Source organism: Anoplopoma fimbria, chromosome 1 (genome assembly GCF_027596085.1).
Source record: "Anoplopoma fimbria isolate UVic2021 breed Golden Eagle Sablefish chromosome 1, Afim_UVic_2022, whole genome shotgun sequence".
NCBI lineage: Eukaryota > Metazoa > Chordata > Actinopteri > Perciformes > Anoplopomatidae > Anoplopoma > Anoplopoma fimbria.
This window is the reverse complement of record NC_072449.1, coordinates 9,396,861-9,541,039: the sequence shown is the minus strand read 5'-3', so window position 1 is coordinate 9,541,039 and position 144,179 is coordinate 9,396,861. Positions and strand designations below refer to the sequence as shown.

The window sequence follows — 144,179 nt, the reverse complement described above, 5'->3', positions numbered from 1 at the left end:
GAACCGTTCACGTGTAACTTTTACATATGTAGTAACAATAAATACAGTGTTAACGTGTGGGTTTGTACACACATATCTTAACCAGGCACAGATAAACACACTCCTTTTACTTATGTTGTTTGCTACTGCATGACTCAAACATTTTCTTTCAATTTCTAAAAAGAAAACATACGGGGGAAATGGACCGGACCGCTCAAACGCATCGTTAGTTTTAGTGTCCATGAGGCTAGACAGGCTCATATGAGGAGAAGCATAAGTTTACCCCGCTAGCCTTCAGGCTCAATGTAGCTCCTCAATTACCAAGTTAGAAGAAACTCCTAAAAATATTGGATGCAAAGTCCTAACTTTAAGAGTCTTTAGTCAAACAGTAATTCAGGCAGCATTGGAGTACCAAACAAAAAGTTGAGAACTTTAGAGGGCTCCCAAATGACTTAAAACTAATCGTTATCAGTTTGCACAGCTCTCCACTTCTGGGCCAATGGAAAAACAAGAGTTGCTTTACTTTTGTTTTTATATGGAAATACAGTGACACAGATTATTATCTGTATCCATATAGATTATTTATATGTATATGGCAACTTCATTTCAAGTCATGACTCCAGCTCTTGAAAATTCATGTTTATTTCAAGTCATGTCCACTGACACACAAGTTAAGACACAGCTCTGTTTTCAACAATGTAATGCATGCATGTTTGTATTTGTGTGTATATTGGTGTGTATGTGTGTGTCTGCATTGGATTCATGAAATTCTAGACAAATTTCAGGAGAGTCACCTTTCTTCATATGGATGTACACACACACACACGCACACGCACACACACACACACACACACACACACACACACACACACACACACACACACACACACACACACCGACAGAGGGTCGGTGGTTCGATTCGGCAGTCGATGTGTCCTTGGGCAAGACACTTAACCCCAAGTTGCTCCCGAAGGCTTGCCATCGGTGTGGACTGGATGATGAATGTTAGTTAGAGTCTGATGGTGGCACCTTGCATGGTAGCCTGTCATCAGTGTGTGAATATGTAATATACTACTGATTGTGAGTCGCTTTGGATAAAAGCGTCTGCTAAATGACTGTAATGTAATGTAATCAGCCACACCCAAATATGCACAAACTCACACTCACACACCAACATTTCCAATAAATCCACTTTCAAGGCACAAATGGAAATTTTCGAAGCAATCAGCATTTTGCTGCCTGGCTGAAATAAATGAGGAAGACCATAAATAGTCATGCAGTTCCATCTGAAAGGGTAATTGTTAAGTAATGGTATGCGTTGTGAGCACCACTTCTCCCTAGAAGAAGAGGGCTGGAGATGGGGGGTGTAATGTGTTACTGAGTACAGAAGGAGTAGCATTTTTTTATGGTAACTATTGGAAAAGAGGGACAGGCAAACAGATACAGTAGATCCATCATTATAATCAGAATAAAAACTTGTGAAAGAGACAAAAGACAAAGACAGCAGGAATGGATCCAACTATTGACTATTTCGGTCTCAACAATGTAATAAAGGGAGAGAGATTTACAGAGTTACTTTGCAATGTAGGTGTTCACTGCATTAATGCACACTCTTATTCAGCATCCTTAAGCTCTTTCCTGATTGACTGCTGATTGCATTGAAGGCCCGGTCACACCAGGATAATTTGGCACGGCATTGATCCCTGTGTCTTTAAGAAAACAGTTCTCACTCCCAACGTGTCAAATAATGCAGATGGGTTAGTGCTCCCCGGCGTTTGCACCCACCCTTGGAAATTTATTCCTAAACCAAACTGATAAGGTTCGTTGCCTTAATAAAACTAAGTATTTTAAAATATTTTCAAAAACCTAACCAACTACTTTTGGTGCCTAAACCACACTGAGTTTTTAATTTATTAATTTATTATGTGATAATATTTCATAACCTCTCATATTAAATCAGTACCAGAGCTCTCCCAAATGTTTTGGACATATCATGTGTAGATACTGCATTTTATTTTAGGTATTCAATGTCTTGCGGGCTAAGTCTGAAATCAGAAAGAACGATTTCACTTGAAGTCTCTCTACAATCTTTGGATTTTAATCTTTGGGATTTGTATATGTCTGTTTTCACCTGATTAAACTGATTAAAACCCATTCACCACTCTACATCTGTCTTTTTCCTCCATCTCCCTTTTTTAAACCAAATCTGCCTCTCCCACTCTCCTTTCCGTTCTGTTCTCTTCTTTCTCTGACAAATATAATATCCTTGCGTGTGACTCATTCAGGGCCACACAGTTCCTACTGTCAGCAGTTCTCTGTGTAAATAAAGAAACACACGTAGATACCGAAACGTATATTCCTGAGTAAGCACTGACACCCATGTGAGAAGCTTTGACTCTAGCATATCCCATGAGCCTCCATGCATTATGCTTAAAGGCACACTGTACTTTGCATCCATCCACAAATGATTAGGGGGATCCTAGCTCAAAACCAGCTTTTAGACCAATTTTAAACCCTGTGTACTGTACAGTCAATACACTATGGCAAACATGCAGATATTGAAAGGCTTGAGATAAATATTTTGTACTAAAATCCTATTGTTATCCTTATTAGTCCAACTGCAATTACATTTTCATTCATCTGAGAACCGGTGTATTTACTTTTTATTGTTAGTACTGTTCAATTATTATGTCTACGCTGCTTTGGCATCTCGTAACTTTCATAACTTTGTGCAAATTAATCTTCTTTCAATTAGAATCCGACTGAACACCCACTGTGCTGCAGGGCAATTTTTACTGAGTCTACACCTGAAAATTGACATAACCATGTTTACAAAGAAGTAGTTGCAATTTTGAAAGCTAAAAAATATTTAAATTTGAACTTGAACCCAGCTTCCATTCACAACCTGGGCTAAACATTCGTTAAGATGTTGAACATAGCAAACGCTTTGCCCTACTCCCCGTCAGTGTCAGTCTTTCACTGCTAATTGTAGAAGTCCTGGCTGATATACTCAAATAAACTATTAGAATGGAAGTTATTATAAGCAGCGCATGTTGTGTGACAGAATCCTCACGCTGACAAATATGGAAACAACCTTGATAATAAACATCTGCACACGCCATGTTTACTGATCAACATGACAAACATACAATGTACGAATGCGGAGCGCAGAGTGGAAGTTAAACTCAGGAAATCGGTCAAAGAGAAGCAATCTTTGGCAGCATCATGTGCTTGCGCAGGTGGAACAGTCAACATGTTGATCACTCAAGTATTTGACATGGTAAGTCATGGCGTGTTAGCTGAACATGAAACACAAACATGCTTTGTTTGCTCCAGTGCTTCATGGTGAACTTGGAATTGATTTGTTTGTCCGTATGCTGCTTGTACAGACTTATGTGTGCACATCCGTTTGACGCCAACAATGACCAATCCTGAAGACAACAGCAAAGCTATGTTTCCGTGTGCGACTAATGAGGTGCCCTTTCGTCTTGCGCTGTTCAAACTGTTTTGCCCCATACTCCAGTGAAAATATTTGCTTTCACATCTTGAATTCTTGAAATTGGAATTCCTTGTTAATCAGCATGTTGCATATAGTGCAACAAGAAATTACGACACTGTATCAACTTGCTAAAAATAATAAAGTCAAAAGGACCTCTCTTACGAGTTTTTAGCTTGATGGCGGTTAGAATTTACACCACCTTGATCAATGAGAAAACTATAAACTAAGTTTAGGGTTCAAATCCCACCATTGCCATTTGGGTTCTTTATGTAAATAATTAAAGAACCCCCGCTTTTTTCTCATGGAACAAAGCTGCTACTGACAAATTTACTGTAGAAACACTGAGAAGTAACACACACAGTAGATATCATCCCATATTACAATACCCTGTCCTGTGGATCTCAAAAGCTTGTACTCAACACAGCTCTTTCTTGGGTCCTCAGCATTCCACCCACCGAAGTGTGAATTTGATTTGAGGAATGATTGTCTTGAAAATCCGACAGATATATAAACAGAAAACTTCCATTTTAGTTTGATACGTATTGTATCACAAACGTAGCACAGATGTCATTTTCTATGTAATCATTGAAAAGGGTTTATGCATCCCAGTGCTATACCTCTGTTGTGGCCTTCGTTGCATTTGTCTCATTTTCCGGTAGATGTAAACCTTGGCTTTTGATAGATCTTTCTATTTGCATGCCTCATACATATTGTCATATACACACAGACACATACATTTATTCACTCAGATGTCCATGCACACACTCACCTGCATGTAAACATTTTGGAGTAGCATTTATCAGTTTTGTTTGTGGAATAAGGCTGATCCGGCTTGCAACTAAATCACATAAACAGAATCTTATAAAATCCTGAAATGTCCTTCAAAGCAGCCAGAGATTAATCGCCCTTAAAGGGATTACAGTCCATCAGCAACATAAGCTTAGTGCCCTTAGCAACGAGTCTCACATTTGAGTGGCCTACAGATTCTTAATGTATCATAAATTGTTTTTGGATTTTTTAAACATGTTTTTAAGACTATTTTTAGAGAAAGAAAAAAAAAAACAGTACCTTACAGCACCAAAATGCAACTGGAGAAAGAATAACACACTGGTAAAAGTGTGCTTTTTACCACATCACTTGCAAGTTTATCTTGCAAACTTGACCGGACATGCTCCTACACTATCAAATGCACACATCTTCAGCTTTGAATTGAATTGCTGTAGTAGTAAAGACACGTCCTGCATTCACTGTGAAGTAAAAAAAATAAAAAGAAGATGACATATTTACTGTAGCTGAAGCCTTTCACAAAATCTTTTCTCCTGTCTTTTGTTTGTGAGTATGTCACTTTGCACAAAGGAGTCATGCAAAGCGTAAACCTCATTGATGTAATGATGAATCTTGGCATTCTTTGTTTGGGTACAATGAACATTCACAATACAACCCTTGAGCTAACAGGTTTTGACTGAGCATATCCATATGTGTCTGCCCACACAATGATGCATATGTCCTTGGATTGAACCAGAAAAAAACAAAAAACACGTTACCATGCTGCAGGAAAGTATATTGTGACCTCTTTTCCTGTGTAGAAATATTTCACAGATATAAAAACCAACAAGCTTTGGAAAAAAACAAAAAACCTCTTTCCTTTTTGTAACCATATGAAAATACCATTAGATCAGCGATGTGTTACCCTGACTATATGACCTTATCTTTGTTTACTTCACCCTGTGAAATTGACCCATATCAATCCACCAAACACCCAACAGTCCCAGCATCCTACGCTGGATATCGACCAATTGGATTGTGAGTGGTTGTCTTATTGTAGTTAAATGTTGTTTAGGATCTGCAGTTCCAAACACACAACTAATTCTGAGGTTCCCCAAGCTGGATTTGGCCCTAAAAATCAGATTTTAACTCTGTTTGACCTCAATTTTGATGGTGTTTTGCTATGTTGAGCTGATGATGTGGAAACCATGCTGTATCACGATGGGTGTTAAAACCAGATTTGTCTGGTTGCTCATGTCAAAATGCAGCCCCGAGCTAAATGCAGCCCCGAGGGCTTCCTACTCTGGCCACCCCAGTGTCCAATTATACTCCTACCAGTTCTAATACTGTTACAGAGAGCAGGGAAACTGTGGGTTAGTGGGATCGGAGCCCAGTAGGGTCTTTTACAATGTTTTGGATGTGTAGGTGACTGAAAGTGATGTAGTTTGGTATTTGTTTGTGTGCAGTATATGAAAAGGAGGTCTGGGTTTTTTGCGCATGTAGAATGCATAGCCTGCATTAGGTAGCTTAAACTAATGCAGTCTAATAAATGATGTCCTGCAATGAAACCTACTTTCATGAAGATTATAATGTCCACTTAATAATGTTATAATTCTCAGTTATAGAGATGGGATGATGGAACTTCATGCTAATTTATGTGGTGATGTTGACTTTGTCCTGAGAGATTTCATCGACCCTCTGTGATATAAATGACGTGGACATATATAAAAGATCTGTGGTGATGACCCTCCCACACAGAGCAGAACATCTTATCAATGGAGGGGAGTATAGAGAGAAAAGAGGTGAGAACATTTTATTTCTCTGCAGTGACCTTTCCATAATGTTGACAATTAGAACAATAATCTGAGTCAGTGGCAAAAATGATTAGATGTTGATGAGCTGCCCCTAGTGATTATATTGCAGCCTGTTTAGTGTCCGCTTTCTGGTGCGTTGTCCCTCAATTCTGGACCATTTTCAAAAATGAACGTACCTATTTGTGACTTTGCCACAAAAACATTGAGAGATAAGGTGCAGGTTGAAAAACACTGAAGATACCCTTTATGAAGTCAAAACTTAGACACTTATAGTATAAAGAGAAATGTAAAAGTCATCAACCAGGTGTCAGTGGACAAACGGAGAAAGATTAAACCTGAAAACGGTAAGATGCGTTTGAATAAAAGTCTAGTAGGTGGACCTTTCAGTCGAGATTGTGTCATATTCTGTGGACTGCATTAGGTTTAGTTAGATGTACCCAATAAACTGGCAACTGAGTGCATGCATGAGCCTGTTTTTGTTGTGTGTGTGCCATCTGCTATCTCACACAGACCTAAACAGAGAATCAATGGGCCTAAAAGCTAAGGATGCCCTCATTGATTGCCTGAGGGAGGCCAGTCTGTGCTGCAAAAGGATGGACACTGGATCTGTTGTGATCAGTCGCTGTGGAGCTGTGACGCTTTTATTAATGCAACATCGCCAGTAGAACAGGGCAGCTTTCCATTTATGGAACTATAGTTTAACAGTACGTGATATAGCTGATGGATATGTCCACTGTTATCATACTGCTATTGTAATTAGTTTAGATGGGTACTGTGTGACATGGAACATTTTAGAAGCACAATTAATAACATTGAAAAAGGTAAGTAGTGTGAACAAGTAAGTCACAGAATGAATTTCCTTCAGTATCCTCACAAACACACACACACACACACACACACACACACACACACACACACACACACACACAAAAGCTCCGAGCAACTCAGATTAATTCTGTCACACCTTTGTTGTGAAGACACACACTCAAGCTCCACACTCGCAGGTTTAATCTCCTGCAGAATGATTTCACACCCTGATTGTTTTCTTTCACTCCCTCTTTCTTTTGCTTGCATCACTTCCTCACTCAATTCCTATCACTCTGTCACTCGCTCACTGAAACTTCAACGGTGTTCCTCAATTTCCAACCTGACAAAAAAACTAATTCTTCTACCAGAACCTTCTCCATCTCTCTTTCGTACACACGTTCGTACACACGTACACACACACACACACACACACACACACACACACACACACACACACACACACACACACACACACACACACACACACACACACACACACACACACACACACACACACACACACACACACACAGCTTCCCTGGTTGTTGTCACTGAGTGCTCATGCATATTCATGTGAAGCCCTGCGGCTAATTATGCCTGTTTATTGCATTGCCAAAACTTTCTTCCTCTCTCTGTCTCGCTCAGAAAGTAATGCAAACAAAGCTGAAACAAACTCTCTCTTTCTATCTCTCTCACTATCTATCTCTCTCTCACACACACATAAAAGCATGACTTGAAAAATAGCCAGTACATCTCTTTGGACCATGGTCATATGGGAGATGAGTTGTAGAGAAGCAATATGTCAAGATGTCCAAAATAGAGATCCCCACAAAATAACAGGTGCAATCCAATCCATTCTTAACTTATGGAGTTCATTTTTGTACAATTCCCTATAAAATGATGTTACTGTTTTGATTCAATCATTTTATAATAATAATAGCGATAATACTAATCATCTTCATTATAATCATACTAATCCTAATGTATTATTATAACAATATTACATGCTGATATTTAAAGATTGAGAACGGTTTCCCAGCAACAAAACAAAAAAGAATCACCTGCTGTAGTAGGCAGAGAAGCATGAGTCAGGCTGTAGATTCTTCGTGCAACAACCTTTTTTTTTTCATGTCTCTAACAATAGCACCGGTTCTCTGTGACCTCAGTTGTTCACTGATCTTATGCCTCCCTCCTCGTCTCCCCCATCTCGTTTTTTGACTGCTCACCTGAGGATAATAATGTAAATGACTCTTACCTTTCATTCTGGGTCACTTCTCCTGGGAGGGGAAATCACAGGAACCACCTCTATGATATGACTCACCTCCACACCAACACCGGTCGGTGAGTGTACCTCTCTGTTGTTACAGCTTGGTGTGAGTGTGTGGCTTGTGCATTTGTTCACGACTCTAGCTAGCACACAGCGCGAGCCCTTGGCTGCTACATACATTACGTGCATTCATGCAGGGAAAGTGTGTAACGCAAGATCTCACAGTCTTGAGCGATTTTCTGTCTCCGTTGTTTTGTATATGGAAAAAAAATGCTTCGTCACTTGTTTCATGACCTACGCTGAATGCAATTTGATTGCAGGCGCAACAGACCATTGTGTCGTTAAATGGGCTGTGACCTGTCTCACAGTCGCTTTCTTTATCTCTCACGCCTTTTCTCACAGGCACGTTCGATCCTGGACTGCTTGCTGTGAGTCCTTATGCTCAGGTTGGCTGGTGTGCCGAAAAGACTTCATTTTCCAAATGGTTTGCCAGTGAAAAAAATCAGTGATCGCATGCTCATCCGCATGCACGCACACACACTAACAGTCAAACCGTCTGTCCTGACAGAGATAATGAGATTGAATTGAATTGTAAACGGGCACACACTGAGGGATGTAGTAGAAAGAACTGAAAAAATTTAGCTTGATAGATAGATATTCAGCCTGCAAAAGTGGATTTACTCTTCTTTGGCCTCCAATTCTCATCCAATCTCCCAACACTACACATCCCTCATCTCCTCATTCACTCTGTCGCTCTCCATTTGTCTCCCCATCTTCTTTGTACTCCTTCTCCAGCACTTTTACACACAACAGGGAACAAAAGTTGAATTCCCATCTGCAGGTACCTGAATTACAACTAATTAACAATTGTCTGCTAAATAAGAGATTGACCCCCAGTAAAGTGGTATTGTTTGGGATACTTAAACTAAACGTTACTATTATTTAAAAAGCTGATCGTGAAATAATTAGCAGTAAGCCTGCTTCTAGAGACCGCAGTCGAGCGAGCTCCTGTAATCACAGCTAAGGAGAGGTGGGCAGTAAGAAAAAAGCTTCCCCTTGCAATTTTATTTTTGACTGCAGAACAGGGTGGCTAGATCTGGGAGAGAAACGAATAATGCAGCCTTTCAAAAAGAAGCCAAAGACAAGTAACTTGGAACGTGACAAAACATCAATTAAATATAGTCTTTCAAATGTGAGGCTGTTTTATTGAATTTAACCCCTTAAAGACACAATAATATAAAGAACGTGACACTAGTAATGACATGGACTGCCGATTACGTGAACCAGTCCTGGCTAATGATCTATTCAGAGCTATAAAGACTTTGAGGAGGTGAACGGCAATTTCTCAGCCACTGTGAATAGCACCAGAGAACCTGCAGTGGGACGTGTCGGCTTGCATCAGTATGCATTGTGTAGGCGGCTGTCAAGACTGAACACTCAGACCAGCCCAGCGTTGGAAGTGGGCGTGTATACACTATTAGCCAAAGCTCCTTATGTCTGCCTAGTATACTCTGCTATAATTTAGCAGAAACAATAGGCAGGGCATGTACAGTCAGAAACTACTGAAGGTGATCAAAGATGTATTCATTCTAAAAATCAAAAGTTATTCTGCATCACTAAAGATAATGGCTGTGCCATATTTAACTGCTGTTTTTTTTTTTTTTTTATTCAGCATGAGTGTCAGCAGCAGTTATTTGTGAAAATTGTAGGTTTGAATGTTTTGTGAACCAGAGGTTGCATGTATCTGAGCGTAATTTCCACACTTTCTGTGCCCCTGTGTCCATGATACCTTGATGATTGAAAATGGATGAATAAATGAACATCACCACAGTAATGCTTCAAAAATCAACCAAATAAAAGTTTCAATAAAGCTGATTAAATACTTAGAATGTATCAATCTCGCGATCTGTATTGCACTGAAATGGATTCAACATCCAAGAGTAAGCTATGTCAAACCTTTAACAAGATTCTGTTCAATCATGAATAGAAAAAAACACTTACCGCCAGCTTCCCATGTTGCACTAAAGATGTTCATGAGGGCATTTTCATGAAGATTTCTGTTTCCTGACATGCTGCGTTTAATAAAAATAAACATTGAAAACAAGACAAAGGCTTGCAGAAGAGCAGTTATGAGGTATTAAAATATTACTCATATAATCGCTGTGCAATACATATTGTTTACCGGTGTCAACACTTAAGCTGGATAGTTATGTTCATTAGTGTGTTCTGTGCAACTGTGTCCAGGGAGATTATGCTAGCTCTTTTTGCTAATATAGGATGACACCCACACTCCAAGTCTCTCATATTACTGTATGAGTCATATTGTCCTTGCTATTTCGGTCTCAGCGGTGTGGCTTTGAGTGTGTGCGTGTGCGAGTGTGGCAAAGGTTCAACTTTAGAATATTTTGCTCCGTTTCTATGTCTTCTTAGAAAGCATCTCATTAATCTCCATATTCTAACATGTAGGAAAGAGCAGAATACATTCCATCAACGTGATCAGCACATTAATTAATGAATGCACAGCAATCAACATGTGTCAGACAGATAGGTCGTACAGCTCATGTCTTAAATGGGACATTGCATTTAAAATCATTGTTTTAGATGAAAAAAAAAAAAAAAAAAAAAAAAAAAAAAAAAAAATATAATATATAATATATATATATATATATAAATAAAAGAAAAACAGGGAATTTACCTTATTAACGTGCAGAGCAGAGGAAGGCAGACGCCTGATACAATATTACATACAATTCACCTCTGCTTCTGCTCTAATGAAGAATTCTCCAACTACAAACATTGTCCCTTATTTGCACTCACCCAATATCTTGACCGCTCACCCCAGTTTCGCAAATGAACTACTCTTTGTCACTTTATCCACACACTTGTCTTTAACAGCTTTTCCTATAAGCTTTTATCTATAAGTACATCTTCAAATGCATATGAAAACCACTTTGGGCGAGCTAAAATTCCTGAGATCTGGTGTATCCCTCTGTTTGCATTACAGGTGTAAAGGGGCAGTTCATGCCAAAATCAGAAATGCATATTTAGTTTTATTAGATCCTACATGAGCCTGTTCACAACAAGGTCTGTTTATTATCATGATTATGATTTATGTAAAGAGACAACTTTTTTTTTTTTTTTTTTTTTTAGTTCTTCAAACGTAATTTTCAACGACTTGAGCAACACAAGCCGAGTACTACATAGTCCCATTTTATTGAAGAGAAGGCAGACAGATCTCTATGGCCAATAACACCATAACTAAGCTACTCACAACACAACATTCTGCATTGTTAAATAGCACTACAAGTAAGAATCATACTTATTTTTGATTTTGGGCCAAAATATCCCTGAAGAAAGGGGAAAAACATGTGGAGTTGATTGACAGATGTAGAGAGAGAAATAAAAAGGAACAGTGATAATAGCTAGAAACTGTGGGAGTGTGAGAGAAAAAGAAAGTGAGATAATCACAAAAGTTTGATGTAAGAACAGCGAGACACAGCATGTAGAGGGGTTGAGTTCCAAAGTCAACAAGAGAAAGCTTAGGATAAGAAATGTGAAAGAGAAAAAGAGAAGTACAGAAGATGATATTGAAAATGAACAGGCCGGTAAAGACAAGAGCACAGTATAAAACAATGAGACAGACAGAAAGGCACTGGAACCATTAATCTGACAGTATGATGTGGTACACTGGAACAAAGAGTAACAAGAGAGAGAAGTGGAGTCCCATCACTCATGGACATGAACATGCTGAAAGACATAGAAGATCAATTGTGCATTATCTCAATGTGCTTGACCAAGTAGAACAAATGAAAGACTGAGCCCATGAAGGTGTGTGTGTAAATGCAAAGAAGAAGAGAGGTAGAGGGTTAAAGAGGACCAAAAAGTGGTTCGGGCAAGGGATGGTTTAGTTGGGAGTTGTTTATGGGAAGAAATAAAAGATTGACTCAATGGGGGCAATTATAATGAGGCAAAAGTGCTGAGGTTCTCTGCTTTGCTTCCTAAAATATGTGCCCCTAATTTCCATTGTCATCTGTTGTAAAATGTGTGTGTATGTGTGAGACAGAGAAAGGACTGCACATATTTTGTAGAGGTATAGGTGACGTCCCGAAGAGAGGGGCCTGAAGCTGCTCAGCCAATCAGAACTTGTGTTCACATTTATTATCTCTCTCTCTCTCTCTCTCTCTCGTCAGTTACTAACATCAGTCAGGTTACGGGCAAAATAAAATCAGCCAGGCAAACAATCTTTCCCTAATTAACTAGCTAGAGTTACATCCACATCATAACCAGCCTGCCAGTACGTAGGACAGTCTGCCCTTTAGTCTGTCAGTCAATCTTTCTGTCTGTTTGGCTCATACAGAACTGCAACAAAGCAGAAAGAGCACTATAATCCACAAGATCTACTGGTAAATTGCTGAGGCTCAAATTGCCATTTACTTTTGTATTCCCGGAGATTGGGTTTTTAGCCTCGTGTTCAAGAGTGCAAGAGCTGGAAGAGTGCTTGGAATGGAAAAGCAATTACTGGATATCATGAATGTGGTAAGTATAATACTGACAGGCCCAATGCTTGAATGGAATCCCCAGGCCGGATTCAGATTCTCCACATATTAATTTAAAGCACTGATCGGTGTCACTTCACCATCCATGGTGCAGAGATTTGGGATGTAACTCTGTACAACACATTTTGGGTGAGCAGTCACTGTCAGAAACAATATGTGACGTATGCCAATAAAACAGTGCTATTCAGTGACCAAAATGACTTACCACCATGAACTTATGATCCATGTTTCATGTTTTCATATCCTGATTCAAACATCCAGCTACTGCAACAAATAGTAGGTTTGAAACATATCGGATCAAATAAAATAAAATAAAATGTGTTTATTATGTGAAATGCTGTGTATGCGCCTTTTTGACATTTAAGTACATTAAAGATGGCCTCGTTGAAGTCAAGTGACGGACAGACTTATTTAAACCTGTGCTTCTGCTACTCTGACATGTCAATATGTCATCCATGAACAGGGCATGTTGTTTTTATTAGGTTTATTTGGTTGTCTAGGAATGAACTCTGCACTGATTGTTGCCTGGTCAAGTCTCTGATCAGCGCATATCAGCAAGTGTGGAGAACTGTATATGCATTGGGGAACATAGGCAACAGGCTTGTCATGCCAGGAAAGCATTCAGCCCAGTAGTGTTGTGATCAGATTGGATTCCACTGTACAGCATGGCATAGAAGTAAAAGTGAAAATGATACAATATTGTAAGATCGGGCAAAGTTTTAATATAAATATATATAAATGTAGTATACATGTCCTGATATAGAATTAAAACCTTATAAGATCTACATTATGTGTGAGTGACAACTGGATGCATTCAAACAAGACTAGCACACCACCGCTTTAGTATTACACTAAGGTGGTGGTGAGCAGAGACTATGAGCCAAATGGCATCCAACTTGCCATTTTCGATAGAAATAAAGAGAGATAGAGACAGACTGATGTAAAAGCTTGGGTCAGTGGCCCTAAGCTTCAAACTACTCGAGCATCTGTTTTGGACGTGTCAGGGACGCCTGTGGTCAGTTTCCGCTCATTACATGCATAGTGTCTTTTCAAGAAAAGCATCCGTCTTCACAGGAAAAGTACAGTACAGCTTTAACTGTGCTGTGGCTGGAACAATCTAACAAACAGTAGGAAAAAAAATGTTCTAACTGTGAAGGTTTAAAGGTGAAAAAATAGAAAGAAATTGGGTTTAAAAATACTATGATTGAGCCTAATTTCATGACAGTGTTTTGGTTTTTTTGACACAGGTTTTGACCACACAGGCTTAGTGGATAGGGAAGGCATTAAAGGTGTACATCTACTTCTATGTATGTTTGCTTTTAGATTCTACCACACTGACCTTTGGTTGCAAAATGTTTGAAACTGCTGCAAAACATCTATTATATACACAGTTGGGTCTTTCAGCCAAGCAATATAATGCAAAACACCTTCCAGACAGGTCAATAGTTTCCATAATGCACGGCTTTCCAACTACTATTTATTGTATCGCCAACTCTTAACTGAGGACCAACTCTTAACTAGGGACCTATTTTCATTATTTCATATTTATAGAGCTCAATTTTAATGTAGAAACTGTCATTTGTCGAAAATGAGTACAGAAGCAGTAGTACCAGCTATTTTAATTCAATAATATTCTCGAGGAAGCCCTAGCAAGTAAACATAGACTGATGCATCTTCTGAGACACTGGTTTGATGTGTCTGAACTAAAACAAGATTTCTGGTGGTTGGCCTTTACATATACACTATGTATGGTATATTTGTAAAATAAAATATCCAATATAAAGGTTTCTGTTTGTTAGAATAAGAATTGCACTTAAATTGTATACACAACCTTTCCTTATCCTAGTAATGTCAGATGTGCACATGCATGACAAAACAAACACTTTTATACACTTCTCAATAACTCACATAACTCACGCCTAGCCGCCTGTAGAATCACAAATATGCAATTTAAGAGCATACAAAAATAACACACAAACACAGGCATTTCAACACAGACACATCACATTACCATAAAAACGCTGACAAACATCTACCCTTGTATGTCAATTGAAGCACCTAATCTCTTCAGTGCGTTAAAGCAGAAAGTCTTAGTAATTTGATATGCTACAACAGAGTGACACTGCCGACATCACAACCAGGATCCCAACAACAGCTGATGTCTTTGAATCTTCACAGTTGACCTTTTCGGATTCTTTTACAGGAATATATTTGCGATTGAGTCCTTCTGTAACCTTCATGGTACAGTCCGCGATATAAATATAAACCCATGTATGAAAATTGAAAATGTGACCTACTATCACACCCAGAATTATAGAGTTGGATTTCAACCATTCAGCTCAAACTAGTCAAGCAATTTACCTTTGTCGGTATACACACATGTAATTACAACCGTCAAAAAATACTATTCGGCCTTTTAGATGTCAACAGCTTTGACTTAGTTCTATTTTCCACAGGCTTCCTTCCCTGATGCGACACCATAGTCTAATTTCTACATTTCTACATAATGATGTCTTTTCAGACCAGCTTTTCAATTACTGCTGCCAGAAGAAATGTTGTCCCTGGATTGCCAGGTCAGGAGAGAGCAAATCCCACCATTCTGACACAGTTTACTAGACTAGTCTCATTGCTAGCCTTACCAACCCCATCGTAGTAAGATGGGGCAGAAGCCACAGCGGTTTGCTGCTTCTTCCACTGGCTAAAAAAAAGGACGTTCCAACAAAGTGGAAGCAAGTCCACCAATGCCACAGTGGCACCAAGAATGATGTAGTTTGTGGTGCTGTTGAACTGTATTACATTATAAGAGGGACTTCCGTTATTTAATCTACACTTATTGATAAAAACGGAGTGGAGCAAATAATAGATGCTGCCAATGCTGCTAGTAGACACTGCATCAGTGTTTATGACTCCCTCTTTCAGCATAACTTCTTTATCTCGGTCGAAAATCCCAAAAACTAGCCAAAGCCCAGAGCTACTCTTGCCACATAGAGGTCAGAGAGCTGACCCAGTTTTTCCTTTAACTAGGTTTATTCCCTCTGTCAAAAACTGGAATGAAAGGGCAGACATGTCAGGGAGGAACTGAAAAGAGAGAAAAACAATGCCATTGCCTAACATGTCCCCCCAAAAAAAACTAAGACAGATTTTGTTGCTACATGACACGCTGTGGTCAATATAAGCCAACAACTTTGCCCGGTGGACACAAAGCTTATATCTAACAATTTATAACTTGTAAACTCATATGTAAAATATAATGTTTTTTGTTTAAATAATAGTTTATATTTTCCATTAAGTAATGACAAATATATGACTTATGATTCAGCACTGAAGTGACTTCAGGTCACAATGCACATTCTGCTAAATATGAGTATTTCTGAGGGGAGTAGATGTAATGGCAATAATGCTAATACACTAACATCATTCAACTGCAGTCAGTGGACCCTTATTTAGTATGTCATGCAGTGCTTTTTATCCAACACTCCTCCACTGTTGCACCAAGTACTTACACCTGTACTTGGAGAATAAAATGGCTGCCTTCCAAGCTGCATGGTCACCATATCCACCGTAGACACTGGCACCTTTATTGCTAAGTCACTTACTTACTTTTTGTACCACATGTTCAATGAGCCAACCAAAGTACAGTACCAGTCAACAGTTTGGACACACCTTCTCATTCAACTACTTTGAAGAATCTAAAATATAAAACATATTCTGGTTTGTTGAGCATTTGTTTGTTTACCACATAATTCCATATGTGTTCCTTCATAGTTTGGATGTCTTCAATATGAATCTACAATGTAGAAAAAAAAATAAAGAAAAACCATTAAGTGAGAAGGTGTGTCCAAACTTTTGACTGGTACTGTATCTTGGTTTTATGTAGTTAAAACATTGGTCTAGATCAAAAGTATGATTCACTTCATCACCTTTCAAATTTATTAATGGCGGTTTGGGTTTTAAGCCTTCAGCACAGTGAGCAAGCAAAGTACTCAGGCAATGCTCTGCTTATGCTCTTAATATTGCAGAAATACAGTGAACTACAGATGTGGGATTATAGATTATATAGATACTTTTTCACAACAAAAACTATCATTCTTATGATAAATCTGATGGTTATTTTTGAACTATTATGACACAACGACTAGGTGGTTTTAAATGAGATGGATCTTCAGAAGCTATCAGAGTGCATGTATCAGACACATTTGAAAGGAGTTCCAACTGTTATGTATCCACCAGTATTTTCAAATGGTACCTGAGACATGTATTTGGTTTATGACTATCTAGCTGTCACAGCTTCAATCTCTGTCACTGTAGCCTCTGCATGTCGGTCAAACTGACAAAAACTGGCCAAAACCCAGAGCTAATCTTGTCACAGATATGTCAGGGAGATGACCCAGTTCTTTCTGTTTCCGAGTTCATTTCCTCTGTCAAAAACTGGGATGCGAGGGAAAACATGTCAGGGAGGCACTCTTGGAGGGAAAAACAAAGAGCAGTGTCACTGCCTTACATTGTCTTCTGACAACAACAATCTGATCACTGTGTGTAAATGTGTCACAGATAAAAGTACAAAAGACAATTACTATCTCACTCTACTGTTACATGGCACCCTAAAATGGCTGCTGAAGCTCTGATTCATCTGGATTTAGGCCAGTTTAATCCAAATGTACCAGAGACCACCAGAGTGCTTGCAAACTACAGTTTATGGGCTGTCTCGCTACCAGCGTTACATGATATTTCACATTTCATTACATCACATTGTTTCACATTGCATTTCACTGACTCAGTGGAAAGAGGCAAAAATCACATCTGCCTTAAGATTGAGATATATGTTTTAGGCATAAAGCTGACACATATTGTCTTTTCACAGCTGTTGAAGAACTTATAGCTGGTTTATCAAATATGTCACCTTTTGGTTTGGGGATTTATGTTGCAGGCAGCTTGGCCATTCAAACCAGAGGACTGGAACTGAATCAGTTTAACTTTAAAGTACGTTTTGAGTCTCCTGGTCTCTAGCCTGTTAGTGTTTCCAGCCTTGTCTTGCCTCCCCTTCTGGCAAAGATGGGGAACTCTAGGGGAAGTCATTCAAGGCTAATGAAAATGAATGAAAGAAGAAAGACGACAGATAGATAAAGTTGAAAAATTTCAATGCCAGCTCCCATGAGGCGCCAACAAGTTTCCGCCCTCTCCCCACATGTTTTTCCTTGATTGTCTTATTTCCCTCTGCTTTGTAGACAAAAGCTAAGTTGGAATACAACCTGAATGAGGTGGTTGGCGTTTACGCTTACGAGACTAAATTTGAAACCATTAGTCTCTATCTCCCTTGCAGTGTGTGTGCATGTGTTTGGGTTTTCTGATTTCACCCCATCCTCACTAGACCTCCCTCCATCATTCTCTTTCTCCTTTTGCCATTGTAATTTACCCCCAAAAACACATTGAGGCAGCAACTAATGTTCTCTCTTTCCCCCTCTCACTCTTTCTCTCTGTCTCTCCCTGTCTGTAGCTCTCCAGGGAGAGCAGTGTGTGAGAATTAGGTCTCTCAGCAGACGTGTTGTGGATATTTTTGCTCCGACAATTCAGGGCCATACAGCAAGCAGAGAGAGAGATAGTGGATGGGATGGTGGGCTTGGAGACTATACGTGTGTTTCTGTGTTTGTGTGAGTAAGAGACAGAGAGAGAGACAAAGATAGACAGACAGGGAGAGAGACAGACAGAGAAAACGTGCCAAGGCACACAGGCTTTTGGCGAGGACACCATCTGGCCATGGGCTCAAAAATTCATCAAGCGTGACTGCTAGAAGATCAACAAAATATGCATGCAACAAAAGGTGCACACACGCACACAAACATACACCAATGCAATAATCATTGGAAGTGGTCTCATGGGGTCAATTATCTGATTGGGGCCGTCAAAGCTTTGTGCAAATTGTTCTGGTGTAAAAGATGGGAGCTCTTGTGAAACTTTAAAAACTGTTTTATGTAGTAGGTTTTGTATTGTTGGGCTGAAAAATGTTATTTAATTGAAGTGTCTTGGAAATAATATTCACACTACTTTGGGGTAGACTGTGTAATATGCCCCTTTGATGTTGTAATTTGAGGCATAGTGGAAAGCAATGTATGGCACATCGGTAAAAGTTGATGGTTAGCAGCTTGGTATCCCAAAGGATTATTGGAGTATTCTGTGCACCAGTATTTATGTCAGGATTCCATGTGATATTGTTTATTGTATGTGCAGGAAGTAGTGTGCCCTTTATGTAGCGGGGAGGAAATCAGGGTGTGAAGGTCAATTGCAGAATTGGCATGTAATGAGTCCAACAAAAGTTTTTTTTTTCCCTAACCTTAACCAAGTGTTACATTTGCCTCACCCACCACCACAATCTCTTTCTAAATATCGTTGGCATTGGTTGTAAAGAAATGTTGATCATGAGCCAAGGTTTTGTAAAACTTTCCATTTTTGATGTTTTTGTCTGGCAATAAGGTGAACTGGAGGCATTTCATCTCATTCGTTTGACTAAATGATCAAGTAATCAGACCAATTAATTCAATTTAACCTTTCAGAAAATGTATTATATTTCTGTAGCCCTGCCTAAATAATTCATTTCGATATCAGGATGTTAATAGTTTTTACACAAGTTAAGAATGTATAAGTATTGGTAAAAATAGATCCATATGAATAAAACAGTTAAAATAAGGGAATCATAATCTTTACAGTTCAAAGGTTAGAGTTCATGCAAATGAGCATAGTTTGGTTAATATGTACATGATCCAGCATGTGTTCAGCCCAACACCCTAACTTGTTAAAAACATAATATGTCAATCTTTGTATTTCATTGTTTAATTGGATGTTCTAAATCTAACAGCAAATCGAATCCCATTCTCAAGTAGAGGGGCGGGGCTTAGGCGTACGCGGCCAGGGACCAAGAGAGAGACCAGTTTGCAGAGAATTATCACCGTCCAGTGAATAGTGTAAGAGAGCAAATTGTTCATAACTTAGTGGTTGACGACCAGTTATCCTATGGTTTGGACTTTTGTGATCTACAAGAGACGGACATTTGTGACTGTAAGAGAGAAGAGGGGGAAGTCTCCTTTGGACCACTATGGAGAAGTGTTTCCCGCTTGTGCGTGTGCTGCTGTAGACTGTTGCTGCTGTTTCTTCTGCACTCTGCCTGCCGTCCATCACCCAGCTTCTCCTCACCTGCCCTTCTGAATAGTCCATGGATTTGTGAGTACTGACAAACTTGCACGTGCCCTTTTGTTTAATGCTTGTGTGAACAAGTGAAGCGGCCACAGCAGTTTTAGGCCTCAACGCTCTCAAGCCACGACTCAGGCCTGCAACGGGGTTTTGGTTATATTTTGGTTAAAGCTGTAGAGTGAGTGTATGTGTGAGAGAGTGTGGGTTCACAATGTATTGATTGTCACATGTTAAAGATGTTCTGTCTGCCTGGATGGTAACCAATGAAGATTCCAAAAGAAGGATTTACTCATAGCCATTTTGTGTTTATTAATATGTCTATTTACATTCATTTTATGAGTCATCTGCAATAATATTGTTTGTTGTACCTGCTTTAATAAATACCAAACATTGTGTGTTAAGGCATTTAAAGTATATTTGGTTTATCAAAGTTCATCACAAATAAGCTAATTCATGTTTTGGTAATAACTGTTTAAAACAAGATAAAAGGACTTAATAGAAGGCAAAGACCTTTTATTTGACTTCCTTAATTCTATTGGAGGCACCGCCAGTCATTTCAGTTTTCAGAATAAGACGTACTTAAATAATTCATAAGAACAGGTAATAGCGCCGTTAGGTTTAAAACTGTACCCAGGACCCCGCCCATAGTACTACTACACCTGGCAGATTAACGTAATACTATATAGCTACATGGGATGGGTGTTACATTTCAATATATGCACATTGACACCCAAGCCCGCAAAAAAACAGGTTCTTATGGATTAACAATAGTCATAAAGCTGGTAGCTGTGGTTTGGGTTTAAAGCGAATCAACTCAACACAATGTACTTCTGCTGAATCTTTTATTTTTCCAGGAAGTACAAATTGTATACAATTCTCAAAGCAGGCTTTCTGTTAGTTATTTTGGAGTACAACGAGTAAGACTAGCAATACAATTCAACTCTTTCCATATCTGATCAACATAATAAATCTATATAGCCGTTTGTGTGGGGACCCCAGGCCCCAGTTGCCTCACTTACAAAGCCGTTAAGTCTGTTTGGTTTTTTTATTTTTATTTTTATATAAAAATCAACCAGACTGCAGGCCTATTTCACCTTTATTTCTGCTCCAGCCTGGTTGTGTGACGCAACTAGTCTATGCCATGGCATGATGTCAGGTGTATTGCTCAGGACCCAAGGGAGCGCAGTGTTGTGTGTGAAGTTGTTTGTATGAGCCCTTTTCGAGTAAGCTGCAAGCAGCAGCACCACAGGCAAACATTCTGCCCATTCTGAACAGACACATTATGTTTTGAACAGCCACTGAACTCGTTGTTTTTTAACTTAAGCCTATTTGGTACATATGATTTCGTCCATGTAGGTCTCTGCAATGCTTTTAAACACTTTCGCACTTGATGACGTATTTTCTAGAGCTGTGCTGTGATGCAAAGCTTAAACCGTACATGAGAAAAAGGGTGTCAACACTAACATACCAAGGTGATCTGCTTTTATATTTCCTGATGTAACTGGTCCAGGTTGTAACTTTTCAGTGTGATCTGAGTAAACTCTAAATAGGCTGTAGGTGTGTGTGTGTGTGTGTCTATGTAAATTCAAGTATCAAGGGACAGAGAAGATGCATAGGCAGATACATATGCAATGCAGTGACAGGGGCAGATAGGACAGAGTGTGCTCCATTTACTATACTATATAACTTCACTTTATTTAATTATCTAATTATGGAAGTAGCTAACATGAATCCCTGCATTAACATAGGTACCAATCCACTTGGTGTCTTTTTGTACACTGTACGGGTGTCTCAAGTTTAAGTAACAGAGCAACTTTTTTTCCCCCTTAGTTTTAAGCTCTATGATGGTATCTGGGGTGAGAACAGAGACACTATGAGGCTGTCCTTAAAAGTGCAATGTTCTCATGAGACAATGACACTGACTTTCTTCGTCTCAATGTCAGATTTTGGGTGTGCGTGCCTGTCTGTCCGTGTGTGTGTGTGTGTGTGTGTGTGTGTGTGTGTGTGTGTGTGTGTGTGTGTGTGTGTGTGTGTGTGTGTGTGTGTGTGTGTGTGTGTGTGTGTGTGTGTGTGAGTGAAAGAGAGAGAGTGAGAGCACTTGTCTGAGTTTTTATATTTGGATGCTCTTTTGTCCTAAACCTCATTCACACTGTTGGGCCAATCACTCAGACGTGACCACATCAAAGTGCTGCTCAGCGGCCAAAACACACACACACACACACACACACACACACACACACACACACACACACACACACACACACACACGCACACACACACACACACGCACACACACACGCACACGGAAAATTCACCAGATCAAACAGTTTGACATTTAACTTATTTCTGTGGCCCACTATATTTGCAGTGACTAATCCTATGAGAGTCTGCTTCTACATTAGAAATGTACACTGTGGGTTGATATTACAAAGAGCACATGGGGGTTTAGCTTAATTTCCACTCAGAATTTTCTCCATGCTTCAATCGGCCAAAAAAAAAAAAAAAAAAAAAAAAAAAAAAAATCTTTAGTGCTGCTAAAAATGAGAGCATTGTTCAAATTGAATACAAACATGAATTGATCTTTTTCAAAGAATCTTTTAAGTTCTGTTTTCCAAGTCAAAGTTTTCCCCAGCCGCTGCTTCTTAAAGCCTAGTCCAGACTACATTCTCACTCTGGAAAAACATTACAATTTCAAGGCCTGGCCCTGAACTACAAAGAAAACTTTTTAAGGGAACACAAATGCAGATTCCTCCTTTTCACACAATGCCCTTTAAAGCCTTATCGTAAGCTTCTTGTGGCTGTCTGTCAGCACCCCTTACACATTCCTCTTAATTAAACTGGAATGCACAACCCATTGAATATATTATATCTAAAAAAAAACTCAACATTATAAAGTTTGTCAGTCATCTCTGCAATGTTGATTCAAACTGCATCATCCATTTTTTTTTTCTATTTTACTTCTCAAGCATTATCAAACATTTCATTTTTGTTTGAATCTGTTGGGTTTTCTTGGTTGTCGTTTTTTTTTTTTTCCAGCAGGTGATGAAAATGATCTGGGCTTTCCATAAAATCTCTTTGTCTCAAACATCAACAAAGTATGCAACACTTCTCAAAGTACAGACAGAGCTACAGAGTTCTGAATTAAAACAACATGTCATATTGTGTTCCTTGCTCAGGGGTGAGTAGACAGATCCACTACAAGAGATGAGATACATAGCTATGTCAAACTAATAAACACAATTCTGTTTTGTGCTTTTCCTCCAGTGGGATATATTAGAATACAAAATATATTAGAATACAAAATCCATTCATCAAAGCAAGGTACACACACGATACTCACAAAACCTGTTTTCTTTCAAATATATTGAATGAATCCATTCTTGTTTGCCTGTGTCGAATGTAAGTCAACTAAGACCAAGTCACATCCTTTTGGCCGCGGAAAGGAAATCTGTCAGACAGGCAGTCACGTGGACTGGCACACAGGCAGCGCAGGGGTACACACTGATATAAAAAGCAGTCAGCCAAACAGGCCATCAGGTGGAGAGACTGGCAGGCAGGTGGTCGGGTTGGCAGGAAGCCAGGCGGGGATGTAAGTGGACAGCGAGAAAGGGCCAACCAGCGTTCAGACGTATTGACTCCCAAGCAGTGAGGCAGACTGTCAGGTGGAGAGACAGACACACTGATAGAGAGGGAATTATTTGACTGTGCTCCCCGCCCATCCCTTGTGGTCCACAAAGGACTTAGGCAGGTGGCATGAGGTATGTCACCGAAACCCCTGATGACAAGCAGAGAAAGGATAGTTGAGGGTTTTCAAATGGTGACAACTAAAAAAAGGGAGGCAGAAGTTTTTAATGGACTCCAAACTTTTTTACCCTCTTTAACTTTTTCTATGGCTTTAAGGTCACAGTGTACAGTCAAACTCTAAAGTATATTTTTTTTAAGAGCCAATTAATCACATATTTGTATTGGGTTAAATTGTTTATGTTGGAATGGCATACTAGGTGACTTCTGATATTATTTAAGTTTTTTATTTCGGTTTACTAAAGTATGTTGTTATTTATTTATATTTTGTTATTTACAACATAATAGTGCCGTAATACAGTTTTTTGTGCACATTGCAAGAAAGTTTTGAATCGCTACCAGTTTTGGGCCGAGTTTAGTGTGTTGTAATGTATAGTATGTAATAAACATTAAATATATATTTGAACATCAAGTTGGTAGTGGACTCGGTGAGAGAACATTGGGTGGTCACAAAAAAAAATGGCATTAACTAGAACACAAGTCAGAACTCAAATACTTTGTAGACTAAGTGGCCTTGGAACTTGAAGCATGGTAAACTGCAAATGAAATTGTCAATATACCAACGATGTACAAGGTTATAGCAGTTATAATTGGGCATTTATAATGAAAGTGATATTCCTCTCTTAGCCAGAGGTTTAAGTGATGTAGCGACCAGCTAATACGTAACCAAATTAATTAAATGTAAAACATGTAAATATTTACTTGATCCAAAACAGTTTGTCCCAATCTTTTAAAAGATAGTATTTGAATGATCACCACACTAGGACCTGTGCCACATACTGTAAGCTGGATTGAGTGAATGAATGACATCCCTCTGCTGGATGTGCTCTATGGGTGCATCTCCTGACTCTTCTCCGTTCAGGGTGTGGACGTGGCTGAGCAGTGCTGACAGCCATTTCCTTCCTCCCCATTGGCCGCAGAGCTGCTTGCTGTCCGTTGTCACTAATGTCGCTTCATCATGGAGTGATGGCCTCAAAAAGGTCAGCGATGACGAAGTTGACTTTAATGGCCATTACGATGTCCAGACAAATCAGTCAAACATTTTGACTTGACAACGTTGTGCTTTAACTGTCCTTTTTCGTTGTCAGGATTACAAATGTCTTCCACAATGACAGACATGCCATGTTACAAGAATGAGACATAGAAGCTTTTCATGAACCGCAATCAACATAGTTAGGGTTTAGAAAACCCAACATACTTAGCAAAGGCTATGGAAAGATTCAGGTCGTGATTAAAAGAAACAACTGTTTATTGTTGGTAGGAGATCGACTCCTCCCTCAAGGGGTTTTATGGCAGTATGACCATAGGAAGAACAGCAATTATTGCCCGCTGCAACAAGTGGTAACTTGTCAGAAAAAAAACATAAAGGACATATAAAATGTATGTCCACCAGTGCTGTTGGTTTTCTGGTTAAGAAAAGTTTCTTTCAATCATTAATTTCAATATATCAATTGTTAAATCATGTTGTGCTGAATGCCTTTTAACTCAAGAGGTGTTTATTTGCATAGTTGATCAAATTTAAATCTTTATATTTAATACCAAGATTTTATTTTACTTTGTTGCTGCCCCCCCAAAAAAAGAAAATTGAAGCTGGGGCATTTGTTTTGCTGTGACTTTTGTCAATATCCAAATGTTTTGCAGTGTCCCGCAAAGTGGAAATTCCAACCGGTTATCTCATTAGCCCTGATCTGTAATCGTAATGTTTCTTCTGCTTCATAGTGACAAACTCTGACCAATCCATGTCCTCTGAGCTGAATGGAGGGGTTGTAGTGGCCTCGTGTCAGGCTGTCTGACACTATCTGACAGGCTGAAGGAGTGAATGACGGCTTTTCATAAAGAAGAATGGCAGTTTTATAGACTACCAGCTGCTCCCACACCCCTATTCCCTAACCTCCCATACACTGCTTGTGTATATGGGTGTGTGTGCGCTATGCTTCAGTGTATTGTTGTATGGGTTTAGGTTGTCTGTATTTGCTTTATTTGCATTGGGACAGTTTCAAATAAACCGATAAAAGTAAATGATTTGCATTGTTACACATGTTTGCAATGGTGATGCCCAAAAGCTTATAAATGTATTCATGCATTCATGTTAATGTTTGGTTTGTATTAGTGTGCGTAGTTATTTTAATGTAGGACACGATCTGGATTCCATGTAATATCACCGACTCTGAATTACCCAGCACTTGGGAAATCAATTTAGAATATTAATAGAATGGTCTCCATTTAGGTTGACAACAACGGTGCAGATTCATTCATTTAATTTCCTATATACCCAGATGTTGAGAAACTCCTCAGAACGCCTCAAGCCTTAAAACAAAATAGAATAAAGTGCCTGATCTCAACAGGGGTTATAAATGGAATACATGTTTATTTATATAATCTCAGAACAGAATCATTTTTAGAAATAATCCTAAAAGGCCAGTGGAGACTGTCGGCGGGGTTATAGGGGACAAGCAAGGGCTTTAAGCTGCATCCATGGTACCCCTTTAGATAGATTTCAAATATCTGGCCACAGAGAGAACACATTGCAAAGGCCACCACTTCCTCTACCTGTCATAAAATAGCATTAATAATAAAAACAAGTCAAGCTTAATGTCATCAACTCTGGTTGCTCTGTCCTGCCCATATGTCGAAGAATATCCTGCTGAATGTGAAACAAGCCTTATTAGACTACCGATTATTTACACAAACTCTTTCTACTTCACCGTGCTGGAGAGCAAATATAAACAGCGTTCATAAAAGGCAGTTCTTACTGCATCATAATATCACAGCTTTACTGTAAATTGCCATAATTATAGTAATATTCTAGGGTTTCCGTGTTCCAAGCAGAGACACTGCTGGGAGATGTCAACTTCCCACTGCAATCAGCCCCCCTCCCCCTCCACGCAGAGAGCCCGCAACAACTGGTGGGAACGTGCCGGTGGGTGTCTCGGTCGTCGTGCTTGTGCGCTGGCTTGTTGCTCCCAACGCGGGCTTGTGTTGCCCGCTGGAGGCGAGGCAGGGGAAGGCACGCAACAAAACAGTGGGGGGGGGGGATGAGGAGCTCCGTATTCGCCTGTCTCCCCCCCCCCCCCCCCACCCCGTCTGCTGTAGCCGCGGCCACCCTCTTAGTCCCCGCACAGCAGAGGGAAGAAGTGTGGGCACGGCCAGCTCCACACTTTGCCCCCCAAAAAACTGATCATTGTAAGATTCATCTTAATAATAATAATAATAATAATAATAATAATAATAATAATAATAATAATAAATATAAGTGCATGTAGAGACAGTGTTGTCGCGTCCTTGGTGTCATCCACAGGTCTGGCAGTCTCACCCCCCCCACCCCCGCGCGCACCCCTATACATAAATATATCGATTCATATTTTTTGGTTTTCTTGATGCACGTCCACGCTGAGAATGCCCGAGCGCTCCTCACCCCCCCTTCCTCTGCTTCCTCTCCTCCTCTCGACAGCATCCAGAACTATAGCGCAACCGTACCCATCACTCTTTTTCCTCCTCATCCTCTCCTCCTGTCTCTCTCTCTCTCTCTCTCTCTCTCTGCTCTCCACTGCGTCTCTCACCCCTTTTGCACCCCCCCCCACACACACACACACACACACACACACACACCCCTCTCCACCTACCCAGCTCGGTCCCTCTCGCTCCTCTGACGCACGACAGGGAAACGGACCCGAGGAAAGCAAGAAATACATTTATAAAAAATAAAAAATTTTGAAAAAAAGCAGCAGCAGCAGCAGCAGCAGCTGACCCAACCGTCGATATGATCCACAGACTCTTGCTACTGCTGCACCGGACAGAGACACGGTACTGACAACAACAACAACAAAAAAACCCGAGAGGAGAACACTCTCACCCGGCTACACTGTTGTTGAGTGCTCGCCCGGAGGGGGCGGCGGCGACGGTACGGCGGAGGAGGAGGAGGAGGAGGAGGAGGAGGAGGAGGAGGAGGGGAGGGGAGGAAGAGGAAGTGGACGGGCACAAGTCGAGGGCTTGCATTTTAAGCAAACTGTTTAGAAAAAAAAAGAAAAAAAGAAAAAAAGAAGGAGGTAGAGAGTCAGAGTCACCCGAGAGCGAGAGATCGCATTCCTATCACGTCTCCAATCCTCTCTTTTTTTTTTTGCCTCAGCCGCTGAGAGAGGGTGAGAGAAGGGGAGAGGGGGAGGGGAGAGAGAGAGAGAGAGGGAGGGAAAGAAAGAGAACGAGCAGAGAGAGAGAGAGAGAGAGAGAGAGATCTAACAAGATTCACACTAGTGGTCTTTTTTTCCCTGATGCTGTCCAATTGCAGTGCGAAACTAAGGTGAGTGCTTAAGCTGTGTGTGCTGTCCATGAGTGTACCGAGAGGGGAATTCGTATGCAGATGTGTGTGTGTGTGTGTGTGTGTGTGTGTGTGTGTGTGTGTGTGTGTGTGTGTGTGTGTGTGTGTGTGTGTGTGTGTGTGTGTGTGTGTGTGTGTGTATCGGTGTCTCTGCATTGCCATGGACTCCAAAAAGCGGCAACGAGCGCTCTCCGTACATGAAGGATAACGGATCGTGAGGGTCCGTCTGACTGATCAATAGCCCGTTTGTTCTTTATTCACCTTATTTATTTATTTCATTTTTTTTTCTTTCCTCCCCCTGCCAATGTCACGACGAAAGGCTTTTTTTTTTCCTGCATTATACTCGGCGTGCTGCTCTCTCCGCTGTATTGACACGGATGTTGTTTCTGGGGTGAATCTCGGTGACCGGTCCAGGATAAACACACGGGCTGGTCAGATGTCGTCGTTTATTTAACGCAATAACTTAAAGTTCGATATGAATTCCAGATTGATTAGGTTGCATTGACAGCAGCACTTTCTTTTTTTTTTTTTCTTTTTTCTTCTTAAATGTATGTAAGTAGCCAGCAGCCAACACGGTGGGTTTTTTTTTTGCATCCTCGGCTCATTCACATGCATCTCTCTCTCCCTCTCTCTCCCTCCTCAATGCCCTGTACTCTCTCTTTCCATCTCCCCTCTCTCTCTCTGATTCCTCCTGTTCATCTAACGGCTCGGTCAACCCCCGCTTCTCTCTTTTTTTCTTTCTCTCTCTCTCTCTCTCTCTCTCTCTCTCTCTCTCCCTCTCTCTTCTCCCTCGCAGCCCGGCATCGGACGGTGATCGGGACGCACCGGGCAATGACAGAACACATCGCTGGAGGACATGTGAAGTTGGAATCCCGCTAAACTAAGTAGGTATAGCACCTGGTTCCGATACACCCAGGGGAATATAATACGGCAGCGTTGTTTTTTTTAAATTGCTTTAAAGTCGTTATTACTTTTTTTTTTTTTTTTTTTTTTGACATTGCATCTGCGCTTTTTTTTTTCTCCATCTCTACCGTGGAAGCGGAATCAATAAATCCTGGAGGATTGCGCACGGAGAGGGCAGTGAGAACAGTGCACGGTGCGGAGATCGTGCTCGAGGATCTTTCTTCTTTTTTATTCCCCCTCCTTGGTGCGTTTTACTGTCACGTCCTTTTTTTTTTTTTTGGGATTACAATATATATTTTCTATCTTCTTCCTCTTTTTTTTTTTTTTTTTTTTTTTTTTTTTTTTTTTTTGGGGGGGGGGGGGGTCTTTCCCCCCCCCATGTCGCTTGGCTTTCGGTTTCAGCACCACGGACAGCGGCTCTGCTCCGGCTCACGGTCTCACTGGGCGAATCTCCTCTGGATTGTCAGCACCCCTCGTATGAACGGACAGCACTGTGTGTGTGTGTGTGTGTGTGTGTGTGTGTGTGTGTGTGTGTGTGTGTGTGTGTGTGTGTGTGTGTGTGTGTGTGTGTGTGTGTGCGTGTTAAAAAAAAAAAGAAAGAAAAAAAAAAAATCACAGCCTACAGAAAAAAAAAAAAAAAGATATTCAGGGATTAGAGGATACTTTGTACGTGTGTGACTTTATCCCACTTAACACCGATGGAGAGACTAAACGGACTCCTCTAATAGTATTATTATGATAAAAATAGATAGTTATTATAATTCTAATATTTATGATTATATTCATTATATTTTGTATTATTATTATTATTTTTTTTTTTATTTTCTTCCATTGGTCCTCTCTTCCTGGATGTTATTATCTATTTCTAGGCCGGCCGGATACTAAATCACAGCCTCGTGAGCTTCTCCAAACAGCAGCTTCGCCCACTGCGCTCTTCACTTAACCCGTTGCTTCACTCATCCTCCAATGGCATCTCCAATTGGAAAAACTCAAGAAGAAGTTGACTTGTTTTTTTTTTTTTTTTTTTTTTTTTTTTGGGGGGGGGGGGGGGATCATGGCAGGATCAGTTGTAACGTTTGTAACAGTTGTAACAGTTTCCCACAACTCTTTGGACTTAATCAAAGAATATGCAGTGGGAGAGTAGTCTCGGCTTTGCCCGTTTTCTGCACGTCGGAACAGTGGCGGTTCTATCTATTTATAAGTAGGGTGGCCCAGGGGTGGCAACAGAATGTCTAGAGGTGGCCACCAAAAATGTCAGTGTGTGCACAGCTCGTAGACTTTTTTTTAAATGTGTAAATATTCCACTATTAATTGACAAAAACATAATATGCTACATGCTCACAACCGTTGGTGGCCAAGTCAAGTAGGCTAACATTAAAATGATGAATAGATAGGACATTTTTTACTACAGCCCCCCTAAAAAAAGTTAACCCTAAACCCTGCGTTCCATCTTCTTCTAAAGCATCTCAATTATATCTAGTACAGCATACATTATATCATCATTTTTAAGGAGGCAACAATATGTATTACAATCTCCAGGTTCCTAAGCCTTTTTATATCCATTTTATGTATTGCATATATTACAATAATATTATAGAAAATACTCTGACCTGTAGGGAAAATATTTTTGGTCATGGATCCATAACAAGACTATCAAAGAGCTGACAAGTCCTTCATAAGTATAATAGTAATGATAACAATAATTATGATATAATTAATAATAAGCTGGCTTGATGAATGCTATGAGCTTGATAACAAGCATTGAACTGAGTGAATGGATGTTTGAGCAGTTGCTATGAGCATCTGTATTGCTGATGATGGATTAACATTGGAGTTTTATTTGAAATCCCCGTACGTCTCAGATACCCTTAAGGGTGACTTGTGCGTCATAATTAGATCCCAAGGGCTGCGACAAAATGAGAGCTATTGAAGACCTGGGAATGAGTCCCGGCTGTGTTCGGCTGAAAAGTTGTGTCCTGGTCCGGTGCTTGCACGTGTTTATGTTGCTGCAGAAAGTGGAGTTGTTGTTCCCTTAAATGCAAACCAGCACGGCATCAACCATACAGGCACAAGTAATGGGTCGGCCAAACACGCGCCCCATAGCGTCGTGAAAGCCAATGATGTGGAACAAATTTTGGGTTGGCGTCTTGGAAAGCCAATCAGATTGCAGGGTCGGCACCGGCCACTCCTCTAAAAATTGTGGATGCGTCAGAATCATTGGATCTATTTTGACAATTTTTTTGACAATTTTTTAACCCTTTTATTTTTTTACATCTTTAAACTGGTCAAGTTGAGACCCTGTATTTACAATAATGTTTTTAATATCTGATTTTTATGAGCTATAGAGTAGAACATATAAAGATGTTGACATTCATTTTAACAAGATTGATGTTCAGCAATTCCCTTGACAGTCCTCTTCTTGTCCCACTAATGGTCACCGAGCTGATACCTATTCCGTTCCTCTCCACCTCCTGCGATATATACTCTCATTTACCGAAAGAGGGATTGAGGTCCCTTGTTATGTAATAAATACATCAGGGGGACAGTGTCTCCTTCTTCGCTACCAACCCTACCCACCTACTGTTGCCTTCGTTTATTCACGGTGATAAGCATCTCCGAGGTGATTTATTGCGACCTTACCAGCGTGTCTGCTCTATAACAAATGACAATTCCCCGCATATGCTGTCGTTAACTGTCTGGATGCAGAGATTTGTTTGTGTTGCTAGGTATCATATGACCCATTCAATAGTGCTGGGTTTATATATTTTTTTTTAAAACAAATACCCAGCTATTGACACAGCGAAAGTATTGTCTCCAATGTCATGCTGTTATCCACTGCTTTTCATTCCAAAGCTGTTTTCCATTCTATTAAAACTAATCCACCCTTCCTCTCTTTCTCTCCTACATCTGCTACTTCTGTGTGTATTCCCTACCCCCATTCCCTCCCTCACATCCATTTTCTCTTCCTCTGTTCTTTGTTGCAGTGCTGTGAAGTGGCTCTGTCCCTGGAGCCAAGACTTCATCCCCTTGGTGTCAGCGAGGATGCTGTGGGTTACCTTGCTGAGCACCATAGCCTTAGGATGGACCACCCCGATCCCACTACTAGAGGACTCCGAGGAGATCGACGAGCCCTGTTTCGAGCCCTGCTTCTGCGAGGTCAAAGAGGGCATCTTCCATGTCCACTGTGACAGTAAAGGATTTACAAATGTCAGCCAGATCTCACAGATATGGAGCAGGCCGTTCAAGCTCAACCTGCAGAGAAACTCCATGAGGAAGCTGTACTTTAACAGCTTCCTCCATCTCAACAATGCCATATCCCTTAACCTGGGTAATAACGCCTTGCAAGATATCCATGCGGGAGCGTTCAATGGCTTAGGAATACTCAAGCGGCTGTTCCTACATGAAAACAAACTAGAAGTTTTCCGCAATGACACTTTTCTGGGGTTGGAGAGTTTAGAGTATCTCCAGGCGGACTACAATGTTATCAAACGGATTGAAAGTGGTGCATTCAGGCACCTTCACAAATTGAGAGTGCTCATACTAAATGACAATCTGATCCCCGTGCTCCCAAATTATCTTTTCCGGTCTGTGTCACTCACACATCTGGACCTGAGAGGAAACAGACTAAAGACAATGCCGTATAAGGGCACGCTGGAGTACGTTGGAAGGAGCTTAATGGAAATCCAGCTAGAGGAGAACCCCTGGAACTGTGTGTGTGAGATTGTCCAGTTAAAAACTTGGCTGGAGAGGATTCCTTATACAGCTTTGGTAGGTGAGATCACATGCGAGTACCCATTCCACTTACATGGGAAAGACTTACGGGAAATCAAGCGCAGTGAACTCTGTCCGCTGCTTTCAGACGCAGAGATTGAGGCCAAGCTGGGAATTCCCCGGATCCCGTTCAGCAATGAGAACACATGGCCTACTAAACCTTCCTCCATGCTCTCGTCTTTTCACAACACAGCCTCTTCTGTGGAATACAAGGAAAGAGTTATCAAGCCCACCAAACGACCTCGGCCCACAAAGAACCCTCCAACCCCTCGTAGCATGCATCCAGGCATCGACCGGGCCCCTGTTGCTGGCTACCAAACAAGGCCTCCCATCCCAATAATTTGTCCAGCTGGATGTACTTGCAACCTTCACATCAATGACCTGGGACTAACAGTGAACTGTAAAGAGAAAGGCTTTCACAACATCTCTGAGCTCCTCCCGCGGCCCCTCAATGCCAAGAAATTATATCTCAGTGGGAACTTAATTCAGAAAATATACCGATCTGATTTCTGGAACTTCTCAAGTTTGGATTTACTGCATTTAGGGAATAATCGGATATCCTACGTCCAAGAGGGCGCCTTTATCAACCTGCCAAACTTGAAAAGTTTATATCTGAATGGGAATGACATTGAGAGACTCACCCCTGGGATGTTTCGGGGGCTTCAGATGTTGAGTTATCTTTACTTTGAATATAATGTCATACGTGAGATACAACCCAACTCCTTCTCCCTAATGCCAAACCTCCAGCTGGTTTTCCTCAACGACAACCTGTTACGCTCCCTCCCCAATGACGTCTTTGCTGGCACCAACCTTGCACGCCTCAACCTCCGAAACAACTACTTCCTTTCCATGCCTGTGCGTGGTGTTCTGGATCATCTGACCTCCATTGTCCAGATTGACCTCCATCAGAACCCCTGGGACTGCTCCTGTGATCTCATCCCCTTCAAGCACTGGCTGGAAAAGCTCTCCTCTGTCATTGTGGTTGGAGACGTCATCTGCAAGACACCTGAATTTGCGTTTGGAAAGGACCTGCGTTTGCTGGAGGTTGAGGTCATCTGCCCCGAGCTCAAGTATTCTTCAGGCCCATCCCCTGCCCTGCCTGGTGGGGATGACCTCACCACAGGGCGCTCTGACATTGGGGAAGCAGTCGGGAGAGGGGCTGTCCCGCTGTCGGTCCTCATTCTCAGCCTACTCATCCTCTTCATCTCCGCTGTGTTTGTTGCTGCGGGGCTTTTCGCCTTTGTTCTTCGTCGCAGGAAGAACCTTCCCTTCCGGAAACGTTCCGAGGTAGATCTGACGGGGATCCAAATGCAATGCAGGATTTTTGAGGACCCGCCAAGGCAGAGCTGCGCTGGCAACACTGGCACACCAGAGAAACCGACATCCAGTATGCACACACACACTCACACTAGTCACACGCACGCCCATGGTCACGTTTATGATTACATCCCCCACCCTGTGACTCAGATGTGTAACAACCCCATCTATAAGCCTAGAGAGGGGGAAATAGCAGAGGAAGACAGAGCGCAGTTTTCAGAGAAGAAAGACAATGGCAGCGGTAGCAACAGTAACTACAGAACCTTATTAGAGAAAGAGAGAGAGTGGACCATGGCCATCTCCAACTCTCAACTCAACACTATCGTCACAGTTAACCACTCCACAGCTGACATGGGAGGATTTCATGAGAACGGAGGGCTCTGCCCTACAGTAATTGACAGTCAGAGGCCCACACCAACAGTGGGCTTTGTAGACTGTTTGTATGGGACGGTACCCAAACTAAAGGACATGCATGTGGCGCATGCGCACCCACCAGGCATGCAGTACCCGGATTTGCAGCAGGATGCACGGCTGAAGGAGACATTGCTTTTCACGGCGGGGAAAGGCTGCTACATCGACCCGTCCCAAAGCGATTACCTCGAGTCAAGGGCCAAACTTCAAACCAAGCCGGATTACCTCGAAGTCTTGGAAAAATCGTACCGGTTTTAACATCTCTGTCCCATGGAGAAAAAACAAAAACACAAAATCAACACATTCACTTTGCCACCCTGAAAACAAAAATCACCCCAAAACCAATACAACAAAAAACAAACTTGAGAGAGCAGCATGATATAAAATACAATATTATATTACAGTTACCACAAAGTTTCCCCCCCAAAATCTCTTTGGAGGAGAGGCCATTCTCAGATATTTCAATGAAGTGCCTTTTTTTCAGAGTAGCCAGCAATGTCAACAGCCGTTATTTTTATAATATATAAATATCTCTATATGCCCAAGAAAGAGAGCAAAAGTGGAATGAGAGGGGCACCGGGGAATAAAACATAAAAAAACATCCGTCACTAGAACCCCTTTTCATGGAGTTACCAAGATGCGCAAGAAGCAACGGAGCTGGACGTCTCCCTGACTTTGGGGTTTCTTTCTGTACTCTGTAACACCTGACTAGGATGTACAAACACCCGGAGGCCGTGCACATGAAGTTTTTAGGAAATGATCGAAAGAGAGAAAAAAATACATATATTAAAATGAACTGCAGTTTGCTGCATGCACTCGCTTTGGTGCAGGAAGCGAGGGGATTTACTCAGACTATCACATCACATAATGAACAGAGATACTGCAACACATTTACAGTTCAGTGTTCTATTTAATTTTTATATCTTATTAATATGGTTATTACTATAAATGAGGACGTCTGTCTATATCAGGGTGCTTCTCGTAAAAAGGACGCGCCGACGCACGGATGGTAAAACATTTGTGAATATTATTATAAGACAACGCTCGAGGTTTTCTGGATATTTCCACGCACTTTGTTGACACCCCTTCCATTGCTTCTGGATTCCCCATCGTCATCCACTAACGGCTTTGTAGGAGGCACTTTTAATGTTTTCTCTCTCACAAAGATTTGAAGAAAAATGTGCATATATTTATTCTGTAATTTCAGTGAAGAATTTAATTGTAAAGGTAATGTTAAATCAATGTATAGTGATTATGCGTCTGGTATAGCCTTCTTAATAAAAACAAACTCTTCAATCAAATGATGAAAGGGTTGATGCCACGGGAAGCTGTGTGTTGAGCACTATTGGCAGGCTGTGTATTTGGTGTCTTGTTAATGGCATGTAGGTGCTGTGGCCAACCATCATGAGGTAACGCTTCTGGAGATGGGAGAATAGCTACTGAACCAATAGAGTGCTAGACAGAAATGTTGTAGAGGGCAATTACATTTAAAATGAGTTCAACTGCTTTATATTTTCGGATTAGTAGCAGATTAATTTAAGTCATAGGGAAAGGGTCAACTAAAAGGGCAAAAAAATCTTTTTTTTGTTTTATTTTCTGGGAAATATAATCACCTTCCTCTGTTTTTGGTAGTTCGGCTTATGATCTTCACCTGCTGGATACAATAGTGTACTATCTTTATTTGCCACTATATTACTTTTCCTAGTAGGATGTAAAAGAACAAGTCAAGTGAATTCTGCAGATTTTGAAGTCGATAATTTGACTTGATATACCAAATCAGTGAGGCACGCTGCAATTTTAGTTATCTTAACGGGTATCGCTGATGTAGGCCAATACGCAGTAGTTTAGAGGGCGAATGATTGGGTGTCGCTCTTTGAATTTGCACATGTAATATCTGACTCCTTCCATAGTAGCAATGTGGATTTATTCCACTGGAGGGCGATAAAAAGACTTTCAGATTCATTGGGTGTTTAGTATTTTGGACGCCGTTATAATGTAATGCACAAAATGTTTATTTTAAGAGATCATCATGTCACATATTCTGTACGAATTATTTTGAAAAATATCTATACATAAAAATACCTACAAGTGTCATAAGATTTTTTTATCCATTCCAGCACAGTTTCATGCTTTCTTTTCACGTGCTATATTTCAACCAATTGACTTGAAAACAGGTCATTCTGGCTGCATCAACAAAATGAAAAAAAAAAAATTCCCTTAAGATAAATGAACCTTCAATAGTCTCTACCACAGCAAATAATAATTGTTTAACTTTTTTGCTGTGATTTTTTGATATCTGATATTTCCATATCCAAGCCGGAATCATTCTTGGGACCAAATAGTACATGTAGACAAAAAAGGTTGAAGCAGCTGCGGAGAAAATATGGTATTACAGGTCGCATCATTAAAGTGCTTTTTCATTTTTCCTCTTTCTGAAGTGAAATTTTAATTTGGGAAAAATAAAATGCAATCTTGATGTCTATACATTTGTGAATATCTATGGAAAGGAGGGTGCAGTTCTGTTTTGTTTTGAAATGGGCACGACGTGCCCTTTTGCTTTGATTTCAAAAGCTTTAAGAGTGATGATCCCTCAGTTGTAATCGGGTCTTATAGTTTCTCATGTGTGTAAACTTACACTAAATGGAAGACATGTAGCAAAACCACATACTTCCCTTTTAAATGGGAAGGCCCTTTGCTAGTTTAGAGCAGTCATCATTAGTATTGATCATAAAGGATTCCAGTCTAAAAGCTTGCATTCTATGAAACATTTTACCTTGTGCTGTATTCATGGTTTCATTTCTTTGACAATTATTGTTGCTGAAATGAGTGGAGGTCATCTTCATATAAAGCCTTTGTAAGCATGGTAGCATTACGTCGAGAAGCTGTTTCCTACTCGCAGAAAGTTTCACACTGCTGTACCCCCCATGTTCTGCTGCCCCACCTCATTGCTCTGCTCCTTTTTTTTATTTTATCACTTGTGCACTCTGAAACACACAAACACAAACACACACACACACACACACACACACACACACACACGTTCTGCCTTCCTTTCCCTGACCAAGAGGTTTTTCAGTGTGCACTCAGTTTGATTAAAAACATAATGCATCACTCTGTTAAGCCCCAACCCTCACCATCACCCCTAACCCCCCAAATGAATTAATAAATAAAGTTTCGGGATCATTGATGATATTTGCTATAGTCCCATATCTTGGTAAGAGCGTTTAACCTCCACTCCTGTCACCAACCCACCATTATATTTCACAAATGAGTGCTAGGCTTTGTCCCATCACACCATGCTGAGTGGTTTTATCCCAATAAATCCTCTTGTTATCCTGCACTAATATCTCCAAGTGATTTCATACTTTGGTAGAATATTAGACAATGGCAACCAATAGGATTGAAGGTTGGCTAAATGTTTCTTTTTTGTGTGTGAAATGTAAACATTCACTGCTTGTTTGAATCCCTCTCTATTCAGTCAGTGATATTTGAATTTTCGCAGTGGAGTTAACCTTTCCTTCAACATCTCTCTTGAGGTTTGTACATTGGCAAGACTTCAGCACGGTAAATGAAGTGTGTGCCTCCCTGTCTTTGGCTTTGTCCGTTTCCCTATGACTTTTTTTTTTTTTTTTTTTTCCCCTGTCTGTCTTTCTCTTTCTCTCTTTTGTCCACTTGTGTGTTCCTGTCTATCCTTATGCTGAGTTTGTATTGTGATCTTTTTGGGGGGTTTCACCACTCTGGAACAGGTCTGTGGCTGGCTTTGCAGCTTCCCTTATTTAACTGGGGTCAGTTTTTTCTCCCCCGCTAGTATAGGTTTTTACAAATTAACCAGCTTCAAACACAGGTTTGTTGAAAATAAACTATTTGTAGATGTTGCCTGTCTTTGGACTGGTAAAGGTTTATATGCATCTCCATTTCAAATCCTTCAGACTGTCTTCTAACTTCTATGGAAACAAAATGTCTGCCATGGCTCTCTTGCACACTCTTGATCCTTTCATTTTTTTATAGAACGCGGATACTTGAATGACCTTTTCATGCATCAACCTACTTTATTAAGATACATTCTGTGGTGGGTTTGATGGTGTTGGGTTGACAATAAGTCACTATGCTGTAAATGTCCTGCAAACCCTTTGTCTTGAGTTAGATTTGCTCTCAGTTGAAAAATAAGAAAGCTTGACCCACTTTCCTTCATTCCTTTATCTAAAGTGTCATTAGAACATAATGCAGAAAATAATCCAGCATCGCATGCCTGTTAAAACAAATGTAATGACACATAATTCTATATCAATTGGTTGATTTAAACCTTAACCATGACATAGCTGTTTCAAATTAGCTCGTTTTAGAGATATGAGATACTATAAGCCTATTAGAAAAGCTTCTGAAGGCTCTCACTGCAGCTAAGAATTCACTCTAGCCATTTGCCATAAGTAAATATAAGTGCATATATTTCATGTTGAGTGGAATCGGCCGCCTGAAGGTGACTGTTTGTATTACCGTTTAACTATTGAGATGGTCCCCAGAAATGTTGTTCTATAGATCTTTTCTTCTGTCCTCTTTTTGCTCAGAATATTGTTGGGCCTCTGGTTGCTGTTTTGCTAGAAATGTGCCTGCACTGCATAGCGAAAGAGGTGTGCTGTCAGTTGTCAGTGCACCGAGGTGTGTCTGTGTGTGCGCATGCTTGTGTATGTTTGTGCAATGAGAGACACAAAGAATGCCAGACGGAAAGATATGCAGCCAAACAGACATATACGTCATTGAGGTGGCTACATTTCTGCCATGTGTTTCTGTTTTCTTGTTTTTCACTGCACCGTTAGTGTGTGTGTGTGTGTTTGTTGATGGGTATTTGAGAGTCTTAATTAGCACCAGACATGATTTGGAATGGCAGCGCGGCATGAATAGCAAGAGGAATAAAACAAATGGGAGGAAGAGATCAGTTTGAGAGCAATATTGATGGGAGGGAGAGCACAGACAAGCGGCTTAGGGAAGGGTGAGAAAACATGGAGTTTTCGGTTGAGGATTGTGAAGGATGTGCCACTTAGAGAAAGTAGGGATTCTTTGTGCTCTTTTGTTGCTGAAATAATCCATAATTGTCCAATTAACCAAACTGAGAGTCCAAAGCAGAGAGAGAGAGCACATTATGAAAACACTGAGAGACGGTTGTGAGCACTTATATTTAGCATTATATGTACGTGTGCAAGTGTGTAGCTGGTGTGTGATATGCTTTCCCTGTTTGGGAAACAGGGAATTATCTCCAGTGTGCTGAAAAAGCCAATCTGTCTCTGACTAAGGTGCTGAAGTTGCAGTATACTGCAGGTGCTGCATACAGAAAAGCACGTTCCACTTTTTGTGCATGCGTGTATGTTTGTGTTGGGAAATGTGGGGAAGGCCTGTGTGTGTGTGTGTGTGTGTGTGTGTGTGTGTGTGTGTGTGTGTGTGTGTGTGTGTGTGTGTGTGTGTGTGTGTGTGTGTGTGTGTGTGTGTGTTGGTGTGTGTGTTTGTAAGAGCTTATTTCAGTTGTGTGTGATTATGCTGATGGCTCAACTAACTTTTGGTTTTCTTTGCAGTGTCTAAAAGTGCTGTGTATATCTTGTGCAAAGACAGGAGAGTGCAGTTTTTGCCGTTAAATGCAGGCACTACATTTGCTACTGGTGCTGTGACGAATACTGCATCCATCTGACGACTTGGACTGCGTCAATTGGGTTAATCCTCAGAGGGCCGACTGTCATTTGACGGATTTGCCACACTTAAGCCTAGGTGTTGCTAAAATTATGCTGCAATCAATTAAAAAGCAGGCACAGATGGTACATTATAGCCTACAAATACAGAGAAATCCAAGAAGGGAAGAGAACCGCGCCAACTGGTGCACTTTTGTTCGTCCTGAGATCATGAAAAAGCCTTCAACACATCACTCAACAGTGCTGCAGTGCAGGAGCTCGACTGACCCAGTATGTTGGAAGAGAAAGGTGGAGGCAGGGTAGAAATAGAGAGAAAAGGGGGGTGCAGAGGGAGAGCTAGAGGGAGAGCTAGAGTTAGTGCGAAAGTGAGAAAGGGTGGTTCTCAACCCTCTGCTACTTCTGCTGCCGTCTGCGCTGCAAAGCTCTGCAATAGTATTGTTTGCCTTGTGAATTCCGGGTCCCTGGAGATTGTGGCCCTCTCTCTCCTGTCTAAAAAGATACTGCAAGTTTGGGGGAAAAGTTGCAGTTACTGTATTTGTGCTGCTCAGCAGTGCCCTACAGTCATTGCTCTTGTATATAACAAAGATTAGCAATTTGTGTCATTATCATTCATTTCAGGGGAAGGGGAGCAGGAGAGGCATAATTTCATAAAATAAAATGTGGAGCATTGTGTCCCCGGCTGACGTTCTGAATAGACCGTCTTTGTTCCGCAGTGTGGGCCCTAGTTTGTGCTTTAGGATGGCCAGTAGTGAATTTGATCTTTATCTTATTTGTCCCCCTACTTATCATTATGTTCCGTCTTCTGTTTCTTTAGGACTGCATTCAAACAGCAATGAGCTTTGCCACTGATTATATTTTGTTCATGTAACCATTATTTCATTAAATGAGGTGACATTTGCACAAAGTCAATCATCTGTATCCTCCCCTGAATCCTAGTCTCATGGTTTTTTTTTTTTAACCTTCACATTTGTTTGTCTTTTTCCATCCATTGTTCTGCCCTGATCTCCATCGGTGCATCTTCCCATCCCTGTATCTCTTATTAGGTACACAGACAAACAGCCAACTGTTTACCTGCCCGCTTTGCAGCTAGTCAGTGCATTGTGCTCTGCTGGGTAATATTCCACTGACACCCGTTTAGTTCAGTCATGTACTCTGTGCTTTTACTTTAGCTGACATGGTACAATTGCTTTTGCAGCTAGTCTCAAGGAAGGCGACTGTATGTATGTATATATGTATGTATGTATGCATGTATGTGTTTGTGTGTCAAGCCGTGTGGTTGCGTTACCCAGGTGCATTGCTTTTTAGAGTGCGCTCCATCACATCTTTAAGTGACCAGAGAGAATGAGCGAAAATGGTTGTAATAACAGTCTAATAACTGAGTAAGAGAATAAACCAGCTTTCTGTTTGTTTTTCGTTTACAAGGTAATGAGTCTCTGCTGTTAAAAAGGCACCAATTTATTGTATTAGTGGCAACAACGTTGAGAGACAAAGAAGTACCGTTTTAAAGATAGGCATATTGACTGCTTAGACTGATTGCTTCACAGTTTGAAGACGGGCTTAAACATCTAAACTTCTTTTGAGCATTTCTTTTTCAAAACATTTCTTTTTTTTTGTTTAACAAAACACTCTCTTTAGGCATTTGAAATTCAACTATCCACCAGAGTGGTATAAGAGATTTAGAGAAAATTAAGCTCAAGATAAAAGAGAGCAATGTCTTTTTTTGTGCCTGTGTGTAGCGGTTTGACTTTCAGCTGCTCTACTTGGATTGTAAATGGTTTACTTGGCGAAGGCCAGCTGCTGGTGGCTGCTGGAGCTAATGTGCCTGCTTGTTTAAAGTATATAATGCTTCTTACGTAAAAACAGCTTTCAGCGGGTTCAGCGTTGATGCAGATTTAGCAACGTTTGGTATTCAGAGATTTAGTGAAAGCAAGATCCAGCTTTCCATTTAGATAGTAAAGCATGTTCAATTTATGCCAGCCCATAATGGCCTAGAAGGACTGCTGTGCCAGCATACTCTCAACAAATTTGAGTGATGTTGGAATTGTGAATGTAGAGGTAAGAAAAAAATAAGGTGGAAGGCAGAGGTGATAATTGAAGAAAAGACAATAAAGAAAGTGAGGAGAGGAAAAGTTAGTATGAAGGGAGAGGGCTGGGTTTCTCTCATTCTTTAGTTTGTGTTTTCAGGTGAAACAACTCAAACCAATGCTTCAAAAATGCAGCACAGACTACAGCAAAGTGTATTTGCATGTGAAATAAATGATTCATGTTTTAGCAGGGTCAACATGATACAAAGCTGAATTCATTAGGTCAAGTGAGGTGTCACGTCAAATTGAACCTTGAGCTATAGAAAGCTTTTTACACATGGTTAAGCATATGAATAAAATATATGGCATTTGCTTACACTCACACCCAAACACGTCTCATTCACAGAAAAAAAAACAGCAGGGTTTTAGACCGAGTAGGGCTGACATACATTTTTTTTTTGCAATTGTATTTGTATTACTAACAGTGGGTATCAGCACTCTTTATGTGTGTGTGTGTGATTGTGTTTGTTGCTGGCTCTAGCTGTTCGATCAGCTTGATGACTTCCATTAGCCCAAGGCTAAGGTGGTGGTGGCACAAAGCGAGGTCAGGTTAAGCAGGAGGAAGCAACTGAGGAGACAGGGAGGAGTGATTAAAGGACATACGGTAAAAGACAGAGAGGACGGAGGTGCAATTAATAGGGCCGCATTGGCAAGATAACATTACTGACTATACTGACAAAACAATTGCTTTGATTTCAATTGACAGACATTCTTCAAGTTTTATTTTCCTCATTTATGTATTTTTCAGTAAAGCTTTATTTTGTTTTCGACCCAGTTTTAGTTCAGAGGTAATTTTGTCCTTGGTCCCTTCATGCTTAAAGGCCTAGACCTTATTCTGTTGTTGTTTAAAACTCTGTCGCGACTGGTATTGATGTCACATTGAGTGAGTCTGAGTGTGTGTGTGTGTGTGTGTGTGTGTGTGTGTGTGTGTGTGTGTGTGTGTGTGTGTGTGTGTGTGTGTGTGTGTGTCATCATAGCAAAATGTGATACTGGAGATTAGTATAGCAGGAACGACAACCGAGGCAGCCTCGAGTACTTTGCCAGGTATCAGGCCCTGGACAGATTTTGAAAATGCAATCGTGTAAGATGCAGTCACAAACATTTACTGGATAGTAGTTGAAATCTAAATGTAGGCCAGGTTCGAAGGTGTGCATGTTCTGTGCAAGGTTGCAGGAAGTAGAGGGGTAGGAAGTGTGTCCAATGTGGCATCGCAGCTTGTGTGATCCCATCAAAAGATGGTCTCCTGTTTCTTTGAAACTTCTGAAAATGTAGATATACTTCTACAGCAAGCCTGGTTTTAGATGGTGTTTAAAAAGATAGCCGAGAACATGGTTGTGTTTTCATTTGTGGTAGTTGGACCTTGAAACTGTGCAAGATTCGGGATTGGGAGCATTTCCATTGCCTCTCACCAGCTCTCAGCATAGCAACAACAAGCTAACGGCTCATAGCTAACGCTGCTAATGTCGCAAGAGTGACTTCATTCTCTGCTCAGGTAGACATTACTCAACTGTGTCTTTACATGGCCAATAGTTGGTTGATGCTTAATAAAGCTCATCATGTTGAATACAGCTACTTTAATAAACACATTGTGTGTGTGTGTGTGTGTGTGTGTGTGTGTGTGTGTGTGTGTGTGTGTGTGTGTGTGTGTGTGTGTGTGTGTGTGTGTGTGTGTGTAAGCAGTCATTGCCTTTCAGCCTAACGAGACAAACCAGCGGCGGTATGTCCTCGCCCACTGACACTGACCGGATGTTATTTCTGCTTGGTTAGCAAGTGTAATGACGCATTATTGCAGCTCTACATTGCATGTGTGTATGGCCGTGACTGTGTTTATGCGTGCGTGTGTGCGTGTGTGTGTGTTTGTTAAGCGTGAGTAATGATGTGGATCCGTCGCGTGCCGGTGAGAGCGCTCTGTAACTACTACTACTACAGCAGAGAGGGGCAAAGATTTACGGAGAGATTTGCCTAATGAGCAGGGATCACTTGCATTGTTAGCGTTAGTACCGAACGATACACGGGCCTGCTTAATTAAGGCCTGACTTGCTTTTAGAGGATCAGCACTCAACCACACAGACACACACACACACACACACACACACACACACGCACTTCTATAGTGTAGGTAATGAGTATCTTAACAGTCCAACAAATCCACAGCTACCCGATCCTTTTCAGAGCCAAACATTTACGAAAAAAGGAATTACTTTAAAATGTACTTTGAACGGGTAGATCATAGAGGAAACTAGTACTACTTTAACTGGTCATGTGGATGTTATGATGATCAAGTGGTGTTAAGACTATGATGTGTATACACAAAGGACTGCATACAGATTATATAATTGATAATAGATAAGACCATGACTGTCGCAATGTAATCTGCAAATCCCTGGCCCTTAGAACACACGCATCCTGTTTGGCTCTGCCTGCAAGTGTGAACGTAGGAAGAGCATGTGTTTCTTCTAGCCACAGCTAATCGATTGTATAATTTCTGTGGTTGTGTTAAATAACGGTCTCACCAACAGGGGGAAATTGACGTTAAGCGCCTGTTTTTTTGTGTTATTTAAAAGAAATGTTTTAGTGGCGTCTGTTGGTCCACTAGCTACGGCTGTGTGTGTGTGTGTGTGTGTGTGTGTGTTTGTTTCTCGGAACAATGTCTAGAGAGTATGTGGGTTGTGGAGTGAATCCATAATGCAGCCCTATAATTCAGGCAGAATGCTGATTCACGGCCAAAAGGCATGGACAAAAGCAGCAGGTTTTGCTTAAGCACGCTGCATGGGTGTATTCTCGTTTTGCAAAATATGTGTCTCACACGTCTGTTTTGCTTGAAAGTGTATATTGCATTTTTTTGAAGATACTTCTGGCAGTGTTTATTCCCGCGTTTTCCCTGAGGGTGTATGTGAGTATTTGTATATAGACAGGAATGCATGCATGCAAGAGTGTGTGTGCGCACACCTCAGGCGAGCGAGGGCAACACCAGGAAGATCTCAGCTGTGTTTGAGCGAAGCTGATAACCCTTAAAGAAACTCAACTAGACAAGGAAGAACAGAGACCCCTGCAGTGTGTGTGTGTGTGTGTGTGTGTGTGTGTGTGTGTGTGTGTGTGTGTGTGTGTGTGTGTGTGTGTGTGTGTGTGTGTGTGTGTGTGTGTGTGTGTGTGTGTGTGTGTGTGATGAGTAAAAAAGAGAAAGTGCAAGGAAGGGAGAGCGAGTTGGATAGTGACATAGAAAACCAGGGAGGGAGGGGGGGGGGGGAAGCCCCCACCCACTTCACCCGTAAGCTGCTGTCACTCTTCTCTCCCCTATCTCCTCTTCCACCCTGGTCTTTGCTTTTCTCTCCTCTCTCTCTCTCTCTCTCTCTCTCCATCTTGCCCGGAGAGGAGAGGGCAGAGTTTGATAAGAAACCAAAAGGGGGGGGGGGGGGGGAACGACTGATGAGATGGAGAGGTGAAGAGAAGAGAGGATGGGAGATAAACAGTGAGGACACTGCAGACAAGTGAAATTACAGACACCTAGAGAGAAGACTAGAACATGAATGAGGAGAGGAGACGGTGAGGGAAAAAGGGTAGGACCTATTTTTAAATAAATTTATGAGCATGCTTAAGTGCCTCGACTGAGTAATTTTCCGGGTCCCATGAATAATGCGGTTTTCCGAGAATGACTGAGCGGTGAAGGGGAGAGCGGAGCAGGTGATGGACAGGCGGGCGAGGAGGATGGACTGTAAAATGTAAAGCTGTAACACTGTACCTTCCATCAACAGCGAGTGCAGGCAGCAATTTGGACTGGCACTCAAGGCAAAAGCCGGGGGTGATTTATCATAATTCTTTACTGGTCATTACACCAAATTATTTTGTATGAAAAAAAAAAAAATATATATGTCAAAGAGGATTTCCGCTGAGAGATGGCTGCTTCATTTACTTGCTGCACTTGCATCGGTTCTCCAAGTGCCAGAAGAGATGGTGGAAGATGAGTAGTCCGGGAGAAGGGAGGAGAAGGACGATTAATTGTGAGAGAAAAGTGAGAGCGATGCATGTGTAGCACGAGGAACTCTTTCAGTCCCTCAATGGTTTCAGAGGCAAAAACCATTCCCAACCTACAGCCAAAACTATATTTTGTTGCATCGGAGGTGGTGTCCATCTTTCTGACCAGAGTCTCTTATTCACCCACTTCTTTCTCTCCTTCTCCTCACATCCTTATCCCCCCACCTCCACGTCTTGGAGCAGCAGCAGCATCATCAGCAGCAGCAGCAGCAGCAGCTGATGGATCGTTCAAGTCGGAAAGGGTTGACAGGCAGCTTGATGTAAGAGACAGCGAGACTTAAAGACGCAGAGTTCACACGTGTGTGTGTGTGTGTGAAAGAAAAAATAATTGAAAGAAAGAGAGGAAGAGAGTAAGGTGGCTACCCTCGTCCTCACTTCCGTCCCCTCTAGTTGCCCCCATCCTTTGAACCTCTTCATTCATCTGCTGATACTTTGACCGCGTCCATTTTTCCTCCATCCTTTTTCCCCTCGTTCTGTATCATGTCAGGGTTTCCACAGAGGTGTTTAGGAGCAGCAGTAGCCTACAGGCTGGAGGAGCAGGCCTGTGACCAGGAGATTGCTGATACAAATCTCTGGCCAGGGCAGGAAAAACATGGGTAGGGAATGTGAATGAGAAACATACTACACACGGGTTACACATTTAAAGGAAAAAGGTTGATGTTTCGGGAAATACACCTATCCGCTCTCTCGCTCAGAGATGAGATTAATACCACTCTCATTTTTGCATACTTTAAATCAGTTAGCAAAGCACAAAGACTCAGTTAGCAAAGCACAAAGACTAGCAAAGCACAAAGGGAAATGTAAAAGGAAAAAATATACCTATCATCCTTTCTGAAGCTCACAAATCAATATGTGAAGTGATTTTTTTTGTACAGGGGGTTACATGCTGGAATATTTCTGGCCAGGTGCAATGACAAGGGGAGCGTAACAATGTTCCCCATGTTCATATGTAATTACCTCTTGATATGACACATTGACAAGACCTCATGTTTTATGTTCTCAGCTATGCGTGTTTCTCTCGGTCAAATGTTGAAATCACCCTCCTACAGCGAGTAGCCTACAAATGTTATACTCTTTGAAACCTGCACTCTCAAAATTTGCAGACATTGATATCTCATCTAAGGGTGTCACGATTTCAAAAACAGCTCGAACAGTACTTTCAAAATTTCATCCATCGAGGCCAAAAGCAAGATCTTTTGATTTTTTTCCTCTCCAACTCGACCCTCCACAGCTTCAAAGTCGTCACGGCGTAGATTACCAGTAGCCTGCAGCGGCACATCCAGACAACTTGGCCACAGCCGGAGTCGAGATGACGCAGAAACAATCTTCCAGCTTCGCTGACGTCACCAGTGTGGCATCATTCTGACTTCCCCGTTGAGTTTGAAGTCTGTGTACGTTTTTTTTTTAAGTGCAGCAACAACTGAATCTAAGAGGGAGGATAATTGATTTCCTGTATCTTTAACTTAAAGTGGCCCATTATGCTTTTCCACTTTTCCCCTCTTCTTTAGTGTGTTATGTATATTTTTATGGAGGGAGGAGCAGGCGATACAACAGGGAATTTCAGAGAGAGGGTGAGAAGAGGTGCTGCAGGACAGCCAGGATGAGAAAAACAAGGCGGATTATGAGCATTTACGCATGTAAACATGTTGTAACTGTAACTTGAGATAAAAAATATGCACCCAGAAAATAGCATAATAGGGCGTGTTACATTGAATATATCTAGCATTTCAAGTTTTTATCTTGAGTTTGCCCTACCGTATCTCAGCCCTTCACACAAGAGGGCAATCGTCCCGAGTGTTTACATCTTGATGGAGCGGAGAGGGCAGAAGTCCCAGGACAAACAAATAAATATAGTTTTATTTTCAGCATTTGGGACCCTTAACTGGGTGAATAAACTCTCAAGCATGCATGAGTAAACAGAAGCCAGGGTCTTTAAGAGGTTGGAGAGGACTGACATTGAGGTTGTTGCCAAAAGCTGTAGGCTATCTATGGCAGAAAGAGGGAAAGTACAAACCATGCAACAGTGGGTCACAGAGAAAAAAAACACATTTGCTTTGTATCTGTTATTTCTAGATTTAAAAAAAAAAAGAAAATGTAAAAGCATAGAGTCACATTCACATTCAGAGCTCAAACAGCCTTGAATCAGAATCAAAATCAGTTCAGTGTGCTTTAACCTCATCATTGCACAACATTTAAAAGCCAAGACATGAAACATATGAAAGATCTAAATGGTTTTATCTTGGTTGTGTGGATCAGTGGATCTGATCTAGGAACTTGCAGGGTTTATGTGTGGAGGTATTAAGTCCAAACTGTAAAGGGACCACCTGAGAGTCACTCAGTCATGAAACTCGCAGACCTTGGTGATTGGAAATGGCGGTTTCTCAGGTTTCTGCAAAGTAGTGATTTGGGACCACAGTTTGTGATTTTCTGTTTATTACTTGTCAGTATGACAGCACCTCAGCTGGCTAAATTCCTGCCAGTGTTCAGAGGCTTTTTATTCCCTCCAAACGTTTCACCTTTCCTTATTATCTTGCAAGTTTCCAATTAATATTAAGTTCTTACACTGCTAAAGTGGTTTTAAGTCATTGCATTTTTTTAAACATAATTTCCTCTCGTTGTCAAGTTTCATCTCTGGCCTCCTCCATTCATGTTTTGCCAATTTAATTAAAATAAAAATTTCCCTTCTTCTCCTTCTAAAAAAGGATAATTTGATGACATCATTTTATGACAGTTGGTTTGCTAACAAAAAAGTCACTGTTTATAAGAGAAAGATGAAACATGTTCTCAATGCTTTTTCATTGCTGTGTGTGTGTGTGTGTGTGTGTGTGTGTGTGTGTGTGTGTGTGTGTGTGTGTGTGTGTGTGTGTGTGTGTGTGTGTGTGTGTGTGTTCTTGCATGTTGTGGGTCACAGATTAGATTGGTCTGGTGGGACGTGATTGAACCACTCCTCTGGATTGAAGCAGACATCAGTAAAGCCTGACATAGCAAAGGACTACTGCTGAGCTCGCACTGCTTTATTTATCACCCCGAAGTGAGTAAGCTTGTGTGTATTCGTGTGTTCACATATTTGGGGCTCTCACAAGCGTGTCTGCATTTCACCCTGTGTGTGTGTGTGTGTGTGTGTGTGTGTGTGTGTGTGTGTGTGTGTGTGTGTGTGTGTGTGTGTGTGTGTGTGTGTGTGTGTGTGTGTGTGTGTGTGTGTGCGCATGTGTGTGTGTACCTGCTTGTGAATCAAAGAAAGTAAGAGAGGGGGAGAAAGTTTGCGTGTCCACACACATGCACATGTCGGTTTCAGAATCTGGAATCGGTCCAAGTTCTGCGTTTTCCACCTTCTCTATTTATATACATGATATTTATACCGCAAGGACAGCGATGGAGTAAGGAATGGAATTTCGATGAAGCATGTGTGTTTATTTGCCTTTTTGTGTGTGTGTGTGTGTGTGTGTGTGTGTGTGTGTGTGTGTGTGTGTGTGTGTGTGTGTGTCTATGTATTTACAACACAAGGACAGTGATGCAGAGAAGAGCTGCATACTGATTAAGTGAAGTTGAAGAGAGAGCCTCTGTGTTGGCAAGCAGAGCCACACAGCAACAACAAGTCATTCACCTAATTTAGGACACACACACACACACACACACACACACACACACACACACACACACACACACTGACACACAGACATGTTCTGATAACTCTGCATGCAGAAGCTGCGCCACAAGATGTTTTGATAGGAACATTTTTGTCCTCAGCTGCCGTGCTCTATGCTGTTTAACTTTCACCGGCGACTAATAGGTTTTTCTAATTATCGTGATATAGAAATAAAGATATGCCATAACTCTTCATGGCCTCTGATTCAGCAGAGAGGTCATTAGGGATGGAGGGAGGAGGGAAAAAGAAAAGAGCAGAATGCAGGGAGGATAATGGATAGAGGGAGCGGAGGGAGACAGAGTGAGAGTGAGGACAGTAAAGATCAATACAGTCTGTACTTTGAGAGCTAAGAATCTGCATATCATGGAACAGGGCGAGGGAGGAGAGTAGGTGTAGACAAACAGAGTACACACAGCAACTTTTCATGATGTGTGTCTTTGTGTTCGGGAGGGGAAGAGACATGGGAGCAGGTGAGAGCAGAAGGGGGATGACAAAAGTTGTGGGGAACCCGTTAAGTCATTCTAAGTGATAGGGAGAAGTATGCAATAATAACGTTTCTGAAGGAAAGATAATGGAACAATGAAGCCGAGAGAGAGAGAGAAAGAGAGTCACGCTGCTGGAGGAGTGAGAGTGACAGACCGAGAGGGGATTTGCAGTCTTTCTCCAAGATAAGCACACTGTTGTCTTTCTATCCTGCTAACCCTCACAGTCAAAGTGGCACCATGAGCAAGTGCAAACACACACACACACACACACATGCACACACACACACATAAACACATGCACGCACGCACACATAAACACACGCACGCACAAAGGCACACACAAACACACACATAACCAACACTATTCCATTGCAGCAAGCTCTTGGCACCTGACAAAAGATCACCCGCGCAGAGTTGCCATGGCAACGGGGAAATTCGTTGTTGCTAACCCATACAGCCTGACTCCCAGAATGATGAGGAAGGGGGGGGGGGGGGAGAGAAAGAGATAAAACAGCTAATTGAACTTTAAAATGAGGATGTTAATTAATCTCATGGTACAAAAATTTCATATTTATTTCTCGAGTGGTTTTTAATTCATGTTTGACCCACATGTTGATATTTTGCAACATCAATATACGCTGCAGAATGTTTGCTGTTAAGTCAGAACCATTTCGGATTGATTGGACTCGATTGCCGTGCAGTGGAATCGGAGATAATACCATACCATCGCAATCCATCCACCAGAATTTAAATAATCAGTTACATGTTTGAGCGCGTTTAATAGTATCATTGCAATACTAATACTGTAATACCGTAAATAGATATATGCAAGATGATTCTTTTGAAGTCAGGTTATCTTATTAGTAGTTATAAAATAGGACCATGACTTCTAGACATCCCTGTTTCATTAAGTTAGAGTTGATGAATAATCTAAAACATCAATGTCATCTTCACGATTTCAAAGAAGGTTTAGATCGTCTGGGAAAACCTTCAACAGATACAACTCCTATAAAAACACACATAAAACAAGAAAGATTCTGTCTCAGAAACTTTGTCTCAGAAGTTTTTCTTTTTTTCTTTTATCTTTTTTGTCTTTGAGTTTGCTTGATAGGCAGAGTCCTGATGAGTGACTACAGTTGCTGTGAACAATCTACCGGGATGCCCCTGCAATGAAATGAAGCAATGCAACAAAAATGTCAACTACTGCAATATCACACACACACACACACACACACACACACACACACACACACACACACACACACACACACACACACACACACACACACACACACACGGTATTGCATGCATAAATCTCCATGTGCAAGAAACCTACATGCGAGAAGACTAAATGTGATGTTACAGATAAAGGGCTGCAGAACCATCACCAAAGGAAGGTTCTCTTTCCAGGACGTCTGGAGGAGAGGATGAGCTGCACAACAGCACCTCTTGAGGTAACACTTCAGCAGGGCAGATGTTTGCCAGTGCAGGAGCTGCACCCAGGTTCAAACCGCTGACTGTCAGCCGGTCACACAGCTAAAAGCATGTTCATCAATCATTACGCATAAAAAGAAGCCTTGTCCATTAGTGCCCATTATATGGCTAATGTTGTCTTCCATACCTCCGCCAACAAAAGTCAGTTTCCTTTTACAAAAAAAAAAGCTCAGTATCTCTCATTACTCCACATGAAGAAGATTGTTGTAGAGTTGATCAGGTTTCTTGTAGTCATCGTTCTGGGTGATTGCAATGTGGGACATGTTGCCATGGGGATATAGATGAAGAAGAAAAAGTGCATTTGCTAAGGATGAAACAATCGTCTATGAATGACTTTGACTTTTGTTTGTGCCGTGTTTATCCTTCAATGGCATGGCTATTATGCCATCGTCGGCACATTCATTTTAAGATAATTAACTGTCAGATTATATTAACTTTTGAATCGGCGATATGCAATCTGAAAGAAATGGCTAAAGTTGGAAGTAGTCCAAAAACAAAAAATATTTTATGTGCACATGCACAGAGAGAGAGAGAGAAAAGCACGCTCTCTTCCTCTGCTCGGCACACAGATATGAAATAATGAAATATTGATACTCCACAGACCGTGATCAGCTCAGCAGCAGCAGTACATTTGAGCCCTGAACACATGAGAGGAGAGCGAGAAGTTTTCTGTCATTTTTTTTTTCTTGTTTGCTCCTCAGCAGATTCCTGTGCGATACTCTCATTACAACTCCCCCGGTTCACCAGGTCACTGCCAAGTTTCGCAACACAGCTGATGTAAGACCGTGAGAAGGCTACATTAGAAATGTTCACACCTTGACCTTCTTTCCAAAGATAGTAGCGACTGGTGAGCTTTGCACAGAACGTGAATAACAACACGCACAAATAAATAGTGGTTAATCATTACATCGGCTGCAGCACACAGCGCACTTAAAAGCAACTAGGAAAACTTAAAACTGACAGTTAACTTACTCATTAGTCAGAGTGGGTCAGTGTGTGCACGTGCTCATGGGACTGTGTGTGTGTGTGTGAGTCTATATAGTCAAAACATGCAGAGAGTAGCAGCAGGGATAGATGACATTTCCCTTAGAAAGGATGCAGAATAAGTTGTGTGTGTGTGTGTGTGTGTGTGTATGTGTACAAAGTTGTGCATATGCACTCCCCTCTTCATTCAATATGCTATTTCTCCCCCATAGGGGTCCAACATCTGTGCCATGCTTATGGGGAATACTGCATAATGGGAACACTTAGATGGGCCACCTGCATATTATGGCTTGTGCAGTCATTGGTGATGTAACAGTTACAAACACACACACACACAGCGAACAACTGCAACAACCCGGCCCAATTGCTCGATGAATTTGTCTCCTAGGAGGTTGAATGGCCATATCAACACGGACAGTTCATTGTTATGTAGCCATTTCCTAGGCTTGATTTTTGTGAGGCCCGAGGCAAAAATAATCATTTTTCCACCACTAAACTTTATTCTGTGGCGGCAGTTTAATATGCCAGGAAGGGGTTATCCCTGTGCCCATCACAAGCAATGTTACAACATGTGGGTGATGCGGTCGGAGACCAAACACACGTTAATGTGAATCAAATGCCAGTAAAAGCACAAATTAGCACTGCTAATTACATCATGTATTATTATCCCAAAACTGGGGATGTATAGATTTCATCCACAATCTCTTCTACCAGCCTTACGCACCGGCAACGTTCTTTTATTTGACAAGCGAAAGCCCAGGACACCAGGTTAATTAGAGATGGTGTCGAGTAGCATTTTTGTATGGACTGTAATTATACTCTACATAGATGCCTGTTAAGGAGGCAGCACTACATTTAAGGAAACAACTTGCTAATTGCAGATATCACTGGGGTTACATTAGATGTGAATGTACTGCAACACTAGGGTGCTTATTGAAAACAGAAAGATGTGCTGATTGTTTCACTGACAATTTGTTTTGCTAAGCAACTGCATTAATGAGAAGTAGCAGATTCACCCGAAGCGGTTCCTCAGACCATCACGGACAGATTGCTGATAGCTGGAATCAACAAAGCCCAACACTGTTATAAGGTCTCAGATCAATGGAACCTGCCCATGCACTGTATATAACAGGTTAATACAATTATATATATATATATGGAAAACAAAATGGGCTAGTGTGCATTGGACTCTATAAATGGACTGTAGAGGTCCAGGGTTGTTTGAGGTGAAACTCCATTGTGAATATGTGGAAAAAACAAAAGGAGAAGCTGGAGAACAAGCATATAAATGGGAGCACTGAATCAGTGGCTGAAACTACAGGCCCCAAGCAGATAAGGAAGTAAAAATTTGAGTGCACATATATTACTATTGTCATCAAAAGAATGGTAAGTGCTGTATATGAATTGTGCCATGAATCAGGCAATTATGTGCAGAAACTGACAGAACCTATTGTGTGAAAGACAAAGGGTCAACAGCCCAAACTCACAGTACTGTATTTCTGTACATCTCGGCCTTAATTTAAGCTCCATGTGGCTCATCATATATATATCTTCCTCGACTTGACAACTTTCAACGTTTATTCTGCACTGTATTACACAGCAGTTTGTGGGCACTTTAACAGACAAAGCTAGCCAGCACGGAGCAAACAGTGAGTGTTGAAAGGATGTCAATTTAAAAATGTATGAGAAAGAGAGAGCAGGGGAGACATGGACAAATAGATTGAATGCAATAACTAGAATTATTAGTTTGTGGAAATTAAATCAGGAATTTTAAAGGGACCTCCACACTTAAACATAGCTGCGGGCCAGCCACCTAAACTAAGAGTTTTTGAAACGGCCCAAAAAAACGTTTCACTTTCACGGTTTTAATTTAAGGGGGGGTGGGGGTTAGTGATTTAGCAGTTCAAGGTTAGGAATTACTGAATCGTGCCAATAAATCATTACAAAATGTGCCCTTATACATGACAGAAAAGCAGAGAGTTTTCAATTCTGGGAACAACATGGCAATTATTGTGTCATAACTTGTAGAGTGGCTTATTTGGATAAATGTTAATGTAGAAGATGGTGTGATGAAAAAAATACCATCATGAAAATGTCTCCTATCTCAAGTATCAGATGGAGAGTGCGCATTAGTCTTCCTGAGTGAACATTTGCTATACCTCCATATGGTCAATTATTAATAGGCCTGGTATTTATCACCGGAGAGAATGATTGAGTGTACAGACACATAGTCTGAGAGCCAAGGCCAGATAGAAATCAGTATTAATATATTTATTATATTGAGACCTTTAGAGTGGGAATATAGATGATAATACATTTTAGCAAAAAAAACGTGCAAATGTGATCCAACTCCAAATGATACCAGTAAATAGACATTTTAGCAGTTATTGGTGACCGCTGTCTAAAAAGTAGCTTTAATAATTCTGGTCTATGCAGATCTGCTATCTGGTAGACAATCCAGGTACTGATTCTCTAGAATACTGGTGAGGGTTCCCAATCATACCCACACACAGAAACACACACACACACACACACACACACACACACACACACACACACACACACACACACACACACATATATATATATATATATATATATATATATAAATAAAATCATGGTTGGTTGGCAGCTCTCAATGTTGAGTGCCTGGCCTTAAAGTGACTGGATCGATACGGGGGGAGTGAATTGCCAATTTCAGTTTGTTCTATTGAAATCGGCTGGCGCTGCATTCTAGAGGGAGAGCACCTGAAATTGGCAGTGGCAGAGTGGAATTGGATGTTCAAGGAGAGAAAAGGAGTTAGCAGAATGATCAGAGACTGACCTGGACTTCAACATCCTGCACGTATAAAACGCACAAGACGGCCTTAAGTCATCGTTGCACACATGGCATCCGAGCGAAGTTATGGTTACTGTTATGAAAGCTTTCTGCCCACTGTCTTATTGTCTCACCTACATGGACCCACTAAAACACATATACACATACACACACACTCAAACAAAGCTCATATTGGCTTTCTAAATCGTATAGTCCATGGCAATCAAGCTCTGTGCTGAAGGAGCCGATGATTGTGTCTCTAGATAGTGAATCGCTCACTTGGTTGAATCTCTCCATTCTGTTTATTTTGGATTGCATGGACTAACGCCATCACCATACTATAGAGTGTGTGGGCATGAATGGGTCTCTGGCCATAGAAAAATGTACACAGTTTAACCATAGCTTTGCAGTCCTTTCAAGCAAGACAAATTAAATCAACATCGGGCACTTTAACTACCAGACCCAGTAAACGTCATGCTTGTGACATCATGTTCAGAGGAATAACCCCTGTTTAAACAAAGGGGAGACTGCATCCTGTCATATTTAATCTCGGTTTGTGAAGGCAAACATTGGAACCATTTGCTCCGAGGCAGAAAGCTAACTGCGCGCTTTGGTTTTCTGTGGCTCCCTACGAATCCCCCATGTTTGATGGCCAGAGACGAGGTGAGTGTTGTTCATCTTTGCTGCTGACCTTCTACATGATGACGATGATTGCGGCATTGTCTTAGTGTCACAGCAGAGGGTGCGGTCATCTGTCTGCAGCCCACAAAGCCTGGGGTGCATAATACTGAATTACTGTGATATATCATTAAAATTCATTGGTTCCAGCTTCTCAGTTGTTAGGATTGTTTAAACTGTAAACTAAATACCGGTGGATTTTGGACTGTTGGTCGGACAAAACAAGACATTTGAACTTTGGGCTTCAGGACATTTTGATGGACATTTTAAAGGCCACACTCAAAGGCTGGTCGACAACCAGGTCGTTATAGGCCCCATTTACACTCGTCAAGTATCCTTTATCAAGGTTAAAATCCAAATGAGATTTCAGACACTTTCATTTAGCCATTTATATGCATCCCTTTCCGCTAGATTGCAGATCTAATTGCAACCAGTGTTTGTTTTCCTCGTCTACATGCAAAGCAGGGTATGCCCTTTGTAACACATCTGAAGCTGTTTAGTAACTGCCAAAATGCCAGAAGTAGAATAACCTCTGCACTTAACAGTTTAGCTAGCGTCAGATAAGAACCATCCATTACACAAACTCATGAACGATTATGAACAAAAAGGTCATAAGACTGTTTTATCATCTTCATAGACGACAATTCACACTGCTCTCTCATCCACACGGATCATTCAGTGGCGGAACTGATCAGGGATCAAATAAATGCTACAGCAGCTTGGCACACTTTGTGTTCAATCCGATGAATATAGGTTGCTGGAGCAGTTTTTTTTTTTTTTCTTGTGGTTTTAAAAGAGACAGAAAAATGGCTCATTTCTGTGTAACTTTAGTGTAGTTTTGGCTGCTGTCATCACAAGGACAGAGGTCCCAGACCATGAACGCATTAAGAGAATTAAAAACTATTTCCGAAGGCTGCTTACAGGCATAGTTAGTTATACATTATGGGAGGACTTAAGATTTTGTATGCATCTTGCAGAAACAATGTATTTAAAATGTTTCAACATACGGCTAGTATGGGACCAGTGAGGTGGTCTGAGACACATGAGTAGCATGGGAGTTCCAGTAGGGGATCTGCATGTGATCACATATGTATCCAGTATCATCTGTATAATGATGATCCTGTTGTATAAAAAAGACAAAAATAACAGTTAAGCTTCAATCACAGTGGATTCATTAGAAATTATATAAATCATAGTATTCATACATATATAATATGAATATTCTGTGAGTTGCTTTATTCTAGTGCAACCTGTCAACTGAATACTGCTAAGTGTGTGTGTGTGTGTGTGTGTGTGTGTGTGTGTGTGTGTGTGTGTGTGTGTGTGTGTGTGTGTGTGTGTGTGTGTGTGTGTGTGTGTGTGTGTGCACAGATGTGTAGAAGTGGGAGGTGTGCTAGCAGTGGGGTAAAGATTACCCGTGTTGAGCCACAGCTTATAAAACAAAAATACACATTAATCTTTGGGTGAATTACAACCACACACACACGCGCGCACACCCACAGATACACACACACACACACACACACACACAAGCTCTGTGGAATCAAACATGACAGCGGGATTGATTGTAACTAGCTGATAGAGGGATTTTAGGCTGCAGTTGTTTTCTCACACAAGATGGTTATCTGACATTTTATGGCTTTCGGGGTCTGCATGCTCAGACTGTAAAACACACACAAATACAATTACACACACACGCACACACACAACGCAGTAAAGGAGTGGTGAGCCCCTATGACCACAATACATCCTGTGGATTATAAGGTGCTATCTCACTTGAACTCAATAGCACTTTGCCCTGAACATTGGAGAGCGCCAAGGTAAGACTGCAGCTGCAGGCTGTCTACCTGCTCAACTCAAAAACTAATCTTTATTTTAGATTACACTTCTCGCATTTGTCGACGATAAACCACAATTTAAAATATGATACTGGGATCATTAATGTGATGCTAGTGGGATTCAATTTTAATAACTACAACAGCAACGTATTAATATGATGAATAAATAAAACCCTAATGCATTCCAAATCCTTCTTGTTACGGATACAGACTTGCTTTCAACATTATGTAGCTTGCAGATGTTTGTATTATGCAGTAGTTTTGAAATGATAATGTCGGTTGTGTGTAGCTCTTTGCTTAATACAGATTTCTAATCCAACTTTAATAATCCAATGAATATTACAATGCAGCCCTGTGAAAATGACGTCTATGGAAGGCTTAGAATAGTGATGATGAGTCGACAGAATATTTTTTTCAGTTGTACACTGCACTGATCCACAGTTTTTTGACGCCAGTCGTGAACATGATTACAGATTACAGGTGACAAACCTCCTCTTTGGGCTGACATTAACTTTTAAGGATGTGTCTCAAAGTAATCAGTGCACTACAAGCAAAAGTTCAACCAAAATATCAGAAAATGCTCTTAACTGCCTGCACTCATGGGAACCCAAACACTGGAGCCATAAAGTGCCACTGCTTTTTTTTTTTTTAAAGTGTGTGTGCATCTACAGCTATCAGAATGCCTGTGTGTGTTGGGAGAAGTAAAATGATATGCTGTTAAGGGTGAAAGCTATTTTTAGTCACCAAGTGTAAGCTAAAGGGGAAGAACGGAGAGGCTAAAAGGTTTGTACTGTATGAATATGTTTGCTTGTGTGCCACGGTGTTACACTGTATGTTTGCAGGCGATTGTCTGTGCTTCTGTATGGTGTGTGCGGGGGGGGCGGTCTTGCACACGTTTGACTCTCTGTCTCTCTCTCTTTGCCCTCGCCTGCTCTTCACAGCACATTAAACAGGAGGGCTATGAGCCTCTCATTCACCCAAATAGACACATACCCACACACATTCACCTTGTTTTTGTCTCCAAGAGTACATTGGAGTGAAGCCTAATGGCTTGAGTGATATGATGGGTGCCTTTGCAAGATTAGGCCCAGCCTGTCGGGCAGCTTTGTCGACTCCGTGTTTCTCTTTTTTCTTTAAAGTCTTGATTTCTTTCTTTTTACTTCATTGTGTTTTTTTCAACTTCACAAAGCTATGGCAGAGTCCAAGGTTAAAACACTGAAAATATATGTGTGTGTTTACTATAGCTTGCTTGTGTTTGTGTGTGTGTGTGTGTGTGTGTGTGTGTGTGTGTGTGTGTGTGTGTGTGTGTGTGTGTGTGTGTGTGTGTGTCCTGCCAATGGGGCCTCATTAAGCAGGGAAGTTTGAGACCTTGGAGACCTTGCCTTTAGTAAACTTGGTGTCATTATTGGGTGTTAATGATGTTGGCCTTTGTAATCACTCTCTCTGTATGTGTGCATTTGTGTTAGATGGGGAAAAGGCGGTTCTCACATTTGGAGGTGATCCTAATTGTCTTGTTCTCATTGATGGCTGTGATAGCCCTCACTCTCATAATTCTGTTTTTCACCGGAGAACCTGGGGTCATTAAAGATGGTAGGTGAACATGCTTACACATACCTTAAGATGCATATGTCACATTTAACACAACTGAAACAAATCTGCCCAAAGCATTCACCACGTGCCCCCCTATATTTATAAAAATGGTTATGCTAGCTAGACTCTGCAAGCATCTGCAATCATGCCTTTGGGTGATTCCAAAGTTGACTTATGCAGGCTAACTACCACCAATATATCCTGGAAACCCTTGGGTTGTGTTCAGAGTAGGGACTGTACGGAAAGGAATGCTGCCATGTGGTCACCTGAGTTAGCTGGTAATGGTCAGTAAATAGCTCCAGTACAAAAGCTGGCTGCAAGCTTAAATTCTTTCTCTAAATTTTACATGAGTCAAACTTTGAAATATTTGGATTGATTCTCCTTTCAAGTATAGTTACAAAGATATTAGTTTTCTGTGGTACTGAAAGAGGCCGGAGTTTAAAAAAAAATCTACCTGGTTATGGTCAAATAACCAGCGTTGAAATTGGAAAGGAACAGTAGTCCCCCGTTTCAATGTGAGGACAATGATAGGGGCCTTAAACTTGCATTCTCTCTACTGGCCAATAGGAGGCTACTCCTCTGGTTGCAAGAAAAAGTCTGATTGTATGGAAGTCTATGAGAGAATTACCCTTGATGTATTACCTCAGTAAACATTGTGAGTTTATGGTCTCAATCACAAGTTTTAAGTCTTAACCACTTACTATACAAATACTATACTCACTTCTTATATACAGTCTATGTGCGAAGCAGATAGTTTGGTTTGTCATAGTAAGAAAAGAACAGGTGTATTTAATAACATGAATTATGGCATGCTGACTGATAGGAATAGCTTACTGCGACAATGAATGCAACCGACCCATCGTTAATTTCAGCTGTGCTTTTCCTACAATGACATGTCAAAACATCCGATTTGAAAAGTGTCTATTAGTGAGTGCCACCATCAGCTCATTGCTCAAATGACTATAATTCTAAAACAAGCAAGCTGCTTAGTTGTCACTTTGAATTGTTGTGTCAAGTAAACATTCCATCTATTGGCAGAAACTACTGAAGCATTCGTTCCTCAGTGTCCCAACATTCCACTCGGTGAAAGAGTAGACTGTTTCCCTGATGCTGGAGCCTCAAAGGTATGAGTCAATACCATTTCCAAGAATGCAAAGTAATGTTTATGGAGAAGGTTTTTTTTTTAAAAAACACCTTAATGACTGGCTTCCTTACAACTCAATTCTAACTCCGACCATTTTCACAACTGAAATGGAGTCGTTCACGATGATTTCTGTTACCCTACTTACAATGATTACTAGAACAACGGCAATGACGATGATGATGCAACAGACATTGTTTAAAGTAGCAGCAATGACAATAATGACAATGTGGATGATAATGATAATAGCATCAAACTCCCTACTCAAACAGGTGGGATGTGAGCAGCGTGGATGTTGCTGGAGCCCCCTGGACGAGAGAAATGTTCCCTGGTGTTTCTTCCCAACCAACCATGGATACACAGTGGAGTCAGTGGAGCAGCCGAGTCTTTATGGTAAATCCCCATTTCCCCCTCTCTCTATCCTGCTCTTCCAACTCATGCGGTCTCCAAGTGATGAAAATATTCGGCTTTCTATTTAGCTTATTTTCTAATTCTAAATGCTCCACATTCCTTCAATCTGTCCGTCTGTCTTCCTCACATGGTTTTTTCCCCCTTTCCACTGACTTTGCCTTAGGCAAGCTTTTCTGTGAAATATGACATGGATGGCATATCAGAAAACATGATTGACTTTGCAGCATGCAGGTTTTCCCATTTTCTGCTTGATTTCACTGCCTTATGTGAACTCAGTTGTTGTGTGAAAGCAGGAAGAAACATTGGACATTTTCGATCAATATTTTTGGTGACATCATTTGAGTAGCTTTAGAACATTTTATGAAAAGAGAAAAAAATATATATATGTATATTTGGAAAATGGCAAACACTTTTGTAGACAAAGAGGATTATGATCTAAGAAAATAATTTATCCCGCTCTGCCTTGGTTTGTTTAAATGTAACTCAAATTTTACCATTACAGAAAAAAAGAAGCAACTTATATAAGTTTAGCGGTCTTCACATATTGTTATATTCCGCCATGGTATTCCTCAAGGCTACTATGCAAACTACCCACGCTTACCTCCAGGACAAATGTGGACTCTGAAAGCATATTGCACCCTTTGATCATACTGGTAAATGTATAACCTGGGAATACATCCATGTTTGACTGGATTCTTCTTTCCGCGCTTACATGATGTGTTTTATGGGTGCTAAAACTGAGGATCATTGCAGTTTAGGGAATGCTATGTAAGTTTATGATTAAATGTTGTATATTTTCTTTTTATCCTTTTAATGCAGTTATGTTGACTCAATAACTAATGTGGTTGGTGCACACCTCATCCAACAATGGTCTGTTCATGGGAGTAGTATCAGTCTTCTCACCCTTCTCAGGAAGATTAAATATTATATATTCCCAAAGTGTCAAACAACATTTATATAGTTCCCTAACATGTTTGTGCTTTTATTGAAATAATGAATATTAATGCAAATATAACCACTATAGTGCCACAATAAGACTACTATTTTTGTATTATGTCAACTTTATTTTGGGGGCCAAGTAGTTAAATGTGATGGATTTTCTAAAATGATTATTTTTAACTGTACTATAACCTTTAACCTTCTTTTCCCTGTGTGTTTAATTTTGCAGTGATGAACGCCAAACTGAAGAGAATGGCTTCTCCTTCCTTATTTGGGGCTGATATTCAAGAGCTGTCATTTCACGCAGAATTGCAGTCACACAATCGACTCCGATTTAAGGTAAACACTGACAGACACGACCTCTGTTATACACCTTTTTACTTGCACACAAATTCTCACTCACACATGAATACACACACACACACACACACAGACTTAGACAGCAACAGAGGCAATTGTGAGATAAATCTACTCTAGTCGAATTAACTTCAAATTGAGTTTTCTTCCAAGCATGTTAAACACGAATGCTAAGAGGACAGAAATAGTGATGTACACAACAAAGTATGAACTTGACCGTGAAATATGCAGCCACCCTCACACTGCCTGTATTGTTGTTTCTCTCCCCTCCCCTCTCTCTCCCGCCTCAGATCTCTGATGCCCAGAGTAAGAGGTTTGAAGTCCCCCATGAGCACGTCAGCAGCCTCAACAGTGAAGCCTCCGGCCCCATCAGCAACACACTGGAGATGACACACAAACCCTTTGGTCTTACTGTACGCAGGAATGGGAACAAAAAAGTCCTGTGAGTGCTCAGTAAACATCTGTGTGTGTGTGTGTGTGTGTGTGTGTGTGTGTGTGTGTGTGTGTGTGTGTGTGTGTGTGTGTGTGTGTGTGTGTGTGTGTGTGTGTGTGTTCATTGTGTATTTGTTTTGGACAAGGATATGGTTGTTCATAAGAATTACAATATCACATTGTTTTCCATCTGGACATTGAAGATAATACCACAAACAGCAGACTATACACACTGTGTCTATTCAACAAGATAATATAAGTTTCCAGACACGTACTTTATTACTCTGCTATATGTTATAATATACTACATATACTGTAGGATATGTGCAGTACTACTGTATGAATGCAGCTGTAGAAAGGCTTTATGGTACGACCATTTATGGTAGCAGGAGATTGTTATGGGGGGTTTTATTAAGAGGATACCGCAGGCCCTTTTCACAGTTGACAGGATGGAATGGATATATTTTCTGGGGACAAAACATATATGTCCAAAAATATTATAAGACGAGCTGAGCTGTTGAATATTTGATTCGTTTTCTCGCCAATTTCGCCTCTCTCTCACCGTTGTCAGTCTTTTCACACTCACCACTTAGATTTAAGAATTGTCAATAGATTAACATTGATTCTTTGTATCTAATGCAGTTATGTCAGAACTCCTCTATAGTGGTGCGCCACATAATCTCATTGTACTGCATTCTTTTCCACATAATGATGCTCACCTTGCCATTTGACATGTTAGTTTCCAACAGCAATAAATAATTACGCTCATGTAGAACGAGGCCACTTCGTTAGCCCTGGGTGAAATTACATACACACTTCCTTTAAAAAGGCATTAAACCATTATTATCGTTGATGCAATATAGATTAACGCACTTTATGAATAATAGGGCTTTTAAGGGAACAACAGCCCTGTTTGCAGTACTACTAAGTAATGCTCAGGGTTGAACACCACCACCATGACCTTATACACTAATGGTGTTTGGCACATTACGGTGTTCTGTTGTGAGTCCAAGCTGATTGCCATTTATGGCGCATGACAAATCTCCTGCAAGGCAAAAGTTTATCTTTAATCTAGATGAGTCAGAAGGTTTTTGTTTTTTTATGGGAAGGTGAAAGCTTCTCATTTAAATGTAACTAACTGAGACCTAGTTGCTGTCTGGACAGGTCCTTACATATTGCAGCAACAATGCATGCTTCCTTTCTTTGCATATTAATTATATGGTGTAGAGCTAAATATCTGAGTTTTTACACTGATTTTGAGATTGCATTTTCTTTGTGAAATATAATATCACATGACAAACTTTGGCATGGTGTATTAACCAGCACCGTCTTTCCCAACACCGCAAATGACCTTCAGCCAGAGGCAGGGAGATTGCTTTTAAGATTAGCAGCTATTTAGTAATCAAATTGCTCTAACTTTGTTTTTCTTTCCCTGCCGATACAGGGCCACATGTTAATCACCACTATGACTCTGTGAGTTTTGTAGTGTATTCAGCTGATAGGTCAGACTTTGGGTTTTGAAGAGCTTCTCTTTTTGTTAAGTATATCATTCATTCATTCCAAAAGGTGAAATTCTCTTACAATCATAGTCGTCTCCATTGGGGCACCACCTAGGAACTCACCTTACTTTTGAGGTCAGGCAATGCTCTCTGCCAGTCGCAAGAATACAAAAACCCATATCAAAACCCACACCAGCAGATTAAATCATCTCACAGGACCTTTGTAAAGTGTTCACTAGCATTTAAGTAGAATACCAGCATTTCCTGAAGGAGGGCTGAGCTCTGTGACCCAGAGTCAGTTTCAAATGGGTTCGTAATTTAACCTATTACAACAGGTTTAACTGCATGCTCTAAATTTAATTGTATTTCTGAACTTATAGATTTTTTAATTTTTGACCTTTTTGGAGTTGTAGTAAAATAATTTGGTACAGCAACCTTCCACACTGCAGTTTTGGCATCACTTTGATCTAATGGTGCTTTGGCGACTGTAAGCGTTATTAAAAGCAGTGCATTGCATGCAATATGTTTTTGATAACAATTTAATCATCAATTAATTATCACATGAGCACCATATGACCGCAAAAGAAACAATAAAGTTGAGTGATGACAAGGTTCATAAAACACTTTTTTACAACATAAAAATGTACCTAGTCATCATTAAATGTTTATTAAAGTCTCATTTGTCTAGATATCCATCGTTCCAATAAAAGACGGAGATAGTGAGTGTGTGCACACAGGTTAATGATACTTCCAATAATTCTATTCTTTGACCTTTCTGGCTAATGTGTGGGCATTCACTTCTCGTAATAAAAGCTACTCATGAGTTATTAGATTCCACCACTGGACACAAATGTTAACACTCCTGGTCATCCTATTGACTGTGTAAAGTTACAACTAGCATCATCTTATGATTACAAATGTAAATGGACAAACAAAATATCTAAAATAAAAAGTATTTTTTGGGTCCGTTTGGGTTTTTGTTTTGTCATGACTATTCTATAACAATGTATATTTACTGTATTTACAACCCTTTACTTTTATGTCTTGTATCTATATCTTTATTTTTGCAGCTAGAGCAAGCTCAGTATTTCAACTACCAGGGTATGTCTTCTTTGGAAGGCTAGAGAAATGCTACCCAGAGGGCTTATTAGAGCTTGATGGGATGGTCTTTCTGTCCCCTTTCTTTGTTTTTTTTCTTTCTACAACTCCTCAACATGTCTTTGTCTTGTTCCCACTCCCACATCGCTGCATCTCACTCTCACATTCTTTCTTTCTTACATCTTTGTCTTTCACAATTACTCTCACCTGCTCCTTTTTTTGCCATATCCTTTGCTCTCTCTGTCTGTCTGTCTGTCTTTCACTTCCCAGCAGTGACCAGTTAGTCTTTTTCCTCTTTTTTTAAACACATTCAGGTTTGACACCACAATGGCTCCACTGGTGTTTGCGAACCAGTACCTACAGCTGTCTGCGAAGCTTCCATCCCATAACATTTATGGCCTGGGAGAGCATGTGCATCAACGATATCGCCATGACACAAACTGGAGAACCTGGCCCATCTTCACCAGAGATGCGTTCCCTAACGGGGTGAGTATAAGATACAATATTAAATCAGCAAATCATTTTTAATGCCACTGAACTTGACGTTATGATTGGTTTGAAAACACATATATTTGAGATGATAAATACAGTGTATTTGCATGTATACAGTATTGTTTTGGTTGCTGCACCAGACAGATAGTGTGCTAAAAGGCTTACAAAGGTCTACCTAGGATGAGTGAGCGCACATGTGTTTAAGTGTCATGTTGACGTGTGCTCCCGACATGTGTATGTTTTTTGAATGCCTCGTAAGCTGATTAGGCAGCCCCCCCCCCAGTTTCAATAAGTCTCCTACGTCTCTCCTGCACCTCACACCTCTCCCCCTTTCTCTCTGCCTTCCCCACAGGGAACACATAACCTCTACGGACACTATCCCTTCTTCCTCTGTCTGGAAGATGAGAGTGGAAGGTCATTCGGGGTCTTTCTCATGAACAGCAATGCTATGGGTGAAGATAAACGACATAGAAACACATGAATACATGCAGGTGCAACCATGCAATGACGCTGCCCTAAGGGAAGATAACAGACAAAGAAACATATTAAAAAAAAAAAAAAAAAAAAAAAAAAAAGTGTCATATACATGCACAGTCAGATAAATCATTGGGAAACGTGAGCCATTTGAAAATGGTTCAAGGGCATGAACCATCAGTTATGCCTCACCCTACGAACACAAATGGATTTACTGTTGCCTCAATCAAAACACTGTGCTGACAAATCAAAGAGAATATTACATGACTCTTTATTCTATAGGGAGATGCCTGTAAAGCGATGGGAATGCCCTCTGACATGTTTATCTTGCTCATGTCTATAGCTTCTTCATATACAAACTCTTTGCCTCTTATGGATTCACATGACTGATACACAGATGATGTGTGTCTGTTTATGTGTGCACCTTAAGTCTGCACAACGATACAACAGAATCTCAAAACAGAGGTTCATAATAGCTTGAGAAGCCATTTTTGGGGTTATGATTTATAGTTAAGAAGGTATTAGGATTCAGTTTGCAATTTTTCCATCTTTAGTGTCTTTTTTATCCAGAGGTGACTTTGCAGCCCGCTCCTGCTGTGACTTACAGGACGATTGGAGGAGTCCTTGACTTCTACATTCTCTTTGGAGATACGCCAGAACAAGTGGTCCAGGAGTTTCTTGTTGTGAGGAAAAAAAATCATTATTTATATTGTCTTTAAGCAACATAATAATGTATATAGGAATATACAGGCACGTTTTTCTGAGTTAGTCTGTTGTGCAAAAGTTGTCTGTGAGTTGCCTTGGAACATTAATTGCAATAACAATATGTCCAAATGATGTTGTCCAGCTCACTGGCAGGCCCGTCATTCCTCCCTACTGGTCCCTGGGTTTCCAGCTTTCTCGGTGGGACTACGGCAGCCTGAGTGAGGTCAAGAAAACAGTGGAGAGGAATCGTGCCATTTCCCTCCCATATGTAAGATCTTTTTTTTCTTTCAATCTTTTTTTTTTTTTTTTAGGGCTGTCTATACTCCGTCTGCCAATCTGAGTGTCAATCTGGAATGGCTATCAAGATATTGCCTCCACTGCAGTCTGTGGTTTTGTGTTCATATTCCTGTGATAAAAAAGTGAAATAACTGTTCTTTATAAATTTAAAAGAGATATCATATAACTATCAATGATGTATCATGGACTTTCACCCTCAATATCTCAGCTCTATGCTGTAAATATCCAGCGTTAACATTCTCGTCACATTTTGTTTGCACAGTGTTAATCATCACAACACGTTCCTATCAGACTGGGTGTAAGGTGGGGCTGCAAGTTCTCCGTTCAATTCGTATGGTTTTGATGTTTTGACAAAGCAGGATCAGCAATCTGTTACCGAGAAAACTGCTTCACAAAATCCAACCAAGTATGAGAAGCGTGCAATCATCAGTGTGGGAAATGAAAAAAAATGTCAAGGCAAAGAATTCAAATTGTGGATAAAATGGAAGCAGCTATTTGACCTCAGATGTCAGTTGTTGAAATATGTTAAATGAAGCTGCAGGGTTTTCCTTTTTTTAAACTGTCAACTGACAGCTGTCTGAAGTCATGTTGTGACAATGCATAGGACTTGCAGTTGGGATTTTTTAGCTGCTACCACAGCTGTTTAGATTTTGGGACGGTGGGGGGGGGAATCGATACTCCACCTTAAGCACCCCTTGTTAAATTTGAACCGCTCATGCACTACTGTGTGGTTCCAGAGGCAAGAGGCTGAACCACTACACTATCTGTGAAGACGTGATATGAAGGTTGAAGCAGGAGTTCGACAGACAGTCAGAGTGATAGGGATGGCCTTTAGCTTAGACGGGGTAATCCAGCTTTCTGTCAAATAATGGAGAGTCTTCTGGGCTCTATAGGTTCAATCCCAGGACGACAATTTTTCGAGCGTCACTGAATGTTAGCGCTGATCAAAGATCAATCGACCGAGTTCCTTTCATTATCTCATTCATCCTGATCTGAATGTTAAAACTACTCCAACACCTCTTCCCTTCTGAGACATTTGATAAATACCAGCTCCGGTTGACATTTTCTTGGGAATGAGTCTTACTGCTTATCTTCGTCTGGGCTTGTGAATAGTAACTCTGAGAAGTCCCTTCCACACATAGCACTGATGTACTTTCGTTTCCTTAATTAATGAGGTTAACTCCTAATCCAAATCTTTATATGTCCCCATAAAACGCTTCAACCGTGTCACAACTTGGCAAACACTGCACCAATCAAGGACACAGTTTGGACTCTGATTTAAGTTTGAAATGCAAACAAATGTCTAACCAATGTCAATATTTCACTCTGATAATCGACAATCTCCCTTTGGTATTCGAAGACATTAGCATGCAGCTGCTTCCTCTCCTGCTGTACTCAGGGACATATTTGATAACCATTAGATAGACCACAGAGGGCATTATCACATTCTGCCTAATATGTCTGGAGCTGATTACCGTTAGAGGAAGGATCTGGCAGAACCTTCCAAACCATCTGCTCTATTGCTATGAAGTAGATTTTGGCAGACAACAGACAGACAGAGCAAGCGTAAAGTAACACCCTGAGAAAAAAAAAAGAAGTAAAAAAAACAGAAATGATGTGCTTCCCATTGTCCTCCCAAGGTTTAGCAGCACATTAGCCAAGTTGTTAGCACTCACGTCAGGTCTACAACAATCCAGCAAAGGCAGGTCAGACAAGATAACAGTTAAAATGTGTTATTTTTCACACTACAAATGGTTTTGTATTTACCATCCATGCTGAGATGGGAATATAGTGTTAAGAGGACCTGTCCAAGTGAAGATGCTGGATGTTGAGTGTATGTGTTTAAGCTATGCACAGAAGTGGAGGCATTAGTGGATAAACTTAAGAAGCATTAAGAGTCATTTTTAATTTATTACATTAATGCAGGATGAAAATATTATTTTAATACATGAAAGCCATGCCAGCATTTTAGCATTTCCAATTAAGCTTTGAATATCTAATGACGTCTAACCCATTTCACGTAAACTTGTCAAGGCATTCATAGAACATGCAGTATTCCAAAAGAATATTTCAAAGCAATACTAGAAAACGGTTGTTTTTTTAAAATCATAAATAATTTGGATTTTCTTTTTAATAAACATACATGTATTGCATGTACATAAAGTGCTCAAACATTGAGACTGTTTTCTTCCACCCATGCAGGACATCCAGTACACTGACATTGACTACATGGAGGATAAGAAAGATTTCACGTATGACAAAGTCAAGTTCAGCGAGCTGCCTCAGTTCGCTGACTACCTTCATGCGAGTGGACAGAAATACATCCTCATCCTGGTAAGAAGCACTTTATTGTGAGTGAAGCAAACTATGTATACACACATTAACAGTACATTAAAAGTAGATGTATCCTGTGCACAAAGGTTGTGGTGTTCTGTTGCATTTACTAGTAATTTTCTCTGGCCCCAGGATCCTGCAATAGCTACCAGTAAGAGGGTAGGGAATACTCCATACGCCTCCTATGACAGGGGGACTGAGAAGAAAGCCTGGGTCACTGAATCAGATGGGAAAACTCCACTGTTAGGAGAGGTGAGCTGAACTTGGATGCAAGTGATGAATGGAGCATGCATGGAGAGGAGGCAATAATCAAAGATTTCAAATAATGTATAAATGTAATGCCCCTTTAACACAACCATTATAGGTATATCCACTAGGCTTCAAACTATGACGCTCATCGTGCCCGTCTTGAGTCAGTTCTGGTCTTGTCAGTGATTATGGGGCACTGGTTACATGCAAAGCATCTTTTCAAAACTTCTGTCATCACACAAAAACACTTGCTTGGGTGTAGGAAATTAGGGTGGTTGACTTGACTACATACGTGACTACTGCATGTGATGGTAGGGGCCCTCTGTCAGTCATTCTGTAGAAGACAGCTACAGGGATTTCCTCATATGTGCAAACCTCATATGTGCAAATCAAGAAAGAAACAATTTGTTATCCGCAGCTGAATCAAGAGTCCATACTGAAGCAGTTGTTGACCGCTTGAGGCCCACACCAGCCGGTTAAGAGTAGTTAGGAGTCAGTTAAGGTATAAACCAGTCAATAAAATATGTTGTCAATAAAATATGCTTTGAACTATTGTGAAATCCCTGCAACCACCAGAGGCACTCAAGCATACAGACAGAAATGAGCACAAAAATAGAAGGCTGATGGGTCCAGCAGAAGGCCTGATTAGCGGCGGACGAACAGACTGAATGCATAATCTCCTGGTAGAAATAATAGTATTTTAAGGAAAAAAAAAAAATGTGACTCTGATGGTTGTTTCTTATCGTCGTTTATTCTTGAGGATTCCCAGGGACCCCATTCGGTAGTCCCTGTATGATAAATATGTTGGGAGGATGATCAATTCTAATCATATATGCGATACAAGAATATTAGCCTGGGGGTATCCATTAAAGAAGCAGCATGAATTGAGTAAATTTATAATGTTGAGTGAGATTTCTCCTGAAATTATTTAGGACCTTGCTAAATCCTTGACTAACCCAAATTAAAACTGCCTTGAAGGTCCGTTTTGCCATCGAGTATTTAAGCCTTCGCATTATACAATATTTCATACAACATATGCATTTGCTGTCTGTATGCAACCATATGTGTGACTGGCTCTCCACAATTCCCTAATGGCAGTTCAAGCCTCCCGTATGTTTTTTTTTTTGTTTTGTTTTGTTTTTAATCCTTCTCCCCACAGAGCACATGTTTAAAAGGCTCTCCCCTGTAGAGACAGGTGGAGGTGGGGGGTTAAAGTCTGCGGCTCCCATGCTTTTATAGTGTTGCTTTTGATTATGCACACGATTAGGCCCAGTCCCTCGGCTAACCGCTTTTTCATGCTGTTTATAACAGGTCAAACATATGCATTGATTCCGCATTAGTGTTTAATCTTAAAATGTTCTGCATCGACGCACCAGAGATTAGGTTTGCAAGTGTGTGTGTGCGAGAGGTAAGGAAAAAGTCTGTCTGTGTGACACCTATGTGTATCCATTACTCCTAAACTAGACGCTATTCTTGCTTGTTTGTGCGTCATGTCTGCGCTCACATGTGAGGGATTATAATTGATTCTAATTTATTTCCATATGAAGTATGTGTCCCGGTTATGGAAACAGGGAGGTTTTTTGAAAAACGACCTCTGCGGTAGGTGTGTCAGTGACAAAGGAGATGCAGAGACAGGCTGGTATTTATTCTGCTCTTAAGACAGCTAATTGCTCGCAAAGGATAAAAGCTTTTCCTGGTGGCCCATATGTTTTAGTGTGCGAGTAAAATCATAGCGGGACCTCAGTCACACAATAAACAAAGCATTAAGGAGAGAAAAGAGTCAATGTGGGTTTAAAAAAAAAAAAGATAGGAATGACAGACAGTAACATGGGTTTAGAAAAAGGCAGGTGTCGGAAAACAGAAAGACACAGTCACAAATAATAGATTAGAGAGTAATGTACAGAGAGTCAGACTGGCTGTCTTTCTGAGTGGTGGAGTGACAGGGAGGTACACAGGAAGTCAGTCACAGTGAGAGACAAGAGACTAAAAGACGGATTACGGGGTAAACACAAAAAGGGGACAGACAAGAGCGAAGTCTTTCCACCTTCCGTCTTGTCTGTCCCATTTTGGAGCAGAGTCACACAGAGGGACAGGTAGAAAAACAAGACAGACAGGTAATTATGACCTAGATGGGCAGACTGGAGAGCAATAAAACAGGCAAACAGATGTAAGTGAGATATGCCACTACAAAAAAGCCAGCAGGTTTGTTAACAGTGGTAACCGGCCTGACAGTATTAGAAAGCAGAAATCTATCTAGAGATAAAAGAAGTAGGAACTGATTGAAAAAGGTTAGATTGCAACTGTGAGGCACTATCAATAAGCTCTGACCTTGGAGTTCTGACCACCTGCCAAAAACATCTGCCTATAAATCTGTGTGTGTGTGTGTGTGTGTGTGTGTGTGTGTGTGTGTGTGTGTGTGTGTGTGTGTGTGTGTGTGTGTGTGTGTGTGTGTGTGTGTGTGTGTGTGTGTGTGTGTGTGTGTGCATACATAAGCATGATTCATGGCTTTGCTACAAACTGGGTTGTAAAGTCATTGGCAGTGGAAGTAAAAGGTAGAAAGATAGCTAGCATGAGGCAACCTTGAGCTTTAATATCTACTGTTCGCTACAGGAGGGGTTAACACACAGAAATACACGCTCACACACACACACACACACACACACATATATTCGGGAAATCTCCGCCTTTCTCCGTGGCTTAATCATTTTTCTCAATACATGTCATTAAGGACGACTTCCAACATACAGTCACGTCTCGAGATTTCTATTGCATTATCGATTCCTCCTCTCCTCTGTTCTCCTCTTCAGCTCTCCCGTCTCTCTATCCCTTTTCTCCTTTGCCATCTCTCTCCCTCTCTGAACATTGGAGGCTCATCAAATCCTTTCCCTCCCATCCTTCATCTCTATTCTGATCTTTTTTTTCTTTGTCACTTCTAGAATCTTTAAACTGTCTCTCTGACATTTCTATGGGCCTAGTTTTTGCTTCAGGGGAGCTTTTTACACCTACGCCATCGTGCTCATGCTCCTTCCTATTGTTTACCTGTACGATATTGTGTAGACTTGCTTCTCGCTTAATTAAAAGATGTGTTGCAGATGATTTTTTTTTTCAAATTAAATAACAAAAAGGAGAAGCAGACATAAATTACTAAATCCTGTCAGAAAAAGTACTGCATCGTGCTTTGGCAAAACAAAATCTGCAGTGGATACCGTCAGTAGGGGAGCTCACTTGCCAGACTTATGTTCTCAGAGTTTTGCTCCAAAACTATTAAAATGTGCTTGTAAACAAATATCTCACGTTCTCTCCCTCTGAGGTGTGGCCAGGAGAGACTGTATTTCCAGACTACACCAGCCAAAGCTGCATCGACTGGTGGGTTGATGAGTATGAGCGATTCTCCAGGGAGATCAAACATGACGCCCTCTGGATTGTAAGTCAATTTTAAATACATAAAACAAAAAGGTGTGTTTCCACTGATGAGCTGTTCGCAAAACCCCCAAATCCTGACACTGACATTATTCTGCAGCCAATTACGCGCACACAGGGCCAGTGAGCTTACATTTTGGTAATTTTCAGTGGCAATTACTTCACTTTGGGTTGAACATTGGAGGCCAATAAAGAGCACCAAACACAGGCTAAAATTCGTATTATGTTGTTAAAGGGTCCTCAGCTGAAAATTTGGATTTGGCTCTTTCCATTGCTGCAACACGCACAATTAAAAATCTTACTTCAAATACCACAGCTCATCCCAGGTCATTTTGTTCATTAGAGAGGTGAAAAATAAACATTACATGTATAAGAGCTTCTTTTTTTCAGTATATTATGATCACCTAAGTGGAAGAATCCTGGATTCATAACACTGTTGGAGCATGTTGGAGGTTATTAGAATTCTAAGTTAAAATGGTTATAATTGTGATTTATGAAACAATGTCTTCTGATGCACACAGGACATGAATGAGGTGGCTAGTTTCAAGAAAGGCTCAAATAAGGGCTGTGCTGATAACAACCTCAACTACCCTCCCTTCACTCCAAGTAAGACACCTTTTTGTACATGTTCTGTACCATATTCATACTATGTTCTTGCTTTTCTTGCAAAGTTTTGTTATATAAAAATATCTATGTTCCGTGAGACACACAGTTGAGTTTCATAACGTTGTCATGGCAGCATTGTTTGCAAGCTTGCCCTTGCATACAAACCAGTCACAAATCTACACACCTGCATAGATACAGAGGATGTCATTGGCTTGCAGATTTAGGCCCAACTGTTGTGCATAAGTGGATAAATGTGTCACAATAGCTTATGAAGTAAGTTCAGGTCCAGAGGAAAACTCATCTAAAATAGTGCGTCCCTGGTGAGGGATTTTGAAAATGACTCTTCTGCCATGTCTTTTATTCCGACTGTGTCCCAGACAGGATGATCATAACTGGAAAAGGCACGCTCCCCTGATGCCACCTTTTTATTGCACTCCTCCTTAGTCATCCTCTTCCTCCATTGCTCTGGCTGTCTCTCATTTCCTCATTGTTCCCACTTCCTATTGCTGTATATATATCATTGTCTGTCTCTCTCTTCTGTCCTCGTTTTCCTCCTTTTCTCTCCTTCCATCACTGCATACTATATTTTGTATTCATTCCATGCCTCTGCCCACCTTACTCCAATCTTTTCACCTCTTCCATCTTTTCTCTCCCCACAGAGATTGTGGATGAGGTGATGTACAGTAAGACTCTATGTATGGATGCCAAGCAGGCCTGGGGGAACCACTACGATGTCCACAGTCTGTATGGCTACTCTATGGTGCTGGCTACTGAAAAGTGAGTGCATTCACAAGGAGTTTGGCCAGCTCGTGCTGCGGAGACCAACTTGCTGCCACCAATCACGAGCAATGAGGCATTGGCAAACTCAAAATGTGTTGTGTAATGTCAAAACAGTGGGACACACGTGATTCTTTAACGTTAAGTGCAGTAGAATCAGTGGCTGTTGAGAAATGGCGACATAAAAGCGAAGCTTAAATGAAAAAAAAAAAAAAAAAAAGAAAAAGAGTACAACCTAGAAATCCCAGTGAATTCTGCCCTTGGCTTAATCAAAGCCTGTGACTCTTGCAAACCATTTCAAGTTGTATCCCATGTGAAAAGTGCAGAAATATGTTTTAATGAGCCGGGATCCCAGGGTGAGTGAATGAATTTCTCATCTGGGTCTGGCGCTGAAACAGTTTAAAAGGTCCTATTACTTACACTCATCTACCGAGAGGCATCAATGTGATTATAGGATATAAAAATAATAATCATTGAGATATGGAAATTGATGGAACTTTAAGCAGGTTAAAGTTGATTTATTTATAGATGTAGATAGGAAACTCATTAGTCAGTTTTGTTATAATCAATTTAGGGGACTATGTGGACATCTGATAGTTGTGTGCACACGCTAGTTTGAGTACAAACATTTGGCCCATATACCTATAGGTCCAGTTCAATCCATGCATAATGTCAAGTGCATGAAAGTGGTACACCAGTTTATGTATATCCTACAATCAAGTTATGCAAGTGGGTGTAAAACCCATTTAGTTACTAAATAAAGTTTGCTATGCCTCTGAAACAGTGCTTGGGTGCCACACAAATTATATTGTGATGATTCAGCTGGGCCCTAAACGCAGCTAATCTCTTTTTGTTTCCATCATAAAAACAAGCACAGAGTAATATAAAAAAAAAAAAAGGGAGAGCAGTAGAGGAGGTTCACAAGAGCACAACACATTGATAATCCAAAGACTACGACAATCATACGGTCAAGAAAGTCAGCCTGGCACATGAGCAAGTGCTGCACAAACCACAAACCACAAACCACTTAAATGTCACAGAGGTATAAAGGCTGCAGTCCCATTTATCTTGGAACAGGAATGTCTATAGTCTCCAAGCCCCCAGCTAGTCATTACACACAAGGCTAAAGTTGGCTTCAGTTGCCAGAATCTTATTATGCACTAATGGTGATGGTATGGGAAATTGCATCAATTAGAAAGCAGCACACACCTGCACTAATGGGTTTTTGAAAATAACACCTCATCATGCTAAACAAATGCTATGCACAGCCTTAGATGCAGATATATATCATAAACTGTATGTTGAGGTTAAAAAGTAAATAAATAGGAAGGAACTGTTTATATCTTTGAATATCTCACATACAGTAAGTGCTACAAGGGTTCCTTCACATTTCCCCCCACTTATTGGGATTTCCTGCAGGGAATTTCTGCTGATTCTTCACTGCCAAACACTTTCAGATGTATCTCAGAAGCCAGTAAAAATAAAAATAAAATTAAAATGAATCACTGCATTTGATTAAATGCTACTGTAAGCTTTCAGGTGTTACTGTTTTCTTGACGGTGTCTGCAGAGGAAGAGATTATTCCACAGTGAAATTATTACGGCACAGCGTGCGGCATATTATTTAAAGTTCTTTGTGACATCTTAAAAAGGGAGACGGTATATGATTAGATACGACTAGATGATGGCATCTAGCAGTGTGGTTGAAGATTGCAACTGTCTGAATGCCCCTTACTTACTCTTTTTTCCCCCCAAGTCAGGAGTGACGTGAGCCACAGAGTGCAAACACAGGGCACTGCAGTTAACCTTACTCAGAGGCCACCCTTACCATAATAACACTACTTTAAAAGCAACAGTCGTCAGCTGGTGGTACCACCGTTTTGAACTCGGCGGCTCACATTACCGCAATTTCACAATTTGGAACGAAGAACTACAGTGGCCTTTAGGTAACGTTCAAATTACAAAAAAAGATCTCGATAGATTGTGTTTGGTTTGTCCGTTCTGGGCCCCTGTAGAAACAAAGTGAAGCAACAGGGCGGACATTTAAAAGAGGAACCGCTTCCTATGTAGATATGAAGAGCTCATTCTAAGCTAAAACACAGATTCTTAGTTTCAGGGGATTATACACTAATGAAAATGTAGGTACATACTGGCCCTTTAAAAAGGTTGTTATGGTATTTGACTGCAAGATGTGCCAGTCATCACCTTGGATTTATACTCATATATGCCTTTTTACATTCCTATTTGGCTGTCACATAAAGACATCCATTGCACATTAAAATTAAGGAAACAGGTGTTAAGTGTGCAGACCTTACATTGTTGGGGCTCCCTGGTGCTGCAATTTTAGCATTATAACAACCTTTTTAAGAGTTCCCCGGGAATGGTAAATAGAAGTACTTGCAGCCCAGCTGTTGAAGAAAGCATAAACTGAACTGAACACACTTTCGTTTCACTTCCTGGTAGAGTATAACCTGTCAAAATCACACTGATGGCTTTCTCATTTCCAGGTTTGTACATCCTTGATTCCGTTCCTCGCCTCCGCTTTTTATGTCTTGGTCTCGCCCAAAGAGTGCAAACGGAGATGGCGAGGAAAATATGCGAGGAGAGAGGAGTCGGGGAGACATGCATTTAACAAATGAGAACTCCTTGCCTTGTAGCCATCATTTTAAAGCCGCAGATGAGCATAACTGTTCATGACATCTTATATATTTACTGTTAATACAATTCACAACGGGGCATTATGTGACAAGGCTGTAAAACGCAAACTTCTCAAAGTGGAGGGCAGACAATTTGATTGCGTTTTTGATCATTTTTACAATTAAAACTAGAGTCCCGCCATGGTTTGCGATTATTCCATCTGTGTCAGGCCCCTTTCATATGTCACTGGTGCCAAAAGAATACACCAGTGTTTTTCGCGCTTTATAGCATTCACCTGTGGAAAGCCTGCGTGCCACCTCAGACTCTAACTAACATTCATCTTCAAGGGTGCATTTTAGGAAACGGGCCTTCCTCCAAGATGAAACGCTAAGATTGATGTCTGGGTCACAAGCCAGAGCCTTCCTCCAAGATGAAACGCTAAGATTGATGTCTGGGTCACAAGCCAGAGGAGCGAGCCGACAATGAGGCAGAAATATCCAGAAAATGTGAAAGGCCCAGTAAACACAGATGCACAAAGACACACACATTTTTTTTGCATGAAGGGAAACACAACACTAACCTACACATGGAACACACATACAAAAACACACAAGGGCACATACACATTTATTGGAGACCATGAAATGCAAGCCCTCTGAAGTCCAATTGCTGACTCACTCCTTTGGTATTGCAGCTAGCTCATCTATACTTTGTCTCCTTCCTCACTTCCTCCTCCTTGTTTTCTCCCTCTGTCCACAAATTAAAATGTATTATTGGCAGGAGACACGTTTCATAAACTGTATCAGTGTTCCGTATTGTCATGGAAATCAATGTGGCTTCGATTTCCCCTTCGCAAATCGAAAAAAAATGATGTACAATGGGGAAGAAAAAGTACAACTAGCCCCTAGCTTTGCCCCCTACCATTCGCTCTCACTCTACTCCGCGAGCCTATTTATGTGCTTGATATTGGTTTCCCCCGTGTGCTGTTGGAGTCACCCTCTCGCACTATACCAATGTCTTATTTTATCTCAACAACGTCTTTCTTTCTCTGCCTGTCTTGTTCCGACTCATCCCCCCCCCCACAGAGCTCTGCAGCGTGTGTTTGGAGGAAACCGTTCTCTGATGTTGACCCGCTCCTCCTTCCCAGGTGTGGGAAAATATTCTGGTCACTGGCTGGGGGACAATGCTGCCAACTGGAACGACATAAAATGGGCCATCCCTGGCATGCTAGAGTTTGGGCTCTTCGGGATTCCCTATGTGAGTAGTAAACCTCCACAGAAGGGCAAATACTGTTCATATTATGCTCAAGGTAAGTGAGTTTGACAGGAAAAACAGTTTCTAACCTGGATGCCATGATAGGGCTTAACAGGACTGCAAGGAGTAATCTCTCTTCAGCTTTTTACTTGAGCTACAGATTCAAACATTGCATCATAAAAATCACTCATTTTTATGATCAAGCATTAAATGTGGTCCTCATTTGATACTTATAATGTTATATGCAAGTCATGTTTTGATTGATTTGATGTGGGAGAAAAGAAAGACTCGAGGGAACCAAGAGCTCCTTGCAGTCGGTTCATTTTAAGCAATTATCCATTAACGAAGGCACATTTCACTTGAGGCTCAGATTCCCTTCCGGTAGTATTAACGAAAGACAGAAACACTATTCGGTATGTAGGGCGCTTGTAGCGTACAAAAAGACCGTGTTACAAATCAATTTAGCTGGAGCCAATCGTTGGTCTTTTTACGTGTTACAGTTTAGTTTACGTGTAGCTCTGGCATTAGGAACTTTCCCTCGTTTGTCTGTTTGAAAAGAGGATTCAGCTGCTAATTGAGATCTATGTTCAGGCGTAAGCATAAAGACAGGTGGGCAGGCAAGAAAAAGTGTGTCTGGAATGAGATCTATTAAAATGTCTGGAAGAACAACGGTCCCCTTTGCCGGAACACCACCACGTTCAAAACCATAAGATACACTGCTAGTCAGTACCCAAGGGCGCTCAATGTACTTGAACGCAGTCCAAAACACAGGCAAGAAAAACAGCAAAGAGTCGAACGCACACGCAAACGCATACATGCACACACATACCTCCAGCTGTGCACGTCAGGTGGTTTTATAGATGCCAACTACATCCTGGTGGGAGTGTGTCAAACAGATTTTAGGTTCTTTCTCACACACACACACACACACACACACACACACACACACACACACACACACACACACACACACACACACACACTCACACACACACACACACACACACACAAACATAGAGAGACAGAAAGAGGGAGCCGGAGAAATGGGGTTTGGATCGATTGCCTCCCGTTGAGTCCGTTGTAAAATGTGGCCAGTAGTAAACAAAAGAAAGCAAGCAGTCTCTGTGGACTGGCCTTTGACTGAAGTCTCTGTCTTGGACTCCATTGTGCAATTAATGTAAATAAAGATCACTGCCCACATCTACTGTCTGCCAGTAAATCTTGACTGAATTGAGCAGACATCAAGAAGGCAATTTAAAAAGACAAATATGTGTTCAGCTATCACACAAAGTGCTCCTTTTTCACAGCTGCAGGAGATTTGTTCACCTCAGATGCAGTTGGTTGTGTTCTTTCTGAAGGCTCCTGGATCGACATTATAGTAAACATAGAGCTACTGTATTTTATTTCAGTTCCAACATACATTCTTCAACTGGAATCCACAGCTTCCTCTTTTTTTTTTTTTTTTTTTTTGTTTGACAACTGTAAGAATCAAATACACTGAATGTAACATTTAAGGCATTAATAGAACTATACTGTAGGTTCTGTCTAAATGTCAAGCTGTCGTGCCATCCCGTGTTACAGATCGGAGCTGACATCTGTGGATTCTTTGACGACTGCAGCGAAGAGTTATGCCGTCGCTGGATGCAGGTGGGCGCTTTCTATCCCTTCAGTCGGAACCACAACGCTCAGGGCTACAAGGTACTGTAAAGGCATTTTTGTTTTACAATTCTTCTATTACCCTGTCAGTTTTCAGGTTGTGTGTATCACACAGCCATTGTTTGGTCTAAAGTGCTGCAGGGTATACCCTTCATTTCATAGCATTGCATACAGGTGCTATAAAATGCCAAGCGGTTAAAAATAGTGACTTCTTTCAGTATCCAAGGTTATCGTCATCATACCAGCACTGGTAAAGCAGTGTTGTAAAACTGATTTCGGGTTTAACGCTGGGAATATTATTTATTGAAAATTCATCATGGCTGCAGTAGGTTTATCAAACATCTGAGCCTGAAGTAAAACAAAGCCCAGTAGCTCCAAATAGGTTGAGATATTACACTTTGTTTAAAAGTAACATTAATGATAAATTATGTTAAATAACTATCACATGATGTTCAATGTGGCCAACGTTTTGCAAAATGGCAATCTCCGCTTAGATGGCCCAAGTAGGCAAAAGTGTAATGTATTCACTCTCATATACAGCACCACCTCCTTTAACTCGGGCTTGGGTCTTGCGTAGTAGGGCAGGGCAATAATATCACAGTATTTTTGACCAAATATCTTCATCAATATTCAATCAATATTGTAGGGTTGACTGCTGGTGCTTTCACAAAATATTCACACAATTCGATTTTTGATTTAAAAAAAATCATCAGTCATGTGGTTAAAATGACTAAGTGGGAAAAGGAAAATAATAGAACAGCTTGAACAGTCTGGTAAGTTTAGAAAATGACTACTACTAATAATAATAATAAATCTGCACAAAACTATCACTTGTAAAAACTGCAAAACCCTTTTATTTTAATTCAAACATCTTGTATATATTCTATAGTTTTTATTATTTGTTTCTGAATCGTCTTACTTTTTTTTTTCTAATGTCTCTTAAACCTTTATCTGAAAACTACTTGTCAATAAGAATAATCATAAGAATAATCATAACGAGGATATAGTGACATTTATGTGTATCTTTAGAAGGCACACTCTAAATGTAAATGTCAGATTTAAAATGTCACAGAGACACAGGAAAAGCACCCACTGAGCCCACAGTGTTTATATTGATCATACATACTGAGCTAGATGAACAAATAACTCGGTCGTCAAAGTCTGTCTGCAGCATTGAATGGCGTGAAAATGTATGCTCTCACGACATTCTTCATGTGACATTTCCATGCTCATCACTGCTGCAAAAAAAAAATACCACAGCATTCGGGGGTGGGGGGTAGATGAGGAAGGAAGGGAGGGAGGGAGGGGGGTTTATATGCTGGAGGACAGGGACATGATGGTGATGAATCTGAAGTACGATTTCCACTAAACGAGACAGCTAATGTGTGACCTTTGCTTTGCCCTAATCATGGCTCTCAACACATGGCCATGCAGGCCAGTCCCCCCACACACACACACACACACACACACACACACACACACACACACACACACACACACACACACACACACCACACACTTCTCATCACACTCTCAGAGGTGCCGAGGGCATAAATGATTAGCCAGATGAGGAGCATGGCCTGTTAGCAGCTAATCACCCTCTCACTCTCCGCTATCATTGGAATTAAATCATACTTCTTCTGGTTCTTTCTCACGCACACTTTTCTACTCCTTTTATATCTTTCTCTCAAGTTCTCTCTTGCTCATTCGTTTCTGCAAACGCTGCTTTTAGATTAGTCCTACGCGAAGTTAATTTCCTTTTAAATCTTTATAATTACAGTTAATGTCCACTTACTCATGAATGAATTGGTGATGTAAAACGTAAAATCGTTCATCGTTTTCCTTCTTTACCTTTCTCCCATCACACCTTTCTTTCCTCTCACTCCAAGTCCGATTCCTTTCCTCATTCACACAAGCTCTCTTTCCCCATCTCCATCCCTGTAATCCATCTGTCTGTCTGTCTCCAGCCCCAGGATCCAGCTGTGTTTGGTGCCAACTCAACACTGGTGAGCAGCTCTAAACATTACTTGAGGATACGCTACACACTCCTGCCTTACCTCTACACACTCTTCTACAAAGCCCACACTACAGGGGAGACTGTTGTACGACCTGTCATGCACGAGTAAGTCATTCGATATATATTGTAAGAACACGGTCCTCATAATGTCAGAGGGACACTCAAGTAATTGAATATTTATAGCAAATGCTTATACAGTTTAGTGGAAAAAAGCTCTGTTGTTTGAGAGGGAGTTGTCCCAGATTTAGTGTATGGACACGGAGTCGATATCAACAATATCACATAGGAGGAGATTTGGATGGTGGAGTTAGTCGTGGCAGTAAACAAAAGTTGGCAAGCCAGGCCTCCGCTCGACACAAACCAAATTAGCAATCAGCAGGAGTTTAGCTTTATATGCCGTTTGATAAAGTATTCTCTAGTGATCATCCTTTTAGCATGCATGAGGAAAAACACCTTCAAACTGCCGGTGGGAAAATGCGGCAACAAACAATTCAGCCCATACTGAAGTACAATTGAAATAATCATTTTAAACATCAGCACCAAACAAGCACTTGCAAGGCACCACAAGACATTTATTCAACTGCTATATGAACTGCATTGTTTGCTTAGTGTTTAGACGTGCATAACAAGGGAATACACAAAGATGTCACAGGAAAATCGTACATATTAAGCAACATAGCAGATTGAGAACAGCATGCCGCAAACCATCACAGAGGCCGTAAATGCCAATCATTCATTCACATCGCGAATTGAATCATGAAGTGCAGCAAATCTGAACACAAGAAAAATAACCCACAGCAATGCAGCCGTGGCGAGCTACTGGTATTGCCGAGCAAACGCAACCATGAAGCACACAGCAGGACAGCAGCACACACTTACCTTTGACCCCGGTGTAATGTCGAGACGAAATCCGGTGACTAGTCTTCCATAAAAAGGACAAGAACAGCCCAAAGTCAGCTGTGGCAGCAAACGCGTTGACATGAGCATAATAAACAGTCTTAAAAAGGTCCATCCATCATACCTGCATGCATACGAGTGGATGTCACTGGTCACACGGTTGGGAATGAGCCGGTCTTTGTAGTGCATCACAAACAACTGAAGCCAATCAGTCAATACAACTGGAACCTCAGTGCTCTGCCTGAACCTTCTTTATGCTCAATTTAGGACGGAGGATTAAATTAGACTTATAATAAACATTGTTTCTTTTATTATCATTATTATTATTATTAAAGGTGTTTGCAAGAAGTCATCCGCAAGAGGATCGTTAGGTCCATGGCAGGCATTAGAGAATAGAACGCTTTTGTGCATATTTAAATTCACGAGTCAGCTGAGGGAGCTAATCCCCTGAATAAACACATATATTAACATTAATCTTAGTGAAATCAGAAGATATGATGGAGGAGATAGCTGTTTGGAGCAAACAGCGTTGCCAAGCCAGGCCTCATCTCCTCTCCACACAAACCACATAAGCAATCAGCAGGAGTTTAGCTTGACCAACCAAAACATTCTGTTATGATCATCTTTTTTCCCCATAGATTAGGTAAAAACACCATCTAACCGCAAGAGCAAAACATCACCAAAACTATAAACTAATTCAGCCTCAACTGAAGCAGCCTATTCTTATTATCATGTTGGGCATTAACACCATAGTAGGACATTAACTCATCTGCTCCATCAACTTCATGTTAAACATCCATTGCAAATGCACATTTGTATAGTATGTATTTATTGTCTGTGTCTGTGTAGTTGTATAGTATGTGTATTTATTGTCTGTGTAGTTGTATAGTATGTGTATTTATTGTCTGTGTAGTTGTATAGTATGTGTATTTATTGTCTGTGTAGTTGTATAGTATGTGTATTTATTGTCTGTGTCTGTGTAGTTGTATAGTATGTGTATTTATTGTCTGTGTAGTTGTATAGTTGTATAGTCTGTGTATTTATTGTCTGTGTAGTTGTATAGTATGTGTATTTATTGTCTGTGTCTGTGTAGTTGTATAGTATGTGTATTTATTGTCTGTGTCTGTGTAGTTGTATAGTATGTGTATTTATTGTCTGTGTAGTTGAGCTGCTGCAACACTTGAATTTCCCCCATGGGGATCAATAAAGGAATATAATAATAATAACATACAGATTTGAATAAAAACCACACATATTCAGCAGCATTGCAAACAGACAGAAGCACAACATCACGTGCAAGCATGCACAGGCCAATAATGAACAACAAGAGCAGAGCAGCAAAGCTAAATATCAGACATAGCTGACAACAACACAGCAAAATCTATCTGACTGGTATTGTCATGCAAGCACAACCTGAAGTAACCATAAAGCAAAAACGCATCAGAGCGAGAGAGAATAACGATCAGAACCAGTGACAGGTTGTAAGGCCCGCGCTGTACACCTGCACGCATATTGATTGGACGTCTGAGCTAGAATTGAGCCAATCACTGTAGAGGATTCTACAAACAGCTGATGTCAATCAGCCAGTAGATGCGCGTTTTCAGTGCTCTGCCTGAACAAACTTCACTACCAAAACTATCTGAATTTAGCACTTTTTACACTGCAGTAGCTTTTTAAATGCAGGATTTTATGAGACAAATTAAAACAATATTTTCCTCACCCCAAATAGAAAGCAGGACAACTATACATGCATGCAAAAAAATCTTTATTGTTCTATTTGTTTTACTGAAGGTGAAGCAGGAAGTCCCTCATAGTGTGCATGTTAGGGCCATGGCAAGAAAGAGACTGAAATGCATGTTTGAATTTTTCAAATATGGAAACCATGTGGCTTTTAGTGTGTGGTGGACTCATGAGCTTATCATTATAGGCTGCAAGCTTCAGTAGACATTTTAACAGGAGCACAATGTGTTTTTTTTTTTATTTCTTTGTGAAATTTAAAAACTATCACATTGTTTAAGAATTATGGTGGAAGGGTGGAAACAGTAATAATGGATTGCCTCCAAGGTTGTCAGTGACAATACACAGGCACTTACTGAATAAGAGACATTGTGCCTTTACACAAGGATTGTTTTTATTAGCAGGAACATGGTTAAAAAAAGATAACTTATTGATTCTAAACTCTTCTTTGTCTCTCCCAAGATTCTACTCCGACAGTGCCACGTGGACAGTGGACCACCAGTTCCTCTGGGGAAAACACCTGCTCATCACACCTGTACTAGAGCAGGTCAGCCAACACACGAAATCCCCCAAAAATATATGAACATGCTTTGGTCCTTCAAATGCATGTGCTCACTCAAAATGCACTTTCATGACTGTACCATATTACATCTAGACACAGAAACTACCATCATATACAGCTACAGTACATATGGAAATGTACATGTCGTACATACAGAAATGGGTCTTGCAGATGATGTAGATGAGATGATCAGTTACTCTCACACACACACACACACACACACACACACACTCATGCAGTCATACACACACACGCACATACCGTGACCTCCGCTGGGAAAACATGACATGGGATTTTCCTTTGTTGCCCTCCCCTCCTCTCATCCCTCTTTCTTCTCTCTTTCATATCCTCCCTCTTTTCTCTCAACTCTAATGAGAGCACTGACCTCATTACCAGCAGATTAGAAGTGTAGATAGAAGTGTGTATGTGTGTGTTTGTGCCTGTTTGTCTCAGTGTGTGTGTGTGTATGCGTGCACCTGTGCGTACTAGTAAATGTGCGTGCCTGTACGTGCATGTGTATGCATACATACACAGCAATTGCGGTCATGTCAAAGTGGCCTGATTAATAAGCAATTTAGCATGGCCTCTTGTGAATTACAGAATAGTGGAAAGCGAATTGGATTCATAGTGGGGCCAGGGATAAAGTAACTTCAATCAGTGGGATTGTTGAAAAGTTTCTAATACAAGAAGTGGAGGGATTATGCTTGCAGTACCTCACGGCTCGGGCTAGTCTGAGGGTAGAGACAAGAAAGGGCCATAAGGTGACTATGCAGGTTGTAATTTGCATCAAAAAGACAAACAAGACAAATTAATAGCTGTCAAAAGTGCATTTACTTTGGGTCCTTTCAAGGCAAGAGGTACAACTCAACTGTAGTTAAATTGTTAACAGAATGGGATTAAAATAAATCCATTAGAAGTGGGTGTGTTAGGGCCTGGCATCCATTATGACCAACCACCCGTTTCTTTTCTCTGTAAAAGCAAAGTTGCTCTCCATCACCAACGTGCCCTGATCGTCATGGTCTGTAGGAGCGGCCAATGGGGGATGAACCCAAATGCAGACAGACACAGAGAACAGAGGGATTTTAAACTGTGATTTAATCAAGAAACGTCCAAAACCAAACTTACAAGGAAGGTGGGTCCAAAAGTGAGAAACAAAAAATCCAAGAATAACCAGAACGGGGCAAAAAACAATTCGAAACACGATCAGGTAAATCAGACAACTGCACAAGAGATACAAATAGTAGACATAGCAGACTAACGATAACCAACAATCAAAATATAGGACCATAAGTACACAAAGTAATCAGACAACAAGACACAGGTGGGAATACACGAGGGCAGACTGAAAGGTGATATGTGGAAGAAACACAAGCGAACAGTGCAAGGCTGAAGAAAAAGGAGGGGAAAACAAAAAGACAGGAAGTCAAATAAACACAGCAAACAAGAGGCAGAGAACTTCAAAATAAAACAGGAAACAAACCAAGATTGTGACACTGATAATTGAATAGAGAGAAATTGCATCTCAATCGCAAACTAAGACCTTGCTTATGATATTGCAGAAATGTCACGGATGACTTCACAATGTACTGGATAAAGTTATTCAGAAATGCTTGCTTAACATGTTGTTCTCATGTGGAACTTTTTGGGTGACATTGTAAGCAAAGGCATGGTTTGCAGTCCCTGACATGTACAGATGATGCATTCAAGCCTACAATTCTCACTTAATGCATCATGACACATTTGGACAGCTGTAAGTTAGAGACCAGTCATTCACACCACAGCTACGTGTGCAGTATACAGAATTTTTTTTTTTCTGCTTGAGGGTGTTCACATTTCAAATCAATTTGTCCAACATATCATCGACAGATGTTGCACCAGGGTTTGCAAGCTTTGAGTAACATTTGTTCATGTGCCCAGAATTTGGGTTAAACCACACCTGAGCGAAACAGCAAAGATGCACCATGCTGCTCGATCGACTCTTACGATCAATACTTACAAGACTTCACATGAATCTCCCCTTCCAATGCATACTGAAGTTCATGGCAGGCAGAAAAATACCAAATAGATCCAAGGTAGCAAGCAGAAAAACAGGATCTGAGTGAAATGCAACATGAATGGCATAATATAGGTGGCTTTGAGCATTGTTGACATTAAAGTGGCCCTATTATGCTTTTCCACTTTTTCCCTCTTCTTTAGTGTGTTAAATATATTTTTGTACATGTAAAAGGTCCGTAGAGTGTAAAACCTGAAGTCCACGCCTAATAGGAGTTACCCTCCCCCTCAGAAGCTCCTGAGCTGCCTGAAAAAACGTCTCGATTGAATTCTCTCCTTCACTTCCGTAACTTTATGAGGTCACAATGTTACGGAAGTCACTCAAAATTCTCCGGCTAGTTTGGCCCTCAAACAACACAAGAGAGAAACGGTGCTGAAGCTCACATCTATCGTGGTATAGTGGTTATGAAAAAAGTCTCTCACCCAGGTGGCCCGTTGAATTCTGTTGTGAACGGTCATTTATTTGTCATGCTCTGGAGAGAGAGTTTTTTGAAATGTGAAACATTGACCAATCATAACAGAGCGGGCTATCTGACCAATCATGGCAGACTTTGCTTTCTGGAGGGAGGAGCAAACGCTACAACGGAGCATTTCAGAGAGAGGGGGAGAAGAGGTGCTGCAGGACAGCCAGGATGAGAAAAACAAGGCGGATTATGAGCATTAACGCATGTAAACATGTTGTAACTGTAACTTCAGCTAAAAATATGCACCCGTAAAATAGCACAATAGGGCCTGTTTAAGTATCTCACACTTTAGGGTTTGTTGAAACATTTTGGACCACTGGCGTTGCCTCTTGAAAAGGACTCTTTCCAAATGACCGATCCGATGTGGCTGATTATTCATCTTTTCTGGAGACGGTGTGCTGCTGTGGTCTAAGCCAGGGTCAGAGCAGGCATTAAGAACAGATCGCCCACTATCTGTTCCAGATGCATCAGGCTGTGAAAGGGCCACATGAATAGATAGTGTCAGCCACTTGAGTGAGGTCACACGCTGATCTCTAACCACACTTCACACCACTTCTTTTCTTCTTTCAGTATTCTTATACCTCTCTGTCTCTTTCTATTTATCACTGAGTCCGCCCGCCTCTCCCTTTCTCTAATGATGCTCTTGCTCCATCATTCAGATCAGTCGATGCTTTAACCTTGATCTCTGTGATAAACTGGGGAGATCTCTTTCTCTCTCTCTCTCTCTCTGTCATCCCCTCTAGTCTTCATCCATGCTTCCACTCCCCCCCCCCCCCCCCCCCCACCCTCTACTTGCCCATTGCTCCCTTTACTTTTTTAGCTCATCCTTTCATCAAGCAGTGGCTCCCTTATCTCATCTGCATTCTCTTAATCAGCTGCCGTCAACCGATCCTTATGATCCCCATTTCATTTCATCCCGTCTCTCTTTCCTCCTCGCTCGCTCACTCACTCTGACTTCGTCTCTCATCTACCTCAGCTACCATCTGATCATTCTGCCAGTATGAATCTTTAGCCCACCTGATCAAATCCTAGCCCCATGGCTAACTATTGAGCTTCAGTACTCCAAATGAGGGTACGGGCCTCATGCCTTGTCCCTCTCAATCGCGGTTAGCAGCCATGCTAGGTCCTGCAGTCCCTTCCCATTAGTCAGTGCGGTGATTGATAGGCGCCGCGAGCAAATCAGACACCAGAAAACGAGGTATAGGGGGGAACATCCATTTCCCCAGGCCGTCAACCCACAGGCTGTGCAGCGGTTGTGACAGGTGATCTGCTTCTGACTGCAGTTGTAGACCCCAAAGAGGATGTTAGGTCATTTAATTTGGTTTGTAGGCCATTATAGCATTATCCTTTAATCTTAGTTTGCTCTTATAGAGTTTCACGTGTAATTTGAATTCATAAATGATTTGCTTCTGTTTATTTACCCTTTGTTCCTTGTCATCTTACCTGTTTGTTCTTTCTTTGGCTTCCTGTCAACCCTCTTTCTTGTTCCTATTAACAGGCCTCAGAGGGCCACTCTCACTCTCACTCTCTTTCTTTCACTCAAAAGAAAGAGAGTGAGAGAAAGGTGCCATCTGTGCCTTTGACAGATGGTCTAGGTCTACACAGCTGACATAGTGTATTTAATAATTTGGTCTGTTTTCTAAGAAGGACCTCTGGTTCCCTCTTTATTTCGCTTCGCTCCCTGTGTTTATCTCTCTTCCTTTCTGTTCTGCCCTGTCAGAAAGAGCAGAGAAGTGACAAAGCTATCAAAGGCTTGGCGCTCTTCTATTGATTGCTCCTGTCTGTCCACCACCTTAAGCTATCAAAGACTGTTACCTATCAGTTGTCCCTTGATGCTGTCTTTTCTATTATCTGTTGCATCATAGCGCTGTAGACTGAAATGTCACAAGGGTTTTGTGGAAACTTTATATCAGATGGTAGGCAGTTTTGAAATAACTCTCCTTGATGGAAACATTTTATCTTCTTCTTATTTATTATTAAGTTGCAGTGATTTATAGCAACAAGGAATATTCATGCTTTCTTTGTTCGGTATTGGGGCTCATATCTTCCTGTTAAGCCCTGTATACGATTAAAGCGTTGAATGTGTACGGGGAGGTGAAGAAGGTGTTACTGGCTGCAAACACAAGTCAAACACAGGCATTATATCACACAAAACACAAAGCTGACACCTTTTTATGTCTGCACAACAAATCACAGGTTTATAATGTTGTATTAAATAGCAAAAACAAACATTTAGATTTGTTCAAAAATGCACACATATGAAGACATATTTTGTTCTTGTTTCCTGCAGGGTTCGGTCATGGTGCGGGCATACATCCCTGATGCTGTGTGGTATGACTATGAAACGGTAAGACTATATTCTGCTCACATTAAAATAGTTTCCTCTAAAGCACATCCTTTTCAACTCCAGATGAAAAATAGTCAAAAGTTATACATGTAAATTAGTTTAAATACTTGCAGGAGATATTGCTTAACACCCCTTCTTTCAGCTGAAATTGTTGCAGATATAATTTTCATTTTGAGGCTATAAAAGGAACAAAGCAACAAAGTCTTAGCTAAGTGCAAATGGCATCAATTATCTCATTATTTTCTATTATGGTGGCCATAAAATTATAGACGTATAAAATATCTGAGAAAGACTTGCTCCATACTTTAATTTGATATTACAGCGTGGTTGTTCGTTGTGGTTTTCCTTCCTAATTTGCATACATGAAGAAGGGTCAACATTAAAAACGCCTTTCACAACAATGCAATCAGATACTAAACCAAGAGGTATAAAAAAACATCTCTCGAACACAGTCTTAAGAAGCTGAACATCATAAGCCTTATGAATATGTTAAACAGGAAATGGGATGACAAAGAGGCTAAACAGGATTAATTGAAGGGTTATTTACTGTAGAATGCATTATTTTGTACAGGTGTTCCAGAGTAATTGGTAACATAAGAGCTGAATGATTGCAAAATGGATTATTATTATTATGTTACACTAGTGGAATTAACACGTACACAAAGAAAATGTATCACATGAAAGTATTTGCCTCAAGATCTTTGTTTTATATCTAGAGACGAGAGAGATAACACAGAGCGAGAGTGAGGACAAAGATAGAGTGAAAGAGGGGACAGGGAAGAGAGGAGGGAGACTATCTCCCTGACAAAGAGATAAAAGAGGTGTTGAGCTCCTTTGGGACCTTATTTTGGCGTCACAGTGGCGATGTAAAGTGCCCACTGATCAGATGAACGATTAGATTGGCTGTCTTGCCGCCGGCCCCTTGTCCTTGTTGGTCCCCTGTGATTATCGGGGCAGGAGGATGGAAGGGTTCGTGGGGAAGTATTGATGTAGTGAAAATGACCATGAAAAACAACTTAGGGCGGTAAGAAATAATGGAGAAAAAAAAACCAGAGGGACGAAGGAGCAAAAACACACAGGGTGGGATTTGAAATAAAGGAAGGTAGGTAAAAAAAAAAAAAAAAAGGGGACAGTACGTGAAATGAAAAGAGGGGAAAAGCGGGGACAAGAGGAAAGATGAGAAGAAGAGAGGGATGGATTTAACAGTTTGTAGAGGAGTGGAAAGATGTGGGGATTGGCCTGCAGGAATAAGGAGAAGAACAGAAGACAAGGCTAGAGAAGACCTCCTTAAGGCAGACAATAAGAGGGTGATAAGATCTGAAATTGGTTGTAGACGCTCCGCTAGCTCCAGCCCACACACTCGCCCATACTCTACTGTACTGCATAAAATTGTACACACACATACACACAGACACATACACCTCCATGGGAATGAAAAAAATGGGATTAAAAAAAAAGAAAAAAAGAATTAGAGCACCACAAGAGAGAATAGCATGATGTGGAGAAGGAAGTAGGTAGATGGAGAACGAGAGGAGATGGAGAGAAGAGAGCTTTAAATTGTTTTAGGCTGGGCTGAGGATTCAGTCCTCAGGAGATCAGAAATTAACAGTGCTCTATCTGGGCCCTCAGAGAAATGATTGGAGGGGCAGAGAGAGAGAGAGAGAGAGACGCAGAGAGAGAGAGACGCAGAGAGAGGGAGAGAGAGAGATGCAGAGAGAGAGAGAGAGATAGAAATGCGTTTCCTCATCTGAAATAAATCCTTCTAAGCTGAACAGAACAATCATTATAATGCAAAAAAAGCCACATTTGACATTGCCCTCAACTGACTCAGTCACTGCATTTTCGAAACTTTAAATTAATTTTACTGTGCTCAAGTCCATTGTCCAAAATTAGTCTTAAGTTTGATAACTATGAGCTACAATTCCATACAGTATTTTCCTGTTTAATCAATGACTAATATTAGAAGGGTAAGTTCATCCAAATAACAATATGTATATATATGTTTTATATGAGTTTTTTTATTTATTAATTTATTTTTATTTCCTCTTTAATCAGTCCTTCAAAGCATTTATTTCATTTTGAACTATTCTGTACTTGTAAAATCAAGTTCAAGTATCTCAAGTATTTCAAAGATTGGAATATGTAAAGTCATCATAGTTCACTGTGTTTGATTACAAATCAGCTTTGGACCTAATGCATTTCCTAGCAGGGTTACAGAGCTAAAACTAATAACTGAACCGTTTACACTAACAACGAGCACAGGCTTTCCATGTGTTTCTTCATCAGTGTTAAAGGGGCCTCGGAAAAAGTAAATTGTAGAGACAGCAATTTCACACAAGCCCAAAGCCAGTATGTTACAGCCAAGGCTTTGTGCAAAATTATGGTCGCTGTTGTAACCTTTAAAGGGGCCAGATTTAGTTTATTTTGCCCACAGAGCATCACATGGAGAAATGAAGGTACTTTAATATATTATTTTGCCTTACCAATCAGATGGAGCAACTGGCACACCGCAGGAATTATATTGATATGCATCTTCCAGCTGACAAGCTTGGTTTACACATCAGAGGTGGCGCGATCCTCCCAACTCAGGAACCTGAAGTCACCACCACATACAGGTACACACACACACACACACACACACACACACACACACACACACACACACACACACACACACACACACACACACACACACACACACACACATTTATCACCTCAAATAATGTTGAAGTATTTCAACAAGCTATCACGTACATCAATTAGAAGTGATGTACTTGCATAGTATCATGCACACACTGACAGACGCAATGGAAACAGATCAATCAACTCCTTTTCACATCATAATCATAAATGCATCAAATCGTGCTGAATTGGATTAAAGTGCACTTGCTTGATTCATTGCATTGTAACAACATATGCATATGGTGTAAGTGGGCGTTCATGTGCACGTCTTTAGTCGGCGTAACCCCATGGGTTTGATCATCACCCTCGACGACAACAACCAGGCAGCTGGGGAGCTATTCTGGGACGACGGAGATTCCAGAGGTATTGTGTGCAAATGTGTTGGCGTGTAAGTGAGACAGGATCATCTGCATCTTGTTATCACTCATTACAGGCTTTTTTATGTGTTTGTTTATGAGCATCCAATTGAAGGTCTTATCTTGTTAAGCACAAAGCATCACATGAGTCAGTGTGACTGTTCAAACACTGTCAGTCAGCTGACACATTAACTAGTGAAGTTCAGTTATCGTACTATGTTGCAGTAAATCAGTTGTAAACCCGATGTGCGAAACATTAACATCTTCTCTTTTTTATTTTTTTACAGACACAGTTAAAGCAGGCAACTACATCCATTACACGTTCTCCGTTGCCAATGTAAGTTTCTCTTGCTCGCATTCATGCCATCTTTTAAATCTGGCCTACATATTCCTTCTGATCTGAACACAAGTTCAAAGTTCAAAACCACCAGAGACTTTCGACTCCCACAGTCCACAACACCAAGCATAATCGATCCAGGTTACGCTGCTGAAGCTTTGTTGGATCAAGTACCCCGTGTTCCTGCTTCACAAGGCACTGAGAATTGCCTTGCATGTTTAATGTATGACGCTGATGTTCTTCCTTGGCATTACACTGGGGTAGAGGGGGTTTACAGGCAGGAAATCAATCAGATCAGCTGTTTGACTGATGCACAAGAGTGTTGGGAGTTTTAAAGCTGGTGGCTTAAGCAGTAAACGTGATATGAAGGAAGTACTGCACGCTGGGACTGTTGTACACTGGAAAAGACCCTATCAAGTTCATTCAAAACAGCAAAAAGAGCTTATTAGTTATAAGTTTTGTAAATTTTCAGCATTTTAAGTTTGAGAGCATGCAGTTAAGGTGTATAATTGTGTGTCCTCTGCCTTACAGGGAGTGCTAACTATGCAGGTGACACATGCCGGCTACAAGGACCCAAACAACCTTACGTTTGAGAACATTACCGTCCTCGGTGTAGCCGATCCTCCCAAGTCCGTCTCTGTGACTCACATTGGAACAAATGGAAACTCTACATTGACAAATTCAAGGATAGGGATGGACTACGATGGAGTCAAGAAGGTAAACACACACACACACATAGACATTGTCATGTGCAAATGCATAACATGCTAGGGGAAATTGCCATTACAGAAGACGCATTTAAATGTTGTACATAAACGATGTAACAATACAAACAATGTAAAAAAAAAAAAGTGAGCACGGCCAAGTGGAGAAGTTATTTCCTTCAGGAGTTGATAAAGACTAGATCAAAGACAGTGAGTCAGTGTTGGACTTACATTCATCAGGTGGCCTGAAACACGTCTCTAAATAAATGCTAATGTTGCTTTGTGTCTGCTTAATGTGTATATACGCCTCCATTTGCTAACAAGTTTGCCATATGACCTTCATACTATGATAATATATTCCAATTCAATTATAAAATGAATTACTACAATAAAATAACAATGTCTATATAATAATTATAATAAAATACATACATACATATATATGCCAAATTGCTTCTGACTACAAAAGCAATGAATGTTGTCCGTCTCTCTGTGGGTGCGTCCTTCGACTATCTCGATCATCCTTCATCAGCTCTGCCTTACACTGGGCGGGCGTATTGCCGCGGACCGAAGAGAGTGCCACGTCAAATTTGGTGCAACTTACACACCTGACACGTTCAATAATAGCCTAATAAACACTGAATAACAAGCGAATGGCTCCCTGTGCAGCAGTGTGGACGGAGCGTCAGGGCCGACCATGTCTTCTGCAGCGGGCCTTTACAGACAGCAGCCCATTGACTGCAGTTTACTTCAGCTGCTTGGTATAGCAACGTTACAACTGAACTCTTCCCCTCACTTGAGTCGATGGGCGATTAGTGGTTCTCGACAATGCTGCGAGCGACACCTCTTTGGGGCGAGTGTTGCCATGGTTACTCTTCCAGGTGGCCACTATTTGTTTCAATAAGACCAGGGATGAAACCATTACTGTACATTTCAAGGTTAGCCTCTAAGTGTAAGAAATTATAACAATTTACATTAGGTGAGGATCATTGAAGCTTTTTGCCTGAGCGTGTGTGTGTGTGTGTGTGTGTGTGTGTGTGTGTGTGTGTGTGTGTGTGTGTGTGTGTGTGTGTGTGTGTGTGTGTGTGTGTGTGTGTGTGTGTCAGAAAGAGTGAGAAGTAATGACTGAGCAATGGTCCTACAGTAAGTGCTCAGGGTTATGAGCAACTGGCGAGAGTCTGTAAAGTGTCAAATGTTCATGTGTGTTAGGCCAGGGCCTATGCTTGTGCAAATCCTCAAGGTCTCTCTGGTCACACACACACAAGCATGCATTTATCAAATGACTCTCGGCGGTAATCACTTCCTGGGGGTGAAGGGTAAATGCGCTGTTAAACCTAAACTCTGGCTTGTCATGTCCATCGGTCTTTGTATGCCTAATCGGACTGGGCCTTGAACGTAGCTCACGACCGCCCATCATCATTAGTTCCCCACATACTTAAATTGAACAGAACTTCAAGTCACGTTGGCTATTAGTATTTTATTTTGTTTTTCAAATTGATTGTCCGATGTTTTTTTAGAAAACCTTTTCTATCCTGCCATATAGCCTGACTGCCTTCTGTTTTGTGCTCATCCCATTGCCAAGACTTTCTTTTCTCCTTTCTAAAGATGCATTCTTGTGCACTTGTGTGTCCTGTGAGATGCATTTTACACAATAGAATTGCTGAAGCATGATTCCAAAATAAAATGACACAAGGAAGAGTGACTGATGAAGATCCCGTATGTCTCCTAACCAGCAGAGGATGTATCAGATGGTGACTAGTGACTAGCGTGAAAGGGACTCCCTGAGCTTTGTTGTGAGAATGACTCATAATTCCCGGCAGAAGCTGTTGAAACAGCGAGGGAAATTAACAGCTGTGTCCTAATTGATAGCACACGCAACGTCAAGCGCACACATTCTGTCTCAAGCAAGCCTGTCCCGGCATGTTCTCGCTCCGGCATCCTTGGATTTGTTAATCACTAATTTTTCCCTATCTTCATCCCTCCCTTTCACTTCATCATCACACACGCACACACATATAGGTTATGTTCCTGCAAAGTCTCTCCCTCACACTCGGGGAGAGCTATCTGGTGCAATGGGTGGTGGATGTGAATCAGCGCTTTGACTGCTATCCAGAGGAGAATGCAGATGAGGCTAAATGCAAGGCCAGAGGCTGCATCTGGGAGGTGAGGGGTGACACAGATGAGGTTCAAAGCATTTCTGTATTATATCACTAAACAACTGGAAAGTTTTGTTCTCAAAACAGCTGCAAAATTCTGATATTCTTTCTGTCCCACATTCAGCCAATCGCCAATAAACGTGCTCCATGGTGCTTTTATCCAGAAGACTATGGCTACACTGTTACAGCAGTAAACAACAGCAGCTCGGGCTTGACATTTGATATCAACCGGAACAATAAGTACAGGAGCAGCGGTCGCCCAGCGTCACCAGACATTGACAAACTCCGTGTTCAGATCTGGTACCACAGCACACACATGCTGCAGTTCAAGGTGATTTTTTCCTTTTTGGTGGTGCTTTCATTTGCATATCATGATTCACGTTTCTTTCCACGAATCTGCTTCTTTCACTATTTTCATTTATTTCAACGCATACATCTGACTTACTTGCTCCACATAAACACACTCACACACACACACACACACACACACACACACACACACACACACACACACACACACACACACACACACACAATGACGCACTGATATTCCTTCCCTCCCTATTAAGATCTGGGACCCGGCCACAAATCGCTATGAGGTTCCAGTGCCGCTGTCGGTTCCCGCTACTCCTGAGACGGACGAGAGCAAGAGGCTTTACAAGGTCCAATTTACCGACAACCCATTCGGCATCCAGGTCATAAGGAAAAGCACAGGAACCAAGATGTGAGTACTTCAGTTGTTCAGGTGGTTCAGCTGGAATGACGTTGCTGTAATGTGTTCTAGATGTTTTATTCCGTTTCATGAGTTTGGGGTTCTTTCTATTGGTTTTGGGTACTTTTCAACAGACTTTCTGAAAAAATAAAGTGTTCCTGAAGATTGCATCCCATTTCCTCAAATTGGCATCCACTGCAGCATTTGCTATTATAATTTCAAATGATATAGAATCATTTTTATCTAAACCTATGGAGTGAAATGTCAACTTTCCAAGGAAACAATTTGAGTGTCATTCCAAATGTCAATGCTAATGTTTTTAAATCAGAGCAATAATTTAGGTTGCAGCAGAGCCTTGAAGGAAACTAATATTTTTCAAATATTCTGATGTCTTGACATGTGTCTATTTAATATTGTTAGCCGTTAACTCCTCGTTATTGCTGTCTACTTAGGCCAGGAAGCTAAAAAAAGAGGATTTTAATTAATAAATCAATTATATACAAGCAAGATGCCATCCCTTCCTGTTGTCTCTAAAATTGGCCCCTTTAGGGAGGACATTCACCAGGCAATTTTGGGCAACATAGATGCTCCCATTAACAAGTAATAGGGCGAGACACGGGGTAAGAATTCCAACCAACCAACTAATTCCAGGCAAGAATTTTAATTTTGTTTCCCTGCGAGATTAAAGTAACAATGCTGCGTCAACTCTTCTGGCACTGTTACCCAATCAGATATGCTCAGGAAAGTTGGCCAGTTTATCAGCGCCTTAAGTATTTCCTCTTGTTCAGCAGTCGAGATGATTTTACATGTAGCAGTCGAGAGTCGGAGAGTCCTTTCAAAGCATATCTCCGAGCAAGGGTGACATTATTTTACAGCTAAGCCTCCGTGTCAGTTGAAATTTTTACTAATTAAAATTTATGAACTATGTTGAAGGGATGCCTGCAGTTCCTGCGGGTTATTATGCTTATTTGTGTCAAACATATTGTGAATAACTCCCTCTGACAATAATTCTCTCTCCCTCTCTCTCTCTCTCTCTCTCTCCATCTCTCATCGATTTAATCCCCTGTCACCTTCTCAGCTGGGACTCCTCTGTGCCAGGCTTAACGTTCTCAGACATGTTCATACAAGTGGCTACTCGACTGTCATCAGAGTTTGTGTACGGCTTTGGAGAGACGGAGCATCAAACCTATAAACACAACCTCAACTATCACACCTGGGGTATGTTCTCCAAGGACCAGCCTCCTGGTGTAAGTATCACACTGAAGCACATACATGCACACGTGTTAAAAAAAATAAATGAATATAGGACTCGTTCATTTGCATGGCATCTGCTTGGAAGTAATGTTTAACTGGTAAGGATTTAGATGAACAAAATAAAAAAGTGGACTAGCAATATTTTTCACCTCTTTTTTTAAAGCATTCATGTTCCATCGAAACCAAATTTGCCGATCGTGGCATATATAACACAGCATCCTGCACTGAGTGTCTTTAACATCCCACCCTCTGATTGCAGAGGTGGCATAAAAACAACCTTCCTGCACAGCGTGTGAACTTGTCTTTCTCACATTCGTGTCACTTTGATGCGGTGCTGTTGATATGTGCCGCGGATATGGAGTGTCACCATCTTTTCCCGACTGGTGTCAAAGCCAGACAGGATGAGGTTTCCACCTGCATAAGCATTATCAACCCTAATTGCTGAGCTGTCAAGACAGATCCACAGGGTTCAGACAAATGTTATGGGGCCCCTCAGCATGCAAAGGATTTAGATTTAGGTGGGAAGAACAGAAGGAAAAGCAGATGAAATGAGAATAAAATACAGAGCAGACAGGGTGACATGGACTCTGACAGTCTTTATTATACTAATATTAAACCGGATAAGTCAACACAAATATAATTCAATCTAGTATCATGAACACATTTTTGATTATCGTAACCTCAATTAATAGATGCAGTTCATCATAGCTACGTTAATACATAGAGCAATCACTTTTAGTCACATTACTTAAAGAATAACAAAATCTACTTTTTTAAATAAATAAAACAAAATAAATCTTTTTTTTTTCTGCAACAACAAAGCCCAGAACCACAAGTCAAGAGCATGGAGTTGCACAAAGAAAAGACATGGAGAGAGTGTGCAACTGAGACTAGTAGTTATGTAGATACTGCTCTTACTACTACTGAGCTAATTTAGTAGCATTTGTGGGGAGCCCCCTTTGCCTGTGTCGTATCTTTCATGCGACAGTGCTGTTGAAGTGATGAGAAAGGATGCTCCGCGGACACTGTTCTTGCTGGTATAGTAAAGTTTATTACAAACAAGCAACACATGTCATGACGGACGTCTAGAGCGCCCGGAGGTCTCGAGTCGAATCTGTGAGTTCCCTGACTTTCGAGCTCTTACACCTCCTTATATAGTGTACATGTTATTCACATTTGGGCTGAAGTCAAGACCTTGTATGGGGCTCCGATATTCTTGTACATGTTATTCACATTTGGGCTGAAGTCAAGACCTTGTATGGGGCTCCGATATTCTTATACATTTGCCCTTTGGCCCCTTCGGCCTTTGGCCCCTTCGGCCCCTGGTATCCCGCACAACTGTTTCCTATATACCATATAAGGCAAGAGCACTGGGGGCCTTAGTTGTATTGTACAAGGCCTGTAAATATACCACATATTCCCCCCTTCGAGACTTACACAAAGTCTCGAAAAAAAAGAAAAGAAGAGACATACAGGTGTATAATCATGACAAACTTAACAACCCGTCCTTTTTAACATTAGAGCAACTGTACGGAGTATAAAAGTGAGAGTGAAAAACCTGTCAGGCAGCTAATCTTTCTTGAAATATCCATTAAACAATGTAGACAGGAAAATTCTCTCACGGTCCCTCTGCCAAGGCGACCATACGCAGTACTCCATAACACTGAAATGTGGAATTTTAGCAATTTGTAATGACTTAAGCAAATACATATGGAACTCTCAGTCACACCTGCAGCTGCTCACTCCAGGGCGAGGCACGGGGTGGTGTTTGGGGGCCTCTATCCACTTGGTCCCTGCCAAGGCACTCAAGGCAGGCGTCATGGTCAAACAGAGGAAAGAGCCTTTGAGAGTCAGAACTAACAGTTAAACAGATCATTTCAAAGCAGCAGACCAAAAAAAAAAATAACAAAAATGATAAGCAAACTGAATGTAACACTGCAATGCAGAGAATATCGTCTGATTCTACTCTCATGGGTCTTTTTTGCACAGACATAGCCACAAGGATACAAGACTGCAGCAGCATGAAAGAGAGATATGTTTTGAGGTTGAATACGTGATAGTTGAGGGAAACTCAAACTTTGTTGTGTACTCTGGAGGGGATGTCCCCAGTCATTAGCTCGGTTGTGTGCCATATAAAATAAAGGAGAATATAAGGATGAAGTCTTTTAAGGCACTAAGGCAATCCGTCTCCTGGTCGTCCTGCTTTGGGTCCACACCACACACACCGTGACAGACAGAAGTCTTTTAAGGCACTAAGGCAATTGCTTATTTAATTTCCAATCTTTCTGAAGAATATCCATAGTTTGAGCATTACAGTCCTGTTAAAAGTACACAGTGTGTGTCCATAGAGAAGTCAGGAAAAACGAGAGCAGAAAAAAGACCAAAAGAACAATGTTACTGGCTGTCACTCTTTGTTATCTGACGAGTTAATGACCTTTCTCCTTTCTGAGTCAGGCCATGATCACACCATGTAGTAGGGCCACAATGAAACAAGGACACACACGTATCAAGAAAAGCACACAGAGACAGAAACAGTCCTAAGAGCCATTATATTACAGTTTAACAACGTCTTATGAACCAGAAGTGCAGGAGGCTGATAGAGTGTGATGTTCCCATGAGTCTTAGTCGCGGGATGGTGGCATCTGAAAGTGGCAGATGTCCTATCCCCCCGCCACCTTTCTATCTGTACCTCTTAGCCCGGTCCGTCTACTTCCATTCTTGTCTAAATACTGAAGACAACAGTGGGACCCCCACAGTAGTTACAGAAGAAACACACTCTGAAACTCAATTGTTCCCAATAGAGCAATATATTGCTTTGCACTGTTACTGCACACCGTAGCGTATGCATGTAGAAAACAAATGCAAGCAAATGCAAAAAATGAAATATATAAATTGTCACAGAAAGATTGAGAGTAGTTTAAGTCTGGCAACCACCAGGCTACAGTTTTGTCATTAATTGTATTGATCCAATGCTACATTTAGGACTTCCTGATTTTGTTATGAATACCTATGTTGAATACACTTCCTGTAAGTCGCTTTGGATAAAAGCGTCTGCTAAATGACTGTAATGTAATGTAATGTAATGTAATGTAATGTAATGTTATCGCACCCCACAGCAAATCAAATCACCAAATAAACATCCCAGTTGTCCACTGATGTCTTTAAACTCAGGCAAGATGAATTTGGGTGCAATAACAGAGAATGTGTATATTAAAATTACTCTTCAGTGAACTTTAATTTGCTCAGAGGATAACTGTGGACGCACAAGCACACATTAGCACATGCAACAAAACAGACCAATTCTTTCCCAAATATTCCCCCATTTCACACTTTCTCTTTCCTTCTTTCTCTCTGTTGCTCTACTTCAGTACAAGATGAATTGCTATGGAGTACATCCCTTCTATATGGGCCTTGAGACCACTGCTGATGCTCACGGTGTGCTGCTACTAAACAGCAACGCCATGGGTGAGAGAAGCACGCACACCAACACGCATGCAAAAAGGCACACATATACTGTACAAACGAATTGGCAGTACATGCACATACACCATATGCAAATGCGACCAACAGACCTCACATGCACACTTAATCACACTCAATCAAATATGCAGTGTGAATGTATGTATTAATGAGTGAGGCTTTTCCTCATGTCCTGACCACATGACGGGTATTCTTATATAAGGCCAACACTGCGCAATGAGCACTTCTTTTCATGTCGACTTTTGTATTTTTGCATACTGAACAGTGATGCACACATACACAAATGCACTTTTATATCCATTTCTCACTTTGCAAGAGCGCATTCATTCATGTCCAGGACACCGGCACAGAATGTACCAACTGACCTGGTCTAATTCAACTGTCTTCATGAAAAAGTGGAATAAATACCTACTTTTTAATGCATTCCAACATTTCCATAAAGAGTCTGATACTGCATACCTATGTAGAATAAACAGTTTCAGTTGTTTGTTGCTCTCCCATTGTCTTCTTCTGTTCCATTACCTTTACTAAAGTACTAAAACATGCATAAGCCACAAACAGTAAGTGAGCAGGGACTTATACTGAACACACACATACATACAACTTCCTACATATTTTTAAGGGACATAGGGGCGGCTGTGGCGTAGTGGAGAGCAAGGTAGTTCTCCAATCAGAGGGTCAGTGGTTCGATACCCGGCTTTGGCAGTCGATGTGTCCTTGGGCAAGACACTTAACCCCAAGTTGCTCCCGAAGGCTTGCCATCGGTGTGGACTGGATGTTGCATGAATGTTAGTTAGAGTCTGATGGTGGCACCTTGCATGGTAGCCTGTCATCAGTGTGTGAATGGGTGAATGATATGTAATATACTACTGATTGTAAGTCGCTTTGGATAAAAGCGTCTGCTAAATGACTGTAATGTAATAAATGTCTTTATGTCCAGATGTGACTTTCCAGCCTACTCCAGCTCTAACCTACCGGACTATTGGAGGCATCCTGGATTTCTATATGGTCCTGGGACCTACCCCGGAAATGGTGGTGCAGCAGTACACTGCAGTAAGTCTTCTCGGACTTCTTGTCTGCTTGTGTGTGCATTTGTGTTGGCTTTTACACCTATGTGTGTGTGTATTTTGTGTCTGGCCCTGGGCCGCTGTTGATGGACTGCAGCAGCTGGGAGTTCCTCGCTTCATTGCGCTCTCTCATTTAGCCTATCTAAACACACAGACACACACACACACACACACACACACACACACACACACACACACACACACACACAGACAATCAAACAAACACTTCATGGACGCCGTCCCGTTTTCCTGCAAAACAACTTTTTCTGTGCTGAACTGTTTTGACTTCCTTGTTTGTTTTTCTTCTTAACAGCTGATTGGACGACCTGTTCTACCTGCCTATTGGTCCCTTGGGTTCCAGCTCTGTCGCTATGGTTACGCCAATGACCAGGAGATATCAGATCTATACAGAGACATGCGGGCAGCGGGCATACCCTATGTAAGTTCCCAAACAAAGACTGTTTTTTTGTAAATTGTCTGAATTCCAGATTATGAAAGGAAAGAATATTCTCAACATTAAAAAATGAAAACGAGAAAATATAAACCTGTACAGTTTCTATATGATAAAAACAATATCAAAGCTCACGTATCAGGACTTCACAAATGTGATTTAAAAACAGAAGTTCACAGGACACAATGCTGATGTTGCACACATATGTCTTATCCAATTACATTTCCACTATGTTTGCCTGCCTCTGACCAAACATTGATTTCATTCAATCAGTGTCTTCGCTCAAGGATTCATTGTGATGACCTCATACAAACAAATGCAATCTAAAAGCTTCTTCTTGTCTGCTTTAGGTTGTACAGTATAGAGAGCAATCACTCAGTGGAATGGACTGAGCTCAATTCAACACAGTGTCTACCCATGTTTTACAATAGGATTCAATGTATGCATACAATAACTTCATAAAACTAAAGAAATGATTGGGATGAAGCAAAATGGAGACTTCAAAGATTACATTACGTACATCCAGTTTAGCCTAATGAAATGTGACCTCTGATTGAATTTCAAATCCATTCCATTGTAGGATTCACCGCCTCTACACGTTTCCAGTTTGTACCAGTACCAGTTATTCTCTCTGATAACGAAATCTGGGGTTCACGTTGGAATAACATATTAAGAAAAAGCTTTGAAAGCACTGTCTTTGACTGTGGCCAGATGTCCCACGTGAAAACAGGCCAGGATCTTATCCTCTTCATCATGCAGAACAGAACAGAAGAGTTTCCATCGATAATCAAGTGATCCCCTGAATATGATTTCACAAAGCCCTAACCTGCAAGGTGCTGATGCTAGCCAAAAAGAATCCAGCATCATTAATTGAAATCAAAGAAGAAGAAAGCACAGCTTCTTACTAAGGCTTAACATCAGCTAGCTTTACAGACGAACCAACCTTAAACTGCCACTGACACACCAGGCAACCGAAGCAGATGACGTTTTTTCTCACTGTAAGAGTCAGAAGCAAATGGAACCCTCCATTCCCTCATATCTCAGGTGCTGCGTACCATATGTTAAGGCAGATTTTCATATCTATTTAGTATGAATCCCAACATTCCCACCCACTGTTGCAAAATGTGCAATTCATTTTTCCTCACCTTATGACAAGAGCATTGATTTTTATAAAATGTACGTTACATCTATTCATTCTTTCATTCAAACAGGAATTCTCTTGTATGCAGCAATCTGTTGAACAGCAGTGGTATGCATGCTCTAAACAATTAGCTCTGTCTTTTGCTGTGATTGTGTCATGCTCATAGCAAAAATGAAAAGACCTGAATGTAATACAGGGAAATGTTGTTCTTTAAATGACTGTGTCGTTTGTTGTTTTCATTTCTGACTGGTTCTTATATCTTTATTGAAACAATGTCAGTTTAACTTGTAAGGCTCTCCAAACAATATTCAGAGCACCAAATCACTATTTTCTATGAGAACAGGTGCTGCAGGACAGCCAGGATGAGAAAAACAAGGCGGATTATGAGCATGAATGCATGTCGACTTGCACCCGGAAAATAGCATAATAGGGCCTGTTTAAGACATAGTAGAATGATGCCCATCGGAGCCGAGAATGAACTCATACTCACTTTGTGTGTGTTGTAATCAGCACATCTCAGTGCTTTGTTTACATTACCGGCCATGTGCACGTGCCTTTTGGTGCATATGAGCACATGTGAGCATGTCCCCGTGTACTGGGCTCATGCACTAGGCTATTGAATTAACGTTCAGCCATCACCATGTTGAACCTTTAATTGTTGTGTGCTGCAGGATGTGCAGTATGCAGACATTGACTACATGGAACGTCAGCTGGACTTTGTTCTGGACTCAGACTTTAAACAACTGCCTGCCCTGGTTGACAGCATGAGGGCAGAGGGCATGAGGTTCATCTTCATTTTGGTAATGCCATTTTATTATTAAATATTTATAATGTACAAATTTGGGCACCGAAGGATCAGTAATCCATAGGGCAGGTGCACATATTATTTACAGAGTGTTAAATTACTACCTACTAAATACACAATAAAGGTATGTATTTAATTCCAGGATCCAGCCATCTCTGGAAATGAGACATCTTACCCTGCCTTTGAGAGAGGTAAAGCACAAGATGTTTTCATCAAATGGCCCGCAAGCATCGGTGATGGAATTGTGTGGGGGAAGGTAAGAGGGAACCGAAGGCCAAACAAACAAGTGTTACACAAATTACACTAGCATGTATTAATAAAGAGTTTTTTTTTTTTTTTTAAAAGGTCTGGCCAGATTACCCCAATGTCACAGTCAATGAATCTCTGGACTGGGATACACAAGTAGAGGTACAATATTTTTCGTATTGATCCCTCTGAAACGTTCCACTTCCTTGCCTCCAACATTTTATATTTGTATGAGATCTTGAGATTTGTTTGGATTGTTAACTTTTCGGGCATTTCATTTCCTGTCCCGTGTCCCATTACCAGTTATACAGGTCATACGCTGCATTCCCGGACTTCTTCCGGAATCAAACAGCAATATGGTGGAAACAAGAAATAAAGGATTTCTATAATAAAATTAAGTTCGATGGCCTCTGGATTGTGAGTGACCCGAAATAAGACATTTGAATAAAATTACCTTATTACCTCATTATGCATGATTTTTTTCTTCACCTTCATTTCCTGCAAACTGTCTTTATCTGCAGGACATGAATGAGCCTGCCAGTTTTGTCCATGGCACGGTTGGTGGGAATTGTAATGGTAATCCACTTCTAGAGTTCCCTCCATATATGCCACGTAAGCCACACATGATTCTATCTATTATTATTATTTTTTGTATCCCTGTGTTGTAATTAGATTATTAAGCTATGAAGTCAACATGAGGAGTATGCTTTTAACACATTCTATGTGCTTTTTACTCCAAAAGCCCTGGAGTCTAAACATCTAGGCTTAAAACACAAGACTCTGTGCATGAACAGCGAGCAGATACTCAGTGACGGAACAAAGGTCAGACACTACGACGTCCACAACCTCTATGGATGGTCCCACACAAAGCCCACCTATGAGTAAGTGATGTATTTATTATTTTTTGTTTTTGTGCATGTGGGCCAACTTCTATATTTGTGGGGGGTCCATACAGTAGGTGGTTTTATTTTACACTTTGCAAGTATATATATATATATATATAGCTGAAAGAGGGCAGATTGAATATATTATTGAGAAAAAGAGTGAAACAAAATGCGCATATGAACCAACAAAGATGAAAGATGTGATATTTTAAACAATGCAAATAGGATACATTATCTGGAAATTGAGCATGATTCAAAAGACATTCGTTTGTAATTCCTTAAAAACCAGACTAAACTTTGAAGTATACAAATTAACATAATTATCCCAATTTTACATAATCTGAACACAGTTAATTCAGATGTAAGTGAAAAGAAAAGAGGACAAGAATGCAGAAACTATAACTGCAATCACATTTAGGAAGAAAATGCAGCCACAGGAGATGCATAACTGCATACCTTCCGGCTATCTACAGAAATACAGTCTCATCAAATCTTCATGATAATAATCACAAATGTGGAACGGCATAGGTCCTTGTGGTGAAATGTTCCTCTCACCACAGGGAGTCCAGATGGCAGAGTTGGCCACAGAAGGGCCTTGGGATGCTCGGCACAACTGGGCCTTGAGCCCAGGTGCTTTAGCTTAGGAATTGTCTTGTGTTCAGCCCTGTGCTAGAATTTAACAATCACAATTAATTGGCTAATTTGCTTCCAGGATTAATACTCTTTACTTAAGGGGAAGAAATAAAATAAGTTTGTGTGGGATTTCCACGTGTAATACAAATCCCTGAGCCTGTCTTCTCTGTGCAGTGCCGTGCTGGAGGTTACGGGTAAACGAGGCATAGTGGTGACCAGGTCCACATACCCTTCCAGTGGAAAATGGTCTGGACATTGGCTGGGGGACAACAATTCAAGCTGGGACCAGCTATTCAAATCCATTATAGGTGCATATAGACATATACTGTAAATTCTGTTTTGGATAAATCTTGGTTCTCACCATTGGTTGCGAACAGTGCAACATAGAAAAAGGAACTTTCATTTGATATAACTCCCCATTTCCCATTGTTCTACAGGAATGATGGAGTTCAGTCTGTTTGGCATCCCTTATGTAAGTATCATCATCTGATCTTGGTTCTGACAAGACATAATCTTATTGATGTGACCTTGTCCTCTCTAAATAGATTACATCGGCCTGAGTGATGTTATTTTGTTTGCCAGACCCTTTCATCAAAGGATATCCTGAGATAAAATGTGAAGCATGCCACTACAAGCCCCACCCCAGCCAAGAAGCCTAGCGCTGGTCCGTCATGGCCTATAAAAACTTAAATAAAACTTTAAAACATTTTTACATGCTTGTCCTGCTATGACTTTGCTTGTTTGCCCCGCTGTCTTTTTGTGTTTACTTCAGTCTCTTCCCTCTCCATCACATGCTGTCCTTCTATTGTCTCTCATCTCCTCAGTGCATCTAATAATACTGGTTATCTGACACCTAATCGATCCCAATATGGTAAATAATTTGCGTGCCCCAGCCAGCCAGAGGGTCAGATACACAACATCGCTTACTCTTACGGTGTCGCACTCAAGGACACATAAGAAATGTGATGCTTGCAACCAAAGTAGAGTGACCGGGGACATAAATATAGATAGTGCAGGATGTGCTGTTGCACTGGGGCCCTTGGGGTTGGGGCCCCCACATATAGAGCAGGCCCTCAAACAATGTGTGAGGTGGAAAGCGGGCCTTTGGACCCTGGAAATAGCCTGTGTTCAAAGGAAAGATCCTCTTAAGTGCCCTTTGTTGTCATGTTTTTTGTGTGTGTTTTTTTGGTATAATAGTCAGTAGCAATCTATAACATAGTATAATGCTTATTCTTCATATACTCTAAATTAATGATCAATTAAATACTCTTTATAGTCACTTTTGCACCCTGGTGCCCATATTTCTGTCTATCTGTCTCCTCACACTTTTTTGTCTGTCCCTCTTTTTCAGACTGGTGCAGACATATGTGGGTTCTTCAATGACGCCGAGTATGAGATGTGTCTTCGCTGGATGCAGTTGGGTGCCTTCTATCCATACTCACGCAACCACAATGGCAAGGGTAGCAAGGTGGGCACTAAAAAACACTCATAATTCAGATGTACAGGACTGTAAACCCACATTAATTAGGCTTCCTACCCAAATTATACTTTGATTTGCTCTTATTTGTGGTTGCTTGTTTCGTGCTGATGGCCAACTATGGAGCCAAATCTTAATAATTGTTGCTTAGGTTCATTAAAGCTAACTTGCCTTATTTTTGCAACTACAAATGTTTTTCTAAGGTTGACTATAATGCTGGGAATTGGTATCTTGATAATGCCAAGGTCCTCCAACTACAGAAACAATATACCACAATGACTGCAGTCTTCAGTTTTCTTCTGCCACTTCACACAGTACAATGCTAATGACAACACACAAATGACATTGGTAAAACCAAGGATAGGATGATGTCACTATTTGATTGCCATTGTTTTTCTCTAGCTCAGAAATAGAGCACTTTTAGTAGGAATTATTCTGCTGCAAATTGTTGGATTTAAAATATGCATGCTCTGCTTTACAAATGCTTTCAAAAGGTTTGAGAGCTGATTTCACTCGCCTTAAATTCTACCAAGCCTGTGCTCACTGTAGCGTAAGAGATGACCATAACTCTGCTCTTGCTAGCAAAATAAGGGCTCAAGCTTTATGAATATAGTAAAAAAAAAAAAAAAAAAAACACATTCATAACCTTAAGTCTTATTGTCTGTAAAAAAAGAAAAAAATAGGTGGCTTTCTCTACCTAACTCTCTCTTAATCTGCGTCTGACGTACACAAACACACTAAAGATAGACCTGTTTGGTGGTGTAGTGTCGGTGGCATTCATTCTAGTGGTAACCTTTAAAGCGTTGGAACACATCTGAAAAATCCAATAACGCCCGTCCGGAGATCGATCCCACCGGGCGAACTTTCTCTGCACTGGAGTCTGCAATACCAGACAGGACGCAGTTGTATGCGTGTGTGTGTGTGTGTGTGTGTGTGTGTGTGTGTGTGTGTGTGTGTGTGTTTGTGCGCGCATGCATGTGTGTATGTGCCAGTGCCTGTGCTTTTTAACGGCATGGAGTGGGGATATAATTGAATTCTCAAGGTGATCTGGGCACCACTGCACACCACCTAACCTCCACTCCATACACACACACACACACACACACACACACCCTGTGATTCCAATCATTTAATAATGGATTGCAAATGGGTGTTTAAACATGGAGAAAATTGACGGAGTAAACGTGCACACACACACGGCAGCCGAGGGCTACACATGACAATTTGAGAGTCAGGAAGATGAAAAAACAGATAGAGAGAGAACTGGTGGGAGAACAGTGTAGGTAAAAAAAAAAAAAAAAAAACAGTAGGATCAAGAGGTGAAATACTGATAACCAAATACAGATAAAAGAATAGGGACGGGTTGAAAAGTTCTGAGGCTATGAGACGGAGAAAGAAAAAAAATTATGAGGGATAAAATTGGCGGAGAGTGAAACAAGATGGCAATTTAGCAAGTTAAATGGTGGTGACAAAGGGTGGTGACAAGGAAATGAAAGCCGGGACAAGGCTGAATAAACAATTTGCCGATTTTGAAACACCTGCGATCGAGTGAGAAAAGGAATGTGAGAGAGGAGGGTGCTTTGCAATAGGAGAAAAGAAAAATACACAAACCAAGACAGCGAGATGGGAGACAATGGAATAAAAGTCAGATATTTATGTAGTCTACTGTAAAAACTGTATTATTCTCCAGTCAGCCACATAAAATCCCCAATCATCAGATGGTAAGTTACGTCGCGTCTGCTTAACAAGGCATTTGACCACAAAGTTTTAACACCACAACCAGACCGGAGGGTACAGAAGGTCAGAAACAGAGGAGAGAGAAAGAGGGGGGGAGAGTTTTTGCAGAGTCATTCCCAGAGCTCTGTCACGCCTAGTGTCTCTTTGCCCTCAGACAACTTTCAATGTTGACCTTGAGATAATTTCACTGCACCAGCAATATGCTGCAGTGTCCACTGTCAGATCAGAACAATGCTAAATTAATTAAACAAGATATATATTCTCAGACAAAAGTACAGCAGGAGTCATATTTGAGTCGTGCATATTGTTAATCGCCTAAAGGGACATATTTTTTTTTGTCTAAATATTCATTTTTTAAGATGTGTGCTCTGCAATGCAGAAGGTTTATGAGGTCGGGCGAGGGACTAGATTCCAGACAGATAAATGTGGAGAAAGACCAAGCAGAGGAGAGAAAAGATGAGAACGGCTGACACGGCCAGATAACCTCATTTTTCCTTGATACCGTGCATGCAAGTACGTGCACACACACACACACACACATGCATATCTGTCTACGATCTGTGTGTGTCACAGGCCCTTTTGCCACTATCAGTGTGACCATAAATTAGGTGAATTCATAAGATGTATTCTCTGTCGGCTTCTCACTCTTCAGCACTCCCCACTCTCATCTTTTCATCAATCCCTTCTACCGGTTTTCCGCTGATGAAAAGTCTACCTTTAGGGCCCAACAGACATTGGTTTAACTGCCAAGTCATGTAGGATTTGTGCGACTGAATGTTAAAAAGTATCAAAGTCTTCGGGAGAGTACTCTGTTGGTGGTCTTAAATCTTACATGATGACAGCATCTACACCAAAGTCATTTAGCTGTGCATGCTGGACTAGCATTAATTAAGACTGTTGCAAAGTAAGAACACTATTTGTCTGTTTATGCACACTTAACAAGAATAAAATATCAATATTGCTTTGAACATTTAGTTTTTGGAGATGAGTATGCCCTTATGTTCACATCCCATAAATACAACTACCAACAAATACTTAATTGTAGGCCCAATACTAAATCTTATTTGTATTGATTAATCAGTTTGTTTATAAATCATGTCAGATATCTATCTTAGTAAAATGATGATTACATGATATCAATGATGAGGGCAGAACTAGAGTACAGGGCAATTGGCACTATGGTCGTACAGCTGCTGTGTATTGCAAGTGTTGATGTAAGAGAGGCCCGTGCACAGCACAAGGGTGCTAGAAGAATTAGCTGACTGCGCATGAACGTGGGTAAAAACCGAATGGAGACTTTGAGTTAGGCCTACACTCATAGTAGGCGTATTGCTTTTACAATAACTAATCTCAAATGCCATATGCACTACAGTGATAAATAGGAAAAGACAAAGTTCATGTAACTCAGTGGGGTAGAATCACGTGACAAAACGTGTTTTTTTACGCACCGGCCCTGAGTAAATGTCCTGTGTTTGTGTGACACATCCAACACATCTTCTACCCCCCATTGGAGTACTTTTCATTCTTACTACTATACCCGTTGCTTTGAGAATCTAATAATGGCGTGAATGCAGACGCTAAAGGGTGCCCTGTGTGTCGGTATCAAGACGTTTCAGGCCACTGCCCAACAATCGGTATTCGTTGCCCTGGGAGTGGGACCAGGCTGATTTTCCAGTATATCATTGCTGAGATTATGTGTTTCTCTTGCTATGTCAGAACATCACAGCGATCTCTACACTGCAAATAGCCAGTGGCATATTTAACAATGGTCACAAAAAGGTCAGCATGTTTCCATAATGCATTGTCCTTCACTGAAAGATTTAGTGTTTTAAGATTTTTTTTTCCTACAGTACTGATTAGCTCACCAGGATAATTCAATGCTACACTCAGTCTCTTCCCACTGGGCTTTGCACATCTACTTGCAACACATGACACACACAGGCATAATTGAGATGATGATTGGAGTTGAGATGAGAGAAAAAAAGACAGTAATCTCTTAATGAATTACATTTGAAAATAACCCAACCTGACTTGAGCCTGAAGCTTTACACAGCAAAACCGCCCAAAGCCGGCCCGGGTTCTTTGTTTGGACTCATCCGGCTCGGCTGGGTTGGTTAAATTAAATATGCATTGCATCAACTGTATCTGTCCTCTCTCTACTTGTGAAACCAAAATAAGCTCATTCTCATTTTGATTCATTAATACTTACGGTGATAATTACTTCCCGGTGAACACTTCTTATTGTAAGACATGGAGGTGCAAATGAGGGATGGTAAAAAAGGGAGACAGGTAGAATAACTCCTGAGTTTCCCGGTAATTACAATCTTGTAAATCTTCTTCAGAAAATGAAACGATAATCTGGTAAACTCCTTAGGTCATAAAATAATAGATATGCTCTGTATTCAGCCGTGTGCTGTTAGGCCTGTACTTAGTAACCACTGGGCTACAGTTAATAACTATTATCAAATCTGACCCAGTCAAATTGCAGCTGGGAGGAGATGTCTGTTACTTTCATTGCTCTCTGTGATTTTAATGATTATATTTTCAGATTTTTTTCTTCTGACATTGAAAGACAGGAAACACATACACACATATTCACACATAACTGCATAACACACTGTGATTAGCCCCACAAACACATGCATACACACACAGTGATATGCATAGAAAGTAGACACCAAGACACAAACACACGTCTTCATGGGGAGAGCATATGCGCTTCAGTTTCCTCCTCAGTGTGTGTGTGTGTGTGTGTGTGTGTGTGTGTGTGTGTGTGTGTGTGTGTGTGTGTGTGTGTGTGTGTGTGTGTGTGTGTGTACTTGACCAGATTGATGATTGTCCCCACTACAATTCCAGAAAATGAGCCAATACATCTAGATTGACCCATATCTATAAAATGACAGTACACTGTGTCCTCTTTTTCTGTCCTTGTCTCCTAAGGGGACGGTACACTTGTTGGCAATTAATAAATGAGGTAAATGCCAGTACAGTGTGGGGCATAATAGTTTCAACATCATTTATCAGTATAAATGCATGCAGGCCATTTGAGTATTTCTGGCATGCTACAAACTATCTAGTGTTCTTGTCAGTCCCTCTTCACCTTGTAATATTTTAAATCCGCATGTTGTGAAATGCAAACAGAAAAGTGTCAACCCTTGGAACACAGTGACAAGATTAGAAAAACTCAGCTGTGTGCAATGGACATTTATTAAATTGATAAATGTAAAAGTAATACATTCATACTCGGCTGGCTTTTTCTTGTATCTGTGCTTGTAACTGAGAGAAATGAACCATGGGCAGAGCTTTTGAAATGTACACCTATTGAAGCAGTGAATCTGTTTCCTCAAACACAGAGCCCTTGTCTCTTGCTGGTTGTAAACGAACTCAGTCAGTGGATGCTGTGCAGGTATTTTGACTGTTTGCATTTGGAATTCCCTAAAACAGATTGTCTCAACTAGGGCAGTGTTTCTCAAATGGAGTACTGCAGAGAGTACTTCACATTTTTGTTTTAATTTGAAAAAAATATCAGTTCAGAATAATTATTAATATAAATACAGGCTGAATAAATTCAATAATAAAATGGATATGTAAATTTGATAATCCACAATTATATTTTCCAATTTTCAATGCAATTGTTAACTGGCGTAGGCAGTCATCTGTCAAAACAAATACAATCACTTTCAAGATGATGTTTGTTCAGTGAGACCGGGAAGACAGTTTGGATATTGAATGATAGACAAAAATCAAGATAAAAGATTTTTGGTTGATTCATGATTGAAATGTAACAGCAATACAGCTGGAAACACGGAAAAACAAGTGACCAAGCAGCTCATGTTTCTCACTAAAGTGTAAGTGCAACTTTTATAAAAAAGAAACAGGAACTACAATGTCCTTTTATTCGTATTGCAGGATGACATAAAATGGGTTTTCCATGAATTTAGTGATGAAATGTAAACGTTTGAAAGGTCGTATTTAAAAGTTTTTCCCAGACATGGTTGTTGTTTAGTAAATCAGACACTGATGGTGCAGCACTATGTACCTCTTTATACAGGCTTTTATTCCTACCAAAGATGTTTTGCACACAGCAGGGGGCACACGGCTGTAAAAAAAAAAATTCAAAGGGTATACACTATAGAAAAAAAGTTTGAGGAACACTGAACTAAGTGATAACTTTATTTGGTTTGTGGTTTCCAGTCTAGAAACTCCAGCCAGAGATTTGTTACTGTTCATTTTGGTTAACCTTTCTTTAATCACCATTTTTACATTCTTTTTCTCTCAGAGACAAGATCCTGTTTCTTGGGATTCCAAATTCTCCAATGTGTCCCGGGACGTCTTGAACATCCGTTACAGCCTGCTGCCCTACCTGTACACACTGATGTATGAGGCGCATACCACAGGAAGCACAGTAGTCAGACCACTCCTGCACGAGTAAGCACGGGCTCAACACACACACGGGTCTTATCTTTTCTTCTTACATCAGGGCTCAGGAATTACACATAATCACTTAATGAAATCATTAGGTTATTACCAGGATGGATCTTTCCTCCTGATTAGCTGCCAAGATAACCTGATCTCATACTGTATTTCTTCTCATTAGTATGCACAATACCGTATGTACCGATGGCTGCAGGATTTAAACAAAATTTAAATCAAGCTCTAACACGTTTTCAGCACAACTGTTTTATTTCCAAATTCTTGTTCAACTAGTTGATGAAGGTTACCATCTCAGCCTCCTTTTTTTTTTTTTTTTTAAACAGTCAGTAAACTATTGAAACAATTTGTCTTAGGTCAGTTATTTAAATAGAGTTTGGTCTAATTGTATAGAGCTATTGCTCAGTTTAAGAGTAAAGAAATAAATATCACCCAAAACAGATAAACCTTCGTGGAAGCTACCTTTTATAAAAACGAACCCAAACACCCCATATTTACAGTTAAAACATTTAAACAGCATCGTATGTCTGCTATAGAGTGTTGGGGTGCTACATTAGTTACAGATGTTAAGTTAAAAACAGGAAAGGGAAAAAAAACAAGCTGGATTGTGGCTTTTTCCTCATTTGAATATCTTGAAAGGTTTAGAAATAATAGAGGTGTCTTAAATGCCACAGAAGCTGCCATTAAGCGGATCTTGAGCAAGGCACTTTCTATTTCAATTCTAGCGAGACAGTTAACCGTTGATGACTGTGGCTATACTTTGCAGCTCCCATGTGTGAATGTGTGGAACTGTATGACAAGAAAAACATATTTATTCATTTGAAGAGACTCTTATAAAGTCACAGATGGTATTTAAGGAGCTGGCAGGGTGAGTCTGGCAGGGATATTTGGCTTGCATCTTCAAACCATTGAAATCTGAATAAGTACTTGAGCGGTCGTCTGGGCTGATGACACAGGAGAGAGTGCAAGTAATATTTTTTCTTGTCAGGCTTATGGGCATCTGCGCTGGTGTGTTACAGGTTTGTGAATGATAAAACCACATGGGACATCTACAAGCAATTCCTCTGGGGACCTGCCCTACTTATCACCCCGGTCCTCGACCCGGTATAAACACAATACGCACACAGCTTCTTTTTCTTCCTCTTTTGTTTATATCACTATGCATTATTAAAGATATCACACATTCAACTTTTCAATCATTTAAGGGACATTTGTCATTGTTTTTAAATGACTAACTTTGTGATTGACAGGGTGTCAGGAGTGTGAATGGCTATGTTCCTAATGCACGCTGGTATGACCTCCACACGGTGAGTTCAAGTCCGGCAACCAGAAAACAAAGTCTATTGTCTAATGCATTTCAAAAATCCTGCAGATGAAAGTCCAGCACTCCTGGTCCACCCCTGGTGCAACAATGCAGGACATAACACTAAACAGTAATTACAGCATCTATTATTGAAAAAATGTGACTGGCTGATTAGTGTAGATGCAATAACAATGCATAACATATGAAAATACATCTGTGCATCATATCTTTGCTCTATATGGAAGATGCTAAGCACTGTTTCAATAAGCTGCTTTATGTCTAAAAAACAATTTTTACATAAACAAATATGAAGGCAAACCAAGACAGAAGAAGAGACAGAGAGCACATCAACAAAAGCCAAAATGACAATATTAACAAGAGACATCTTTGACAACATTATTACAGACTTGCAGCTCAAAAACGGCAGAAGGTGCCTTGATGACAAAAACAAACATCCAATCACTCTGCCTATTTCTAGCTAGGGGACTCCCCATCTGTTAGACGGCATCATAAAGCCAAAAAAAAACTTGAGAAACAACAATTTAAACAGGGGCATGGGATGGTGGGGAGGAGTTTTTACCTTCATCAAACTTGTCTGTTCAGCACACAAAGAGGAGTAAGCTGTAAATGAAGGGACCAAGGACAAAGTGAAAACTATTGGGGAAAAAAACAAGTTTGCTAAGAATTCTTTTGGCATGTGATAAATTACCGAAATGTTTCAGATGTAGCCTTTATAGATGTCACATATTTTACTGCGTGCTTTGTGATTTACCGGGGCACAAATGCCAATTTTGCACAAAGGCACTGTTGAATATAATGAATCACAGTTAAATTACTAATCATATTCATAGTATTTTAATAGAATGGAATTATCGCTACTTTCATCAGGCCAAAGAAGTTGGAGTGCGCGGCCAAATGGTTAACATGGATGCACCCTTGGAGCATATTAACCTTCATATCCGAGGTGGATATATCTTACCCTGGCAGAAACCAGAGAACAATACAAATTACAGGTAAGTGTGCACACATCATTGCTGATGACAGCACACAACTACAGGTCAGAATCCTGTGTGTTAAGTGTGAAGTGTGTGCGTGTGTTTTCCATTTGTTTGTGTTTCAATGCCTGTGCGAAGATATAGGTTGCCTGGCAAAGGGGAATACACATGTTTACGCATCACAGTTGTGTTTGAGTGTTTTTTTTTTTGTATGACCAACAAACATCAAAATGAATGCCATCCACGATTGTTAGTCTGTGTTTAAAAAAGGAGGTGAGAATGAGAGGAAGTGACAGTTCGAGGGTGATGAATGCTCAAGCTGAGGTGAGAGCAGGTGGATCCTCCCAGCAGAAATGTTAATGTATTTGTCCTCAGCAGCAGGTATAAATAGATGCTGTTCTGTAGCAATCTGTTAAAACCCACTCTGTCCATTTTGTTTCAGTCGGAGGAATCCTTTAGGACTGATCGTTGCCCTGGGAGACAACGGAACTGCTAAAGGATCGTTCTTCTGGGACGATGGAGAAGGAATAGGTAAGTGAAAGGTCACCCTCGAACACCCATACAGAGAGAGGGAGAGAATAGCATGTCATTTCATGTTTTTTATCTGTGTATTTTTGGACTAATTGTGATAATTATTTGTGATAGTTACTGTGGTTTTTTTGTGTCTTTTTGTTGCCATTTTGTGTCTCTTATGTCATTTTGAGTCTCTGTGTTTTTTTTTGCCCCTTTTCAGAGCCGTTTGTCAGTTTCTTTGCATCTGTAATGCAACTCTTTGTTGTTTTGGTCTGTTTCAAACTCTTTGTGGCTGTTCTTTCTGTGTTTGGGGACATTTTGTAGTCTCTTTGTTTTTTGGTACGTGTCTCTTTGAGTAACATTTGTAAGTTAAGGCTAGGGGGGGCATGACACTTTGGGCCCCTGTGACTCTGACTAGTAGGCCTGTTCGAAGATCAAATAAAGGATAGCAACATTTTACAAGCTGATTCTGAGCTAAGTACCATGATTTAGTAGACCTTGAAAAGCAGCTGGTAGTACTTAAAACACAAACAAACACACACACACACTGAAAAAGTTAATTCATAAATACTTTTGCCTCTTTTGAAACTTTTTAATGAAGACAGTTGGTGTGCAGACAAAGAGGACTAAACATAAGGTACTATTTATTTTGTGATTTACAGATGTTACAACCTGGCTCAAGTGGCCATAACAAAAAGGGGACACGTCATATGAACATTCAATAAAATAAGTTATCAAGTAATTAAAGTGCTGGGTGTGGATATCAGTGAAGGCACACAAGGGTTAGACAGACAAACATTCACGCTCCCATCCACACCTATGGGCAATTAACCTAAGCTGCATGTCTTTGGACTGTGGGAGGAAGCTAAGGAACCCGGAGAGAACATGCAAACTCCACACAGAAGGCCCGTCTAGCCCGGGACCTGGCCCCTCTTGCTGTGATGTGACAGTGCTAGCCACCACACCACCGTGCAGCCCACATGGATTTATTTTCACTGAAAATGAATTTCTTCATTGTTTTAATCAGATACACACAGACAACCACAACATAGTCTCCCTCCACTTTCTCTCTCGTAACACACAGACACACACACACACACACACACACACACACACACACACACACACACACACACACACACACACACACACACACACACTGATATGTGGACAGAATCGGCCTCTGAAGTGCTTCTGTGAGAAGAGGCCTCTGAAGTTCAAAAGGGCGTGTTTGTGTTGGGACAAAGAAAAGAGAGTGAGATAGAGAGAGCACGAGGGATGACAGAGAAGGGGGACTGACAGAAACTATTACAGTAATTCCCGTTGTCGCTGTGTGGAGTTATGCTCTCCATCATTCCTCTTGTATCTGCTCCCTCGCTCCTCTCTTCTGCGTCTCCCTGCCTGTCTGCAGCGTAGCCTGCCTATGTCTTTCTTGTTTGCTCTGCTTCTCGCTCCAGTGCCTGCTTACCTGTGTTATCTCTGCTTTTCTTGAATCCTGCATGTTTGAGTTTCACTTCAGACGGATGAGCTATTCTCTCCGCTGTCAATTCAGGCTGACTCATCAGTGCATTGGTTACAGTATAAGTTTCATCCAACCAGTCCAAAGTACACTCATTCATGCGACCAATTAATTATTCTGCCTTTGATACAGCGAAATAGCGAGTTAATTATATATTTTACTACCCTCATTTTATTATTTGCTTATTTAATCAACCAGTAATGCTTGATGATGAGTCTATTAAGTACTCCATGCTAACTCATCCGTCTTGTCACTTGGCCAGTTGTTGTTTTTTATCCATTCATAATGCTACTTAATGTTTCATTTACTGATTAATGCAACCATTCACTACATGACTCACTCATTCAAGGTTATTACATTTTTTATTGGTCCATCCAGTCAGTCAGATGAATATAAACTCAGATCTGGAGTCAATATGAGTATTCACTTTTCCACACAGTTCCTCATCTGTCTGTCTCGTCTTTCAATCAGGTAGTCAGATATCCATTTTCTCTGTCCCGCCATTGTCTCCATTTCTGGTTCGATGTGTTATTCACTCTCATTCTCTCTCCTCAGACACAGTCAAGAGAGAACAATACCTGCTGACCTCCCTCACAGCACAATCGGTGAGTTCAAGGGCCAACTGCATGTCAAGGCTCTTTTTTTTCCTTTTATCTTTACTATCGCTATTTATGCAGTGAGACTGGACAATGAGCCCATGCTTTACCATGCAACAGGACTGTGGTAGGTTGATGTCAAAGGTTAGCTGTTGGAATTCATTAGCGCAGAATTCATGTCTATGATTTTAATTGAGCTTTTAGCCCGTTTGGAGGAGAAAAAGCTCTCAGCGTATTGACACCTATCAAACTAAGGAATTTAATGTAAAATGCTTTAGTCGACGACTCACTTCATAATAGCATATAATCATCTAAAAGTACCATAGATTAATTTCCATTAAACCTTAGTCACAATATATATAGTATAACAACTTTAACAAAGAGGATTCTACGGCCTTTAAGAATACTGAGATGCCGAGGTAGTGGAAAGGATTTCTGCAATTTTATTTTATTTGTCTTGTTCTCCTTGTTGTATTTGATGTACAATTTAGCAGTCTTGTGTATGTCATGCTGAATTACAATTACTTTCCATTCTTAACAATTTAAAGAAGGTAGAATAAGAAAGTCGATACTGTAAAATGGATTTTGCAGAGTCAATTTGTGGAATTTTATACTGAAATTTCATGTACCAAATGTAATAGTAAGAGTCTGAAGCCTTACGTTTTGCGCCATCACAAAGCCGACAGCCATAATTAAGTCACAATGTCATCTTCATCAGATGCAAGGCTTTTGTCGTGCACACACCTGGATTTTTCAAAAAGAAACGTTCTTTCGCAGAAGTGGTTGGAGTGGAGCAGCTGTGATTGTGTTTATGCAGATCACAGTGCGTTTCTGGTATTTGTTTTGGCACGAAATTGCACTTACATTTCTGCCTGCACCGGAAGCCTCTTATCACAAACACAAAGAGTAATTGTGCGCCTTCAGTTGCCAAAAGCAGAACCACTGTTCAAAATAACAAAAACATATATATCGTCTTGTATGTTGCATTTTTTCACTTTGTGCAGGTTAACAGGTGTATCTAAGTCCAACTTTCAGTGGGTTAAAGCAGACTTGGTTCTCTTCATATTAATGAGTATTGTTTTCCACAGATGCTTTCCTTAGATCGAGTATGTGTAGCTATTAGATGCGCTCCGTCTAAAACCTCCAATTTGATAAATACCCTATTTTTAATTGGTCAAATCTATTACCTTCATGAAATAGTAATTACTTAAATATTAGAATCAGGAAAAATGTCAAGGGCTATAAAAACAGAAGATACACTTAGGTGCGTAAAACAATATGCCAGATAAAAACCACAAACATTATTTTTACGTTTGCATTTGAAAAAAGAGGTTGTCTAAGCAGCAGAAATCTGGGTACCGAAATTTTACCTTGCAACCCGAGCAATAAAAACTCAACTGTGTCACCCAACTGACTTTGCCACATGCGCCTGAAGTGGCGTCATGAAATTACCAATCAGGTAAAAAATGTATATATATATAGATGTACATTTTTTATTTTTATTTTTATCTATTTTTATTCTTATTTCTGTTCGATGTTTGTTTTGTTGTGTAGTATGTGTATTTATTGTCTGTGTCTGTGTAGTTGAGCTGCTGCAACACTCGAATTTCCCCCATGGGGATCAATAAAGGAATATAATAATAAGATGGACAGCGAATATAAAATTTTGCCTTTGTTTGCACCAAAGAGTTTGTTTTGTGTGTGCACAAGTCATGGCTAATTTTTATTCTAAGAGGAGAGTGTTTACCAGGCTGCAGTTTGATCACATTGAGAGTCAGACATGACAGAAACCCCCTAATCACTGGGACTAATGGGACTAACCCAGCCCGATTTGCTTCCTAGCCAGGCAAAGGCGCACAATAACACGTATAGACACACATTAACGAGCACACGCTTAATCACAAACGCACACACATACATGCACGCACACATCTACAGTATACACATACCCACATAGAGCTGCCATGGCCAAACATCTGTGGCTGTCCTCTGCCTACCATCAGGCTCATTCCAAAGCAATTTCACACAGCGATAAAACAGCCACACTGTCTGACAGCCAAAGGGGGGGAGAGAGGGAGAGAGAGGCAGTAAGTGTGTGTGTGTTTTTGTGTTTGTATGTGCTCTTGTGTATGCACGTGTGTGTGTGTGTGTGTGTTTGTGTGAACAGGCAGATGTGAGAAGATGAGGATAAGTTGGGCAATGAGGCCAGTGCTGCCTGGCAGATTAGCAGATCGTATGCCATTTTGGATGGGTATCTGAATGTAGATGTGTGTGTGTGTGTTTGTGTGTGTGTTGCTATAGCTCCATATGAGTTCTGTACCTTCAGTGTGAGGCCATTTTGTACAAAGTGAGAACATTTTAGTCTTTTTTCAATTTAACTGTCAGTAGCCCCACTTCGGTTCACTGATAATCGGGGACATTAAACATTTGTGTGTGTGCCTAAACATGTGTTTCCCTCTCAGTGTGAGCATAATAAAAGCACAGATGTCAAACTATTCAGACAATCAAAGTCTCCCTGCAGAAGATTATCTACTAAAAGCAAAACATAGAGTAACAATTATAACATGGTGGATATAAAACCAATGACATGGAGAAAGATACCCAAATGTGAAAGCACGTTTGGTAAAGAGATGAAGCATAGAGGAGAATTGATTTCACTTAATATGAATCAAGTACATGATTTTCTTTTTATCTATTTGCAATAACCCTAACTCTTTGCTCCTCCCTTATCCAACACCTTCACTTTTCAGAACACCTTGTCCAGTACCATGATCCACAACAGTCTGACCCCTGCTGACCGCTTGACCCTGGGTGAGGTGAGGGTTTGGGGAGTAAGTGAACAGATCACAGAGGTAACCCTGACAACGGCTGCTACGACATACAAACTGGCAGCGAGGCTCAACAATGACACTAAGGTCAGTAAATGTAGTTATGGTACAATTTATTTATTTATCTAAATATCTATCTGTATTGAATTGTGATTTACTGTAGTATAGTGCAAGTTGAACTAGTTATAACACACAGTGCCTTCCTTCACCCAAGTTTTTAAAAAGGCTTTAAATTATGCTTGCTGCCATTGTGCAGCTTAATCATGATAATCGCAACTCAGCAGAACGTTGACCAACAATATCAATATAGGACATGGTCACGTGACCTGCAAATGCAATTTATGTCTATTTCTGTGCGCATATTCGCAAACAGAAACTGGATGGTATTTTTCAGTTTTTTTCCTTTTGTTTAGATGTTTTATTTAATGGACAAATCAAATCATACTGCAGCTTCAAAGCCGCAGGAAAACCATTTAAGAAAACAGATATTTTTTTATCCAGTTTCCAATTCACAGTCAATTGCCTCACAGCATTTGCTTAAAATCACCTTTTTTGGGGAGTTTTTTTTTTACAAAGTCTTATTCACTGATCATTAAGAACATAAATACTAGACTGAGGCACCCGCCAGCAGGGTTTGGAAACTTTGTTGGTAATGGAACACTATTAACTGATGTGTATACAAGCGCACAAATGCAGTTGCATCCCACAAATGCATTCATCCTCTCTTTTGCTCTAATAACCCCCGAATAAACATATTAATCACTGTCCAACATGCAAACAATCAGTGGCATTGCATTTAATAGTTCACTTTGAGCATTAATACGCTTAGCTCAGTGAACCGCTTTAATCATTACATACACAAGCCTTCACGTTGATTAAACCTTTCCCTGCCAGTCAAAAGCTGTCACTACAACAACCAAAAAAAAAAAAAAACAGCTCATGTCCACAACCCCCCCCTGCTGTACCGCACTTTTTCATCTGATAGCTATGATCAACTCTGCATTCCCCCTGACACTGTTGTTTTGTAATGAATACAGAGCTGAACACTTGACTCAGGACAGCGATTTTAAAGGCGCTCATGTAAAATGATTGTCATATCCTCTCGCCCGCTCCATCATCTGCTCCAACGGTTTAGCGGAAAAAATTGTGACGGAGAATCATGAGGAATTGTGTGCACAAGCCATAGGGCTGGTTGCAGTGCTTACAATGTGATTGATCATTTTTCCAGAGAACAATTTACAGTGGACACTGTGAGGAGACTTGCATATTGCCAGTTATTTTTATAGAGATCAGAGGGTCAAGGTCGATTACAACGTTCAGCTAGAGCTAGAAGATGACCTTTTAATCAAGGTTATTAAGCTAAAGGACACCTTATTTAATCACTACAAGGGTTTAGATCATTCAAGGAGAAACTGGAATAGAAGGGAGGGAGGGTATGAGGCTGTATTACAGTGTAACTTGAGGGGGAGGATGGGTGATATAGACATTTAGTACTACAAGAGGGTGAAGCAGAAGAAAACGGAAACCAAGGCCAAGTTTAAGAATAGCATGTGTTCCGTCTCCTCATTTGGCCTCTGATTAAATATTCCTGTCGAGGTTGTGTACTGTACTCAGTGCACTTATCGGAAGCATGAAAATGATAGCTACAGCAGCTCCATAAATAATCGTAGGTGAAAAAGCCCGGAAGCCTTTGATTTATACTGTTCTTGGAGAAGACGGACAGCGAGGAGCGAGAAGAGAGACGGCAAGAATTGCAGATGAAGAAAGTCAGAATGAAAGAGGGATTTTGTGCGTGTTTGTGTCTGTTTGTGTTAGTGTGTGTGTGTGTGTGTGCGGGATGCAAGGATGGGTCGAGAATAATGAAAAGTCATCCCATCTTTGAAAAGGAGAGAGGAAAGGAAGGACAGTCAGCGGTGACGAGAGAGAGAGAATGCATCACAAAAAACAGATGGAGAGAGGAACAGAGAGGTGAAAGAGATAAACAGGAAGAATGAAAGATGGGCGGAGGAAAGGAGGCAGGGCAGAGAGGATGGAAGAGAGAGGGAATGAGGATGACACAGTATGCGTATGGTAATAAGTGGTGTTTCAGTGCAAGACAATCCATTCATCTCCTTAAGTATTGTCTGATAGGGTAACGACTTGAAAGAAACAGTGAGCAGCTGGCGCTGTGTCATTTAAATACAGTGAGGTGGGAAAGCTATTTCTGTCTGGTACAGGCCGTTTTATTCTGAATCTTTAAAGGCCTATTCATGCTGTCGTTTACAATATATGATCACATGTACTAGCCCAGGCTTGTTAAACTTCACAGGGGACTCGTGTTTTTGAAATGACATGAAAAAAATGGGAATATTTTGCTTTAAATCAGATACAAGGTACAGGACAGGAGGAATGTAGTGTCCATTTTCACACGTGTCACATTTGGCAGACTTAACTTCTCAAGGGCAAGTTCCATTTATCTATGAATTATCTGTACTCGCGTTTGCTGTGCAGGGTTGCAGGGAGCTTAGCTTATGTAGAATGCATTGGGCGGGAGCAGACTACGACCTGTGCAAGCCACAAGTCTATTATAGGCGAAAGAGTGTAGACAGGCAATTATTCACACTCACGTTCACACCTGTGTCAGGATGTTTTATGCTTCTCTTGCACATACATTTTCTACATACATTACTTAAACAAAGCCTTTACAACAGAATAAAATCAGCTAATGGGAATAAAACCGAGTGAGATAGGAGGTCAAGAAGCCATAGGTATATATATATATATATATATATATATATATATATATATATATATAGATATATATATATATATATATATATATATATATATAGACCTATACCTATATATATATATATATATATATATATATATATATATATATATAAAGAAAAAAATATTTCCCAGCTTAAGATAAGGCTGGACAATTAATTAGGTTTGTTGCTATTTTTAAATGGTCACAATAGAAATAGAAGGTTATTCTAGGGTGAGCACTATTGATTTTTGAACACAGAATATCAATACAAAGAATTTAAGGAAATGACAGACATAAAATGAACAAAAGATTCCAGCAAACAATCAGCTGACACTCATTATGATACTTTAAAAGTAAAAAAAAAAGATATGTATTACAGACAGAAGAGAAGAAATTAGACCAAAAATAAATTAAGACATCATGAAGGCATTGTGTTGTTCTTTTTTCAAGTGTTCGTAAAAGATAGCATGATGTGTAATGAATGCTCTTCCATAACTGTGGAATATGCTTTTTGAGGAAATGTTGGCAATGTCTGGTTTAACAACAACATGTATAATTAAATAAACTATATTTACCTTTCTTATTGTGTCCATAGGAGCTGACAATATATGCTCCCACAGCGCCTGTTCGTGTGGATGAGCCTTTTACCATCACATGGATGACCACCGTCTAATCAACAGAGTTCAGTTTCTATGTTTTTCTAGATAATTAATATACCTGGTCCATTGCCATAAATTATGACGATAAGTAAATGCAATGCCTTTTGAACATGAAATCACCTACATTTACTCTCATTGATGAGCCTTTTTTTATTACCATTAAAAAATTGAGTACATGCAGAAATAATACCAAAACATTACAAGGTTTTACAACAAATTACTGTTTTGTGTCTCATTGTCCTCAGTACAGTGCAAGTATAATGTCAAATAACATTAAAGGTTCCTCATAGAATGCTTGACCTCTAGCAGATGCGATACACAGTCCTGCTAATGGTTTCACAATGTGCCAAGAAAAGTCGGACTGCGCCCAACGAAGGCAGGACAGACGCTTGCAAGCCAGTAAGCATGCACGTAAATAGGATTATAAACATTCGACTTGCAAACACTTTATGATGAAGGAAATGTGTTCAACACAACACACAACTTTTATTTGTTTACAAAAAACTCACCAGGGCCCTTTATATCTCCATAATTTGATAGAAAATAGTACCAAAACCAGCGGTGCTAACTGTTTCTTGCACATGTGCACATACATGCTAATAATTCTTGGGGTGTGTAACTTGAATGTAAGTTTGCTAAGCTAAAACAATTTATAAATAAAAACCATTCAAAGCATTCAAAGCGCAGCTTTTTGGGGATAATGGTTTAAAATTATATTAATAGATATTTAAGTCATTGTTGCTTGTAAAATGTGTGAATTGTTTATTTGGTTTTCTTCAAATGATTAGCTTCATCAATTTAAACATTTAAATCCTAACCTGCATGTTACATGTTATCTTTTTGTGCTTATTCTATGTGACTAAATGCAGTTCTTTTTAATGATGGACAGGGGAATATATGGATATATATGATCTAATATCAGTTATTGTCACTTCATCCATTTAATAGAGCAGGAAAGACATGTTAACCTGATTTGTGTCCACAACACATGAAGAGTGAGTCATTTCTTAAACAATTTTTGGCCCTTATTACACCAAACAGAAACATCAGTAGGGCAACAAACTGCTGTGCAAAATAAATGAACCGGTGTTTACAATAAAATGACAGACAGTCGAGAACAACAGAGAGTTAATGACCAGTGGAAGGAAACACATGAAACATCTCGACAAGTCTGCTTTTGATTGCCGTGGTTGGAAATGCTTAGATTCAAGAGATGCGTGATGCTATGATTGATTCCCTGCAGCACTCTAGTCACCAACAGAGTAACAATGACTGAAGTGGAACTATTATATGCAGCTTGAATTGCCATGTTTCAGTATGCATGGGCACCTGCGTGATCCCACAGTTGCACTTATGAATGCAGCAGTATAGGTATGGGTGTGCCAGGAACTAGACACTAATTATAGCTCTCACCTGCGGCGCGCTGTCTACCTGTGCTTTGCCTCGTCCCATTACTTCCCCATATAATGATACAGTCATCCATTATTCAGCCTGCAGTAAACATAATGATATCAATTTAGCCATGGGCACCTCAAATTGATTTCAACTCTAATCGCCACTGCTTGGGTAATAACGTACAAAGGGGTTCACTGCTGAATTGGTGGACGTGGGTCTGTGTGTCTCTTTGTGTTTCTGTGATTCTTGTGCAAAAAGTTTTAGATTTTAGATGATTCTTTCCACCCTGTGTCTTCAGGTACTGTGTGATTTTAAAGAGAAAAGTCTCTTTTTCGAAAGTCAAAACAGAGACAAAGCCAGCCACCCACGAGTGCCAGCAGGTGTAATCGAGCAGGTGATCAGTCTAGTTATTCTTCCTGGATTCAGACAAAGTCATAACACTGGCGGGGTAAGAAATCCAAGAAAAGAGAGGAAAGAAAACTATGAAACAATCTTTTTATCTGTTCTTCCACATTCGTACACTGGTGGATACGGATTTTATAAATTGTTTAAAAAACATCTTGCATCTTAATAATGAATGCCCCCTGACATCATCATCATCAGAGTTTGATTTATCGTTTTTTCCTGCCAAAAACAAACCTCGACACACTACACCCAGAGGGAGTCAAATTTGTCTCTCTTCTTAGACATTTTGGTGATTTCACATCTACTTGTCCTTGGATGTGTTTTGGCTGAAACGTGCAGTCTGTACAGTATCACAAAATTGACCTCCCTCAGTTGTATAATTGGTATCCCGTATCTAGAAAACACAGGACCTATATATCTTATCCATATAATTTCTAAATTATTCTATGTCATACATAAAAAAAAAGTTCCCTTTTTCCAACACAATGAAAAATTATCTAGCCAACACTTTTTCCCAGACAGTCTCATTTATATCTCATTGTCCACAGATCAATGTGTTTTTCACTGACTTTCTGAAAGAGAACGTCATGCTTTTAAATGAGCCGCAGTAACAATGTGTCTTTGTTACTGGGGTGACTGACAGATACAAGTGTGTCACAGATGAAGGGGGAAACAAAAAGATAAAACAACATGCGAGAAAGTAGGAAAACACTTTGACAACTTCAAAGACTGTCAGATGTGACGGGTCCGTGTGTGGGTGTGTGTGTGTGTGTGTGTGTGAACATTTGTTAATGTGTTTATATACTTTTGTATGCTTGTGCATATTAGTGTGTATGAATTATTAGTTGTCTTTGTGCATGTAACCTGAAATGTCAAGAGCCTTAAGTCAACTTTATAAATATTAGCTGAGATGATTAAGCATCGGGTGATGGTTACAGGCTAATGTAACTCTCAATTTGTCATCAAGTGCATTCAACAGTAACAGTGCATCCACCTGCATTAATTCTAATTTATTCGTATTTCAAAAGAGACAAGATGCATCTTAAAATTAAGAGTCATTAGACTGTGGAAAGAAATGTAAATAATACAGACTCTTCTCTCATGAATTCCTAACTTCTCCCTTCCCTGACACACAGTATATACAGGTAAGAAATAAATCAAGGAATTGCAGAGTATACAAATCTAGTCAAATCAAATTTTCTCTATTTCTTTGGACTCTTACATACTCCTTTCACACATCGTTTTATGTAACCCTGTCCAATTGTTAGCATAGCAATTGTGCCGACATCCCAGTAGCACCCTACCTGACCACATCCTCACAACCATTTTCACCAGTTGACACACTCCCACGCTCTCACTCACACATGACACACAGGCTGAAAATCTCACCTGTTAGTCATGGGCTATTTCATTTGTGTCGACTCTAGGCTTGAGCTATGCAATTTTCCTTTCACCTTCACTAATCTGCCGCTCATTTGGAGCGGTCATGCACACTGACAAGACAGACATATCTGCCCACTGGGAGGATTATGTGCTAATTATGTTGACTGCATTAAAGGTGGCTCCTGACCAAGGACATAATGTAAATCTACCTTAGATGATAAATGAATCAGAAATAATAAGAAAACCTTAGAAGAGGCAATTCAAAGAGAAATTCTCCCTCCTTCGACAGCTGGGGGCGGCAAAATGCACCAAAAGGTGAAAAAGAAAAAAAACACACTTTCAAAGAAATCTAAAATTGTTCACTTATTTTGTATTTTGCACCCTCTTTACTGATTCATGTCTGCTATTTCTTAACATTGTCATCCCATTCTTTCATTTCATCCTTATTTGTCAGCATGCCCTCAAAGTAAATAGGATGTGATTTTTTTGTCTCTACCTCTGAAATGCCACTTTCTCTTGTGTTGAAATATTCTAGTTGAATATCTTGAACAGAAATTATAAGTTGATGACAGAATAACAACGCCTGCATCTGTTTTTGTTCGCACTTTTCCACTCCACTGCTTGATTTGAGGCTAGTTGAAGCACATTGAGATTAATGATATTTCACATGGGCAGGCTGCTAGCGGGTTGGGATAGTATCATACATAAATTATTGACATTAACAAGCCAACACAACACTGATAATATGATTGACTGTATACACTGAGAGCAACAATGCAGAGAAAATTGTGCATCAGATGTAGTCAATTAACAACATGACAGTGAATATCTGAGGGGAACTTTTAAGACAAAAGGCTGATATAAAGGTATGACAGCTTTCATTCAGATCAGCATCAGCAAAAGCAAAAGCAAGGGCCAAATCAACAGAGATAAATCTGCAGCGAGCAATAGGCAGCCGTTTTCTTTCAGTGTGAATGACTGTCATTAATAAATGCCATTAAAACACATCTGTCGACACTTGCGCTACCCCTTCAGGTGGCATGGCAATCATAATTGCCCAAATCACCATCATCATCATGATCATCACTGTCATCACTCTTAAAACGCCTCAGTCAAGAATAGAACCGTGACTTCCCTCACATGGAAAAGACAAAGGTCAAAGAAAATTGCTTGAATAAAGTTGTACAAAATGTTGATTAGCACTGTGGTTAAAAGGGAATTTGTGTTGTGTTTGGTAAAATTCGTACATCACATTTCCTGTGTCTTTGACCTTGTTTTATCTTGCTTCCTAATACATGCTTTTAACTGACTGACTTGCTGAACGTGAGTAATTCTGGCTTGAACTGACTGGTGGGTCAACAAGAGACCAACTGTTTCTGTTTGCTTCAAAATGACTTGCAAACCAATTAGGCACAAAGCTGACAATAAGCCATAAGTGGTGATGGATCTGATTTTTTCCTTGTTTTTTGCCTTGCTGAAAAGGAGGGTGAAACTGCAATGCTACTTAGGAGTCTGCAAATTGAGAAATAAAATATATTTTTTGCTGGTTAAAGCACTGAGGGGGAAAAAATACATTTCTTTCTGGCATACGACAGATTGAGGATTAAGCACCGAAGGGTGGCCACACGCACACATCTTCACAAAAAATCACATCAAATGGCACAACGGCACACCCACGCACTTACACACTCGCACAAGCATTCCTTACAAATCAAATCAAAAACAGGGCACGCACAGAGGAAGAACGATTCGCCAATTGGCCAGACCATCCAGGCAGAAAAGGATTTAAATATCACTGGAAATGGGGCCAGTGTGATTGCATCACTTCCGGTTCAGCGGAGCTAGTCAAATGCCTCTGGTGGCCAAGCAATTCAATACTCCAGATAGCATGTGTAATGTCAAACTGAGGATTCATATCAAGTTAGCCCAATAGTGTCATTGAGGATATATGCAATTAAACCAAACACATTCTGCCCTTTAGTGCTTAGACTGTACCAAAACACTAGCTTCATTGCATATGAAATATATAAAGAGTCAAACTTTATTATGTCTGAGCTTGCTTCATCTGAATGTGAGAGAGAACATGTGACAGCTGCTCCCTGTAGCTGTCAGCTGCTAAAATGGGGACAAGAAAAAAAGAAGACCAATAAACAAATGCATAATCCCTGCTAATTATGTGCTCGGGGAGGGCGGTGAAATCTCTCTGTTTGTTCTGAGTTCGCCTCCAATTATTTATTTATTTTCTCCCCCTTTTAGTCACAGCACCACAATAGAAACAAGGGGGGCTGAAGCATCCACCACTAGCTTCACCGCAGATTACAATCACCCCCAGAAAATGACACATTCATGATTCATTCACACACTTCACACACTTGTGTGTGGGCTCGGGCTCGTTTGTGGGAAATACATGTTATATTTTCGGCACAATTCAGAAAGTGTAGCAAAAGGCTGACAGTCGTGATGTATTGTAGTAATTGCAAAGCTAAAACTCGAAAGTGTTTTATTTAGTTTTGTGGATGAATGTTGCCATGACAGCACCGATTAGGCCTGACATTTATAAAGGACACACTGGGATTGCTCTCCTCTATTTCTAGTCCATACATGCGAAGTATACCTGAATTTATATTTGCAATTACAGGCTAAATTGGTAAGTGTGAACATTGATCCTTATTTGCTCAACTTGTTACTCTACCAGAGACAATCAATCTACAGGAGGCACTGATGTTACCACCTAAGTTTAACAGCTCTTTAACCTTCCACAAAGCCAGTGACACTGAAAAAGAGACAAATAGGACAGAAAGACGGAAATGACTTTTCATGTAAAAAAACAAGTATGTCATTATTTTTCATACATGCAGGAAATGATGCAGAACAAAATTGATTAGTTAGATTTTGTAATGCTAAAAGCCAATGTTACGTATTTAACATCAGTGCACCTGTGAAAGAGTAATAAAGTACTCATGATATAATTGAAACATCAACACTATAGTGGTTAATATACCGTAAAAGATTACAAATTCAAACCCAATACGACCACCTTCGAATGTAACAAAAGATGAGCTCCTGGGATGCACAAAGAGCCGACTGTTTACCAACTTTGGCATCAGAGAGGATATTTCCTTTTTATTTACATTCCCCCCAAAAAATGTACAAAAGAAAGGCTGTCACTTACAGCAAAAAGCTTTAAAAATCATCTAACTCTACCTGAACGTTATCTAGCCCTGACTGAGGATCGGTTCTGAACTGCCCTGGGGGCTGATTTGAGTGGCTGTCACTGGTGTTATGACATTAGCATGAGACTCAGTAGCTAAGTCTAACACAGCTAAGTAAGTTGAGGAGCTTGACAGATGACTCATGGGGATTCCCAGCAGTGTGCAGTGTTCCTCAACCATCTACAGTAAAAAAAAACATTTAAAAAACATCAATTCATTTACAATATTGATATGTTAAGTATGTCAAGTGGTTGTCCTCGTTAGTTCCCTTATGGTTTGAGCTGCAGTGCTGAGGCATTAGTTTGAGTCAGCAAGCTGAAATTGACTTGTTGAGGATTTCCAGTGTTGTGGAGTGGGCGATTCATCACCCATATAATGCCAGACCTCGACAGCATTTTAAATACAGAACAAGTCACTTTACACCTGTAATTCCATCACATTAAACCGAAAACATAATGGAAATAAACCACAGCAAGCTATACTCTCTGACTGTTACACTGCATGGCCCTCATCTTGTACTTTGTCACTTAATAAATATTATATTATAATTGATTCAGTTAATTGTTATTCGAAAATTTCAGCAGTTATGCATATAAAGATTTTTTTAAAGAAAAATAAACTGAACAGTAGCCTTTGTGTAAATATGAGCTTTTCATGAAAACAGCTGATGATAGCAAATTTGAGAGTTCCCTGGAAGGACAGATTACCATCACAGAACAATAGAGCCGATGATGACAAATTGAGAGTGATCACTGTGAGTGGATGGGGGGGGGATGAGAAATGAGAGTACAGAAAGGGACGGCGAGGGATGGGGAGCACTGACATACCGAGGGAGCGGGTCAGGGAGAATAAAGGATGGTGGATGAGAGTCAGGAATATACTGAGTAGCAGGGATGGATGGAGGGAAACAGAGAGGAGGGGAGCGTCCTCTTGGTAGAATAGTTCTGATTGAGGTCAGTTTTCCCACCAGATGAGACTCCACTTTAATCACCCTCTGTCAGTCTCATCGGCATGGAGGGGCTGGCCTCATCAGGGAGAGAGGAGAGTTGCTGCTCGGCGAGGGAGACATATCGACGAGAGAAATAAAATAAAAAAATTACGACGAGAGAGACACATACAAAATGTGAATGGGATGTGCTGAATAAGACAGTAGGGGTGGCAGATTTACAATGAGAGGAATGGAAAGCAAAGGACGAAGTGACAAAGAGAAATAAATGCATATGCTGCATGAGATGCAGAGTTGTTCAGAGTACAAAAAAAATACAAACTTTTCAAGGAATTGACTTATACAGCTCCGGCATTAGAAATAGTAAGGCATTTCACTCAAAATGAAAGAAAAAAAGAGAAATGAATGAAGCCAGCGATACACAATGAAAAGACTTATAGTTTGTGTAAGCAAGAGGAATAAGATTAAGAGAAGGAGAAAAGGAGAGACTAGCTGGGAGGAATACTGAGAGGCAGAGACTGTTTTAGTTTAAACCCAAGTAGTACTACTGCAGATAACTATCCTCATCAAAGTGCAGCTATGCACCACCATTGCTAGGACTGAACACTACACTAAATATTTTAAGATAGTTGTACTTTATTTAAGTATACGTATTAAATACTTCTGCCACAGATTAGACCACGCGTAAATTAAAGTCCACCGTGACCGACACAACATTCAAGGTAATGCTGCTTACATACTCTAGCATCACTGATAGACCTGTAGACCACTACCTCCTGACCGGAACCTGCCCAGAACTAACCTAACTAGCTGGTGAACAAAGTGAAACATTTTGGAACTGAAGACCAAGATACTTCTCTCAGGTGGTAGTGGAAAACAAAATAGAGCTAAAGAAAGTGAATGTAATTAGTCATATACTCCAAATAATCCCAAATGTTCCACATATAAAGTTCATAAAGTGAAATATGGTAGGTCAAGGTTAAACAACTAATGCATCATTTTTGGAATAAAAGTGATGCAACTTTTTTTTTTTTTTACAGGGTGGTATTGTTAATTTTGCTTCAGTAAAGGACCTGAAAACAACGTCCATCATCCTAATGTACTGGGAGTTAAAGCCATGTGAGCACAACTGTTAGGGAGCATGTCATGATATTCTCTAATGATCAGTAGTTAGACATTATAATCAAAGCAAAGCAAACTTTATTGATATTTCATGTATTTAGAGTGACCAAATTGAGCTCCCCAAAAAGAAACATTCGTCGCCCCATTTTAGTTAATAAGTAAAACAAAGAATGTTTCTACGAATGTTATCATGGCATGAACCCATTAAACATTATGCTACTTCTGTAGTACAAATGATATCCTAACTGCACATAAACTGTGACTGCAACCAATCTCTGACAGCTTTATCAAAGACAGTTTGGTGAATTTCTTTCTGCTCTGGAATAAGTATTCATTCCATGACATTTAGGCAAAGGGAACCCCCACCGCATTCATACAAAATTGTCCGAGTAAAAGCCCACCGACTGAAAATGGAGATAGGCAAACAGAGAGAGAGATAAGAGAGAGTGAGAGAGACATAGATGAGAAGATTCTGGTTTCAGCATGAGGTCTCCCATCTGTCTGCAGCCAGAGTGACACCTACTTAGCTTTGATTCAAAATTGCACGCTGAGATTTAACAGGCAGCACTCGATTTGAACAAAGGCTTTATCATATCAAAAAAAAATTGTTGGGCACTGTAATTGTTAGCAAATGCTACGTAATGGGTGCATTTGCTGCCCAAGTGAGTACTTTCGACAGAAGGACGGCGTATGTGGTGTTGATTATATATTAACTACACAGTCTACAACTACAGTGTGGTTCATAGGTGTGTTTTTTAATAGTTTTTGAACCAATATGAAGGCCTGCAGCACATCAGGCGTTGGCTACACATAGACTGGTAGATTTGCAAATAACAAAAAAGGTTTCAAGATTAGTAAAGCTGTTCATGCCAAATTCTTACCCTACCTTTGTATGGTTAGCAATAGTAACAACAGACAATTTGTCCCACTTTTTGGATGGCAGTAATGAAAATTAGTCAACAATTAAATAGAAAGTAGGATGAAGGCTCTACAGGATGTTATTTTTCCTTGGCAAATATGTTTTTTTCTGAATGATGTACAGATTTGTAGGTCAGCTATATTAAATTGCTTGAAAATGGTTCATATAGCTGCTGTAAATGGGACGCCCCTAGGTTTGGGCTGAGCTCCTGGTCTGTTACTGGTCAGGTGTACCAGTTATATAGCCTAAAAGTAGAACTGCAAGTCTAATGAATAAAACATTAATATGACGGCAAAGTTGATATTGACCATTGCAGAGACACAGGGTTGCATGTGGCCTTGTTCAGGGATTGGAAGCCATCTTGGGTTCTCATCCTTGTCTCTATACCAGGGACTCTCACCAGATGGCAGGGGCACATACACGGTGGCACATGGGGGGAGAAAAATGAACCGGAACCTCCAGCATCATGCCCTCCCTGTGAAGCTCATGCTTGGCTAGAAGCGGATTGTGACTTGCCATGAGTCATGGAGGTATGTGGCTCTCTGCTGCTCTCACCAACAGCAGAATAGCAGAGACAAGAGGACATTCACTTCACACAAATAATCACCGCTAGCAAGCTCGTGGTGGCCCTTCCTCCTTATCGCATGTTTGTGTACATTACATAAGACAGCTTTGCCTTCAGTGCTATTCTTGGAATTGAACCCCAGCAGGATCTGTTGTCCTATACCTCCATACCCTCCAACAGGCAGTCTAATAACATTCTCATCACTTAAAGCCCCTCTGTCTCAGCTCCTGATGAAAGTAATAGCCGCAGTAACCAAGAGGGGGATGATGACCAAATCCTTCCTAAATGCTGCCGCGACGTCACGGTACAGCAAACTAGAACAAGTGCTCGTTGTGGTTCAAGAACACAAACTTTGTGAACCTTGTTGAAGAGGTCGCACATTCAGCTAATGAGAATTGTTTCGTCATTTTGTTTCAGCTGACCTTGATTCGCTGTCTTTTCATCATACAGCGTGCAACTGTTTAAGGGGATGTTGTTGTTATTACTATAATGGTAAAACTAGCAGCTAATTGTAACTTAATAAACACCAAAATATAAAATAATGAAAAAGTAAATAAATTATCCTTCTACAGAGTCCTATAGAATGTGGATGTTTGACTGGCCACTGAACAATTGGTTTGAGTTTATTGAGTTTTGTGGGTTTGACCTTAAGACAAAGGACATCCTTGTATGTTTATGGACAGCTGTGTGCATGTGGATGTTTATGCGATTTCATGCATGGTTGGTAATGCCTATGGAACATGGCTATGTTTCTATTCATAGCTGTGTGTGTCCATGTGTCATTATTTATTAAGTTAACCATTTAACCATTGAGTTTGTTTAGCCCAACGAGACATCTTGAATACAGAATTTTCAAATAAAATTCATATGCTTTCCATGTGTGTGCAGATGTATTTAGTGTGAGCGTGCTCTTGCATGTAAATGTAAGTGTGTGTGTGTGCGCCCTGTGTGTGACCCTGGTTTAACCTTGGGGCTGGTGTCATCCAAGAGATAGATCGGTTTTGGAGGAATTGCAGGCCCCGCAGACACATTAAGGGAGTGCAGCTTCACTGAAGGATTACTCTGCACAGCAGGAGCCTGCCTTTAAATGTGTTAGCATAATGCTGGAGACAGCCAGGGAGAGAGAAAGGAGGCAAAAGAAGGGCAGAGAAACGGAGAGAAAGAACCAGAGAGAGGGACAAAGAGAGTGAGAGACTTAAAGGAACGGAAAAGGAGAAGAGAACAATACTGATACTACTAATACTAAACTTGTAATACTAATGATATTGAATATAATCTTGTCCACATGGGGGATAAAATCATACATCACACCATATTACACAAATAAAGAAAAGTAATTTGGGTAATAATTGTATGAGCCTACTTCAGAGCTCTTGTCTAAACAATAAAGCTTTAGCCTATAATTCTCTCATAATTACCTTAAGGAGAAAATTACATGCTATGTTCATTCTTGCTCTCTTTTAAGTCCCCCTCATGGTTTTTATAGAATAATATTCAGTTTGTACTGTGATAATGTGTTAAAAAAAGAAGTCTTTATACCTAAACCACCAGAGTTTTTAAAATGACTCATATACGCATTCTCTGCTCCTCCATGGTTAAGGTATGGTTATGTCTAGGCAATTAGTTGTTTAAGCATAGGGGAAGATATAAATATAGTGGAATTATGGAAATCGCTTGTTTTTTAATGGTAATCGCTTGTCAAAATCAACAATTGAAAAGCAGTTAGAAAACTTTCTTTGTTAACTGTCCTATGTCCTTGTGTACAATCCCTATGGAACAGTGTTTTAATGGAAGTATAATGAGTATTTTCTGTTTTACAATTTGGCACAACTGTCAAATTCCCAACATTAAAGCCTTTTTCCCATTGCTTACTTTTCTGATGTTAATATAACTCATCATGTTTTTTTTACCATCCGCGCAACATTCTTGATGGGTGTTAGGAGAAATGAAGCGTGGGAATATAGTGAACTCTGTTCATATTTTTGAGACTGAGCGAATGGTGTGAATGGTGTGTTGCTTTATGGAGCATTCATTAGCTTATGTGTGAAGAACCGTTGCTGGAGGGTACGTATTAATGTTGATGTGACAAAAAGTATGAGCATATGTTGCTGCACTGTCTAAATCTAAATGAGACACAGTTGTGTGTAGATGATGGAAACCTCATTGGCAACAGGGCGGAAAACTGAAAAATGTATGTGACGCAGAAGGTAATTGTTAAAGGGAAGGTGAACAGCTAAAGCAAATACACACACACACACACACACACACACACACACACACACACACACACACACACACACACACACACACACACACACACACACACACACACACACAGACATATATACATATAGTATGGGCTTCTTCTTGTTCTATTAATTCTTTGCAAAAATTATCAATATCATGCAAAATGCAGAAAATGACTGTGATCTTGTCTGGCAGACACATCCTCCCTTGTGCTTAGGTAGGCAGTCTGAATCCAGAGCAGGAAAGCCAGACACCACCACTATCAATAAAAAAAATACTTTATAAAGATATAATAACTGATTGTAAATAAGTTTGAATTGGTTATTGCTGAAAAAAAGTCAGACCATAAATCATTTCAAAAACGGAGTTAGCCTTCCTGAAAATCTTAAATTAATAATAACATGAATTTAGAATGCAAACAAAATTATTCACGGGAATATAATTGAAGCATGATTCCGTTTGATCATGTACAATAGATCCGTCTTGTGTTTCGGAGATGCTACCAACCGGGGAAAACATTGAACTTTATATCAAAACCTATGCTACTGGGCTGAGATTAACCCTTTGCATCAAGTATAAACCCATCTTAAGTTTGAACAAGTACATAGTTACATAAAATAAAAAAGATAAATTACTGAATTCATCTATCATCTATCTGATACAGTAAAAAATAATTGTTGTAATCATGTCTTTTAAGTGAACATCCACAATGTCATTTAACATTAGGCAGAAGCCTTATAGAGCCAGACACAAAGCTCTAGCAGTGTAATATGTGTTGTTGATTGAAACACAGTTTTTTTTATTTTTTTTTTATACATGCCTGTCACAGCAGCTTATAGAAAAATGGTTTGGTCTCTCACACACAGATACACAAACATGCACTTGGCCTGTAAGCTTTTGAGTGAGTGCTGTCCAAGGTGCTGAGAGTTAAGCTCCTCTTGGCGTTGGCTGTATCACTGAGGCTGCCACTGGCCATGGTGCTGAAGTGGCAAGGTGTGCTTATGTGCCCCTGTTTGTGTGTGTATGCGTTTGTGTGTGTGTGTGTGTGTGTGTGTGTGTGTGTGTGTGTGTGTGTGTGTGTGTGTGTGTGTGTGTGTGTGTGTGTGTGTGTGTGTGTAGTGTGTGTGTGTGTGTGTGTGTGGTGTGTTCAAACCAAAGCTTTTGTAACAGGTATGTGCCTTTCCAGTGAGGTGGTGATTTCAGGTCTCAACTGCCTGTTTTTAGCACTGCCAATCCTAAACGGTTTCCTACTCAAAGAGACTCGGACTAGAAAGAGAATATTCCTTTAGAGACAATTACTTTTTCAACATATTCACGAAGCCACTTGACGTTCCAAAAAAAAAAAATCCATATATATGTCATATGTCCCCTTACCGGGGCCTCAGTGGTACTGCAAGTCACCTGTTTAAATGGCACAAAAGCCGAAAGACAGACACCTGGTGGAGAGAGAGAACGGCACAAGATGTCCTCTGACACCTTGACCCTTGGAATCTCTATCCTTTCATCTGCCTCTCCCCATCCCATCCACCCCACTCCATCATCATTTAGGCTTCACTCATGTGTTTGACAGCAAATCAGGATAAATGACAGACATCGACCGTTCACCCACTTTCCTGTGGCCTCCTATAGTAATCTCAAGCTGGTGGAGGGAGGAAAGAAAATCAAAGATGCACATCTGAATAATATAATATGCTAGAGAAGCAGTGCAAGAAACAGTTGGGAGTAAATTCGGAGACATGATTGACAGAGGGAGGGGAAAGATGGAAACAGAGTAGAAGGTTTAGTAAGTTGAAACATAGAGACAAACACAAGGAAGAACAGAGGGTAAACAGAAAAAGGAAAGGAGGATGGAAATAGAGATAAGAAGAAAAGTGGGAGAGGAATGGGGAGGAGACGTGGCAGATAAAGCAAAGGCGGAACACAGAGTTGAAAATGGAGTGTAAAGAAACAAGATAAATGGAAGGTATAAGGGCAAGCAGGAGAAAGTAAGAGTAATAGTGGAAGTGGAAAGCAGAGGTGGAGGCAGAGAATCTAAGAGGCAAACAATTCTGTTCCACTTTTGGCAACAAGACTGCAGAGCAGCGAACGAACAGAGGACAACATTGACATTCCCTTCTTAAGTCTGCCATGTTCTTTTCTTTTCTCAGTGAAGCTTGTTGTCATTCTTGATGTGCCATGCCTTCTTTGTGTTTTTTTCTGTTGTTGGTGGCTTTTCAATCACACCTATTTCAATACTCTACTACTCACTCTCGCATTTGTTATCTCGCAAGCTGTCTTTGGACCTCGCTGACTCCACATCTCTTCTCTCCTTCTAAGTGTGTCTTCTCTATCGTCATCATCCAACGCATTCCTACTCCTCACATGCAGTGTTTTGTCTGGCAGCTGCATAGTTATGACTAAAATTATGGATCTCTATTTATTTAGTGTGTCTGTATACTGTTTAAGCAGTGTTTTGATGAACTCAGTGTGGGTGTCAAAGAGGGAAAGAACATTGGAGAGTGTGATTGTGTCAGGAATTTCCTTGACTTGTGAGATCAAGGGTAACCTAAAGGGGGAAATGATGTTGCCACTAAAGCCACTAGAAGGCACTGTACTCTGGGAAAGCTAGCGGGACGTAAAGAGCGAAGCAGGAAGTGAAATCTTTCTTTTCGAGCGACTAACCTGTGGCCCACTGTACCGAAACAAAATCATGTTTATTTTCTTTGTGTAGTGCTGTATGGGATTGGTTGCCACATGTGCACTTGAGCTAGCACAAAAATAACATTTAGTGAGTATCTTTATTGCACTCCAAATGTATTTCAGAGTTTCCTGTGTGGTATTGTTTTTTTGGTTTTTTTATGAACAGAGGAGCAATCAATACAGTTATGTATGCACTATTTGTTGCTCTAAATGTATGCACTAGATTGATGCACTGTTTGTACTGAGCTACACAGCAAATTCAGTAAGCTTGGTATTCAAGTCCCTTTATCGATTGATGCACTTCATAGGTTAGTGACGAGCTTATATTGACAAGCTGTCATGCTGGATATTACTTTTCTATTTTAGTCTCTATTAGTCAGAGGCGTTACTATGATTTCTTATAGACTTATTTTAACATCTATAACAAGTTATTTACGACTTATTTTTACTTATTTTTGTCTTTGTTTTCAATAACTTGTTTCATATTTTTATTTAAATTTTACTTTTTACACTTTATTTACCTTACTCTTATTCCTATTCTATCGTAGTTTGCACTGGTGTCAGTATTAGTTATTTTACACTTAATAATTGTTATTCTATTGTTCAAATATGTTTATATTTTTATTCCATTTCTTTTGTTATTCTTCTGTTGTAATCTTTGATAATACCCTGGCACAGGAGCTATTTTATCTTATCATATCTTATCTTCTCTCAACTAATCTTATCTTATCTGATCCATCCAGCAGAAATCAGCATATAACAGGGCTAAATAGAGTACCTAAATCAACTATTTAAAGTTAAAATAAGGATTTCAACCTTTAAAGGAGTAGCCTGAATGAGAAAATCGTGTTAAACGTAGGGAGTTCTCCCCAAACGGTAATGTTTATTATTGCATATGTTTAGTGTGTTTTATGTGCATTTCTAAGAAAATGTTATTGAGTTGAAGTGCAGTGTACACTTGATTATGTTTTCTGCTATTGTAGAGCTGAATAAAGCCTATATAGATGATGACAACTCCGATTACAGAGCAATAGAAGAGCTGAGGACTGAACAGCAGATGATGAAGAGAGCTTCTGTCAATAAGATGTTTTACACAAGTGACCCCTGTAATCTAAGATGCGTCTGGACCAAGTGTTTTATTCTGAGCCTGTAACACAACCGTCAGCTTTCTTTTTTCTGCTTTGTTTTATATTCTGTGTTTTCTGAAGAACAACTTCTGGAAGTCTGCAAGTCTCCTTACGTCCTGTTTCAAATCATCACGCCTTTCATTAAATTAAGAGTTAGAAATCTTTGATGTGTTGATTCTTATGCTAAAATATGAGAAAAGAGAGACTGAAAAGGACCAGAGGGGATGTAGATTGAGGGGACATCACGCTGAATAATGCAATAACAAGCCGTAAGCAACTTGTTGTCATTATCTATTTATTTATTTTCCTGAAAGAGCTGTGCATCCATTCCTCTTCTCAGGCAATTACTTTTAATTGGATAACCTTTTCATTTGTGGGAGAACACTATTTTTAACTTAGAAAGCGCAAGGTGTTCAAGCGCCATGCTTTCCCTCAGGAATAGCTCACTACACAGATAGGTAGACTGAAAAAGGGAGTCTCTGTTAATATGGAAAGGAGATGCACGAAGTGGGAGGGAGACAGAGGGAAGCACACACATCAAACAGATGGAAATTCCTTGTTTAGGGTGAATTCATATGGAAAGAAGGAGAAGAAAGTTTGAAGGAAAGAGATAACAAAAACATTCACTCTTAATACATATGGAGAAACACCACCTCAATGATAAAAAGTAGGAAGTCATAAATCACAACAGTTTTGTGATTGGTGATAGGCAGCGATTTTATCAGCCAGTGAAGTCTGAGGTATTTCTTATACCTTGAAGGACTGACTGTGATAAGAGACCCAATCCTTCTTTCAAGTCTCTCATGGATGTTTTGGGATGACTTTGACATTAACTGCTAGTGAGATTTAAAAAAAAAAAAAAAGATAATGTAGTAACTCTTGGGTAACAGCCCTGGTATGTTGCCAATTAGATTACATTTAATTGTGTGTTAACATTTGTCTTAATATAGGCCTACTGTACTGCAAGTCTTAAATAATGTTTGCATGGTTAAAGAAAAACGAAGTAAAACTAAACTTACCATATCTATTTCCTCTTTGTAATAATTTAGGGAATCAGAGACTGTATGCTTTAGCATCAATATCCAGCAGACACAACTTTGACATTTGATGCTGTAGCAATCTTTTTGTACATCTTGGCTGTATGTGTCTCTAAAAAACAAAAACAAGGGAGACAGATAAAAGGGAGACTGTGCCAAGAAAATGACACCCACCCAATGGGTGTCATGTGCTATCCTTATTGAATCAGTTGAATTCGACTGTGTGTCATTTCATATTGTTTGGTGCAAACAGCGCAAAACAGTGCTATAGGTTTTCATGTTTGTACCTAAAGTTTTCAGTTCAAAGATTAGTTTGATTATTGCTTCTTATTACTGCTATACCATTGCCAATATATATATATATGTATATATATATATATATATATATATATATATATATATACACAAGAAAAGCTATAGTTAAAAGATACAGTAACTTGGCACAGCACAGTTCAACTCCCAAATCCCCCCAAAACAGTTTCTTGAATAAAATATTTTTGATGGTTTTCTTTTTGTTGTAAATATTTTGATTGACTGAGGATAATGAACTCCAAGGTTTGGGATATTTGAATGGCCCTGTCAAAGCCTCAGAACCAATACCAAACATAGGGGTCATGTCTTCTTCAAAGTGGGGAAGAACAAGGAGAAGTAGTTGAGATTACAACATGAATTTACTTAAGATTTAAAATATATTGCGGATAAAGCAGCCTTATATTGAAGTGGACTGGCAGTGTGCCACTTAGTAGAAAAGAGGCCAAGTGCAAACAAAATACAGTTTTTGTTATGTTCTGGGCAACCCCACGAGTAGTTGACAAGGCATGAAATCAGAGGAAAAGGGCTACAAATAAGCTAAGCTGTTG

At 40.4% G+C, this 144,179-nt stretch overlaps 2 protein-coding genes across 2 annotated transcripts; both read left to right on the top strand.

The window, feature by feature from the left end:
• The first annotated feature begins 27,937 nt into the window (after nucleotides 1-27,937).
• On the top strand, nucleotides 27,938-36,888 carry slitrk3a (SLIT and NTRK-like family, member 3a). Its single transcript, XM_054596884.1, has 3 exons — nucleotides 27,938-27,967; nucleotides 28,782-28,869; nucleotides 31,873-36,888. Exon 3 carries the CDS (start codon nucleotides 31,931-31,933, stop codon nucleotides 34,643-34,645), a length of 2,715 nt encoding a protein of 904 aa, XP_054452859.1. The 5' UTR covers nucleotides 27,938-27,967; nucleotides 28,782-28,869; nucleotides 31,873-31,930; the 3' UTR covers nucleotides 34,646-36,888.
• Nucleotides 36,889-58,070: 21,182 nt separating this feature from the next.
• Nucleotides 58,071-126,499, top strand: si (sucrase-isomaltase (alpha-glucosidase)). Its single transcript, XM_054621769.1, has 48 exons — nucleotides 58,071-58,103; nucleotides 59,588-59,711; nucleotides 60,750-60,835; nucleotides 61,125-61,245; nucleotides 62,432-62,541; nucleotides 62,850-63,001; nucleotides 65,903-66,074; nucleotides 66,433-66,532; nucleotides 67,125-67,237; nucleotides 67,402-67,527; nucleotides 69,759-69,890; nucleotides 70,023-70,142; nucleotides 73,450-73,563; nucleotides 74,081-74,165; nucleotides 74,825-74,942; nucleotides 78,664-78,835; nucleotides 80,414-80,530; nucleotides 82,456-82,610; nucleotides 85,602-85,686; nucleotides 90,508-90,564; nucleotides 93,055-93,179; nucleotides 93,521-93,609; nucleotides 93,890-93,939; nucleotides 94,471-94,656; nucleotides 96,663-96,806; nucleotides 96,924-97,130; nucleotides 97,369-97,523; nucleotides 98,590-98,758; nucleotides 102,134-102,230; nucleotides 103,186-103,298; nucleotides 103,626-103,751; nucleotides 105,576-105,704; nucleotides 105,852-105,965; nucleotides 106,055-106,117; nucleotides 106,259-106,372; nucleotides 106,477-106,567; nucleotides 106,698-106,836; nucleotides 107,647-107,780; nucleotides 107,910-107,944; nucleotides 108,824-108,940; nucleotides 114,966-115,114; nucleotides 116,137-116,221; nucleotides 116,368-116,424; nucleotides 117,309-117,433; nucleotides 117,858-117,946; nucleotides 120,003-120,052; nucleotides 122,794-122,958; nucleotides 126,219-126,499. The coding sequence occupies exons 2-48, from the start codon at nucleotides 59,588-59,590 to the stop codon at nucleotides 126,294-126,296; spliced, it is 5,454 nt and encodes a 1,817-aa protein (XP_054477744.1). The 5' UTR covers nucleotides 58,071-58,103; the 3' UTR covers nucleotides 126,297-126,499.
• Nucleotides 126,500-144,179: the final 17,680 nt, after the last annotated feature.

What these genes read in the sequence shown, in the direction of transcription:
- si (XM_054621769.1), top strand. Translation starts at nt 59,588, where the DNA reads ATGGGGAAAAGGCGGTTCTCACATTTGGAGGTGATCCTAATTGTCTTG. An exon ending in TGGTCCAGGAGTTTCTTGTT is followed by an intron (nt 67,238 to 67,401) that starts GTGAGGAAAAAA and finishes GATGTTGTCCAG; the next exon opens with CTCACTGGCAGGCCCGTCAT. An exon ending in ACTACGATGGAGTCAAGAAG is followed by an intron (nt 94,657 to 96,662) that starts GTAAACACACAC and finishes ACACACATATAG; the next exon opens with GTTATGTTCCTGCAAAGTCT.
- slitrk3a (XM_054596884.1), top strand. Translation starts at nt 31,931, where the DNA reads ATGCTGTGGGTTACCTTGCTGAGCACCATAGCCTTAGGATGGACCACC.